This window comes from Ixodes scapularis, unplaced genomic scaffold (assembly GCF_016920785.2).
Source record: "Ixodes scapularis isolate PalLabHiFi unplaced genomic scaffold, ASM1692078v2 ptg000597l_1___fragment_1__unscaffolded, whole genome shotgun sequence".
NCBI lineage: Eukaryota > Metazoa > Arthropoda > Arachnida > Ixodida > Ixodidae > Ixodes > Ixodes scapularis.
Window position 1 is genome coordinate 344,758 of NW_024610006.1, and position 123,285 is coordinate 468,042.

The window sequence follows — 123,285 nt, forward strand, 5'->3', positions numbered from 1 at the left end:
GTTAAAACATAAAGCTGTTTAGTTTAGGCAGTTTAGGCGGTGCCAATGTTTCCAACCTACACAGCACTCTTCACCGCACAGTTTACTTGCCCCCTTGCCACCCTTGCCCCCACAGTGATGCTTGCGCCGCTTGCGCCCACGCTCGCAAGACGATAATCGGTCTTTTCGGTCTTCTCCTAGATGGCACTGCCCGTGCGGTCGCGCCATCACGTCGCTCCCCCGCTGAAGTTGGCTCCCGCGCTACCCGCGGTGCAGTGGAGTGGACTATGGTTATCAGTGAATGTCAGTGGTGATGCTGGTATGCCGTGTTAACTTTTTGCTCGGCATTTTCTGGCCAGCCTCGCGGAATCCGCTTTGCCGCATGCCTCGCCGGCGCTACCGGCGCCGCATCCTCGGGCAGCCTAGGAACGTTGGAAGGCCTGTCCCCGTGAAGTAACCTATCAAGCGCTCGCGTTTGCGCATAATTTTTTTTTTTTAACCACAATTTTTTTGCGAAGTTGTTTTTTAGAGTTGATTTATTTATTGCCTTCTATGGCAATGGCACTTCGTTATAGACTTAGACTTCGTTATATAGAGACTAAAAATACATGGGGTCTATGGGCAAGAAATTATGAAAAATAAAATACTTCGTTAAATCGAAGATTTCGTTACATTGAAGTTCGTTATATCGAGGTTTGACTGTATAACAATCTGTTCAATAATACCGTAAGACAAAAGGGAGATATTTTATGGAAACTCAAATTTTATAAAACCAGTTGAAAAATGTTCTCGTTATAATGTTGAACTAGATGGAAGCAAACTGCCCGACTTACAGGTTGCTACCACTTTTAATGATTACTTCGTAAATTTGGTACAACCAGCAAATTATAGCATAGATCCGTCGGTAACATCGCGATATGTTCCTAATGAATCTACGTTTTTTCCTACTACAATAAGTGAAGTGATTAGCATGTTCCTAAATCTTAAAAACTGCTGATCCCAGAACATAAGTGGATTGCAAATTAAACCCATCAAATATGCCATTGATATATTTGCTCCTCCTGTCACGTACATTTTCAACCTCGTTTTAACAACCAGTGTTTTTCCAAAAGTGCAAAAGGCAGAAGTAACGGAGCTGCACAAAGGTGGTGACAAAAACAACCTCACTAACTATAGGTCGATATCAATTTTACCGATACTGTCTAAGGGTCTTGAGAAAATAATTCATTCAAGACTAACCAACTTGCTTAGCCCTTAAAAGCCCAAAGGGAATATGCTTCCCACTTTGAAAAAGGCGCCATAAACAACTGATGCAAATTTTTTATTTTTTCTGTATTGTGGCGCCATCTAGCCACATGCCTAACAAACTACACAAAATTATTTTGAAGGTTTTCGGTGCATCCACTAGGCGGCGAGAATGGTTTTTTCCCGGCAAGGTGGCATGGCTTCGGCTCTTTGTGCTCGTACAATTTGCCGAAGAAACTTTAGCCTGAGGACGGCAAAAAACAACTTCTAAAGGTGCATATATTTAATTAATGTCTCTACGGCATCTCGTGCATCGATTTTAACCACTTATAAGCATGTTCATTGCGTTCATTAGATGCTGTAATGGTTTTTCCCGACCATAGGTGGTGGGAATATATTTCCCTATGGGCCTTTAGCAGAACATTATACCTGCGCTTGTTTCTCCACAGATGTCGAAGTTCTTGTCAGTGGACAAGGCACTGGATGTCTTTTTCTCCCTGCCTGATGACCCAAACCAGTCAAGTGACAGCGAGGAAGAAGAAGACGGCGACGATGTTCCGTCGGGTGCGGTAACCCGTTCGGAAGTCCAGCCGAGTAGCACAGCGTCACAAGGAGCAGCACAGGTGAGTGCGTATGATGTGCACTCAAGTGATGACGCCAGTGATGATGAAGAGACTGCAAGTGAGTGGACAATACGTTCGCTTCCCCACCGAAGCAACATTCCCGATTATTGCTGCCAAACACCTGCAACTCCTAAGCTTCTTCCAACGCACACGCCAATAATGATCTTTGATGCCCTGTTCGGAGGTGCTTTGACCATACTCGTTGAGCAAACGAACATATACGCCAAAGAAACCAAAAAGAAAGCTTGGCGGGATACCGCAGCTGAAGAAATGAAAGGATTCCTAGATATTCTCATCAGAATGGGCATTCTTCAACTTCAAAACAGACGGGACTACTGGTCCACGGACAGCGACCTCGGAGTGGCATCAGTTAGCCCAGTGATGCCAAGAGCACGACTTTTTCAGCTTCTTCGATCACTGCATGCCAACGACAACAAGACAGCGACTAGAAAAGGAGACGTCGGCCATGTCCCTTTGCACAAACTTCGACCTCTTATCACAGAGCTCTCCGAAACATTCAGAGCTAGCTACCAGCCATCTGCATACCACTCAATTGATGAGAGTATGATTCTGTTCAAAGGAAGGAAGTCATTCAAACAGTACATGCCCATGAAGCCTATCAAATGTGGGTTCAAAGTATGGGTGCTTGCTGATGCTACAACTGGCTTTATTAACCAGTTCGAAGTCTACACGGGCTAAAGAGGGCGATGGCGGTGGACGCGGCTACAGGGTAATCCAGAAATTCACTGAGGAACTTGTCAGGACGGAGTGTCTGGTAGTGTTCGACAACTTTTTTAGTTCACCCGAACTCATGTAGGACCTGTTTGACCACGGGATATATGCCGTGGGAACTGTCCGTGCACAAAGAAAAGGTCTTCCTGATGTTGTGAAGAACAAAAAGAAAATCAATGAAGGCGACCACAACTACAAGGTGAAGGGAAATGTTGCTGCGATCCAGTGGCAAGACAAGCGGCTAGCCAACGTAGTAACAACAGACCACGATCCTTCAGAGAAGGTAACAGTGGAAAAGAAAAGTAAGGACGGGTCAAAGAGAAGCATCAAGTGTCCACTAGCAATTGTGCAGTACACGAAGCACATGCGGGGAGTAGACCGCTTTGATCAGCTGCGAGAGTATCACACCGTTACTCGTAAGTCAAGAAAATGGTGGATGCGAATCTTCTACTTTCTTCTGGACTGTGCTCTTGTGAATAACTTCATCCTTTACCAGCTGTCAGAGGGGGAGGCGAACCACCAGAGTTTTCTCCTAATACTTGCACGCCAGTTGGCCAACGGCTATAATGGAAGGAAAAGGTCAGCCACGACCGCTTTTTGACGCGTCTTGCAGCAAGCAAGTACCAACAAAAACCTTGGCGTGCCAGATGAGGTGCACCTGTCCAACGGGCCACATTACCCACAGGGCAAAGCAGCCTACAAGAGGTGTAGGTACTGCTCCACGGCCAAAAATGACAAAAGATCAAAGATCACATGCACAACTTGCAAAGTACACCTTTGTGTGGTGCCCTGTTTTGCCAAGTGTCACCAAGAGTATGTGTGGCACTGAAGGCCCAGAGGGAAGAATATTCCCATGCCCTAATTAATGGCTTTCAATTAGTATTTTCATACCTTTTATTATTTGTGCTTGTGCAGCAATAAACATTATTTCTAGCGAGTTTCATGTTCCTATCACTGATAGAAACATTATGGGCTTTTAAGAGTTAACAAACATAATATTCTAACTCACAATTTGGTTTTCGTAAACACAGGTCGACAGAAACCACACTATTAACACAAAAAGAATGAATTTTTGAAGCATTTAAGAGGAAAGAACTCATACCTGGAATATTTATTGACCTTAATAAGGTGTTTGACAACATAAATCATGATATACTAAACCTTAAGCTTCACGCTTATGGTATTAGAGGAAGCGCAGCATTATTAATTCAATCTTATTTATAGCCTCGGTCTCAATCTGTTTGTATAAACTTTTCTTTTTCTCCACTTGACACTATTACAACAGGTGTGACCCAGGGCAGCACATTAGGCCCTCTTCTCTTCATGCTTTACATTGACATTATCAACATAATGACATCAGCAAAAATAATAGCCTATGCCGATGATATGACTTCTTTTTACTGGTACTGACCCGACTGATATAGCTTCAGAAGCAAATAGCTCTTTTAGAAATTTGCAAAGATACATCATTGCAAATTGTCTGCAAATAAACCCTTATAAAACTAGAGCGATTTTCTATAGACCCAGAAACAAATTAACTTGTAGGCCAACATATCTTCATTTAGACAACCAGAAAATAGAAGTTGTAAGTGAAATGAAATCCTTGGGTGTTCATTTTACAGAACACCTCACATGGGACTATCATACCATTAATCACATCCATACAAAGCCGAATGGCTGGTAAATAAATGGGCTGGTAAATAATGCCGAATGCCGAACAAAGCCGAATGCCTGGTAAAAAATGGGCTGGTAAATAAACATAGATACAGCCTACCATGCAATATTAAGAAAATGTTATACAATGGCTCATTTTGTTCCTCACCTAACATATTCTAATCTCCATATGAGGTACAACTAATAAACATAACACACATATCCTCCTTCGTGCACAGAAAAAGTCAATTAGAATAATAGCAAATCTCGCATAGAATGAGAGCACTGCTAATTATTTGCAGCAGTTAAACATCCTAAATATATCTTTCCTTTACAAACTAAGACTCACGTGCCTTTACAGATCTGCCCTACTCGCAAATAACACCTTCATAATTGAATTTTTTAATCTAAACAAGCATCTCACAAGCCATAATACACGACATGCAGAACCATGGTTTGTGCCGACATCTCAAACAACATATGGACATGAATCAAAAAGGCACAATCTAGCTTACTTACTAAACAAATTGATTCAATATCACGTCATACTTGAGGTTGTCACCAAGCCCCACGTGATATCCCTGTTTATGACGCTCACTGACACTCACTAACAAAATCTCACGTCTTTTGTTGACTACTGCTCCAATTTTATTGTATGTGTGTAGTTTTGTATTTGTTATTTCATATGGTTTGTAAATGAGTGATTAGGAAACATTGTCATCACTGCTCTCTCTGCCGTTTCAATCGGGGCAGGGACCTCGTCAAGTAGCTGAATGCAGCTTTTTGTCCTTGCCCCTCCGCTCCCTGGAGAGGAAATAAAAAGTATATATTTTTTCAATACTCTTATGTGCATGTGTTTATTTTTAGGTTTAGAGTGGCTATGCTATGCTATGCTTGACTTTTTAACTGCAGGGCGGCATCACACAAGCACCTTATTTGCTTTGATGTGCCCGTTTTCTTAAAGAGAGCCGATGTCTGTGGTAATGAATTTATTAGTAGTTGTTGCGGCCGGAAGCGGGAACCCTGGCCAGAGCCGCCAGCCTTCTTCCGGCAAAGCAACAACAATCGTCGAGCGCAACGCCATCACGCCGACTAGGGTCGGACGTCAGTAACCTGTACTCTAACAATGTATTCACGTTTCTCGTCACCTATAAAGAACCCGAGTTACAAAACGTTGTGTTTCCGGACGCGCTAACAATGACGACGAGGATGGGATAAGGAGAGGACAACCGAACGCCAGTACATGAACGTTAAGTGGTGTTAGTCGGTGTGACGGTGGGGCCCGGGAACAAAGGAGAAGCGGTGGCCGCCATGGCGCAAGCTCAAGCCCTCTACGCCGCGCCGGTCCAGTATGACCCGGCGGTGGAGAATCGGACAAACTACGTGGAGCGACTGGAGGCATACTTCGACGCCAGCAGGGTGAGGGAGGACGGTAGGAAACATTCGATCCTAATATCCGCTTTTAGCCCGGAAGTTATGCATGACTGCGAAGCTTGGTGGCGCCAAACAAACCGCGAGACGAAACCTTCGACACGATCATGAAAGCGCTTACGCAGCACCTCAGTCCGGAACCGTCCGAGATCTATGAGACGTTCAGGTTCCAGTCACTAAAGCAAAATGAGGGGGAAAGCGTCGCGGACAACCTGGCCGAATTACGGAGAATCGCAGACCACTGCGGTTTTGGGGACGCTCTAGACAACAACCTAAGGGACCGATTTGTCATCGGACGGTGCGAGAAGACGGTGCAGAGGATCCTCCTGGCGAAACCAAAGAAACTTACGCTCAAAGAGGCGCTGGACACAGTGTTGGCGGCGGAGTTAGCAATGCGGAACGCCGACCGGCTTCCTGGCTCAAGTTCGCTACCCACTACTGCGGGGGACGTGAATGCCTTGCGGTTTAAGAAGCACAAGGGACGTCAGCAGGAAACGTCTCGGACGAAGACTGCGCAGCCCTGCATTCGTTGCGGAGACAGCTCTCATGACCAGCCAAACTGTCCACACAAGAAAACGACGTGCTTCACGTGTAACAAGCAGGGAGATTTGGCGAGCCGGTGCTTTCGCACTCAGTCGACACCGGCGGTCAACCGAAAGAAGCAGCAGGTCAACCTGCTCACGGAAGAAGCACAGCTAGGACAGGCAGAGGAGGCTTTCCACTTGTTCACAGTGCACACTCCAAAAGCTACGGTTGATTCAGTCAACGAAGTGCTCCAGTGGGGAACAGTAGAAGTGACCATGCAGGTTGACACTGGCTCCCCCGTGTGCATGATTTCTAGGGACACATACTCCAAGAATGATAAGGTCTGGCCACCCCTACAGGAAACTACCAAGGAGCTCCACTGCTACCTGGGGAAACTACCAGTGCTGGGAGTCCTGGCGATGCCAGTAAGGCATGGAAACAAACAAGTGCAAGGACAACTGTACATTGTGGATTGTACGGGTCTATCCTTCTGTGGTCGAGACGTCATCTAAGCATTGAACCTCCTGGAAGAGCATCTAATTGGGAGCATGCAAACAAGTGACAACCAAGTGCAGGACACGGTCAAGAAGCTGAAAGAAGACTTCAAGGATCTCTTCTAGCCGGGGACGGGGTTGATGAAGGGACCTGTGGCCTACGTCAACTTAAAGAAAGAGGTAAACCCCAAGTTCTGCAAGGCCTGGTCTCTTCCCTATGCCCTACGTGACAGGGTAGGAGAAGAACTGGCCTGAATGTGCAAAGAGGGGATATTGCCTCTGGTATTCCACAGTGAGTGGGCAACGCCAGTAGTGCCAGCGACCAAGGCCAATGGAGGTCTCAGGATCTGTGGGGACTTTAAAGTAACCCTGAACATGGCATGCGACATCGAACAATACCCACTTCCCAAAGTGGCGGACATCTTTGCACCTCTGAAGGATGGCCATTGGTTCTCGAAATTGGATCTTCGGGAAGCCTACTGCCACGTGGCCTTAGATGAAAAATCCAGACAGGCAGCAGTGCTCAACACCCACAAGGGTCTCTTCTGCTACAACCGGCTGCCATACAGCATCGCTTCAGCACCAGCGATCTTCCAAAGGAAAATGGAGGCGTTGTTGAAGGACATTCTGGGAACGCAGGTTTTCTTGGATGATGTCTTGGTGGCAGAAGGCAAAGACGAATTTGGGCAGACGCTGCGGAAGGTTCTGCAGAGATTCAGGAAAAATGGCATCCGACTGCGGGAAGAAAAATGTGTGTTTGGTGAAGGTTACCTACCTCGGACATAGGATCGACCGACGTGGGCTGCATCCATCAGAAAAGAAAGTGGACGCCATCGTGAAGGCTCCTGCACCTCGCAACCTCCAAGAAATTCGGTCCTTTTTAGGACTCATCACATACTAAAGGAGTTTCCTGCCTAGGATGTCTACACTTCTGGCTCCGCTCCACAACCTGCTGAGGAGTGAGGTGAAATGGAAATGGGGAACAGAAGAACAGGCTGCATTCGACGGGGCGAAAACAACCTTGCAGAAGTCCAACCTTCTTGTGCACTATGACCCAAGTAGGGAACTCATTTTGGAGTGTGATGAGTCACCAGAAGGCCTAGGAGCAGTGCTGTCTCACTGCGTGAATGGCATCGACAGGCCTATCGCCTTCCAGTCAGGATCCCTTACCAAGGCTGAGAAGAACTATTAGCAGCTGGAGAAGGAAGCGCTTGCGCTCATTTTTGGGGTAACGAAGTTTAGGGATTACCTTCTCTGCAGGAGCTTCACCCTAAAGACAGACGACAGACCACCAACCTTTGGTGGGATTGTTCAAAGAAAGCAAATCGATTCCAAGCATGGCTGCGGCACGCATCTAGAGGTGGGCACTAACGCTTGGAGCGTGTAAGTATGTGATCAAGTACAAGCCTGGGTCACAAAACCTGAACGCAGACACTCGGTCGTCTGCCGATGGCAACTGCCCCAGATGGAGCAGAAACCGAAGAAGCCCAAGATATGGGGGTCTTCACAGCGGACATGTTGGACGCCAGCCCAGTGTCCAGACGACAGCTAGAAGACCTGACAGGGAAGGACCCAATTATGCAGAGCCTACAAGACACGATCAGCAGAGGTTGACCAAAAAGACTTTTGGACAGTTGCCTTCAGCCATACTGGCATCATCGTAATGCACTCACGCTGGAAGGGGCCCTCATCTGCATGGGTGGAAGAGTGGTGATTCCAGAATGTGCACGGAGGGCATTTCTATTGGAGCTTCATGATACTCACAAGGGAGTCAATGCAACTAAGGCACTGGCACGCACGCTGGTGTGGTGGCCAGGCATTGACCGTGAGGTGGAAGAGTTGCTTCACCGGTGCACAGTGTGCCAACGGGCGCCTCCCATGCCACCGAGTAGGGAGCCACTGGCATGGCCAGCAACTAAACAGCCGAGGTCAGGCTGTTTGTGCAAGGAACTTTGGTAATGGACCTCGCTGGCTGAGTGGAACCATCACGTAAGAACTTGGAAACCGCATGGCGCTGGTGCAAACACCTGGTGGGATGATCCGCAGACATCATGACCAGCTACGCCTGAGGCTTGAGGTCAACACACCTGACCCTCTGCATCAACCCAGTGAGCGCAATGAGGATTTAACGTTAGAATGGGGCCAATCCTCAGTGGCTCCAGAGACTTCAAGGGCCTCCGTGGAGCCAAGCAAGGAGCAGCGTCCAGTGCAACAACACCGACCACCCGAGCGGCTGGACTTGTAGTTCCACCATTCCACCAAGTGTGGGGGAAGTGTTGCGGCCGGAAGCGGCAACACTGGCCAGAGCCGCCAGCCTTCTTCCGGCAAAGCAACAACTGTTGTCGAGCGCGACGCCATCACGCCGACTAGGGTCGGACGTCTGTAACCTGTACCCTAACAATGTATTCACGTTTCTCGTCTCTTATAAAAAACCCGAGTTACAAAGCGCTGTATTTCCTGACGCGCTAACAGTAGTAGTAATCTTATTATCAGTAATAGTAGTAGTATTATTGCTCCCAGCAAGGACAGATGCTGTTATTATTATTATTATTATTATTATTATTATTATTATTATTATTATTGCGCACAGCAAAGGACGCATGCTGAATCTGCTCCCGCTGCTTCTATGGAATACTGCTGTTTCTACATTGTTCAGGGTGCCAGCTACGTGCCCACACCAAGTATACCTGCTGGACGGAAAATAAGACCACCTTTCTGCAATCTGGGGTAAGCTCCTTAATCTGCAAGAGTTGCAAAACATCAGCGGGGCTGCTAGTCCTAACAGCAGAAGCCAGGCCGGATTTGACGGAAGCGTCGTTCAGCCACCACTCCGCACCGCCCTCCCTCACTGCTTCCACTCGTTCGGAGAAACCTTCCTCTTCCCCAGGCGGTCCCCATGCAGACATGAAATCCTTACAAGCCCTCCTCCTCAACTCCCTCGAGGGGATCTCGTTCCTCACACACGAGGTCGCTGCTCTTTCATGACGAGAACGCGCAGCTCTGCCAAGGGTATAGGTATACCTCCTAGCTGCACGCAAGTGCCATACTGTCTTTGCGGACTGAGCTCGGAGCTGTGCGTAACACTCTGAACCAATGGAACCGGCCGGCAGGAAACAGCTGCCTTTTTCCTAAACTGCGGCGATGAGCCCCCACCATCCCCTTCCTTTGGTGACCCTGTCCAACCTTCAGGGCATCCATGCCATCAAGCTCCATCAAACTTCAATGGGGCTGGGTTTCGCAAGGAGGGGCCAAAGGTCCCCAGGGCAAGACGGCCGTTGTTGAGGGCAAGTGTGTCAGCCAGCTGTACACCTGTGGCACTGCCACCCTCTCCACCACGTCGCCAACACGCTGTGCACATGACGCATTTCGGCCCATCTTGCGATCCTCCGAGCCTTTAAACCCACATTAGGAAGCAGGGCCCTCTTCGCGAGCTTGCGTGCACCCGACTGAAGACACGGCATGAAAGCTACTCGTCCTTACGAGTGATGGCTGCAAATGAAGAAATAGAGAAACTTTTTGATCCCCTTCTCTGGCCAGAGGGAAGCCTTTTCAACGAGTTGACAGGTCAGCTGAATGAGAGCCACACATAGCAAGCGGTATTCGAAGCGCCTCTCTCCCATAATGCCGGAACAGATACGTAACCTAGACATTTACTATCAGAATGTCCAAGGTCTTCCCACAAAAGCTAACTTTTTTCTAATGTAACCCTAACTGATGTGTCTATTATTGCGCTAAACGAGACCTGGCCTTGTTCTAACATTTATTTATCCAATGTCTTCCCACCTAATTTTGCAGTACTTAGACGTGATCGTGTATTCTCTACTAGGAAAAAGACGTTGGGTGGAGTGCTGAGAGAAATTGATGCGTCCTTACAACGTGTTAGGCGTCCGGATCTTGAGACATTGTTTGAGTCAGTGTGGATAGAGCTGCCATGTGCGAATGGCGAGCATATCCTCCTGGGCGCTTATTACTTGCCCTCTGACACGTCTCCAGATGGTTTTCGCCAATGTCTACTGGGCATTGAGTGTACAACCAAGGCCCTGAATAAATTCAAATTTATAGTTCTTGGAGATTTTAATGTCTGTAACATATGCTGGAAAGCAGCCTCAGTGTCCTCTAGAAGTTACTATATTATTCAGAAATCTAATTTCTTGCTGAATTTTTCATCATTTACAAATTTAAAACAATACAACTGTATCTCAAACACCCAGGGCAACATGCTTGATCTATGTTTCGCAAATCTAGACTGTACAGATATAACAGAGGGTATGTCAAGCTTGCTTTCCTTCCTCCTCCTCTCTCTCCCCCCCCCCCCTCCCTCCCTCCCTCCCTCCCTCCCTTCCCTCCCCTCCCCTCCCTCCTCCTCCTCCTCCTCCTCCTCCTCCTCCTCCTCCCTCCCTCCCTCCCTCCCTCCCTCCCTCCCTCCCTCCCTCCCCTCCCTCCCCTCCCCTCCCCTCCCCTCCCCTCCCCCCCCCCCCCCCCCCCGGACGGACATCATGCCCCACTGGAGATCAGTATACCTATCTGACATGGCATGAGATGTTATTCACGGAGACATCCTAAAGTGAATAGACACAATCTTTCCGCTGGAGATTACGTTAGTTTGTACAATCATTTCTCCAATTACGACTGGTCCTCAATCACTCCGTGCTCCCGACGTTGCCCAAAAGGTTCACGATTTCGCTCGCATCGTTCAAGAACGAATGAATCAATTCATCCCGTTACAGGGGGGGAACACCGACGGCCGCCGTAGAGGCAAAGTGTGTTTCTGATGAGCTCTGTGTTGCACACCCAAAAGTTCAGAAAAATCATATTCTGCACAAATTAGTGATTACCACCATATTCTATTAAGCAAAAGGCACATGAAGACACCAGTTTTTCGCCGGTGAGTGCAATTGTGGTGAAATTAGGAAGACTTTCCCGAGCGGGAAGGCTAAGCCTTCTGTTAGCGTTGTAGGCCTAGCTAATAATACGGCGATGAATCAGGCCCCGCCCGGTGGAACCGATGCGGGCTGCACGGCTGTCACGTATGCCTCGGAAATCAGCTTGGATATAAATAAAAATAATTTCATCTACCGAAAAGATGCAAGTGCAGCAGATAACCAGGATTACCCATCGTCGGGAACGAAGAAAACAAGGCAACTCTGGATCAACGTAGTCTTGAAGGCACAGCGTCGACGAGCTCGGCAACAGCTAAACCTAACTCAAAAGCAAGTCACGCTGCCACCTTCGCTTTCGTCGCCGAGGCAGCTGAGAAGAGCTACGACCCGCAGACCTGCTCCCACGCCCACACCCTTTCCCCTGAAAGAGTTTAAGCGAATTTTGCGACCATGCAATGGACTCAACGTAGGCCGGCTCCAAGCGTCCTCACTGCTCTAGCCCAGCTTCAGGGCACCAGCACAATGGGGCAACAAGCCAACAGGTGCCTGCAGATCAACCAGAGCCAAAACACTGCAATAGTGAGCATCCCATCTAAAGTTGCGAAACTATTACTTCACATAACCCAAACCAAGATTGGCAAAGCAGAGCACACAGTGGAGGTCTGCGGACTTGCGCCAAACGATGCAGTAAGGAGTTTTACAAGAAGTCCAAGCCCAGTTTTCGATTCAAGAAATCATGAAAAATATAGACCAAGATGAACTTTACCTGAAAGACGCAAGGAGTGCAGCAAAGCACACCCGGAAGAGAAGCACTCAGGAGAGACATACTGCGCAAACTGCCATATCAGGCAAAATGACACAGGGTGACACCTTTCTAGCCAAGAAGAATGCAAATGCGTGTCTCCAGAAGAGACCAAAGGATCCGACGATGCAAGGAAGGTTGCGACACAACCGCACAACAACGAAGCGTGAGGAGGCCGAAACAAATAAAACAGATTCTCACCGCGTTAAAGATTTCCCTCCGCTAAGCAATTATCACACGGGGCACACCAGGTAAGCAGACGTACAAACAAGCCCTTAGAGCAAAAGGCGAAACAGCACGACCCCGAAATGGGAAAGCAGCATCCATGTCAAGCATCCAAGACGCTGCCAGTCAAGCCCAATGTGGCTTAGGCAGGTCTGACTTCAACCTCGCTTTGTTCATATGCAATAAATTATTATTATGTCCTCGTTTATGGCTTCATGGACAAAGACATTCAGCTGGCTCCAGGCCAAGCCCACCATAGCATTCTATCCAAAGCAACAAGCCCAAACGTCAGCTCGCAAAAAGTATAAGAGTCGATGAGACACGATTCATGGGGCAGCAATGTTGACCAGAAACCAGGACCTTTAGACAATGCCGCAGCTTCATCTTCTCTTGAAACGCAATATCAAACAAAGAAATGGCTGCATGCATCACTCACCTTGCAGACATCTACGTAGCCGCTTCCGTTGCAGTCTTACCTCATTCCTGATCTAGACTGCAGAGACAGCAGATGCCGTTCAGCGAACACGCTGCCGCTCGAATCAAGCCAAGTTCTGCGGGATGCACCAGACAAAATATGCTCGTGAGCTTGTATCATTAACACAATCACATTTCATATGCCAGAATATCCTACCTTAAGATGACAAGTGCTGCTAAAATGTAAATGAAGACACAGCCTACTGTACGTAAATTTTCTGGATGTTGCACCATTTTGGCATACCTTACAATAATAATAATAATGCTTTATTTGAATCATGCCCCAGAACGACCACTAGGTCATGTGTGGTGGCACATAAAATGGTAGTACATGACTTAACACAATGTACCCCACTTGTAAAAAAGAAAAGACTAACATGCAATCAGGAATTGAAAAGATAAAAAATTAGCTCCCTTCTAAACACTGATATATCTGAAAAGATATTAACATGAGAAGACAGTTCATTACCACAAATCTGCATCCTTACCATCGGTGACAATTTCGATTGAATGGAGGGGTAAAATATACTAAATTCTCTAACAACACTGTTACAAAAGCAAGAAAGAAAAACATCACTTATTTAAGCCACCAGCAGACATCCAGAAAAAACCACCTTGGGACCTCGCGATACTGCTCACACGCCAGCCTTTCTCGGCAAATTACCATGTGCAGTCTCCACATTAACAGTGCGCACGTTCCGACAGTGTACAAACAAAAAATAGGCAACGACAATAGCGAGAGGAAAATGGGAGCTCGTTCGTGGTGCCGTGCCTCGCATCTCCCCTGTAGACCAAACTGACCATTTTAAACCGAAGCAGCGCCAACGGGCATGGCCTAAGAAGTATGAACGTAAGCACAGTATCTCTAACCCTGCCATGTCCACGATGTGTGAGCATCGACAGCTGCTGGAGGAAGCACGACAGGTTGAACCTTGCTTTCCCTCGGAGGGGTGGAAGGGAGATTTGTTTTTGAAGGCCTCGAAACTAAGCGCTCATCTAGCATGCTGCAAGGGCTTGATCGTGGACGGCGAGTTCGAGGTGTCTAAAGCAACGTCTTGAACGAAAGTATAACCTTTGCAATTGTCTCGAATAAAAACTGGTTATCTCAAAAAAGCAACCCGCATATGCACAGCATGCAGGACCTAGAAATCCTACTGCACGAACTGGAACATTTAGGATCTGCAGTGAATGACCGTGCGGCGGAGGCGCGCACGGACGGAACTTTTGCTTTTTGAGCCAATAAGTTGAGGGTGACGTTTCATGAGTGTTGGGGCAGAAGGGCATTTAGCTTTTCTCCACTTCTTATATATTGAGTTTGAGTCGTTATTAGGGGTAATTTCTCTAGTTGCGGCCGAAAAAGGAGTTGGAGCAATTTTCCAAAAAACAAGACGGCCGCCACCATAATTGCTTTGAGCGGGAAATTTATTTTGCTCGTCACTGTAAACCTAGGACTGCTGGAACGATAATATTTGGAGGTGAGTGAGATGTTCACTAAGTTTGTGCACGAAGAGTGCCAAGTTTCTTTAAGACAGCAGGTGTGAAAGTTATGTTTCTAACGAATAAAGAAATAAAGTGTTGTGTTCTAGCGGGCTGTGCAAAGTGTGCATTTGGGCACACAGGTGCTTGGACTTGACAGTAACATGACACAGCTCTTATTATACAAAAAAAGGTGGCATAGGGAAACCAGGTGAAAATTTGGTTTGGGCGGCGTTACTCAATGGGAACCGGTTTTGACCATGAAAATGCTGTCAAGAAAATACCCCTGGTTGGGGGAGGTGGAGATTTTAGAGGTAGGAAGGGACTAGTGGACTGTACTTCCAATTGAAACAACTTTACGAAAGGTGGTTCCAAAGCCGAGAAAACAAAGTTGTCGGCCAACATACGGTTTGGCCGCCAAGGGCTTTTGCGGTCAGCTGTTGTGTAATAACCTGTTGTGCGAGGTGCTGATTTTCGGCGCACAGGTACTTTGACATGACGGTCACTTGGCACAACACTTATTATAACAAAAAAGAGTTGGCATAGCGAAACCAGGTGGAACTTAACTAAATGGGAACTGGCTTTGACCGTCAAAGGCTGTCAGATAATACCACTCATCGTGGAAGGTGCACACTTTACAGGTAGGAAGGGACCAGTGGACGGTACTTCCAGTTCGAACCACTTTGCGGTAGGTGGCTCTAAAGCCGAGAAAAAAAATTGTTGTCTACAGAACTCGGGGTGTCAGTGTTTCCACATCCAAAAGGAGGCTGATCAAGAAAGAAAGCAGACCACATAAACTTCCATACTGAAACGTCGATTCTCCAGTGATTCCGAGTTTCATTGTTGCTTTCTTTAGATTCATATTTGTCACTTTTTTTACCGGTCGAATCTTTCTTCATGAAGTACAGATTGCGTGCCATACTTGTCCGGAAATATCATCGACACGTACGATGGGGACGAAACTTTCATATTAAAAATAGCGCAAAAGAGACGGGACAAAAAGACGAAGAAGCACACAGGACAAGCGCTAACGCTTGTCCTGTGTGCTTCTTCGTCTTATTGTCCCGTCTCTTTTGCGCTATTTTTAATATGAATGTCCACTACCAACTTGCCCAGCAGACCAAGCTTTTACAGGACGAAACTTTTTTGGAGGGCATTCCTCCAACGAAATTGGCACTGCATACCCGCGAGTGTGGGATGGCATTTTAGTTCGTTCCATCAGCGCTGACACATGTAGGCGTTACTGGTACGAAAACAAACGCAGAGCGCAAAGCGGCAGTGTAGAATATGTCGGCCGTGCCGACACAGTGGCAGACATGATCGGGAGACCAAATTTCTCGCGTCGTACGGCACGGCTCCATCGTTGTCGCCGTCCCACAAAACATTGGCGAGGTGAAAAACTGTGAAACTTTGTCTCCACGAGATACGACACATAACTACTGAAGCACTTAATGACGCAGCACAGGCAGCACTTCATGCTGTGAACCCAGTGCAATCGCACCACTCCGACTTTAATGCGTACCAACGTACGCGGCGTGGTTTCGGTTTCGTTTTCTCTCGGGTTCTCACTGCCTACCTTCGGCACCGGCCGCGCGGCGGCGCGCCAGTCGCGTCGCACGGAGTGTATTGGGCAGTTAGAAAGACAAAGATCCAATATGTACATTTCCAGCGGTGTTTTTTAACTGATTATGCTGGGTTAACCCACTAAAATTAATAAAATCCAATAGACGGGATACCTTTATTGTAGTTTGAGTGCTTCCACTAGAAACTAGACGAGATGTCCAGTCTACCCCTGGGAGATTAAAATCCCCAAATATCAGTACCCGATATTTCGTAAAATCGACCTGTTCTTCGAGGGTTTGCAGATGGTTATCAAACATCTGTGTGTCTGATAGTGGCGGAAAATAGTAATTTCCAACAAGGTAGTTGAAGCCATCACTTGATAGTATTTCTGCCCACACACACTCTGCGTAGGATTCAAGGTCTTGCCTTCCGTATGAATTAAGAGGATCGCAGACTGCAATTAATACCCCCCCACCAAACTTCTGCCCCGTGGCATCGTACTCCCTATCTTTGCGATGCACAGCATAGGACGAAGGAAAATAGCTCGCACTAGATAACTCCTCTAAAAGCCATGTCTCCGTTAAACAAATAATGTGAAAGTTTGTAGAAACGACGTTTGCCATACACTCATCTGCTTTAGCCCGCAGACCGCGAGTGTTCTGATGGTAGCACCAAATTCCGTTAGTCATTTGGCGATGCATCAGTATTATTCGGAACGAACGATCGCATTGAATCCAGCCTTCCGAAAAACTGGTGGAATATACATCCCTCAGGCCAGATATCTGGATTATTAATTGCTTCAAATATGTCCTGGTCCACGGAAACATGGAAAGAGGAGTAATACGGGTATTTCGTTTTCATCTTAGTGCAACAGCTAGGTTTGCCACCCAGGAATGGTCCGACCAATGGCTTGTTTCGTCGTCGAGGGCCCACCAGTGCCTTTGTCCAGGGCCGCACTTGGGTCTCCACCCTGTCGAAGGTCGCCACCACTTGGCTTGGGAAAGTCTTTCGAACGGTAGCTTCCTCTGTTCCCATCAGCTGGTCCCGTAGGCACAAAGACCGCACCGCCGCTCGGCTCGCCGCTTGAGGCGACATTCGTAGTTACTCGTGCTCCCGGATTACGTCGTGCTGATGCGGCAGTTGAGTAGGTTTGGCTCGGTTGTTTAGAATCGAACACTCTCTGACTCAGCTGCTTTCGCAATTCAGCAACTTCGGAACTAAGATAGTGATTGTCCGCTCTCAGGCATTTCACTTTGGCGGTCAATACATCCAACTTTGCATTCATCCTCTGCAGCGCAGATTCCGATTCGTAGGTGTGGGTGGGTCCGTTGTCGGTGTCACGAACTGATTCGCAATCGGTGTCAGAATTAGACGCATCCGTTGTCTCTTCGCCATGGTTAGGCTTATCATCGCCAGCGCAGCGGTGTCGCCGGGTGCGGTCGTTACATTTGTACGTGCTTTTGCCGATTGCCATTAGAATGTTGTATTCTTCGAGACCAACTTTTATACAGCCGCAGTGAAATTTGCGTTTGCATCCACCTGAACATATGATGAATTGCTGCTTACCGACAAATGGTTCGGAGCAGCTCCCGCACACGACCTTCTTCTTCGGCGGCAGGAGAGACAAGCAGTCAGAAAGGAGTAAACTCTCCCTCAAATCTTCCTCTTCACTCGAGAAAGAGGAAGACCCTCCTAATTTTCGCGGAGAGTAACTCCGAGACCCACTCCTGTGGGGAGTGTAGAGAACCAATGTCACCAGAAGCTTCATACCAGCCACACTCGACGCTAGCGCTTAGAGTGGCTAGCTGAGCATTAAGAGCAACGCTGGATCCACTCGGTTCCGTCAGCTCTGCTTCCTAACTTTTGCATGTTCCAATTCTGCACATTGGTAGTGACAATGTCATGCAGAGGCGGCCAAGTCGGCTTGCATGCGATGTCTCACAAGTGTGGCAAGCTGTCCCCCCCCATCCGATAAGGTGCGCAGACCACTTACCGATACTGATAGCGTCGTCACTACAGAGCGCTCGACGGTCGCATGTTCATCTTCGCATCAATCAAAGATGTACAGCTTGTGAGGTATGTTCAGTAAAACACTCTTCTTGAAGTTGGATAAATCTGTGTTTATGTGAATGTGTTGTGTACCCCAGTATGAGCGGTTACAAAAGCAAGAAAGAAAAACATCACTTATTTAAGCCACCAGCAGACATCCAGAAAAAACAACCTTGGGACCTCGCGATACTACCTGGTATCGCGAGGTCGCCACGACCTTGGGACCTTGGGACCTCGCGAGGTCGCCAGCCTCGCGAGGTCGTGAGGCTGGCGAGTTACATGGTAACTCGCCAGCCTCTCTCGGCGACTTACCATGTGCAATCTCCATTTTAACGGAGGGCACGTTCCGACAGTGTACAAACACAAAATAGGCAACGACAATAGCGCAAGGAAAATGGGAGCTCGTTCGTGGTGCCGTGCCTCGCATCTTCCCTGTAGACCCAACTGACCATTTTAAACCGAAGCAGCGCCAATGGGCATGCCCTAAGAAGTACGAACGTAAGCACAGTATCTCTAACCCTGCCATGTCCACGATGTGTGAGCGTCGACGGCTGCTGGAGGAAGCACGACAGGTTGAACCTTGCTTTCCCTCGGAGGGGTGGAAGGAAGATTTGTTTTTGAAGACCTCGAAACTAAGCGCTCATCTAGCATGCTGCAAGGGCTTGATCGTGGACGGCGAGTTCGAGGTGTCTAAAGCATCGTCTTGAAGGAAAGTATAACCTTTGCAATCGTCTCGAATAAAAACTGGTTATCTCAAAAAAGCAACCCGCATATGCACAGCATGCAGGACCTAGAAATCCTACTGCACGAACTGGAACATTTAGGATCTGCAGTGGATGACCCTACCAAGGTGTGACGACTAAAACTGTCCATGTAATTGATGAGATTTGTCCTCGCAAGGACCGTCTCTGATTTTGCTAACCGGAGAGATGCATAAACTGTGCAAAACTTCAGCTCCACCTAACCATCAAGCAAGTGGCAGAAAGGATGACTAAAAAAAAAGCAGCGGCATCTTGAAAGCAGGTAAGGAAAAACCTAAAGCTGCGACTGAAATGTGCAAAGGCTGCGAAGTACAAGTTCTTCTTTCATTTGCAGAAACAAAGAAAAAAAAAGGTGGAGTCATTAGACATGATGATAGATGATAGAGTTCAAGATCTCCTGAGCATGCAAAAATTGACAATCGATGTGGCTCTAAAAATAATGCAAAACCAAACGAAGGTCTCGAGTGTGCTACAGTTCAGACCGGCTTATGTATGGCTTAATCTTGAGATTCGCTAGCCCAAAGGGTTAAAATGACAAAAATAATGGATCTCCTTCCACTGTTGTCCCAGCAAACTCTCACAGCTCCTTAGCAGAATGCCGTCAAAATATGGGTTCAATGCACTTGCTTTCGCAAGCATCTCGAATCAACTCAAGGACAAGTCTGACACCTACAAAGTGGCAACATTATTGACAAACGAAATCAAGCTGCGCAAAGGATTGAGCTTTGACAAGTTGACAGGAAAATTTGACATCTTGTACACCCCAAGATGGGGAACAATAAAAAAAAACGACGAAGACAACAAAATCTGAAATGCAGCTGCATTTAAGATTTTGTTGTCTTCGTCCGTTTTTTTTATTGTTCCCCATCTCAGGGTTTACAAGATGATGATTCATTACCAGCTCGCCTGCACTTTATCACTGTTTACAAGGCAGATTTGACGGTTTTGTCAATTACAGCGAGTTCACAGATGACGACGCGACAATGAAGCTGGCAGATAATGCATTGCTCCTAATGTTTACTCCCATCTTTGAGAGTCGAGTCCAGCCAATTGCTGCTTTTACAACTGAGGAAGCGGCACCTGGGTGAGCACTTGCAAGCTTGTCTTAGAAGCCGTAATATAGTTACTATATAAAAATAATAGAACTGTTGTTGCGGTCATCAGTGACAGCACTCGAAACAAGAAATCGATGTAAACACAACTGGGTGTATCAGAAAAATTGGGCTGAACCAACTGCAAACTTCAGCACCTGTGCATCCCTGCAGGAAATCCCATTTACATTGTATGTATGTATGCACATATGTCTATATGAATACATTTTGTATATGCATCTATTCGGAAATGCAAGTATAGTAGGAATAGACATTTTTGGTTTACCACGAACGTTTACAGGTGGCTACACTTTCCCATGAAATGGGTATCCCTAGTAAATTGAGGCAAGCATGCATTTCCATCACAGACGCTTTTGACTTGCAGCTATCAGGACAATAGAATCGCTCTGCCTGCATCACCTACGGTGCAAGTGCTGGGACAGCAGCACTTGCACCATAGATGACCCAAGAGCTGCAACACCCTATTTAACATGTCTATGGGGCACACCAGGATTTCTAAAATGTTCCGACGTGGCCATTAAAAATGTTGGATGTTAGAAGTGCTTGAGATGACCGTCAAAGTTCTCTAAGGGGCCTGAGTACCCTTTAACAATTCCTGAGGGGTGTAAGAGACCCATCATAGCTTTTTGAGAGACCTGTGAGGTCTGTCCCAATCCTTTTCGTGAAACTACAGCCCCTATCAAAAATTATTTTAACGGGTCTCTAGGTCAGATCATGCGACCATTCAGGATACATTCCGTCGGGGAAGCCACTCGGCCATTTTGCAACGGGTTGCGCGACAAGTTTTAGAAATATAGGAGACATTCCCCAGTCCCTTCCCGTAGTGGCGCGGCCCCAGCGAAGAGAAAACGGGCACGCACGAAACAACCCGTTGTGGAAAGGACGTTGCTCCTCTCCACTTCAGCTCTTAGTTTTCACCATTTCCCCCTTCACACGTTTTGCTGTTTGATTGTAGATAACCTGTTTTAGTCAGTCGAAATACAGTCTTTGTCAGAATCTGGTCACCCTGTTTTTTCTCAGTTTTTGGAGACCAAGTGTCGCATTTTCCGGGTTCAGGGTCTAGTTGGAGGAGTCCCGGCACACTTATGACACAGAGCTCTGCTTTTGCTGATTGTTTAAGGGCTTGCTTCGGTATCAAGGAGGCAGCCGGGCATGCTGCCTATATTTCGTGTGCAGGCTTTTTTGCCCCTACGTGCCGAACCTTGGTTTTCCCACGACAGGCTGTTTGTTACTTCCAGGATTGCATACGTCTGCTCCTTAAAAACCGACGACCACTTTGCGCTTTCCACTATTCCCTCGCTTCCTCCTCTCCCATGGTGAGGAGGAAATTCTGCCTTGCAGAATCTCGAGTCTGGTCGTCGGCCTTTAACCCCGAAACGCAGGGCCAAACGTAAAGATTCACAGAGGAAACCAGGTCCGGGAGGCAGATGAGTCGATGGCCGTTAGGTCTCTCGCTAAGCCGGAGACAAGGTGCCTCTGGTTCTTGTAATCGTACCTCTCCCATGATGCTCACAGAACAGGCATGATACTCTGGAATGACTGGCATACTTTTCTTCTTGCTCGATCATCTCCGCTTACGTTTCTCAGCCCCAAAAACGTGCTTCGATTGACATGCGCCGACAGTTCGGTTTTGCAGCGAAGAGCAGTTGGTTGGCGTCCTGCATTGGGCTATTTCCTACTTACACCAAAATTCATAGCATGCTAACCCAGGAGCCAAATAATTGTGGCCCGAGAGAGTCTGGCCCGAGCCAATGAGATTATTCTGTCTCCGTTAAAGCCCCAAGATCTGTACCATTCTTCCCACTAATGAATGTACTCTTATTCGACGTATCTTTTATTTTAAATGTAGAACCTGGGTATAACTGTAATATTTGTAACGCTGTCACTGGACCCATCAAGTGTTCATCTCGTAGTACGTAATCTGCCCACCCAAGTCTCCAATTACAAGCTACCAGCACTGGTTCAGGGATGAAAATGTTTGATAGCTCAAATTTCTTTGTGTAGCAGGAAAAAATGGTGCTTCTAGATAACTTTAAACGACCAATCTCAGTGGCCAATGGTCAGAGCAGCACAACTGACATTGCTAGGTCAGATATACTTACGAAACAAAAGATCTGGTGGCTGTTCCTTGTAGCCTCTACCCAAGATTGAGGTAAACAACAATGGGCGATGCAGGTTTGCAAGACATTATTTACATGGTTGAGCAAGCCAATTAAATTACCTACATAACATTTTTTCCTGCCAGTTTGACTTTCAATCAGCAGGTCCTCTCGAAAGTCATAAAACCATACCAGTAGCCCCATTTTAGTACAAGTGCACTTTCAGACAACTCCTGGAAATGTTATGCGAGAACATTCATGGCAAATACGGTTCCATTTTTGTCTGCAGGTGACAGATGCTACCTCTGGAGCCCTGGCTACTCACCCCTATTTCTGGCAACCCCAGCAAGAGGCAGCGCTCAACAACAGCGTGTTGAGCGGTGCGTCTTGTCGAGTCCGGCCTCGGCCAACACCGCTCAACACGCTGTTGTTGAGCAATGCATTGGTAAGCTGAAAAACCAGTTCCGGTGCCTGCAGAAGTACCACGCTCTGCACTACGACCCAGAAAGAGCACGTAATTTAGCAACAGGATGTGCTATTCTGCACAATGTTTGCTTACACAGCTCCGTTCCGGAGTCTGCCCCAGACCCCTTTGTGTAGGAAGAGTCTGACTGCGGGTACAATGATGACAGTAGCGACACCAACAGCGACACTGGCACTAGGAGCCTCAAAGAAAGAACACTAGCAATGCAGCGTCGGAAAGTCAGGAAGGTGGACGCCCTCTCTCATCGAGCTTGTCATGCTCTGCGGTGTTGGCATGCTTGCCGTAATCATTCAGCTCACTGGAGTCGCGCTGTGCAAGCTTAATCATATCTCATCAAAGACTGGGAAGCACAGAAGGTGTACAGTTCTACATCCATGTAATGTGGGTGGCTGCACAAATTTTAGCTCTGATGTGGGAAAGTCAAATTTGGGGGTTTTACGTGCCAAACCTATGACGGGCATCTGGCACCTATGACGGGCATCTGGCACGCCCCAGCGGAGGACTGAGGATTAATTTGGACCACCTGCGGAGCTCGGTTACACAGTGCCTTCTCTGCAATAAGCCTCCGTCATATTGCGGGCACCTCGGTCGGGATTCGAACCCGCCACCTGAGGACCTGTAGGCCGGTGCTCTCGCCTCAGAGCCACCGAGGCGGCTTCTGATGTGGGAAATCACTTATTGGGTTGGGGTGAAGGCATGTTTTTGCATCCACATACATCATGTGCACGCAGAACTTCACACATTCTATGCTCACCAGTTCGTTGCAATGACATGCTCTTAAATCGTAATGCAGATATTTTTTTCTTCCTTTTTTACTTTTTTTGTTTCTCTTTATAAGCCTAAGCAGTCAATGTAGTCCACTTGTTTGCTCTCGTAAATGTCTCTGTCAGGGTTTCTTTTGGTACACATTTTCATAAAATTTGGCTGATAAAACACTGTGTTCAAAGAGGTTTTGGCAGAGCTCTGGTGGGCCGATACAAATTTTTTTTTTTGAGTGGGTGCATTTTTTTAGTTGCACTACCTGCACCGGTGTGAAAAAGTGCAATGTGGTGTACTTCTGGCATGTGTAAGAAAGTGCAAGGTGGTGTACTTCTGGCATGTGTATCGAGATAGAACCGTAAATACATTGCCCTACAATTTTCTTCACCAGTGCAGGTGTGGCTAAAAAGATGCACCTAGAGTCGGTGACAGGTCAAGAACGAAGTGGAAGCTCCTCCCACCCTTTTCCACTTCAGCCGAGCAAACATTAAAGGGCAACTCCGGTCCATACTTTCGGTTTTGGGATTATGACTGTTTTTAGTCTAGTCAGCGTCCCTGAACTGCAAGGTGCAATTTTTTTCTCGTTATTGTGCGTAGTTCTACAGATATGGACGCCTCAAAGTTTTTTTTGGGGCGCAGCCAACAAACCCGAAACTAGCCGCTCGAGGCTCCGGCAACGCTCGAAATCAACCGCTATGTGAACGTGACGTCAGGATCGTTCTCGTTCAACGAGCACGCACGCCGAGCGGCACCTACCTCTGTTGCGCTAGCCGTCTAAAGATAGGAGGTAAGCTGATTTTGTTTTAATTCTGTATACGTGGTAGTTATCCAGCATATGTAGCAAGGGCTAGTGCATATACCCAAAAGCTAGCGACTGGAAAACCCGTGAACTCGTACGATTCCGTACTCGGCGGCCGCCGCCATGCGTGCGCTATGCCGTACTCGTCGCTTGTATACCCAAAAGCTAGCGACTGGAAAACAAGTGAACTCGTTCGGTGCCGTACTCTGCGGCTGTCGCCGTGTGTGTGGTGTTCCGTACTCGTCGCTAGACCTAAATTGTCATCGGGGCTCTGTGGATGGAGCGGCGTTGCTCTACGCTGTGCTGCCAGTGACGTACAGTACTGGGGGCCCTCTCACTTTCGCGCTGCGGGTCAGTCCCAGACACAAAGCTTTGAGGCTCTACGGCGCGAGCTGCGGCGGCCGAACACACGAGTGCTGGGCTGTACACCTCTGTTTTTTCGTTCTTTTTTCCTCGGGCGCATAAAAGCCGAAGTCCAAAGTCCACTCATCGAACAGCGTTCACCCACACTTTCTTCAATTTCCGGTCCGTTCGAAACTTGTGAAGAAGCACCTCCGGGTTGCACAGCGGGTTGTTTGAGCAGCCCGCAGCGCTACAAGTTGCGCTCGGCATCTTTCGAGGAACAGCTGGGCAGTCTTGGGCGCACCGAGTTGCTCGCTAAAACGAGTCTTGAAGTCCTCACAAGCAAATAAACAAAATTCTATACCGAAGCTACACGGGCTACAGATAAAAGCAATGGCTAAACACGCCAATCGCAAGCCGAAGTAGCTGTGGTAGTGGCTCAAAGAAGCGCACTACGCGCAACTCCTGGACCAGAGGAAAAAAAGAGAAGGATACTGACGTCACGGCCCAATGTTGCTTTGGCGATCGACAAACCGCTTGCCGCCCGCTAAGGAGCAGCGGCTTGCGGCGGGTCGCATTTTTATTATCGGCATTAGCTGAGAATGCGGCGTCCCACGGACGTAATATTTTGGCTGGGGTCGTAATTTGCAGAGCAGTCGCTTTCTTGTATGGGATCGCCATTGTCGCGGCTTGGTTTGATGGCAGAGTTATTGCTTTTTGGTGACACCATGTTCCAAAACTTCCTCGGGTTACCATTCAAAATAAACAGCGAGTCATAAAAAAAAAACTTTTAGTAGCCAATTTCAACTTTTTATTGTAGTTTTTAAGGGCAAAGTTATAAGCACCCAAAGCTTGAGGTGTTAACACGTTTAGCCTTTGCAAATAGCCTTTTCTTGTTATGCAAAAAGAGCAGCATTTTGGTGAACCATGGGTTATTTGAATCAGTGCATACTCAGGCTGTCGGAACAAACATATTTATAAGACTGTTCATTTTAGCTTTAAATAATGCCGGTTTCCTCTACTGATGGAAGAGGACAATTTAAATGTAATGGTCAAAAAAGATTGTCAACCCATGATCTATTCATCTATAATCAGCCTCATTATAATCGCGAATGATCTTGGAAATAGAATGTTTGACAAGAACGGAGAGTGGCAAGTCGACATGTTGTAACCTATAATCACGGAGCCCATCGCAGTATTGAATGGACTTGACAAGGTCCGGTGACGTAGTTAGTGCAGGGGTGGAACTCACGAAATGTCCTTGGGAACAGCCACGGGAGCGACTGAAACAGCTGTTTAGGAGCAGGTTGGGAGCAGCTAAAACTATGTTCTGGAGCAGGCTAGGAGCAGCTCAGATCAGTTTTCATTGCACTTCAGCTTGTGTCTTAGACACGCACGGGAGCAATTTCAATCGCGCTTAGCAGCACAGATGAACATGAGTGGTTAGGGACCTAGGTAGATGGGATAACAGTGTAAAAGGTGTGAAAACTTGAAACTTTGTGAGCCTCTATACTTTCCAGACTCGTACGTAACGTGTTACAAGATTACTTGTAATTGATTATTTTTACTGCAATTTTGTGACGCTTCGATTACTTCCTTTAAGGGGTAATGATCTTTTTAATTGAATTAATTTTTTGCTGTAATCGATTACAAAATATACCCCCCATTACAATCTTCCTCATTTCTTTTTTTTTTTTTTTGGGGGGGGGGGGGGGGGAGGGAGTTGGAGTTATTCAGCTCCGGGCAACGGGCTTTTTTTTTTTTTCGAAATTATTAAGCACGAGGCTGTGAGGATTAGTAGGCCACTTTACTATGCTTCTTTTTCGTGGGTACATTTTTATTTCTACACCGGAGACTACTTATGGGTATGAAAAATGACTTTATCTAGCCTCTTGTGAGGGATTAGGTGTGTGCCATCAGTCACTCAGCTTTAAGCGCGAAACACACGTACAACCAAACCGTCCGATCCGACGTGCGGACTGCCGGAATGACCTTGGGGGGCGAGGGGGTTCCGCAGCATCGGAGAGCGTTGAAAACCCTTGCCTCCGACCGTCGTATTGCGCGGTCAGACGTCGGATCGGACGGTTTGGTTGTACGTGTGTTTCGCGCTTTAAGCAAAAACAGTCGAGGCTTTCTTTTTTTTTTTCTTTAACAACTGAGCACGAGATTCCACGGATTATGCTATCATAAAAAAAGTTTGAATGAAAAGTAACGTGGGAAGTAATTGCTTACTTTAGAGTAATTTTTCGATTACTTCTTTGAGGCTGTAATTGTAATTGTAGTCGGGTACTTTATACAGCAAAGTGATTGTAACTGTCATCGGTTACTTTTTCAGTGACGGGTACAAGTCTGATTATTTTCTTAGTGGCTTTCAGCTGCTCAAAATGCAAACCAGCTCTGCTTATCACACAACCCACACGTGCTCGACATAGTACTTATATGTGCGAACCACGTGACGTGCGTAAGCAACGGACGCGGAGTTGCGCGGAGGAACAGGGCACCAAATTGGAGTTTATCCTATTGTGCAACTGAATATCGAAGCAGCAGACTACGATTAACGAAGTCATCGTATTCGAAGTGACAAGCAGGTGCAAGGTTAAAGTACACCAAACAGATCTACCGATCGCGTGAAAGCTGCTGGCCGGCAAGGTTTCGGATCGGATCACGTTTCAGTTCTATCAAATCACGATTTATCTTGCGGGAACGCGGTTCCAACTTCTAACGATAAAGTACTAAAAGAAATCTTTTGCTAGTTTGTTTTCAACTGGCCGACGTACTTTTTCTGTACTCAAAAGGTTTGCTGCGGGCAAGTCGTACAGACGCAGAAATATCCTTGGGGCGTCTTTCAATTTGAAACCGGAGGCCAAAATGCTTTCTCTGTCTTAGAAACGGGCAAACTTAACGATGATCGGTCTAGTTTTCTCGGGCTGGAATTTCTTTAGCTGGTGCGATTTCTCCAGATTAGAGGGGCCAAGCTGTACACCTAACTTATGCGCACAGAACTCGACAACTTCTTCTGATTGCCCCTATGCTTCAGTGCCAGTATCCAAGAAGCCAAACTGCTGCATTTGTGTATTTCGCCACCAGGGGGCCAGCGTCTTCCGGTGGACTTCCCGCGCACACCGCGCCATTCCTTTTCTTCTTGTTCCATGCAACCGCCATGAGGTCTCAACATGTAACCTAACCTGTTAATAAACAATATGTGACTACGTGACAAGAACATTTTTTCCTCATCGACGCAACACAAACAAGAACAGATTAGACCTCCTAAGCCTATTTTCATTGTCATCATACTGTTTTTGAATATGTAGTGGTGGAACTGACAAGAGGTGATTTGGAGCAGCTCTTGTAGCAGGGAACAACACATTTTGGAGCTGATTCCCACTTTTGGAGCAAACAATGTGGAGCTTTCACCTCAAAAAGTTTTATACCATTTCTTTAGGAGGTAGCCTGTGGGAAAAACTGTAGTTGTTGGTGGTGGAAAACTATTTAAGGCACCATACCTACAGGGACCTGGCCACTACAGATATTTATTTATTTATTGAACAATCATACGCCAGTAACTCTCCAGATGTCTCAATTAACCTGTTAGGAGTACCGATGGCGTCTTCGGTTTGTGTTTGATGCAAAAAATATGTTTGGCTACTTTGTAGGGTTTGTATCACGGTGAGGTAATTGCCACAAGTTCGACAACAAACGGACACTTTTGTGTTGAATGTCACGCTGCCCTCGCTCGTATTCAATCTACTACTGTTCATAGAGCAGCTAAGCAAAGCACATAGTTACTTTAACTGATAACAATGAGTAGCGCTATCTATTCATTGCGATCGATGTGAGCACCGTTTGCACAAAGAACAACAACTCTTCGTTAGGCACGTGCAAATAATGGGTGTTAGGTTCGAAGCGAATTCGAATTAAATAGAGGTTCTGGCCGAATATTCTTTAATTGAATATTGAATAGTTGCTGCGTCTTTCTCCACGCTTTTCACTACTAGTACACCATGCTTAAACAAATATTCGGCTGTACTCACAAAGCTTGTTCCCAAGCTTCTAATTGCCCGCTTATGAGCTCTGTTAAATTTAATCTAGCTACATTTATAGACTGTGGCCTCAGGCAGTCCAATACCTACATTGGGGTGGCAAGTAAATGACAGATTTGAATTAAAATGAAACCTATAAGAGAGCCCAGCCACACCTAATTGAGGGGATTTGTAAATATTCTTGCCGTATACAAATATATGTTCTTCATACCTGAATTAAAACAAAACAAGGATAAATAATGAACACAGGTTGCTAAGACATTGCTGCCTAACATATACACTTGCATAACAACCACAGTTAGATTTTGAAGATTTTACTGTGACGTAAATATCAACAATCACTATTTTTTTTCTTTTTATAACACCAGGCGCACGCATGCGCTATACCACTTTTAAGGTGTGTTTTTCGCCTCCGTGTGCGGCTGAGCTGCGGCAAAGCGAGCCGGAAGATCGTGGTGTCAGCTCCGCAGGTATTGCTTCTCCGCAGTGCATCAATTCTTGAGGAGAAGTGCACTCAAGGAGTTAACCCACCCCAATAATTAAAATATTCGCTCAGCCCTACTCTTTGCACATAGTACTGGCACATGGCATTCTTGGCAACGCAAAGAATGCCATGTGCCAGCCACTTTCAGTCTCCTTTTCAAGAACAGCCTTTGGAACAGCATGTAGCAGGTTATTCATTCTGGCACAGTTTGGTGCAAATGGAGCGGCAGTTCCACCACTGAAAATGCATTCATGCATTTGCTAACACGTACCCAGCCGAAATGTTTATCAGCGCATAGTAACTTCCTGTCACCGGTAGGTCAAGTTGGTAACTATTCCAAACATCTGGAATCAGTTGACGGACATTTTCACCCCAGGGTTCTATCGAATCAATAAGGGCTGTCAACATTACATAGTTAATTTAAGCACTGAAAGTATTGCATTTTCTTTTTAGGGGGGGATGGGGGGGGGGGGGGGGTTTGAGGACACATGCGAAGTAAAAAAACATTTTTTTGTAAACAGACCAGATGGAAAAAGAATGTTATAAAATAAAATTAGAACGAAGAAAAAAAAATTTTAGAGCTATATTGACGGCACAAAATGATTTTGTAGTTGCGCCCGTGGGAGCCGCCGCAAATCATGTGATAGACCTGTGCACCGTCTCAAAGTCGACTCACAGTCACGCCGCCGCTGCACGCTGAGCGTGGTGCGCCGCCGTCAACTCATTTCTCCACACCGCCACCGCCGCGCAAGTTTGTCTACCCCGCAGCGCTGCCGCCGTCATCTGACCGGCACACAGGTCTATCACGTCTGCTTCCGCTTTTTCAGGAGCTTTCTTTGGGTTCGAAAAGTTACCGATTAATCTTTGTGTTTTGTTGCACTTGAAATAAAGATGAATAACTAACTTTTAGAGACCATAGGAAGCTTCCGATAGAGCGGAAGCACCACGTGACAAATAGCGACCAGTCACGTGACGACTAGCAGCCACTTTTCCGCAGCGCCCGCCGGCGCCAACTACAAATTCGTATACGCCGTGAATATAGCTCTTAAAATTTTTATTTTCCTTGTGAATTTGTTTTATGACTTCCTTTTCCCAACCAGGCTGTTTAAAAAAACTTTATTAGTCCTTTGCATGTGTCCTTTAAGAAGTGTTCGAGCTTCCTTAGGCTTCCTTGCTGGAAATCCTTTGTATTCCTGTTACTAACAAGTGCACCAAGGAGACACTCCGGCCATTATTGAACACTTTGAATAAACAAATATGAATAGTTGGAAGATGTTACAAAGCAGTCTACATTGATAAAAATTCCTTCTTTCTGCATGTCAAGTTCGCTTGTGGCGTAATCTAAGATTACTACGACATACCAGTTAAGGAAAGTTGGTCTTCAAATGCGGACACCACACGCGAGCCACAGCGAGCTACAATGGGGAGCAGTGCCACGCTTGAGAAGCCCATCGAGGCACAGATGTTGTTTGGTCTAGCCACAGTTTACAAAATGGCCGCTGCAGCAAGAACAGCGGGACTGCGACTGCTCGCTTTTAACAATTCTGCAAAGCGGACACCTATGGCAGTTTTTCAACTGAGATGTTCAAGTAACGGTGGTGTAACCCGTGCCAAAAATGAAATGGAGCATAGAGACCCACTTTATTCGGCTGGCGGATGGAGATTCTGCACACCGACGAGCTGAAGCACTAGCGAAGTCAGTGCGGACGACTGGTGCGCACTTGCTGCTGCTTGTCCCTCTACAGCCTGCAGGAAAAGGGGAGGGCATTATGCACAAAATGCAAACTGTTACGCAACACATTAGTAAAGTTAAAAGCACGCCAGAGGTTTTCAGACGCGTTGCAAGCAATACTATAGGAAACTTTTGCCAAACAACTTTTCACCTTGGTAAGCCCTGTGCAGTCATGTTGCAGAGCAGTTTTCACCATTCACCTTATTAGATTACTCGTAGACAACGAGTTACTGGCATTTTAGGTGCTCCTAAAGCACAGAAGAAAAGAGAATGGCTGTGTTAACGAAAGAAGTCGAGAAGTCTGATCAAAGGCATATGTGGGGCGAGTAAATCCACCCTTACTCTGTTCTCTTTCCCCTTTGGAGCTGCCTTGGTGGCGTCCTTGCCTGCGCTTGCGAATGATGCATTTTAGTTACACTGACGGCAGAGTTGCCGCGTGACAAGTCCTTCAGTAACGAGGCCAGTTTCCTATAATTACACGAACACACGCTGGTGGCGGAATATTATTTATTTGTTTCTTTAGTTACTTAGAATTACCCTCAAGGCCCCAAAGGGCATTACAGAGGGGAGTGCATGGTTAGCACAGTTCTGATTTTAGCGTTATCGGTGATGGTGACAATATCATCTGGAAGGCCATTCCAGTCTACAATAGCTTCTGGTAGAAGGGAATGTTGAAATGGTCTTGGGAAGGGTAATCTTGCACGAATGATCGAGTCTTGCAGAGATATAGCTGGGCTGGCTGAGGAGAGACTGTCGTAATGGTTCCGAATAGTACATTTTATGGAAAGGCAAAGACGGGAAATTCTGCGACGAACGGAAAGATCAGGAAGAGCTAATTGACATTTCATTGCAGTGACACAAGAAAGGCGAGACTAATTAGAAAAAATAAATCGAGCAGCACGATTCTGGACAGATTCGATTTGCGTTAGTTAAAAAAAGACTGATGTGGGTGCCAGATAGCTGAAGCATACTCTAGTTTAGGGCGAACAAGCATGGCGTAAAGGAGACGTTTAAGGATAGAAAAGGCAGAGTTGAAATTGCGACAAACAAAACCGAGTGAGCGGTTTGAGGATGATATTGTCTCGTCGACATGAACATTCCTGGATATATTAGTGGTTAAACGAACGCCTAGATATTTTTACTGTGTAGCAGTCAGAATGGTAGTGCCATTGAATGTTAACGAGTTTAAGGGCTGGAAGCAAGAATGTGTAAAGCAAAGGTGTGTGCATTTGCTAATGTTGAGACACATCTGCCATGTGTGACACACTGCTTCAAGAGCTTTTTTATATAACTTGCGATTCAAATAAAATGAAATTTACATGGCTTATTTGGCATTACAATCGGACTACAAATATGTACTTTGTTTTGAGGTAACCTAATTAGATTTATTAATATTAAAAATTTAATTTGCAATGATTATGGAAAGGATTAACGCAATTTAAAATACTGAGCTCAGAAAATAAACATAGATCAGTGAACTGAGAGGTATGTGCAATCCAATAAGGTATAAATGAAAGCTCTAGGATGATTTATAAATTACTTATGACACTTTTGAACCTTCCAGTTTCAAAATCATTTTTTGCCGGATGCCTAAAAGGCACCCAGAAAAAGCCTGACAGCCTATTTAATATATTTGTAGCCCTCATTCAATATGTCGAAAATCCTTCAGGACAAGATGATAAGTGCTTGCCAAACTTCAAAAAACACATTTTTAAAAATGTGTTTTCTTAGTAAAATTTTGCTTCAAAGAGCAGTGTCTCCCCTTAAATGCCGTTCTGGAGTGCAACATGGTCATATGGGTTTTTTATTAGTCTATAAACAGCACAGGTCATCAGTGAAAAGATGAACAGAGAATGAGATGTGAAGAGGGAGATCATTAATGTAGATTAAAAAGAGCAAAGGCCCAAGCACAATTTCCTGTGGAACACCGGAAGAAACGGGAGAGAAAGAGGAGGATGTGCTGTTAGTGAAAACGAATTGAGAGCGATGAATAAGGAATGATTCAATCCACTTAGGAACATGAGGATCTAGTTTTAGGAAAGAAAGTTTAAGAAGAATGCGATTGCCCGGGACTTTAGCAAAAACTTTGGCGAAATTAAGCAAAACAGCGTCAGTAGGAAAGCCGGTGTCAAGATTTTTAAACAAATCGTTAGTTAGAATAAGTAGTTGGGTCCCAATAGAAAGGCGTTTCCAGAGGCCATGCTGCACATTGGTGAAGAAATTGCAGGAATCCAGGAAGTTAATCAGGTGCCTGTAAATGACATGCTCGAGGATCTTGTAGAGGCAGGTGAGTGATATTGGCCTACTTACTAATTTTCCGGTCAGAGGGCAACACCCCTGTGTCCACGGACTGCTCAAATATCTTTGAGGTAAAGACCGGATGAAAATTTAGTGTTAGTGAGAGCCTTCGTAATGATTTCCTCTATGCCACATGATGGAGATATTTTGAGGGTTTCTATACCGCTGAAAACACCCTGAATGTTTATAACAATTGAATCCATTGGAAAATCATTCTCTATAACAGGAGAAATTCCAGTAATGGGTGTAGAAATAGTGAAAGCATCAGAAAACGCACTATTTAAATATTCACACATTCACTATTCAATATGTTATTACAAGAGCTATTCACTAGATTAATTTCAGAGTACAAATCTCCAAAATTTGCGAGGGTTGTTTATTAACATATTAGGTAGAGTTTGCAGAAAGAATGTCTGCTTAGAGTTATCAGAAAGAATGTGTGCTAACACCCCTTTAAAATAGTTTTTTATTCGGAAGAGCAAGTGGCAAGCTTAGGCCAAGTATTTCCTTTTTTAGCGCTCCTGAAACATCTTTTCTTTTTATGACATAAACGATGAAGTGGATTATTGAACCACGGTTTAGACGTAGTAGTTCGGATTGTCGAGCACAGTATGGTAATTTTCAATAAGTTGAAAAAATTTTGTCTCAAGGCTTGCCAATTTTCATTAGCATTATGGCACTGGAAGGTTTCATTGAAATAAACAAAATAAAGCCTTCGCTGTTGGACACTTCAAATACACATACAAATCATATCTGGTTTCAGTCTGAGTCTAAGAACACTGCCTTCTAACTTAACTGGCTAAAGTAGGGTTGACCAAAATCAGCCTAACAACAAAAATTGGGAGTGCACTACACTACAGTTCTCTTAACACCTACGCTTGCAAGTCGACGGAGTGCATCGACTGGCTCTCTCTGCACGAGCAGCATTTCCTGCTGAACTGCCAGCTGCTGCTGCTGGGTGGCCAGCAGACCCTGCTGTGTGGCCAGCAGTTCTCGCTGGACAGCCAGCTGGTCCTGCTGAATGGACAGCAGATCCCGTGCCGTATCAACTCCAGACTTGGCCCTAGTTCTCCGGACTGGCATGGCACCTGGTGGATGCTGCACTGCTAATGACACGAAACACATTTGTAATAGCGTGCACACTGCAATAAACAATCGCAGCTTTCCCATCTTTTTCGTTCGTACCATTCGGTGGTAGGGGGCATGCCACTTGCGCAGGACGTTCCTCCTCTCCTCCCTTTGCCATGTCGCCTTCAGCCACAGACCCCTGCATAAAATAATTCAACTATGTAACACACCAGAACGCTATACAGCCCTTCTAGTTATACCTGTGTCTAATAGTGTGCACCCTAAACTCAATATTATTTTTTTTTTCGAATGTCACGGATTTATTGTCTCCGAGTGGGTCTAGAAATGTGCTGCAGCCCCGATATCCAAGCTTTCGTGGAAAACACCACGAGGCAATACATTCGCACCACATTGTTTTGTACATTAGTGTTCAATAAGGTAAAAAGCAACATGGTGTCTGCTCATGATCCAAGAGATTCACGGTATTTATCGAAGCTGCTGCTGCAGCCGTGAAGTCCCACAGCGGCGCGTCCACTGTCGGGGGCGCACGCCCGCCCCCTCGAGAGAAATCCGTCCCCACAAAAAATAATAATTTTTCTTGCTCCGCGTTTAGGGACGGCCCATCACTCGCGCCCCCACCGGCATACCTGCCAACCTGTGGACATTACAATTCGTAAAACTCACGCAATTGCGGGGGGGGGGGGGGGCTGTTTCGCAAGGTGGCAAGGCTTAATGTCAGCCTTGTCACCGTGCAAAACGCTTACATTACACGTGCACGTGCTACAGAATCCAAACTTCTCTCCTTTTTGGACGGCACAAAGCACTGGAATTCCGACGTGTAGGACTTCAAGAACACCTGAAAGTACCTCTTTTTAGGTTTGGAATTTGCCATTGCACCGCGAAGCCACCGCAACCAGGGGAATGCTATGATTACACGTGTAACAAACACAGACGCTGCACTTCTCGCCTCGAAACTGGCCGAAACAGAGGCCCAACCACGTCTGAACACGCCAAACCAACATGCGCCGCCAAACACACAAACAAAGGTTTTGGGCTTTGGATTGATTTTGGATATGTGGCCACCGGATAGACGGATAGTAAAAACCACAACGCTGCCGTGGACGGCACCTATCGCCCTCTTGTGGCAGTGTGAGGTACCGCCAGCAACGGTTTTACGAAAAAAATGTTTAAAAAAATAGAAATGAAAAAAGTATCTTTTTCTTAAACTTTGAAGCAAGATTCGTAAAATCGTAGAATTAGTCCCAATTCATACATTTTACAAAAAATTCGGAAGAGTTGGCAGGTTTGCACCGGTCTTCTGTTAGGGACACGAGACTCTCAGGTCGCAAGCCCACGTCTGGCATGCACGTGAGTTCCAGAAAGTTATTCTTTATGGCCGAAGGGCATTTAACTCTCAAACTATTACGCCCCATAGTGTATCTCGCTCCTCCTTGGTAACAAAGCTCTCTGTAGCAGTCCCCGAGAAAACTCGACTTTCACCGAGAAAGTCCAGGAGAAGCGCAAACTGTCGTGCCGAGACGTAGCGACCTAGCTTGCGCTTCTTAGCGTTTTCGGCCACAACTGTCTTCGCAACGTAAAGGGTTGTAGTTAACGTTGATTGTATTCATTATTTCAGCACATTAGGTACTAATTCATGCAACCAGATTTCAGGAATATATTTTTTAATTTTGTCTTATGCTATTCATTTTGCCAACTTAAAAATAATATTTTTACTGTTATACTCACCGCGGTGTTTTGAGATTCTCAGTGGGGACACTTTAAGGGAAAAATCCCGATAGAGTTTCAACTCAGTCGTGCGTGTTGACAGACGTCACAATGGAGTTGGTTCGCCGGTGGAGTTTGCCAAAGATGGAGATGAAGCTGCTCCCATTGGCAATCCCACGAAGGAGATTTACCACTGCTTCTTTCAGCATAGACAGACGGGCGATGAGTTCAGAGGGGATGCACCTACCGAAGAAGCTGCATCACAGAGGCTAGCCTCACCACGTCATGTCATGGCCCTGCTCTTTTCAGCATGTTATTTATTATATTGCGCCAGAAAGCCAGCGACATCAGTACCTGGGCTAGTTGGTGCCACTGATCTCTGTTGTAGTAAGCTGGATCACGGATCGAGGCTCGTCTTAATAGGGAGGAGTGGTGCCACCAGCGCCCATCACTTGACATTGGCTAATGCATAAAACTCTATGGGAAAGACAAAGAAAAGTGACGTTCCCCCTCTCGTAAACTGTTGTCGTCACTGAATCTTTTGGCTGCTGTCGGGAAGCCTGTCAAATAGCTAGTGCACAAACATTAAAACTGACAACCCTCGCGGTTGTTATATAGAAATGTTTTGTTGTCGAGAGTGACTCTACTGGGCAAAAAATGTACAGCAGCTCACTGAGAAGAGAGTTACCTAAAGGTACCTCGGAGTCGGTGGCGATTTCAATGAGTCGGGTTTAGCAGGTGACAAGCTTGAAGGCTCTGCTATGATTTCGCTTACTCCCGGAAAGACGCTGCCAATATGGAACTTTGTTGATGTTCAGCAACTTCTGGGCTCCCCCACGACGGCATTATTGACAGCAAGTTTATTTGTTCACTCCACCACGAGAGCAAGCTTGCCAGATCAGCCATGGGTGCTATAGCACAATATTTTAATGGGCATTCGAATGCTTGAGAAATCGCAATTCAACCTCCAAACACACAATAAAATTATTGCAGCACATCGTAAAATACATGCCTTCGAACACTGTGTAGAAGCTTTAATTTCCTTCTTTTGTGTGTTTCTCCCATAGACTTGCGTGTATACACGACTTGCATTGACGTCACATCAGCCACCATTGCTGCGGACCATGCTCCAGTGCCCGTACCTTCCGGAGCACACATTTAGGACCAATGAATTTCTTCCTCTCGGAGAACTTTGCGGAGAAGAACAGATTCGATGCTGCCAAAATGTATGTTCCAGAGGGTACGGGCACAGGAATGGTATGGAGCCATATGACGTCCCGTGCAAGGCACGTATTGCTTGGTGCCAAGCAATGGCTGCCGGTGGCGCCACCGACAGACTTCCGATTTGAATCCAGCCTACTACAATAGAGACCAGTGGTTGGTCCACGCTTCAAGAAAATTGGTCTATGCGTAGGTTTACTCAGCTGCACAAATTTCCGTAGAACTATGGCAGCAGTTGAAGAAACGTTTAGGGTTCCTGCCACATGACAATGTTGGATGCGCAAGAAGCAAATGCCCGTGGCTCAGAGTCCGGTAGAGGCAAATTTGCAGCCCTCCCCGTCGCAACCTCCGAGGCGGAGTTGCGGAATTGCACACAACTGTTTTTAACACTTCGACAAGTCGCGCGAGCGAGTTGCGTGAACTGCTCGTGCCACAGAGCACGTGAGCTCGGCAGCTGTCCAGAGTGATGAGCGAAGATTGTGGAATCAGGGCTGCCGAAGCGGCATGTACAGCCGTTACGATGAGACAGGAGCACGTCGCTTTGAAGAAAGCAGGCCAGCAGATAAGAAAGGACGTGGTTGCACACTGCACAGTTCTGACGTCACCCGTGATAGAGTTTTCGTGTCATCGACCTCCAGACCAAGCGGGCAGAGCTATACGTAAAAACCATGGTGTAATACGCCACGTCCTGTCCAGTTCTCCCTTCTTTTTCGTCTCTGTTGTTTTGGTGTTTTACATCATGATGCAAAACCAACTAGCCCAACCAGCCATCCTTATACACCTTTCCAAAAAACACCCAACCCCAGGGGCAACAAACTGTTTTCGAGCCCAGTCACTGAGTTTGAGGCTAGACTCTCACCAGCGTCCCTCCTAACCCTAACCGAGTGGACTGTGATGTCAATAGGCGCAGCCTGTGTAGGCGCAGTTTCAAACACTGCTGGCGGATAAATTATCGTCGTTTCCCGCTATATTTTGTGTTTCATGCTACATGTATTTTCCCGAGGACATTGAGAAAGCATTGTCCCACATTAAAAAAAAAAAAAAAAAAAAACTAAACTATTTTTGTTGGGTACGCGCGCGACAGAACGAGTTCGATTGGAATGTATAGTTCTAGTTGTTTGTGTTTATTTCTTACGATAAGCTTTGACGGCGCCGCAGGATTCACCGCATGTGAAACGACAAAGCGCTTTGCTGTCAAAAATAAATTGCAACAGAAGAGGGCCGAAAGGCATGCATTTTTCATGCTCACAAATAACGTGTTTACCGATGGACAGGACACGGACATACAATTGAGGAAGTGGTAACATTCAAACAATATATCGTACGTACCACACGATGCAGCGTTATCCGAAAAGAATTTATTTGAGAAAGATTTCAAATAACACAGTCACAGTCGACGACAGTCACATCTTGATGATCGGACGGAATCAGAGATGACTTCGTCTTGGGGCCCGTTTTGGGAAGAGCTACATTTTCTCATAACCGCACCAAAGCAAAGAAACAAACGCGACTGACCCGTTTCTCACCCCAACCCGGACAGCTATATTGGGAGACGACTGAGGATTCTACGCGGATTATTTCTGGGAGGGGGAAGAACAATGTTTGCAAAATCGCGTCGAGGGTCGTTCGACGTCCTTCACCTCCTTCCTTTCCCGTGAATGTCGAGCAGAAAAGCTTGAATGGCAGGTACTTACCAGCCTTATTTATCACAGTGGAAGATAACACAAAAAGGGTACGCAGCACACATAAAAAAAATTAAGTGGAAACTTTCAAGAGGGGCGAGAAAACATTGAATGCAAAACCGCAAAAACGTAGGTAGAGAACCACGCCGAGCGGGTCTTCACAGTCCCAGAGGGTGGCAGAAAATTTCTAGCTGATAGAGGGCGCGAGAGTCGCACCAGCTGCATCAGCATCAGCAACATGGCAGTGGCCTAGGAGCGTTTTTTGGAAAGGTGTATACATAGAAAGAGTTTGGCCATTCATTGGAAAGTATAGGAAGCAAATGAAGAGGCGCCATTGGCCGAAAGCGGGCTGGGCGTGTCCCAGGGCGTCTTCACAGATTTGAATGTGGCCAGCCAGAAGCCGCAAATAATACCCTGGCAGTGGTCGCGAGAAACAAAATTAATAAGTGCGTCGGACTAACCCTTGGCGAATGAAAACATGATGCATGTGATTGTACTATCACGGTCATACAAAATCAATATCTAGGAGAACGGTCGACATGATCTGTATGCCAGGCGTCTGAGCCACGTCCGAGCGGTCAGACTCTGTCCGAGCAAAACGGAGTTCGAGCGGGACATTCGATTCTTACACCTTTTTGCACGATCATAATCGAAGCATCACGTAGACTATATTTTCTTTTCAGCCATAAACAGTTACTCTATTAAACTCTTTGGCACAGGTTAAAATTTTTCGCGCTAACACTGCTAGGCGATTATTTGCGGCTTCTGGTTGGCGTGTCAAGCCTTCTATCTGCGTCTCGTACAAGCCCTGGCTCTGCCCGCTTCTCCTATTGACCAAAGTCTCGACGACAGCGCTACCAAGATCGCACGAACGGAAGAGGCCGGCTCTCCGAAGCGCGGCTGCTCGTGGCTTCGTTTGGCTTCGCACGAAACCGAGTGCGAATGAAACGCAAGACATTCTTCTCGCGGCAAGTGCGTGGTTTGAGTGCTGCGGAAGCCACGCTAACGTCGATTGTCCGGTAGATCAGCGCCTTATCACGGCGTGAAACAGCAGGTCAGCGAGGCTAGCGTGTGCCTTCTGCCACACGTGAGTAGACCCACTGACCTGCTGTTTCACGCCGCGATAAAGCGCTGATCCACGGGACAATCGACGTTCGCGCGATATCGTTGGAAAATCTGGAGGCTGTGCCACAAAACAGCTGACGCCGTGTTTAAATCCTATGGGAGCACTATAGTGGAAGTCGCCCTTGTGCAAGATGAAACGAAATACAGCGGCTATTTACGGCATACAGCACACGCTGTCAGGATGTCACGACAAAGAATTTCGGCCCAATGGCTGGGGGAGCCAGTTTTTCGGTGCCTACCTTGTGATGTGAAAGTGTCGCCCTTCGGCCAGTCTTGTCTCGGAGTCGGGGTGTGTCGTAAAGCTGGTGTCTACGACGTGGAACTAGAAGGCCTATGAACTGTGCGAGTAGAACGTCGCACGACTACGCAGGAACAATACAAAATAACTGCGACCGCGAAATGCGAAGCATGGTGCGAAGCGTCGATTGCCGCGGGCACGGCGAAAGACAGCTACGACACTGGATTGGATTGAAAGCCGCAAGTCTGATGTTTCACAACAAACCGTTGCTAGGGGTGTTGCTAAGGGCGAATACACCATCGTTCAAAAATTCGACGTAGAACATAAACGTCTAAAGAAAAATACACTACTTTTATAAAATTCCAGCATGCAGCACTCCGCATTTCGCACCCATGGAACTAGTTAGCCAGGGAGGATTGTGGCATGGTTTCGGTTTCGATTGACAGGTTGACAAGAGTTCATACGCAGAGCAGGCCGTCTACATCACCATGACTCTTGTGACTTGGCAGCGGGTCAGGTGCCCCAACCAAGGGGCTGGCTGGCATCCTGACAGGAGCTGCGAGAGTTTCACAAAACAGCGTTCCTGCAATTATTAAAATAAACAAATGTTACGTGCGTGCTTGACCCAACATATGAGAAACCTAGGAGAGCTGTGAGTATTCAAATATCTATCTCCTAATGCCATGCACAAATGTCTTGCATGAACCATGTGCAAAACTTTCATTTTGTTTCTTGAGTTCTTAATGGTTGGAATGAAAATGCAAATTGTGATGTTGAGCTATAGCGTACAGCAAACTGAGCAGGCGCAGATCAACATATTGGCATGACTGGCATGACACTGCTACGTACAACAGCATGTTCTTGCCCGGTATGTTCAATAGAACCTACGACGGAGCTTGATGGTACTTATATCTCAACTAGAAAAGGAAAATATTAAGAAGAAATTAGAAATTAAGAGGGAGCGCTCCTCCAAGCCCCATAGAGAATACACGCGATTTTCTGCCATTTTACGAAAATTCTCATTTAATAACCGTTACACCAATTTTTTCAAACTTTTTTTGCTATAAAAAGATTGATTCTTCGTCCAACTATCCCACAGAGCATATTTTTCATAAAAAAATTTATTATATTTTATATTAAATCGTGAAATCGGTCGGAATTGGCTGTTTTGACATGTTTACGTTAGAACGCGTTTTAAAAACCTGTGAATTTTTAACTACAAATGTGTCTTGTGGGATATCTGCGGAATTTAACACGGAATTCAATTATATTAAAATTATAGCTGTAAGTACATCCGTTCTTGAACTACATCGAAAAAACTGAACCAAGGTGTTGTGGCTTGTTTTCCTCGTTTGGACGGTCAAGACTAGTTCGACGAGCGCCGCGTGAGGGCGCCACCATTTCGCCACGCACGCTGCTCTGATTTTGTATTACTCCGCGCGCATGCGCTCTTCAGTAACGCGCTTGTGGTGGTCCAGACTCCAGAGGCGGCAAGACCCGTCCAGACCAGTGTTGCCAGGTCTACTGATTTATCAGTAGATCTACTGATTTCGTTCCGGGTCTACTGATTCACTGAAAAACAAGAAAATGTACTGACTTTTTTTTTAGTAAACATATTAAAAATTTATTATATGGCCCCTTCAGTTCCCAGTGCAGCCCATCAAAGGAAACTCATAATGTCCCAGAATTAAGAACAAAGCACTGGCAAGATGGCCCAGAAGCCCGTCCTATTCGAGTGACGTAGTCGTATATTCATCTATCTATTCACCCAGAGCAGGTTCGGCAGGTTCGATGGTGACATCCGGGCCAGAGCCATATATGGAGAGAGTTTGGCTAGTCTATGATCTCGCCGTAACGTCCCTCTCCCGAGTGAGCCGATCAGCCCGCGGCGCAGAGCGAGAGGTGTTTGCGCATGCGCCTGAACTCTCGGCTGCTCCTATACAATCTACTAGAATAGCTTCAAGTTGAGCGGAGAGAGCCGCAATTTTCATTCATTCGTTCGGCGGAATGCATGGGATCGACATCCAAATTTCAGTTATTTTTTTTTATTTGGCAGGCTGTGGCAAGAAAATGATATAATCCTATTCCTCGGTGGCTTAAAAAGCTAACGAATGAAGTTTCGCCACGTTTGAACGCAAACTTTGGGTCAGGCGAAAAAGAAATAAGCCCGTAGCAGACAACGCGTCAAGGAGGTTAGAAGTACTAGGAGGGGGCACGTTGCAATATTGGTGAAGCCTAGTCATAAAAAGTTTAAACGATTCTGTGCCCAGCGTGACCGCAGATCTCTCTGGCGATTGGTGCGCGTGACATGTCACGTGTGAGATGGATGGTTCATTGTAGAAGGACTCCTTGCAGGCTTGCGCGCGCTCCGTCCGGTAGGTTTTATCAGATCGAAGGCTAGACTGTGGTGTATTCTAGTGGCCCATAGTAAGACGAAGGCTAGCTATGGTCACGTGATGTGGTCACGTTGGCATGGTGAGTGAGGAGAGTAAGGAGGGAAATGAGAAAGAGGCCAGGCGTCAAGCGAGCATGGCTTGTGGAGGCTACGCGGCCGACGTCATGCCCTCTCCTACCCTTCTATTCTCCATGCAACGCGTAGCCTCAACAGTGCTCCGGACCAACAGCGTTGCTTCAAAAACCTTCCACAGCCCAGTGAGGAAAGATGGCAGCATGCAGAGGACTTCCATTGGACATGTTCGCGCGCACTTGCCGGAGCGTCTTGTTTCGGTTTTGTTTCAATAATAGCGACAGGTGAACGTCGCACTGTCGCCTTCATCTGTGATCCCAAAAGTGCCTCAGTCTCGATTCTAAAGAATAATCCTCGAAACAGTCAATAATGACTAAAACAAAAACATTTATGGTGTCATTTTAATTTGTCCTTCATATAAAGTTACTTGAGAACTGGTCTTGTTTTTTTCTTTCATTTTTATTTGTGTTTATTACCATGTTATTTGTTACTCTATACTATTTCTTTGAAGTGTGTATTAATGGAGATAGCAAAACATGGCAAAACACATATTTCGTGGAATCTACTGATTTTTGTGCAAATCTACTGACTTTGTGGGATATCTGCGGAATTTAACACGGAATTCAATTATATTAAAATTATAGCTGTAAGTACATCCGTTCTTTAACTACATCGAAAAACTGCACAATCATTAGAATCCTGTACGCTCCCGAACGACTGGAAGGTGGGAAAGGTGGTTCCTCTGCACAAATCAGGTAACACTCATTGTCCAAATAATTATAGACCCATTTCATTAACCAGTATACCGTGCAAACTCATGGAACATGTCATATACTGTCATATGGTGTCCTTCCTCGAAACTAATTCTTTTTTTAGTATGCATCAACACGGCTTCAGAAAAAATTACTCATGTGAAACTCAACTACTCGCCTTTACTAACGACTTATTCTCTGCTGCAGATCACTTAATCACTGTTGACTGCATTTTCATCGACTTCTCTAAAGCATTCGATAGTGTCTGTCATAGTCTGCTCCTGTATAAATTAAGTAAACTTAACATGGACCCTAATATTTTTAAATGGATAGAATGCTTCTTGTCTAATCGCACGCAATATGTAACCGCCAATGACCATAACTCCCCTCACTGTCCTGTAACGTCCGGTGTCCCGCAGGGGTCAGTGCTAGGGCCCTTGCTTTTTCTTATTTATATTAACGACTTACCTAGCTGCATTTCTTCATCTATAAAACTTTTTGCTGACGACTGTGTTGTTTATCGCAAAATTCTGGAACCTGCTGATCATCATGCTCTTCAGTCTGACCTCGATAACATTTCATTTTGGTGTGACACCTGGCTAATGAAACTTAACCCTGCTAAATGTAAGTCAATGAGAATTGCACGTCATTCAAATTACATCCTACCATGTGACTACTTACTTAACCGTGTTCGCCTAACGCAAGTTTCGTCCTTCAAATATCTTGGCATTATCATTTCTGCTAACCTTTCATGGCAAGATCACGTCAACTACATCACTAGTAATGCTAATCGCGCACTTGGGTATCTACGGCGTAATTTTTCTTTAGCCCCAACTAACTTGAAACTCATACTTTATAAAACTTTAGTGAGGTCAAAGCTTGAATATGCATCATCAATCTGGGACTCTCATATTAATGAACAAAAAGTAAGGGCGCAAACGAGCTGGTGTACATTGCACATGGTTGAAAAAACCCCGAGACTGCGGGTAAACGACACAACACTAAAAAGTCTCTATAAGTAGAGTAAAAGTCTCTATAAAAAGTAGAGACTTTTTAGTGTTGTGTCGTTTACCCGCAGTCTCGGGGTTTTTTCAACCATGCTCATATTAACTCCATTATTCTTCAAATAGAAGCCATTTAAAACCGTTCCGCGCGTTTCATCTTCTCAAATTACTTTCGAACTGCCAGTGTCACTTCCATGAAATCTAATCTTAACTTACCCGATCTTTCATTGCGTCGTAAACTATCTCGTCTTTGTCTCTTTCACAAGGTTTATCATTTCAATTCTCTACTCAGTGACTCTCTCTTTCTGCCACCATCGTACATTTCTTCCCGCAGCGACCATCAGTTCAAGGTTGGCGTCCCAAGCAGCCGCACCAATTTGCACTTCCACTCGTTCATTCCCAAAACCTGCACAGACTGGAACCACCTCCCCGCCTCCATCGCTTCAATCACCGACAGCGACCGTTTCAAAAGCGCCATTTGCAACCATTTTTTGTAATCTCCCTGCTGTGTTTATGTTCATGTTGTATTATTATTATTTTTTCTTTTTGCTTCACCACTCCTCTCTGTAATGCTTCGGCCTTGAGAGTAAATAAATGAAATGAAAAAAAGGTGTTGTGGCTTGTTTTCCTCGTTTGGACGGTCAAGACTAGTTCGACGAGCGCCGCGTGAGGGCGCCACCATTTCGCCACGCACGCTGCTCTGATTTTGTATTACTCCGCGCGCATGCGCTCTTCAGTAACGCGCTTGTGGTGGTCCAGAGGCGGCAAGACCCGTCCAGACAGAGTGGTTTTGTTTCTCGGGATGGGGTGTCAGGCGGATAGCTGTGCGTGTTTTCATAACTAGAAAGGCCGTCCTCGCAGCTATGGGTCCAAAGAGGTATAAATATGGCAAGCGAAAGGTCTCGAAGTCGCAAATAGAGTTTGCACGTAAGCGACCCTCTGCTGAAACTACGGATCGTGAGGTTGAGTCATCGTGTCGTAGTGCTGCGAGAACGAATTGACTCGGGGTGTTGAAGATGCCGCTTGGGAAGCCATGCAACAGGCCGGAGTGGAAGAAGCGAGGCGCACGAAGGAATCTGGCGAGATCGATGCCGAAGGCTATCCGCTTGTTACCGTCGTTGCAGACTGTGCGTGATCAAAGCGATCGTACAGGGACAAGAACGACGCTTCTTCTGGTACGGTAAGTACTACATTTCTTCCTCTAAAAGGGGCGCCAATTTTGATCGTAGATATAATATACATTTCTTTAGAGTGCGTTCGAAAGAAATCCGACGCATGTTTTTCTCGCCACGAAAATACATTAGTCTCTGTCGCTAGGCTACATTTGGGCGGACGCTGAGCATTTGGCAATGCGTAGTTTATTTTTATGGTGAGATGACCGTGGTTAGAATCCCTCTCTGTTGTATGTGTATCTCTGTGAAAATGCAAGATTTGTTTCGGCAACTGGGGTGACGATTTCTCACGAAGCACTGGAAACAGTTATGCTTTTTGTGTGCCTGTTTTAGTGACCGCTGTTTTATGTACTATACATTCCGAATATACGCGGTGCCATGCAGTCAGTTCGTCAGACGACGTTTTAGACAGCTCGTTTCTTCGAAGCTGCACCTTTTCAAGGATAAATCGTTCCATCGGAAATAGCCGGCGTTTGTTTCATCGATACACCTTGTGACGTTTCGTCTAGTTTTCCTATTATGTGCGTGCTCGCGCTTGCGAACGTAATTGCGCGTCCGTGTCTGCTTGCGTGTGCGCCTGCATGAGCGAGGATGCTTATGTGCGTGCCCCCCGTGCACATGCGTGTTTTCATGCCTACGCGTGAGTATATATACCCGCGTATCTGTGTGCGTGTTATACGTGCATCTGCGTGCGTGTTTGCACGCGTGGGCGTTTGCCTGCTCATAAGTGCGCGTGCCTGTGCGAGTGTGCGCGTGCACGTGCGTGTGTAATTCGTGCGTACGTGTGCGCGGGTGTGCTTGTGCGTGTGTACGTGAATTTGCATCCGTGCCTGCGCGTGCATCCGCGTATCTGTGTTCGCGCATGCGTATGAGTGCCTAATTCGTGCGTGTTTGAGTGGGCGCATGCATACTTGGGCGTACGTGTGCCCAAGTACGCACGTTGTCGGACTTTGCGGGAAAGGTTCGAGAAGCTCGAACCTGGTCGAACTCGTACGTCGGCTGGTTCGCGACACCTTTAGTACTCACGTTGCGGACGGTTGGTGATTGGCCGCTGATAACTTCACCGTAACTTTTTGCTTTATGTTTAGCGCCATTTTTTATATTTCTATTCGTGCTATTGTAATCTTTTGCGATTAAACTCTCTGTACCCTTTCCTTGTGACCTATGAAACGATCTCGAACGCCTCGAACAACAGCGACGCTTGCGTTCGTTCTCGGGGCTAGTAGGCAAGGAGGTTACAAGTATTTATATGACGTCAGACTGCCTTTTGATGCCGAGTCACAACACAGAAGTATGGCCACCGAAGGCAAAAGCAGTTATCCCATTGGCGAGTTTGCTTTGTCTTTCAATTTTCACAACTCTCCCGAATCAGTTTTGCTTTATCGTTTGGTGGTCATGTTTGTGGGCGATGACTCAGCACGTGACTAGACCCTATAACCGTTCATGGTGTTTTTCTCTGTTTTTATTTTTTAGATTGAACGATTCTGCTGCAGTGTGGAACGAACTAAAGCCCCTCGATGTGTTTGCGCTTGTTATGCAAGTAGCGTCAAATGCGCGAGTGCACGTGGCCCATGTCTCGAGCGGCCCTTGGAAGCAAATGGCGGCGCAGCACTGAAATGAGCGGGCCTTGGAAGCGAATGGCGGCGGAGCACCCGCTCATGGCACGTGTTTCGCGCGCTTCCACAACAATGGTTGGCGGTACTTGTAAAAAACGCTTTTATCAAGGGGCTTTAGAACGAACTAGAGCACTATATAGCTCCTACGGAGCAGAGTAGCGCAATCCTTTGAACCTCGTGTTTTGCCGACAAGATGGCCGACAGAGCGGCTCGGCGCGAGTCACGTGGTACTCAGGGTTCCAAGAGGCGGCCCGCCCTATGGGAGAATACATGGAGATCGATACAACACGGCTGATTAAAAAATGAACGGCGAGTTCACACTTTTCAAAACTAGTCTGTCGTCAAGTTAGTAAAGCACTAAACACTTTATCAAAATTTTAATAATATCGGATGCGTGTGCAAATTTTGAGAAGGCAATTTCCAAGGCAATGGCGTTTGAAGCAGACGATTTTTGCTCGCAGCGGAGATGGGCTTTTCGGGTTGGCCGGAGCGGGTCACGTGAATGGTGTGACGTCGCCGTGTCGTCTGCTGCATGATGCCGCTCAGGCAATTTTTTAAAAAAAGTTACGTCCTTGTATGGGACAAAACTTATCGCATATTATTCTAAAATGTTTCATTATTATGTCAAAAATGATTTCCATTCCGCACATCCCCACAAAACTGAAGAAACAACGATTTTCTCACGTTCTCCATGCATTTCTGACCGCAGTTGGAACCTCCGGGCGTTCGCCGCTAGTCGCCGAGAGACGGCGTTCTAGATTGCGCTACTCTGCTCCGAAGGAGCTATATAGTGCTCTAGAACGAACTACACGAAAGTGCTCAACCTTCTACGAAGTCTTCCGAGGAGCAGAACGTGTGGGGATCAGGACTATTGGAAGATATGTTCTCAATCGTGGAAATGGAGCGTGCTGGTTAAGTTACGGTGTTTGTGGAGAATAACATAGAGGACGAAAACAGGACGACACGTTTCTCCAGGGGAAACGTGTCGTCCTGTTTTCGTCCTCTATGTTATTCTCCACAAACACCGTATGTTCTCAAGTCATGAAAAACTGCCCGGTCGCCAATCCTTACAAATTGTCTATGAAATACTATAAGAAACAATCAGTGTCGTGAAAAATTGTATAAAAATACTTTGTTGTGCAGTGCTGGTGGCTAGTTGTGATGAAGTAACGAAGGTATATGCCGGTAGTTTGTCATATATGTATTCGATTATGTATTTATTTTTAAAGTACCTAATATACAGTGTTGTTTTTACTTAACTGGAACGTGTTTTTTTTTTAAAAGAGGGGGAGACCCGTCCGCGCGCGTGGAAGACCTGCAGGTGTCTGCGCCCGCGTTTACCCGGCAGGCTTTTGCGGGTTGATTTTGCGGGGAGCAGGCGTTTTTTCTTTTTCTTTTTTGTCTCGCCACCGTGAATAGGGTGCCTTCGTACACATTCGCTTGTGCGGAGTGGCGACATCTCGGCGATTTCACTGCCCGACCTTTTTTTTTTTTATTTATTTATTTTATTTTTTTGTTTATGCAGAGTATACGTGCTTTGGCATCTCTCGGTGCGAGCCCGCAATTTTGGCTATAGCCGAGCGCGCGAAGACCGCCCTGTTTACAAACACGGTTTTTGCTTTGCCCACACCGAGTGTGGGCACTGCGGAATCGCAGCGTCTCGTTTTTGAAGAGAAGCCGCCTCTGCGTGGTGCGCCGTACTCAAGGCAGCGCCACCGCAGAGGGACGGCGTCGGAGCCGCGTGTCGGTGTATATACTTCGTTTCACGTCATGTGCGAGCGAATTCAAAGCTAGAAGCGCGAGCCCAAGGCTCCGAGCGTGCCGGCTTCGCACGTGCGTACGTGCACCACAGGCGCTGTTACAAGCAGCATGCTCGCGCTTGTAGCGTTGGCTTCGCTCGCCCATAAGGTGAAACGAACTAGCCTTTTGATACCATATTCCCTCCAGAAGTTAATTTATAAACCGGGTGTTCTTTTTTTTTTCTTTTTTTTTTCTTTCTTTCATTAAACTTTCAAGTTGTATGATAAAGCCTCAAAGGCAATACAATGTCTCTGTCAGTTACTTCAAAATATCTGTATTCCTTGGCAGAGTCCTGCCTTTTCCGTGCGGATACTTCGAAAGTCTGACTGATTATTGAATTCCTGTTGCCCACGAGGATAACAAAGGAATATGTGCAGAGAAAGACGCTTCTTTTGACGCTTACAAAAACAAAAAAGAAGAAAAAAAAGAAAAACGGTTGCAAAACTTGTCCTCGGATCCCTGGAAAAGGTCAAGACCGCTCAAGATTTTACAACTGACAGCCGTCGAATTCGGAGTTGTTCGGATAAATCCGAATTCGCGATAGTTTCACCGGCGAGTGTTTCACGGAGTTTATAGCATTTGTCCGAAAGTTAAAGTCCCTATCTACAACCTAGGTTAGGGCCCACCAAGTCCAATCACAGACCAGTTATAGGCACGTGTGCATTAGCGTGCTTTTCTTATACACGCGTCGAAGTAATGCATTACGTGACTGGCTCCCGATTGAACCTAACGGGCCGTGGCGTCGGCTGACGACCATCGCAGGACGAGACGCAATCATAGTGCTAAATTCTTCTCGTTGATAAGACTGAAGGATGTGAATGAAATGTACTGTACTTTTTGCTTGGTGGATGTTTTAATGATTTCGCGTACATAGAGCTGACTATCATGTCATGATTCGTGTGGCACCGAAATCCGGCTGGTGGATTGCTGAAATCATCACCTCATCAACCCTCCCGGAACCCGCTAGGAACCCACTTGCCAGTATTCGTTAGACCCACTGTGTCCGACCAAATCCGATCAACTGCCTCGCGCTTCGACACCAAGGCGGTTTTCGTTTGCAGCGTCTAGGCGATCTGAACCGATTATTTTATCTATACTTCAAATGGTGCAGGTGTCAACGATTTGCAGTGTTGTTCAAGATACTCGACAAAAGTATTTAAGACAAGATAGTAAATACCCAAGTGAGAAAGTATTTAGAGTAGTATTCAAGTTACTTTTGCGCCAAACTATTTTGAGTAAAGTGCAAATACTTTGAAAAATAATTGAATTACTTTCGAAGATACTTTATAAGCGCGCGACGAGCTGAAGTTATTACAACTAAATAAAAAAAATGGGGGCATCTTGATTATATTAACTTAGCTGAAACGCATATCGTTCGATGACCTCCTAGTGTACACCTCATTTGTCCCCCTAGACACGTGCAAAGGAGAAAGAAAGAACATTTAGTCTTAGTACTTCCCCTTTGGGGACAAACTTCTTCGTACGCCGGAAAAGGTATTTGAGATACTGAGTAGAAGATACTAAGCAATGTAGTTAAGATAGAGTGCTATTTACTCTCAATCGAATGTATCTTCAAGATACCAAATTACCGACAAAAGTATCTTAATTACAGTATCTTGAGTAGAGTATTTGAGATACGTAGAAGCCTTGCTATTTGCTTGTTTCAAGCGAACCTCCTGCCGTCATATTGCTGGCGACACAGGAGAAAAGTGGTTTACCCGCCATCTTGTTCAACATACCATAAAATACGCAGTATAATTACGAAATATTTACATAAATCTTTACTGACATGCGTATGTACATATACAGAAAGCTGGTGCACAACTGTTGAGGAAACGCACTGGTCGACACTTTTCAATATTTTAAAGATAAAGGTGAAACAAATAAACAGTGGGCGACACCAGTCCAAAATGTATACCTCGGTAAAAAAAGTTCCCGTGTGTCTGTGTTTCCCCAAAGCAATTCGAGAGCCAGTTCTGTAAGCTACGGAGGATGCTCGGCGAATGGCGAAGCCATTGATGTGTCTAGACTGAAAAATAGTCGCCGAGGGGACACTCAGAGGCATGACACGACTGTTGTCTGTCCGTCATAAAGACATCGTTTTTAGAGCGAAACAATAATTCGGATTCGCCATTCGCCGAGCTTCCCCCGCAGATTACAGAGATTGATCCTCTACTCTAGGAAAAGTAGACGCGCAGGAAGTTGTGCGAGGAAAGAAAAAAGGTAGCGAGTGGCGAATATTTGTGATTGCGTGTGCCGGAAAAATATAAAAAGAACCTGAACAATACTTAAAAATTAAAAATCTCGACCAGCCAGCAGACTTCACTGAGGCCTGCATTTTCATTTTCGGAAATTTCGGCAAACTCCAGTCGTGTGGCTTTAGCCCCATAACTTTTGCAACTGTGAATCCATGGGCGTCAATCAACGCCAGGCCGCTTCGTCATCCATAGCCCAAAAGCGACGTTCACGGCGCCCACCAGGATACCAGCCAAGGTCGCTGTACTGGGGCCACCCGATACGTGATACTTGTCCGCCGCCAGCAGGCCTTTTTTCGTCTTTTTTCTCTCGGTCGAGGCAGGGCCGGCATTTGGAGTGGGCGACCTATGCAGTTGCACCGGGCGCCATTCATAGAGGGGCGCCGAAAGGGCCGCCAGGTCATGCAGGGCTCAAACCTCGAGGGGATAAAATCAAAAACAAAAAACGACCGCATCGCCGTTTGGCATTTCGGCCGCAAAACCAACGACTAAGTTCTAGTTATAATTGGCGTCCATCAACCCGCAGCCACCTGTGAATGTTGTTTTACTATAGAGAACCTCTCCCCCCGGTGAGAATCAAAGCGTCATTGAATGAGTCATGAACGACTGGGCAAGCGGTCACCTCCGCACAGCTCTCAAATTGCGAGCGGAGCAAAACCTGACTGGCAAAAAGCGATGGAGCCAGCATGCCGCACTCTTAGCGCAACTTACTAAACGGTGGCGCCAAACCCATCGGCGAGCAAATCAGTGTGTCGGAGCGAGTCACGGGACAAAATAGTATTGGAACGGAGTTTTGCTCTTAGTTATCACGTGCTTCGCTCAGAGTCTCTGATTGGCTCGCAGAAAACGTAGGCTTCACCCTTTGCCAAGTTATTCTGAGCCGAAGAATGACCTCGCTCAGTAGGTCTCTCTTTCTTTTTTTTGTGTGTAAGCGACCAGCGACGACTACGGACTTCCAATGCCGATCAGTGTTGCCATTTCAAAATTCAGAAACTCGCCACAAAAATCCCGAAAACCGCGAAAAACATATAAATTTATAATGTTGCGCAAGAATGGCCGCATCACTGCAGGCAAACCTGGTGTCCGACATGAAGCTCTAACTCTTGCAGTTCAGTTTCTCGTTTACATTGTTGTGTGGTACGACATTCTTTTTACAAGTTAATGTTGTAAGCGAGAACATGCAATGCAAAACGAAGGACATCGTAGCAACCACCCAGCTGATGAAAGCATGCAGCGATTGCATCGACAATTATCGCGATGTCGGGTACTGCAACTGGCAACTGCGAACGGTCTTCCCGAGAGCATGGGTATTGACAGTGCGACGAAACCGGCCCCTCGACTGCGGCGGAAAAAGCGCCAGTTCTGTTATGAGTGCCAGGACGAGGTTGATGATGTCGAGACAAAATTCAAGCGAGAGTTCTTCTACGAGATGATTCACACCGTGAGATGTCGATTGAAGAACGCTTCACACGGATGGAGCAGCACGTGAGCTTCTGGGGGTTCCTTTAGGGCCTCACCCGACTTCCCGACAAAGCGGAATGTCTTAAACTTTGCCAATGCCTTGACCATGCATGCACTCAGAGTCTGGGACACCTAGAAAGTGCAGACATCGACGGTACAGATCTCTGCGAGGAGCTGATCTAACTATGCAGCCTGCTGCCCACTGGATGCAGTGCTCGCCAGGACGTCCTCCAGTTCATTCTGGACAACCATCTATGTAACAAATTCCCTCATACGTGGGTGTCATTGAGAATCCTCCTCCCTTTGCCAATGTCAATGGCCACCGCTGAGAGGAGTTTCTAAAATTAAAGCTTATTAAGACATACCTAAGATCAACCATGGCAGATGACAGGATATCGTCATTGGCAATTTCGTCCATTGAAAACAAGATAGCGTCTAGCCTGGATATGTCGCAAGACGTAGCCCAATTTGCGTTGTTGAAGGCTCGGAAGGTTGCCTTCTACGGCATTTGACATGGTTAACTTGTGCTTTTGATTTCTCTGTCCCTTAGACGTTAGCTTGCTATGGGAGACCCACAGCTGAAGTTTGGTTAATCTAAGAAATAAATGATTCTTGAACTTTGAACACGGTGCCGACAAAGCTCACAATGCTCGCGGACGTCGTTCGTTTTTAGGACGCGGTTTTCGACTGACAACGACAAAATCGCGACCATTCGCGCTGGGTCACTGTGGCATGTTTGCTTACAACATGATGTTTGGTGCGAGAATAGTATACGTGTGTGTAAGGGGGGGGGGGGGCGCCACGCCTGCAGTTTGCCCAGGGCGCTTGCTGCTCTAAGGCCGGCCCTGGGTCGAGAAATTTGTGCTGAAAACGAAGAGACACGTAGTGGATGTATTTGGACAGAGCAGGCCTATTCAACTCAGAGTACCGCAAGATTGAACGGCTTATTATGATCATGGTTAATGCTGTTTCATTAGATGGGCCATGCAACGATTTTGCTACTTTCACCGAATACTTTCTGAATGAATACTTGAAGTTCATTATGGGCGGAAAGCGTGTGGCAACCCTCCACAGACCTTGAGTATTCGTGCTCGTCGTGCTCTAATAAGTGATCGGTGGGCCATTGTCCGTGGGATCCTGTGCACCACGTGACCACGCTGGAAAAAACGCACCTCTGGTGGTCACATGACCACGTGACCATGTCCCGTGGGGGTCATGTGAACATGGTCAGTTGGATCCCGCCCACCACATGACCAAACTGCGAATAGCGCGCCTATGGTGGTCGCATGATCACGTGACCTTGTTGCGTGGGGTCACGTAATTACGCAGCGACAATTAAACTTGTAGCTCATGGCGTTGCGCATGAGATACTTGCGTGACACTTGTGTCAGTATGGTTGTGCAAAGTGCCCGAAATTCGAACTTAAAATTGCTGCAACGGAACTTTAAACCGCGTGGAAGCAAATTAGTCACGGCTTCCGGTTTTAGCGCACGCGCCAGCCTTTGTCCCTACAATAGGCGAAATAAAAGGCAGTACATTGGGGGATAAGCGAGTGAGGAGAGGACACTTTCATGGTAGCCGGCAGGTAGACCGGCATAACATACTTGTTTGTTGCTGTTGTTAAAAAACATCTGTATTAGGTCTAATAAAGGAAAAATAGAAAGGGAGAACGATGTGTGACTACCCCTATTCCGGGTCCCATTAAATTTCTATCGAGGTGCGCGCTGTCCGAGGCAGAACGAAAGTTCTTGTGTTCGTGGCTTTTATTTTCAGCGCTGTAATAATACGAATGTTGAGGACCCAAATAAGTCACTAAGATTGTCAAAATATTTTTCCTGCTTCTCCTGGCTCGTGCAAATGTACTTTCCCATTTGCGAAAATCAATGCCGCTATGCTCTAGAATGTAATGCGTCAAAAAGTAGGAGTAATTTCGTTAGACTGAACAAAATTACGCGTAAACTCCTCTCAATAGTGTTATGGTAGGTCATATGATAGAGTTAGTATGCCATATGATAGTTGTCCTCTTCTAATTAGCTTCTTAGAACATCTAAGGACCTTGCGTTTGCAAGAGACGAGCGATTTTATGGGAAAGGGCAACTCAGAAAGATACAAACTTACGTCCACATTCAAGACGACCAAGATCCGCTCCTTTGTGCACTCTATTGCACGTGGCAGTGCCTTGTTGAATAACCGTACTTCGGGCTCAACTGCCTTCTTTCGGAGTTGCGGTATGAGCTTGTAACAGAACACAAAATTTACTCTTTGCCTGAGCCATAGGAGCAGGTCCCGAAAAGCAAAGTCCAGATGCTAGCTGTGCTTTGCAAAAACGCGCACACTTATTGAATCATCGGAAAATATGTGATAGCATTTCTCGGTAGAAAGAACACGAAAATATAAAATTTAGCCAAAAGATGTAGATACGTCATGTTTTTCTTTGGGATCTAGTATAAAACTAAAATAACAAGACCTTGAGATAGTTGCATGATTTTCGTGTTGAACAACAAACTTTGATGTTTGCTTCAAACGACTATTGAAGGTGTCAAAAAGAAAAAAAAAAAGACGGGTTTATTACGGTTATCGAACGCGGTTTTATCCAGGTTCGTTTCAACGAAAGGGGTGCGGTATATCGAAGCACGGTTTAGCGAAAATGGATACATTTTATCGAGGCCTCCGTTTGAGAAATGCTGTTTGTAGGCGGCGGCAAGCTAGGCTTCCAAACAGACCGCGCTTCGTGCGGGCACCCCTCGCTGTCGCTCGGGAAAAGTTTAATATAAGTTCGAGCGTGGATCGCCAAAGGTATGTTAGCATGCGGGCTGTCGCCATTTTCTCTAAACGGCGATCCGATCTGCTGTTGTCGCGAAAACGGTGTTCGCTAAAACGAGCTTCCCTAAACCCCACTTCTCCGAAAATCAGCCCATTTTTCTCCATAGCTTACAACCAGGCTGGGGTGTTGTAAGCTCTTCTTCTTTGACCGAGGCTGACCCCCTGTCGCCATTTTGCAGGTTGTTTCCGCCTGCGTAGACTACCGCAAAATCGAACTTTTTGAGAGGCAACCCGTCAATGTTCTCCTTGAGAGCCTGCACCGTCGCTCCCGAGAAGCTAAAGCTGCACACTTGTATGCACTCATCTAAAAAGCGCGGCAAAGCCATTTCACTGGGCTGCTCCCGAAGATTGCGCCTTTCATCTTCGTCCGGACCTCAGTGAAATCTTCTAAATCTCACTTCTTTGTATACCAAGGTCGAACGCTAGAGCACGTTTTTTGAAAGCAATACACCACAAGCGCACACAAGGAACTGAATAAAGACCCAGGATCGGCTGAGTGAGAAACGGCTAGCTAGACTTATTTTTGCCTCAAACATGCAGTCCGTGTTTGAAGTGCAGGCTACCGAAACAAGACTACCGAAAAGTAGCTCCTAAAGTCATTTTTACGGAACGTGCAGATGGTCTTCACCGGAGAAGAAAATTGTGGCGGAGCGCTTATTTGTACGTGTTTTACTTGTTTTGATATCTAGCATTCAACAATGCTGCAGAGTGCCACCGTGAAAACTAACACCAAACAAAAACTAACCCAAAACAAACGAAAGAGCCAGAACCCGTGCAAACTGCGAGCGAGGTCTTTCCTTTTGTTTTTACTTTGTGCACGCGGCCCAACGCTGCCCGGTGCCGCCAGCTTCGTCCAGACGGACTTTGCGGGCACTGAAAGTGAAGGGAAAGAAAAGGAGACAGACGCGCGCGTCTCCAACCGAGAAAAAGGAGGCAGCAGGCTTTGAAGTTGAACTGGTTGAACTTGAGCGCAGACGTCTCTGTCGAAGAGCGGGCCCCGGACGGACGAGTTCACCCCAATTTGGAGGGGAGGCAGGCGAAACCAAATTCGCGTAACCTGCCGATCGCGGCGGCGGCATTTGCACCCGCAAATGAATGGGCTTGGCAACTTACAGACTCGCAAGACTTCACACTCAATGAACCGATCAAGTTAACCAGTTGACAGAAAAAAAAAGTGAAATAAAATATTCTGCTACGCGAAAGCGGTAGGTTTTGTACTAACAGCGACAAAGCGTCTTTGCTACGGCGGATCGAACGCCGTTATATCGAGGCTCATCTTAGCGAAAGGGGTACGGTTTATCGAAGCACGGTTTAGCGAGAGGTGCACGTTTTATCGAGGCCTCCGTTTGAGAACTGCTGTTTCTAGGCGGCGTCAAGCTAGTAGTAATGCAAAACTATCGATAAATTGACTATCGATACTATCGATAGTTTTTCCAAAACTATCGATAGTGTCGCAGAACTATCGATAGTAGACTATCGGTAGTACTATCGACAGTTTTTCGATAGTCGACTGTCGATAGTACTCTCGATAGTTTTTCGACAGTCAACTATCGAGAGTTTTTCGATAGTATTATCGATTCCTTTTTTACTATCGATACTCAGTTTTCTGGTGACTATCGATAGTACTATCGACTGTTTTGCACTACTAGAGCGAACACAGTTGCCGCACCGCCGCTCGCTTCCCCTTCCTCCTCTCTTCGGCCAAACTCCCGTCTTCGTCATCACTGAAAGCTGAACCGAAGTTGAGACGGTAATTGCTTGGGCTAGTTGGTGTCCCATTTGAAAAAAAATAAAAAATAAAATAAAAAATTAAGCGAGAAAAAGAGACGAGGGAGCGACGCACACTACTAATGTCGCATAGCTATCGATAGTAAACTGTCGACAGTACTATCGATAGGTTTACGATAGTCGACTATCGATAGTTTTCTGATAGTCGCTTAACAACAATTTTCCGATCGTCGAGTATCGATAGTACTATCCATAGATTTTCGATAGTCGACTATCGATAGTTTTTCGATAGACGACTATCGATAGTACTGTCGATAGTTTCTTTTACTATCGATGGTCAAATTTCTGGCGACTATCGATATTTTTGGACCACTACAAGCTAGGCTTCCAATCAGACCGCGCTTGGCGCGGTCGCCCCTCACTGTCGCTGGGGGAAAATTTATTATAACCTCAAGCTTGAGCGTGCACTACCAATAGTTCACCGCCAAGGGTTCGGCAATCTAGGCTAATGAACCAGGGGGATTCGGAAACGGCACCCCGGCTGCCGTCATTTTCTCTAAACTGCGATTGGATAAACTGATATCGATAAAACGGCGTTCCCTAAAAGGAGCTTTTCTAAACCGCATGCCTCCGGGACAAAACGGGAATCCGCGGAGGTAAGAGCGGCATCGAAATACGCACATCTGAGTCCATTTGGACTGTTGGCGTTTTGTCTTCGCCAACGGGCGACACAGTGCAGATAACCCGTGCCGCGTTTTTTTCTTTTTTTTTTTTTTTTACATTTGCTTTCGCTCTTTTGAGGTGTGCGTGTCCTGCGTGTGTTGCTAGAAAAGTATGCCAATTATTGAGATTCTAAAAGTAAACGTCTCGCAAGATGAGGTAATCGGATAACACTAACACTGACATTATGTCAAACTGATAACCTGTATCTCCCTAGGTTTACCCCCAAAATTTACAAAACGTCCTTGTACTTACACAAGATAATGACTTCGGAAGGCATTTTAGGTGTGTTTTGCTATTTTTTTTTTTACTTTACGAGCTACCTTGCGGATGTTAGTCTGGAACAATACAGAGGCGTGAACTTCAAAACACAAAGTAATCAAATGACTAATGCCGAACGTATAAATGCCGGAAAATTAGATAAAAGTATGTCGTGCTAAATAAAAAAAAAAAAAAAAAAACTCGTTCGTCCACAGGTAACTTAAATCGATACATGGGGATTTAATTCCCCATGTGTAATTTGTTCGGGAAATTCATAATCTCGCGAAGGGAGTTTTTGTGCAATAAGAAGAATTATTTTTTCATTTCCGCAGTTCAATATCGTAGCTTATCATCATGTATGTCAGCACAAATGACATTCACCAACAAAAACAAAATCACACTTTTTTCGAACGCATTGCTACACATTAAAAAAAAAAAAAAGAAAAAAAAGTGCAATAATAGGTTTCGTGAACAATTATAGCAAACAACGAAGACATTATTTATTTTGTTTAATCTACGCGCTTTGATATACTTTGCACAATTCGGAAGGTGCATCTGGTGTTTCAGATAAGAACGGTCGACCATATCCGGTGACCATTTTTAATTCTGACTAGAAAAATGCATCTTGCTGCCACAATGCCCAGGAAAACGGAACCGGTCGTTGTTGTTGTTGTTTTGTCAGCGTGTTATCCTCTATTTGGCTAATCTTCGTGACAAGTATTGTTGTCCTTGTTAGCGGGAAAAGTTCACGAAAAACGCTCAAATAAAGGCATTTCCGTAAATGTGCATAATTTTGAAAATCAATTTAAAAAGAAAGGCCATCTTCGATTTTTTCAAACTCTTTCAAGTTAGCGCCAGTGATATGTACTAACAGGATGTGCAAAAACATGTTGCATTATTTGTGTGTCTTTAAAGTTACAAAGCAAGAAAATCTGGCCAAATGGAGGCTACCGCGGTTGCCATGAATGAGGCCTGTGCGTACGCCTATTTGACAATTTCATTATTTTTACACAGCGTAAAACTTCTCCCGGGTGGTCAGATTGACAGCACAGAGGTGGAGGGTACTTTTGAAGTGATGATTCTTGATACGTCTTTTTTTGTCTATTAGTACAAGAGTCAAAAAAATGCGCAGAAGCTGGAGCAATCGCGAGACGCTAGCCTGTCGCACGCTTCGCAGGGCCCGCTTTCTATGGCGGGCGTGTAGCGTCTCTGCGCACGCCACGTAGGGGAAACGATCGGTGCGGCTCCGATAACAGGCGTTTAGGTAACAGGATATAGGGCTCTAACACAATATTGAGGATAGGGCGCCGTACAACGGGGGCACCTTCGCGCGGCAATAGAGCCTCGGCCGTGGTGGGCCGCACACCGCAAAAAAAAAAAAAAAAAAAAAAAAAAAAAAAGAGGAAGAAAGATTTTTGTTTGTTTATAATGCAATTAAATGCAAAGGTGCAAGCGAGCTGGACAGTTCGTTTGTTTGAGACTTTTTATGCTCCCTTTTCATCACATTTTTGTCTTATAGACTCATTGTAGCCGCTTCGCACTAGCCTGCCAGCAGGCCTGGGTGGAATCGAGCCTTTATTGTCCGAGTGGCTTGCTTGTAGACGCCATCGTTCGTGCTACGAGCAATTCGTGTCGCAGTGAGTTGACGCATCTATACACTGTCAGCAGTGCCAGGATTGAATTCCAGGCACGGAATGGAGGGAATTCCAGGCACGGGATGGAGGGAATCCCATGCTGTTGTTTTCATTTCAACTGAACTCCTAAAAGTCAGCCCTTGCTAATCAATGCCACGTTGGGTAATTTGGTGCTGAGGACGTCCACCATATCTGACGCACATTTCATATCTGATGTAGCCGGCCCTCGAAGGTTGTAAACAGTTGCATCATGGTGCTTGACGAGGCCTCCGATCCCATCGCAGACGTTCTTGGTATGCCCAGTAGCGGAAACTAGCCACTTGGCCGACAGGTACTCGGTCTTAGCGAGCTCATGAAGTTGGTGCCTATTCCTGAAGTAGCTTGCTCCGCCGTCACTGGCCCACATAAAATGTGCGTAGAAAGGAGCAACCTCCCCAAGCCACTCGTGAATGTTCCCAAGGCCATAGTATGCGCGGGCGGAATCGTGGCTGGTGTCATCACTGATTGGAGCGCAGCTACAAGTCCCTTTTTTTGGTTGTCAGTATGCATGACGTCGCATGTGAATATCTTCTCTAATAATATATGGCAACCGAAGAGGTTGTGCCCTCTAATGGTTTCGCCTCCCCTCCTTTTCCTTCAATCAACGCACCCTTTCTTGTGACGTGATCCTCCGGGTGACCAATTAATCAAAAACACGAAAGATGCAGCTACACTGCCTAAAACGTGAACGGGAAGGAAAATACGACGTTTCGGGCGAACGTCCTTCTTCAAGTGATAGATACGAAACACGGCGAGAAACAAAGAAAGGGTCGTATACGTCACAAGAAAAGGGGGCTATACATTTGTTACTCACCGATTTTTTGTTTCTTACACGAAGATGGGCGTCCGCCCGAAACTTCGTGTATTCCTTCCCGTTCACGTCCTATTTATTGTAGCACAATAATATTTCTTTTGTGATTACGTGCCGAAGATTATTGTTCTCGGCAGCCCCCATTCTCTTACACGCTGAGATAAACATCTGCTATCGGAACCACTTCTGTTGATTCCTTTGCTTGGCGTACACAGAGACGCTACACGCCGACTACCGAAAACGTACCCTGAGAAGCGTGCGACAGGCTAGCGTCTCTCGATTGCTCCGGCTCATGCGTACTTTTTTTTTTTAAAATCTCGTACGAAGAAAAAATAACTTGCTAAACATTATCACTTAGAAACTATCGCCCACCCCTGCGCTGCCAATCTGACCACCCCGGAGCACTCTTACGGGCTGTAAAAATTATGAACTTGTCAACTACGGGTATGTATAAGACACAGAAACAATGCAATAATATTTTTGCACATCATGCTCATAGATACTATTGGCGTTATTTTGAAGAGTTAAAATATCGAAGATAGCATTTTTTTAATTGATTTGCAAAAGTATGCATATTTAGTAAAATGCCTCGATTTGAGCGTTTCTCGTCAACTTTTCCTGCTAATCAGGACGACAATATTTATAGCAAAATAGAGGACAACACGCTGGCAAAGTTTGAAAACGGGCTTGAATAAATGCGGACAAAAAAAGAAGTTAAAACTTTGGCAGTATTGCTCAATGTGCCGTCGTCTGTGCGATTTTTTTATTTCAAAATAACGACGTCGATACGTAGTGATAAATAATTTGGGTCAACCATTCCGATACGGGCCAGCAGCCACAACACATTTTCGGGGAGAGCTGCCTGAAATGCCAATTTTGCTAAATCCACAGATAACGCTTCAGATTGAGCAGGTGTTTCTGACTTGTTTTCTTGAAGGTAACTTTGTTTTTTTTTTTTTTTCCTAAAACAAAGACCGGTTCCGTTTTTCTGGGCATTGAGGCAGCAAGATGCATTTTTCTGGTCAAAATTAAAAACTGTCACCGGACACGGTCGGCCGTTCTTATCTGAAGACAGAGTCGTCCTAGAGAAAACTGCCGCGGCATAACATAACAGAACTGCATGTATATTTGACGCACAAATACCAGTAAGCTAGGTGGCCTCTTTACGTTTTATTTATGTAGAATACGCTTGCAACATCACATTTTAATGATTTCTTTTAGTGGGTAGAGGAAAATCGGACCCTTCACGTAACATATTTTTGTAGATTTACTTTTTCGAGTACAAAAGAGGGATTTTAGTAGTGGAGGAGAAGTAACCAAACTTAAGAACGATTATAGAGACACGACAAGAAATGTAGAAACGAAAACTGGTGGTCAGTCAACTGCAAAACAAGCACCCAGGAGATTTTATTCACAGTGCGTGGTCGCATTTTAATATTGCAATTATGAAATTCGTCTAAATTTGGAAAATAGACGCAAGTGGAAACGTTCTCAATTGAAAGAACGCATGTTGTTCCTTTCCTCACTCAGAATACTGTAGCGGGAAGTTCGCTCTTCCTCCACAACCCCAATACAGTGAAGACGATGACGAGTTAATGTTTCAAAGGCCTGCTCATAGAATGATAACATCATGTCCCTTGATTGCAGATTAGCGCAGTCTTCAGGCACGGGTCCGCCCAAGTTGAAGGACTGGAGGCGGTCACAAACTGGAGTCGATAAGACTGTTTGCCGAGCCGACCAAGTCTTGCGCTAGAACGTATAAATAGCAGATTGGTTAAAAGCAGAGTCAATAATTATGTTCAATGCAGGACACCAAGTAACAATTGCGAGCTTTCATGAAAATTTCAAACTAGGTAATGATAGCGACGTACTTCGTCCCTCGAACACATCCGAATCTGGAAGCAATCTGTTTACAATAGAAGCTATACGTTTATTCAGTGTGTGGTTCGCACCAGCCTGAAGTACACAAAGTGATTCTCAATCGATCGTGGCAATCGCACCATTCTGATAAAGGGAAAATGTACATCACTTGTGACAGAAATCATAACTGAATGGGGACGTCATAAAAAAAGTTCTTACCTCTTGATTTCGGTTTTCTTCGGGAAGGCCAGCCGACTGACATATCGCGACTGAAAAGTCTAGGCCTTCTAAACCAATAACGACCACAACAGAGCGGTCGTGCGCGAACAGCCGTCACCGCCGGACGGACAACATATCGGCGTTCAGAGTTCTCCGAATCCTCCGGAGAAGTCACTCCCCGCGAACATTTACCTACCGCACGCGCCACTCCGCACCCCTCTAGCCCCTCGGGGCAACTGCCGGCCGCGGCCCGCCGCCGCCGCTGCCGTGGGCGACTCGGCACGAGCCTCACAAACCCGCGAATCCGCTGCGAGCATCGAATGCGACGTCATTACGTGTCATTTACGTCACCCTACCGAAGGAGACGTGAAGCGCCGTCCGCGAGTTTCTCGGGGCACGGAAGCACTGTGAAGGCTGTCACTAGCGGCGTTTTGGTTGCGTTTCGACTACACTGAAGGAAATGCAACTGTAACGAACAAAAATGTGGTTTACGTTCTTTCCCGAGGAGTCTTAAGGGACGTGAGCTCTCATTTTGCTGCTAGACCCAGATACGTTACGCACTCATTCGCCTCGGAGGGAGAGCGCCTTTTCACGCCTTCGACGCGCGCGCCATCTGGATTCTTGAAAAGTTCCTATCGGAGATGAAAATCGAGGAGCGCTCCCTCTTAAGGAAGACGCGAACATTGCATAAAAGTGAAATCACGCGCAGGGGACAGTTTCACTTCATATCATTTACGAAGTTTGGAACGTCCGTTTGGTTTCGAAAACATAGAAGTGCCAGTAGTAAAGGCCAGGCACGTAGCCAGGATTTTGTTTCGGAGGAGGGGGGGGGGGGGGGCATGACAAAATGCTGTATGAGGGGGAGGGGGAGAGTGGTTTACTCTCTAGGCAACGAAAGCCTAACTGAAAACTGTATGAACTTGCGCGAAGAGGAAAAAGTTAGCAAAACTTGATAATGTCTGCCTAAAAGTGCATGCGCAACAACGCGGTGCCTGAAATCGCCTTTGAAGCATTTGCTAACCTTTGAAAACAGGATAAAAAGTCAGTAGGATAAGGATAGATAACTGGGCGAGTTGGTGAGAGTTCATGTTGAAAAACAGCGCGACTAAGATGAGGACACAAAGAGACGAAAAGAGCACAAGACAAAGCGCTGTAGGATATCGAGGTGTCTTTCTTTCACAGACATGCACGTTTTCTAGCCATTCGTGCTGACATTTCCACACGTTGCCCTTGTGTGACAGTGCACTAGTCTACGGCGAGCCACCCATGACCTCCAGAGCTGCACACTGTCACCGTTATTACTCGAACCCCGCAGCACTGCAGGAAGTTGAAGTTCAACTTCCTGCAGTGCTCAACACTGCAGGAAGTCCACTCAACATCGCGTATGCGCATATTCGCACATACAAGCCGTTTTAAAGGGCAACTCCGCTCAATTCCGAAAATTTTAGGCTTCCATGTGATTCACATTCACAAGGCACTACTAAATAACTCTACGTCTTCGGATTTGCGAAATGTGGAATATTATTTGTATAATCCTTATTAAAACATCAGCAGATACCGAAACCGAAACTTCAGTTGCGTCAGGCAACATTGGTCTCGGGTCGTCAGAGTCATGGCCACGTCACGTCGAACCACGTGGTCTTGTGACGTTCGGGAGGGAGCGAGAAACAGAACACGCGACGCGGGCAGGTCTTCTTTTTTTTTTTTTTGACGCGGGCAGGTCGCTTTGCATGGCGTGGACGGTGATGGCCCGGGGGAGAGGAGGAAGGGCAGAAGCAACGCAGAAGACGAAAGAGGAGAAGGGGAGCGGAGAAACAGACCGATAAGCGCGCAGGGCAGCGCAAACTAGCGCATCCGTGTTACGGTGATCACGTGAACGCCCGGTCAGCCAACACCGGGAAGAGAAACTCATGACGTCATCGTTCAATTTCGCTCTGAGAACTAAAAACAAACAAAACGTGAGAATGACGCAGACATGCCTCTGTCGTAGTGGTTCAACGTTGGCCGCTCCAACTCCGTGGCATTGACTGCGCTGATGATTGCGCCTCGCGCCGCACGCTAGAGTCGGCAGATTTCGGCGACTTGGCTCGCTTGAAGGTTTGCTGGCCAGTTTATTAAATATATAAACGGAATTAGATCGTAATGTTTGACATGGGGTCTTCCTATATGATACTGAAGAGGGCTACATAGTTTCCTAAATATCAAAAGTGAAGCGGAGTTGCCCTTTATAGCCGATTCGCACGACGGACTGATCCGCGGACGGATTGATCACGTGACGACATGTCCGCGGTTCGTCCGTCTCCCAAGCGCATCCACACGAGGGAGACGACGAGCAGACGCCAGTGAGGACGGACTGAACCTGTTCGCACCCCACAGTGCCGCGAAACTCCAACATCGCACAGTAGCACCGTTGTCCAAGAGAAAAATCGACGGTTGCTACCGCGATAAAGAATCGTACGCCGCTGCTACGTACAGATCGAGAACAAAACACCGGGACAGGCTTCGCGCGAAGCGCCACTAACTTTACTAACCCAAAGCATGACAGTGACACAGGCATGATCCTGCCCGAGAAAGCTTCGGCGTAGACGCGACGAACTTCTGGGCTCGCGGAGAGGCGTTTGGAGATGCCTTCACACACTCCGCGCTCGTGCACAACACTCAAGCACGCTGAACAAGAGAGGGCTTGCTCGGTGAAATCCTGATTGGACGTGAAAGAATTATCGCGGCGTGCTAGACGAGTTTCGACGGGAGCTTCTTGACACGGACCCGGAGGAGCACCGGAACCTGCGTCGCGTCAGCCGGACAAAGTTTCTGGCGTTTCTCTCAAGCGTGGAACCAAGAATCGTACGACAAAATGAACCAACAAACGCACAAAACGCAACGACGCGCCATTTTTGTTTTGAACGACCAGAAGCAAAATACCAAGAAAACCATGTACCGTTGCCAGACTGAATGCTTTCCAAGTCAGTCTGCCGCCAAACGTCCGCGAGTGAAAAAGGCGCTCGACTTTATCAGTCCGCGCCTCCGCGGAGGAGGCGCGGATCGCAGGAATCGGTGACGTGCCGGTCACGTGGTACACGGTCCGCGGACGAAAATCGCGATTTGGTCCGTCGTGTGAATCGGCTATTAAGAAAGCAAAAGTCGAGCACTTGTGAAAAGGATGTCGCTCGCACCGTTCGCCGGAAGTGCGCCGGACGGGCATGAACCCCTATGTGGTGCGCCAAACGAACGAAATTATTCAAAGCGCATTTGACGGTTGCTAATGGCTATAATATTTGTTATGTGTTTGCTTTCTTTCTGACTGAGTATGCCGAGATAATTTCAGACACACCGTTCAGGCACAGATCTTGGGCGTCAGGAAAAGCTTGTCGAAAAAGGCTTACCGAGGAGTCGGGGACGCTTGTTAGGGCCTCCGTCGTAGCAAGCCGATCTCAGTGTTTGCGAAAAGTCAATCTTCTATCAGCATAAAATTTGAGTGTGAGATATGTGATGACACGAGGAAGACATCATAGTAACTTTTGTGCAGTAGTGAGGTCGAATTTATTAAAACTTCATGCGCCAACGCTGGGCTCAACTTTGGTAATACTGTGAAGATGCGGCTTGCTTTTCGCCCAATGAAGTAACAAGAAGCGGAAGTTTGGCAAACAAAATACGTGTAGGGCTCAAGTGACCAAATTTCAGTTGTAGTTCACTGGTACTAGACGAGATTACTGACATTGAGCTCAGAGATGCACTCGTGGGGTGAAGTGACTAATAGCGAGTTCGTTTCACGGCACTCGTGCCCACGCGTGCCCACTCGCAGCGTGGAACGGGTTCGTTTCGGCCGGCGCTCCACGAATGGTTGCACTTTCCGAGTTCGTTTCAGCGCTGACACCCCACGCGTGCATGCACTCGCTGCACCGAGAAAATCGGGAGTGCGCCAAAATGCAATCCCGTCATGCCTCGCTCCGGCGGGGCCGGCGAGGAGCGGGAGCAGACGACGAGGGTTCGTCTGCTACGATGTGTCGCGGAACCGAACGGAAAAAAAAAAAGATTTTCTGATAGAAATCGCGTCCCGCGGGCAACGAAATCAAACGCGAGCTTGAATTGTGAGCGTCTGCTATTTCACGAAGGAAGCAAGTGACAACCCGTGCTTTATTTGCAGGTTTTAAATCGCTCTGTTGCCGTACAAACGCTGAAATATACCAGTGTGTAAAGAAATGCTCAGAACAAACGCAACAGCGGCCCCCGGGGTGCCTATCACCATCCGTGTGCGGGTGGAAAATTTAAAATTTGTCGATAAAACTCCCCCAGCAGAAACCTCTGACTGCCCAATAAGCATCAGAGAAAGTTAAAGATGGTGACTTTACCCGAGGATTGGGCAACATCATCATGTTTAACATTTACCTACGTCAGCTAACTTGCCCCGTCGTATTTTGTTCGAGAAAGCTCTCGTTCTCGACGCCCTCACCAAGGCTAATATCTAATCTGACGATCCAAATCGAAAGTCACAGTTTTGCTGGATATTCCAACAGGCTAGTTTTAAGCCGTACCCTTTTAGTGATTAACGCATAATACCATGCTCAAACGGATCAAGCTTCTTCTCGGAGAGCATCAGTTTTCTTCAGTGTAAACAGTTATAAGGATTGAAAGATCGCAACCATCTGCTTTGTAGACAGCTGGTTGCGGAAATTTACGCCTACTGTAACTATCTCTACGGCAGCCGAGCTGCTTGAAGACATCGCAACTATAATCTACAGGTTGCAGTTGCCAACGTTTGTAGATAAACGTTGGTAGCGACCGCATTCTCGCATTCCCACGCATCACTCGGAACAGAAAGGTGCTAGTTTCGGTTTGAAGTCGGTACCTTTTCTACAACATAGATGGCGGCAGCATCAGTCTTCTGCACTCGGTGCATTTGGCGAGTTCGTTTGAGTCCAGTTTTCCGTGCAACACTCTGTGAGTGCGATGCATTCTGGGAGAGAACTCGAACGGTGCCAGTGCGTGTGAAACGAACTCGCTATAAGCACGTTATACTACGTTTGCATACGCACGCACATTATCGGGTGTTTCGGGAACCAAGGAAAGTGCCCCTGGTCTTCGTTTTGTATCGCTCGAGAATGAGTGTATTGTACATTCGTAAAAAGTCAGATAATCGAAAACGCAATCAGCGCGTTCGGTCGCGGAGTGATAGCATGAGATGAAACTGCTGCTCACTCGAAACCGAAACTGAGTGGCCAACTAGTTCCCAGAGCGCACTGCGTGGTATTTCGCCGCGATGGGGCGCGTCGGTTTTGGAACAAGTCATTTATAAAACTTTCACTGTAAACTATCATGACTAGCTATTAGCTGTCCTATTACCAAGACATACAAAGTCACCACATCATTGATATATTGTATACAATTCTTTCCGAAGCCAAACGCTAGGGTTCGTTCACCGCACAGATCGATCATAGAAACGCTAGAGGCTCAGCTGGCGCTAGTGTCTACGGGACTTGAAGCAAACAGCATGCAGTCGACATTTCCAGCCTCCCTGTGTATTCCTATGGGAAAACGGGCGTGAATTTTCTCTCTTCGGCGGAAAATAACATGAATGACTTTTGTCATTTCGGTTGTACCGGATAGTCTGTACCTTTATTGGTATTGTGAAAGTGTAATTGTTTTAGTTACCGCATTTTTCTTTACCACTGAACGATGTTAAACTTCGCTCTATTTCAGGCCCAAACCTCTGTTTCAAGGAAGGTATGTGAAAACGAGCGACGATTCTAAGCAAACTAACGATCGAAAGGAATGTAGAGTGTGTACAAGGTTTGCTAGCATTTCGGTGGTGCTTATAGATTGCTAATATGCCCGTCCTGTCATTGCATGAAAGTGACTCCGTCGTGCACTATTACGATAAGTTAAAAATACATTCCAACGCAAAAAAAAAAAAAAATAAAACATGTGAGTTACGAAAGGTGTGTCTTTTTATTATTTCCTATGTCGGGCAGTTTTTATCGGGCACCTGCTCTCTGGCTCCCCCTATTTGCAAAGATTTGGAGCGTGCGGGTGATGATTTGAACCCAGAACAAGCATCTTCGCAGAAAGAATAAAGCAGGACTTATTTATTGCAAATCTGACTATATTACGTGGCTTTAAATTTATTTTCATCGTCTGCGTGCACAAGGAGTTACTTATCCAGTGTTACTGCGTAGTTCTTGCCGTCTCCCTTTGTTTTCCACATGTTCGCGCTAAGAGTGTCCGACAGTGCACATAAATACACGTACGAAGCGGTTTTAACACCGTTTTTCATGCCACGAATTTCAAATACAAATGCTGTAACTGACCGATTATTTCGTCTGCGTGACTGAGAAATGTTACAATGTGCACGTGCCTAGCTCGTACAAATTATTCGTGATATTTGCTCTCATAATCGAGCGCAGAGAGAAAATGCACTCGCTTTTTCCCATAGAAATGCATTACCGGAAGCCAATTTCTGACTGCTTGCTGTCTGCTTTAAAATGCAACAGCACACCAGCGCCAGCTGAGCCTTTAGCATTTATTGTAATAACTCTATGAGATCGATCACCAGGCCTTTCACTTGCGTAATACACAAAAGTGAAGACACAGAAACGGTCCGGAACACACGGAGAGATTGTAACGGAGAGGGGTAGGAAATAAGAATAAATAAATAAGAATAAAATTGCCCAACTCCGATTTTAACGAAAATTGCGTTAAAAAATATAAAATATTTAGGTTCCAGCGGTGGCAAGGCGGTAGGTCCACGCCTATGGTCAACGCCTGGTGGAGAGTCAGACAAAGAAGTCAACGACACGTAAAGGTAAAAAAAAAAAAAAAATCAAGACGCAAAAACTCAGCCGCACATGGCAAGAACAAAGAACAACTCCTCTGGGCATTCCCTAAACGGGACACAACCAAAGGCGTGCGAACACGCTCCCTACAGCAACGTCCGGTCGCTACGCCATGACGAAGTAAACCCAACAAGTAAACAATGCTAACAAACAGTTAGTAAGAAACATTAAAAAAAAAAAAAAAAAGACTTTCAGCGAAACCGCACCCGAGAAACAAAGTTCAGCGGGGCGAAGAAACACACACGAAATAAAAGAAATTAGCGCATCTCCACGTGGTGAATGATGTTGATTGGGGTTTGGGGCGAAGCTCGGGTGGTGCTGATGATACTGATTTTGGTCATAGGTGGTGCAGTTTTCATTCATGCCAGTAGGTTTTTCATTGATGGGGTAAAAGGAAGCCAGAGAAATTAGCCGGGAGGTATCTCCTGACTGGCTCTGGTAAGGGTGGGGATGAGAGGTAAAAAGATGTGAAGAAAGCTAAAAGCACACACACACACAAAAAGCAAAAAAAAAAAAAGCAGCATAAACTTATTTTACATTAAAGTTTCTTGATGAGGCCAGTCGTGTTCAGGAATCGCAAAAGGGACTTTCTCGCAAGTGTGGCGGTGGCTTCGTTTCTCCACGGTCCCAGTATCTTGTCGAGGGTAAGGTCTTCTTGAGGAGATAACTTAATATATGTTCTTACTTGTGTCCGTTCAGTTTCATAGTCGGGACAATCCAGCATAATGTGTATCAAATCTTCCGGAGTTTTGCAGTTCGCGCAGTTTGGCGAATTAAGTCGTCCTGTGATAAACAAGTACTTATTTGTGTATGCAACGTTTAGGCGTATTCGATGTATCACAGCTAGACGCCGTCGGGTGAGACCTCGAGGTACATCAAACATTAGGCGCGGGTCGATAGTGCGTAGCCGTGTTCCTTGATCGGTGGGATCGTCCCACAGACGTTTGTTTATGCTCTTCCCCAGTATGTTCACTGTTGCTTTTATATCTGATCTTGTATATCGGGCTTGTACTTCATTGACGGAGTTACGGGCATCTGCTGCTACAGCGTCGGCTGATTCATTTACTGGGACGCCGCAATGACTTGGTATCCACTGGAGGCATACTGAATGACCGTTGCGTATTGCGTCCCAGTGCAATTTGAGAATGTCCAATAAGAGTTGCCTATTTGGGCTCTTCACGCCTTGGAACTGGAGGGATTGAAGGGATGATCTAGAGTCAGTGACTATTGTCGAGGAACGAGGGGGAATTTCCTCAATGTATCTTAACGCCTCGCGAATAGCTACTAGCTCAGCAGCTGTCGAGGGCATCCTATGAGAAAGTTTATGACCAATTTTAAGTGAAAATGCGGGGATTACAATACCAATGGAGGACTGGTTAAATGTTGTGGACGCGTCGGTGTATATGTGACACGTAGAGCGGTGCTCATAATGTATGTATGATAAGGACAGTTGCCGCAGGACGACAGCGGGGAGCACAGATTTCTTGTCGATTCCCGGAATAGTACTGTAGATTTTGATTTGAGGTAGTGTCCATGGGAGAATGTCGAGTAACTTATGACATTGAAAAGATGTTGGGAGAACGTGCTTGTGATCAACGATCACTTGGGCAATACGGTTGTAGAAGCATCTTTCGGAGATGTTCGCTAGATGGTGGGTCTTATGCCGTGCCAGATGTCGCATATGATTCCGGAGCGTCTCCTGGGTGCGAAGAGATATTATGGAAAAACTGTAGGATTCTGCTATTTTTTTTTTTTGATGGATGTGCATTTTGGAACGCCGATACATACTCTAAGTGCCTGTGCTTGAAGTGACTGGAGCTTTTTTATGTTAGTCGGACTGAGGCCATGTAGTACGGGAAGGCAGTAACGAAGAATGCCAACAAACAAGCTGCTATAGAGGCAGAGAAGTGCACTTGTTGTAGCTTCCCAGGTCGTGCCTCTTAAAACCGTCCAAGGTTAACAAATGATGACAATTTGACGTGAATATGAGCCAACTGGGCGTTCCAAGTCAGCCCACGATCGATAAAAATCCCAAGAAATTTGTGGGAGGATACATAGGGAATTGCAGTACCATTAATTTTTAACGGGTATCGGTCTGTCTTCATCCGCGTAAAGGCAAGAGCGGCAGATTTTTCAGGTGACAGCTCAAGCCCACTCTTTGTTAGAAACTCAGACACGCTTGTGAGCGCACAAAGCAGACGAGTCGGTATACACTTAAGGGAAATTGCGGATGTCCATAGGCATATATCATCGGCGTATAAAGTAATGTGGATAGATATTGATACAACCTCAGTAATACCAATGAGGGAAATGTTAAATAAAACGGGACTCAAGACCCCACCTTGCGGTACTCCCTTCTTTATAAAACGTTGGCTTGTATCTCCTTCGTTCGTGTGCATGAAAATCGTTCTGTTATGTAGGTAATTAGCAATCCAGTTATAGAGACGTCCTTTTACGCCAATTGATCGAAGACCTTGCAAAACTGCTGAATGACTCACGTTATCGAAGGCTCCCCTTACATCAAGAAAAACGGCTGTGGTCAGTTTGCCACGTAGTTTGTGATCCTCAACGTGGCTAGTTAGATTCATAACATTGTCAATGGAACCTCGGCCCTGTCTAAAGCCGGTCATTGTATCTGGGTATATTGAATTTGATTCTAGAAACCATTCCAACCGTGCTAAGATTATTCGCTCCATGCACTTTCCTATGCAGCTTGTCAGTGCAATAGGTCTATACACTCTAAGAAAAAATGGAGGAAAAAAGTAGCAACGGCGCGTCTTCCTCCCTTCTACTGACGCGCCCCCAAGCGGACACGAGAAAGAGAGGAACGAAGCGTTTTTCTCCTTCTCCAGGCAGACGGGAGAAAGCTTTCGCCCTCCCGACTCATCTTCTTTCGGTTTCGTTTTTCGAGCAGGCCGCGCACGTTGTTTAATAAAAAGCCGTTGAGTTGATTGAGCTTCAGCGGCAGCGAGGGCCGCCTGTAATTCCGTCTTCTAGTCTTAACGTGCAGAACATTTCGGTTGCATTGACATTTTTATCACAAATTTTATCAAACGAGCAAACGAAGCCGCTAGAAACAGCGAAGTTCCGGAGCAGTGCCAGCAGCGCCACGTACACTGGGGGATGGCTGTCCATGGCTGTCTCCGGATTGCGGGACTCGCCCGGTGTAGGACGCCGATCTCACTACCCCTCCGCTTCGACTACGGTAGTGGTTATGGCGTACGCCAAAATCAATACCGTAGTCATTTCGGCGTACGCCATAGTCAATACCGTAGTCTTTTTCGCATACCCCAAACACACTACCCTTACGCCAAATTCAATACCTTGAATAACGTCGGTTCAGCAGGGGTTGAGCTCCGCATTCCGCTAAAACTGGCGGAAGTAACTTTCTGCGGCAAAGTACTCTGATTGTTTGTTGTTTGTATGAGCCACGACCAACTCGCGCGCGGCAGGCGTTGTTAATTTTGATTAGCGTTGATACGGCTGACGGCGCACAAAGCTGAAGGGCACAAGCAAGGAAGCTTGGAGTGATTCTGTGTCGATGTGATTTGACGTCGCTTCTTTTTGTTTCTTCAATCATGGTGCAAATGCAGGTGCCCGACTCCCGAACGATTCGAAGGCAAGAGTGGTAGCCCGCCTATCCGCTGGTCTTTCAATCGCATCCACTGTCGTCATTTTGGGCACAGCGGAAGAAAATAAGACGTTCACTATTTTAAATAGCGTGCGATCGGCCTGTCTAGGTTCTGGCGATACCGTTTCAGGCTGTAGATGAGAAAATTTAGCCACTACAGTACGACTGCTAGCCTGGGGTCTGTGCCTCACAACAGATCGAAACGGGTAGGGGTGGGGATCCCTGGCAGCGGGACCTTTCGCCGTACGAGCTGCGGTGCGCTAACACACTCGACCTCCGATACCCCCTTGGGTCACAGCGCTTGCTGAAAGAAGTTTGGATCGTTTTACGCAGATTTTGCAGTGCGTACGAGACTCACAACTACGTACTACGTCCTAGATGCCCAAACTGAGGCTCGCTACATGTTTGCGGCTCTCGTGATCTGGGGAACAGTATGCTCGCCATGAAAATGTTGCAGTGAGAAGTACGGAAAAGTAATAATATAAAAGTAGAGTATTTGAAACTGGCTTGCGTTGTCGCTGAACATATGAAAATAAAACTGATTAGGAATGCTGATCAGATCGGGTGGGAATGTGATAAAGATCTTTAAATAGGCTCGGGTTATATGCGAAGTTGCGTCGGAACAGGTGGGCAGGGGTGCTATACTCTCCATCCCCCACATAATTCAAATTCCTTGCCCCCATCCCTGTTCCTATATTCTTCTAATGTTATTGGCAGGTTCTTTTTTCTTTTTTTAATTGTGCCTAAAGCTGCAGTTTTCTGCACTTCATCTCCCCTTAGCATGGACTGTTGTTAGCCAGATTCTACAAGTTTGAGCTAATTGCTTTGGATCACACCATGGCGGTTGCACGAGTACTCATTCACTGCAAGCGCTGTGAAGGCAGTCGAGGCTATACCACCTTGTGCTTGCGCAGCCTTTGCAGTTCGAGGTTTCGAGGTCCTTTGTTTTGGCCTGTTCTTTTGTATCTGGGTTTCATGTTCTTTTTTGTTTCTTGTTTTGTGTGCTGGATATGGTTGGAAGTTATGTTACCCCTAGTAGTAGGATCTTTTGTAGAAACATTGGTTTGAGAGTAAATGGTTCTAGTACCTTCTTTCTTTTTCTTCTGGCCGAGCAATGAACCTTTTGTGGAAACATCGATTTGAGAGTAAATGGTTCTAGTACCTTCTTTCTTTTCCTGCTGGCCGAGCAGAGAGGGAAGATGGTTTCTTCGTGTCGACTTCGGGGCAGAAGATAACCCACGATGGGAACAAAGGCAAGTTTGGGGGAACCGTGTCTAGGTCACAGCAGCTCAATGGGCAAACAGGATGTGGCTCACGTTTTACGTGTCGAACAGGTTAGAGAGGCCTTGCGTGCGCGTTGTTTTCTAGCCATTTATTCTCAAACCCATTCGCGTGTCTAGGTGGCAGCACGTATTCGCCAAAAGGTGAATTATGAAGGAGGTATGGACGTGTATATAAGGCGGTGTTTGTTGAATAAACTTCAACCTGTGTCCGATACTTCAATGTTCATTTCATTTTTTTTTTATTTTCCTAAGTCTCGGGTTTACTATGTTTGTCATTCACCAGCTTGCCTGTGTTTTCTCCCTTTCTTCACAGAAAAATATACTGGTCAAGAATTATCTGGTCTTACTCAAAGTCGAAGGGAGACCAATGGAGTTTGAGGTAGACACAGTAGCTTTCCACCTTGACCAGGGCAAGACCCTAGATGACGTGTTGCTGACACATGAGGAAGTTCTTGACCCAGGGATGAGCAGGCACAAAGAACCCTCGGTGAACCTGGATCTGAAAGAAGGTGCAGCACTGCGCTTTTTGAAGGCTAGCCCTGTTCCGTTTGCAATGTGTACCGCAGTGGAGGCAGAACTCCGGATGCTCCAAAGCCAAGGCACACGCAACACTGAACGCGGTTGAACAACTGGCGGTAAATCGGATGCGGGCTGTAACAGATTTTGTGGCGAGCGTGCTTGGAGGCACTTGGAGGCACCTTACTAGTAATAATAATAATAATAATTTTTATTTGCACCAGAAAGTTTGCCCACTCAGCGGCTTGCAAGGCTAGACAGAAAGGTTAGTACCCTTACGCATGTTCACCTGCTAGCCCGCTGCTGAGTAGGTGTAAACATAAACAAACAGTAGTCGTAAGTACAAGATAACGCACATACACGTATGGAAACAACGAATAATCATAACCTAGAGGGGAAGGTAAGAAAAATCGCTGTGCCCCAACCCACCCCCATGCAGACCACAGCAGAGGCCCCAGCCACAAGGCATTCCACTTGCTGTGTGTGACGGTGGATACAGCAGATGTGCTCACCATAAACACCATCAAAGGACTACACAGAGTGAAAAGGATGTTCTTGAAAATTTCGGCTGCCGCGGCAACTTTCCAGCTCTACAAGGAGACAGTCCTAGCAGGAAAACCAATCGTGGAAATTTACCTGGGTAATGTTATTGTGATGATCTGGATCGGTCATCAAGATAAATGGGCACTGTGCTCAGGAAAGACATGTCAACGTCATCAGCTGCCATGCCAAAACTACTTTTGTTTCGATCATGAGCGCTCGCACGAGCCGCTTCAGAGCAATGTCTCTTTTGCAGCTCGTCACATGCCAAGGTTTTTAAGTGTCAACCTGATATATCACTCTCCCACGCGACAAACACTAAGCAAATACCGCATTGAGCAATAAACACATCATTCAATAATGATATACATACGACTTGATAAATGAGAAGAAACCGTATAAACAAGTTTGCATGCTACACATTACAAAAGTTCAGTCCCCAGGTAGAGGCTGCACAAATTTGACGACCGGGCTTCAGTTTCTCCACGTGCACTACATCGCGGCCAGTGCTGTCCACGAGTTCAAACTCGCAGTTCACGGGAGAGAGCCGGCTCACAATGGCGAGGGCCAGTAAATCGTAGTGTTGCCTTGACTCTGATGAGTGGGGTCTCTCACAACACGAGGTAGTCCTTCTTAAAAAGAACATACATGTGCCACTGTCAAAGTCGCTTTCTTGCTTTTCTCGAGCAAGCTTGATTTCTCTGGAGGTCAACTTCCGAGCTGCAGACCGCTGTTGAATGTGACACCAATGTTGGTGCTGAGGGTTGACAACTTTCCAAGGTTCTGAGACAGAAGTCCCCTGGCAAAAGGAGGCTTGATGAATGCAAAATTGGCTCAGTGTCCGCATTGCTAAGCTTAATTGTCTTGATGCCCACTGCAGCAGCAGAGGTGATGTGACAAACTACTGATGAATCCTTCCAGGCGGTAGGGGCATCAGGTTTCCACTTTCCTTCGTCAACAATTAATTCAACAGACTCAAGGTGCCGTTGCCATTCCAAAAATTTTGGGGTCAGCTCTTGCCGGCATCGTGTGACTCCCCCCCCCCCCCCCCCCCCCCCAAAGTGGCCGCTCGTCTTACAAATGAGACAGAGCGGACGAACTTCAGGGTATTGGGACGAAGAACACCGAAAGTCCCGCGAAGTTTTTGACGCATGCTGAAGTGACACATGCTGCTTCTCTTGCTTCTCTGTTGCAAAAGGGTGCTGGTGACGATTGCTGTCGTCAGCGTTCCAATGAGGCGGTGACCGGCCTGCTTCGAGAGCAGCAAGGAGCGCACTTTCTTTGCCCCTAGCTACACAGCTTGCACTGGCTCTGCAGCGAAAGCCAAAACCAGTGTCTGTGGTTGGCTGAAGACAACCTGGTCAAAGCCAAGGAAAGAGTCCAGCAGCTCATTTAACGAAGCAAAGCGCCTGTCGAAGCATGCTTTCGTGCTTTGTGAAAGAGTGTGGCCAGGATAACCTTGCATTTCTCCGCCTTCGTCTCTGGGTAGCTGCACTCGTAGATGAGCTCCAGTTTACGGAAGGCGAAGTCGGTGCAGGACTCTCCCGAGTGCTGACTTGTGCTGAACATCTTTTGTTTCATCCCAGCTTCGTTGTCCAGGTTGTAACGACGACGGAAAGCTTTCTTCATTTGCTCCTACGTTGTTAGCTCGGCTGTCTTGAGGTGGTACCTAATCCACATGGAGTAATTAGATGGTAGCTTGGAGACAATCAATGGGATGGCCTCACCTGGTGCAACTTTAAACGTCTGGAACCAGAAATCTATCTGGTGAAACCAGGCGATGATGTCCGTGCCCAGCTGAGAAACCGAGCTGACAGTCACGTTGGTCAGCGACTGCAGTGTATTCGGCTGACTCAGCTTGAGCAGGAACCTTCTTCCTAGGCGCCTTGGACCTTTTTAGAGCGCAGCTCTTAGGGGCCCGTTCCCGGCTTGAGCGGCGTCGCCGTCGCCGTCGCCGTTGGCGTCGCCGTCGGCGTCGGCGTAATTAGGGTCACCCCAAGGTCATCCTAAGGTCACGTGACCCCCAAGGTCACCCCAAGATCACGTGACCCCTCCCCAGGGTCACGTGACCCCCTGAGGTCACGTGACCCCCCGAGGTCACGTGACCACCCCCAGGGTCACGTGACCCCCCCCCCCCCCGCCGACGTCACGTGACCTCCCAGATGTCGTCACCGGCATCCGCATCGTCGTCATCATCACTGATGACGTCATCAGTGACGTCACTGATGACCTCACCGGCATCCGCATCGCCATCGTCATCATCACCGATGACGTCACCAGCATCCGCATCGTCATTGTCATCATCACGAATGACGTCATCAGTGACGTCACTGATGACGTCACCGACATCCGCATCGTCATCGTCATCATCGCTCATGACGTCATCGGAGTCCGCATCATCATCGTCACTGATGACGTCATCAGTGACGTCACTAATGACATCATCGGCATCGTCACGTGACCCCTCAAGGTCACGACCCCCCAAGGTCACGTGACCCCCCCAGGTCGCTTCACCCCTCCCAGTACCCTTCCCTCCTCCTCCTCAAGAGCTGCGCTCTAATTCGGCGTTTCAGGCAGTTGTAAACGGCTTTCACTTTTTTTTTCTTTGCGGGCTCTTGCAGCAGTGTACGTCAGAGTCCACGCTGCACGAAAACTCCGAGGACGAGGTTTTCGGCATCCTTGCCTCAAGCTGACCAAGACGATCCATTATGATGACTGGTGCCAGCAGGTTACTGATCAAATTCAGTGTTGCCTGTAGCTGTGCGTTGAAGAATCTGAACGCAGACATTTTGAGCAGACTGCCTTTCATGCGGGCAGACTTGTACGTAACGCGTTACAAGTAATTGATTACTTGTAATCAATTACAGTTAAGTGTAATTTTGTAACGCTTCAATTACATTTGTCAAGCTGTAACGCTCGGAGTAATTCAATTACTTTTTTTCTGTAATCAATTACAAAATCAATTACACAATTACCAATTACATTTTTCATCCCACAATTCTTTTTTCTCACAAAAATCAGCATAGTCACTCAGCCATGGAGCAAAAATGATTGACATTTTTTTAACATCTAAAAAAAATAAAACTAGGATTAGTCGGCAACTCCTTTTTTCTTTTACGCCACGCTCTTCTACAAGCGCGCCACCAGCCTTGGCTGGGGAGTTCCGGATCTCGTTGCAGATTGCTGATAAAGTCGACGGGAAGCGGGAACTCGCTATTGACTTTTTAGTGGGCTTTGTTCCTTAGGTCGACGCGTCAGCTACACGACAAGCTCCGGGTCTGAAAACAAAAAAGGGAACAATAACCAAACAAAATTGTGTACGCAATATTTTACTGTGTATTTGTGTATTTCTGTCATCGCAATAAGAAGTAACGTGAAAGTAACTTGAAAAGTAATCAATTACTTTGCAGTAATTGTTCAATTACTTCTGGGAGGCAGTAATCAGTAACGGTAATCGGTTACTTTTTTGACTGTAGTAATTGTAATTGTAATCAGTTACTTTTTTTCAGTAACGTGTACAAGTCTGCATGCGGGCAATGAAGAGCCCAACCCTCCCACAGTTCTGCTCATGTTGCAAGTGTTGACAAGGGCGCTATAGTCTGTTGGAGGTCAAGAATAGCATGAGAGTGGAGAAGAGGAAACCACCTCTACTTGTCATGATATAGGTGGTTTGCTCCTCTCCAGTGCTCGCTCCGCCAATGTCGGGAGAGAGGGACAGAGACTTCTCCTGAGCTATTCTTGACCTACAGCAGACTTTAATTATGTTCCAGAAGCTGGCAGAAAAGACCACATAAAATTTCACTCTTTCGCACGTTTCCGACGCAGTTTGGAGTAGAAATGTCGGAGGCCCCAGAGAGGATATTTTTTACCTATTCAAGAGTTTTGTTACGTTGCTGCTGCCGCTATTTATTCTGGGAACTGCAGTCCCGTGCACGCGCGATAACCCCGCTGAGGGCCTGTGCATGCAGCACACGAAACGACACCACCTGTCTTGTGCACGGCCGTCTGTCCCCTGTGAGCAGTTATGGCGTCACCAAGCATGTGCACAATAGCTGGTGAGATCAGTGTGTTGGTGACATGATGTTGTTTAAGGCAGGGATCATGTGTTGTGATACCAATGGATCCACGCTCTGGGTCGCTGACTCTGGTGCGCTCCGTATACTGCAGAATCATTGCCATGAAAGCCTGTGCCAGAAGCTATATATGTGATGGCCAGGAATTGGTGAAAATAGCATATATGGCAGAGTGTAGGACAATATGATCCCGGACAATATGGTCCCAGACAAAATGGTTCCGGGCAAAATATTCCCGAACAGTATCATCCCGGACAATGTGATCCCGAACAATATGGTTCCGAGCGCAAACCTGGACAAAATGGTCCCAAGTAAAATTTCCGACACTTCTGACGCACTGTCTGAAATGTCGCTGATATCTGCAGCGATTACTTTTAAGGTGAGTGATAGATATGAAGTACGGTCCATTCGTGACATGTCGATTCGTCATAGGGGGAATAAAGGCAATTTATTGTGCAGATACCGCATGGTTCGATGCAATGTTAGAAAATAAGAATGGAAAATAATAAACATGCTTTTGAACACATGACACATTTTATTACGTTCCCACAAAAAGTCTACCCTTGTTTGATGCTGTTTGGCCTCAGCAGCCCTTACGCCATAAAAACACAATTTCCAATTCAAAAGGTCTACGATCTTGAAACGGCACTTAATTGGCCCACGCCCTTCAGAGGGTCATTCATGATACGGCTCCCTTGTACGTACTGTGTGCAGATTGTTTGAAGTTGCTGTTGCAATTCTCAGTAGACTGGTTGAAACTCAAGTTGAACACACGAAAAGTAGTACAAATGGCGAAAATTATGCGTGAAAAATATAAATTCTAGATTGACAAACGGCTCGATATACAAGTATTTTGCGAATCACACTTAATAACATAAACCTGTGAAGACCAAGCAATAAAAAAAGTAACTTCAAAATGGCCAACGGCTCATGTCACAAATGTTTAGCAAAAATAAAGCAAAAAAGCAAGAAAAAAAAAAAAGAAAATTGCCGCGAAAATGACATGGGACCATTTTGTCCAGCCTAGCACTTGGGACCATTTTGTCCGGGACCATATTGTCCGGGATCATTTTGTCCGCGGGACCATATTGTCTGGGACCATAATGTCTGGATCCCGTACTCAATGCCAAACAACCAGAAAACCAAGCTAAAAGCACTGACACATTGAGAATGGCCAACAGCCTGGAATGAAATTCACTTAGGCTTTGCTGGTTAAGTGGAAGGAAAAGCATTTCAGGTTGTTTTACACCAAGTGGCTGGAGGTGTGAGTGGTTAGCAGCATGTCGTCGAGCGTAGTAATCAAGTATCTATGGTCTTTGTCAGACACAATTGAAGTGCTAATGAAGGTTCGTTTGGGCAACGGTATGATTTATTGCATGAATATCATCTGAGTCACCAGCGCACCTCATCACCGGCAACTCACAGGCTGAGCATATGGTACAGGAGCTCAAGCAATTGTAAGGGCAACTACAGTAGATCAAAAAATTTCAGGTTTATGATTGGTTAAACGTCATGTAGGTACAACAGCGCAAAACGAAGAGGACTAAGGAAAGGGACAAACACCACAGGACGAGCGCTGCACTAGTCCTGTGGAACTAGTCCTCGTTGTTTTGCGCTGTTTTATGTTTAGCCTTCAATAAAGTGACCTGGGCCCGTTTGCTCGAAGCTGGTTAACTAACCGCGGTTAACCGGATTTCCAGGAATTTTCGGTCACGTGACCGGCAGAGTAAGGACGGCGGGGAAACATGGCGGTGCCCCGGCGGTGGCAATCAGTTCGTCGAACGACGTTTCATGGACAAATCAGTTCGTCGACACTGCGATGTTTCATCGACAGATCGTTTCGTGGAAACGAGCACCCGCTCGTTTCATCGACAGATGTTGCGACGTTTCGTCGACAGCTCGCTTTGCCAGCTCCTCTCCGCCAGCTGCGCCTCCTCGCGACCTCTGCGCCTGCGCGGCGCGCGGCCTTGTGTTGGATGGATGGATGGATGAAGGATGGCCGACTGGGCCAAGTATGGCGAACCAGTGTGCAGCCATCTTGCCTCACCAACTTAAATTATCGCATTTTTTTTTTACCTATATATTTTTTTTTTTTTTTGGGGGGGGGGGGGGGGGGGGCTCGCCGATTGCACTGATTTCGGAGCTTGCGATTTGAATGGTTTCGCTCGTGTCTTTGCCCGAACCTTTGGGGAAGCGTTGTCAAAGCCGGGAAGTTTTGTTATCGGCCAGTGTCCTTTATCGAATTAGATTTTCAAAACTTTCAACAATATGCGCTGCTCTTGAGGGCTACGCTTTCGGCAGCATACGTGATCGAGGTGTCTGTACGTCATCGAATGCAACCCTTCGCGAGCTGGCCGCCGGCACTCCTTTTGAAAAAATGGCTGGGTCATTTCCAGAGCAGGCGTATCTTTCCGCGCGTCACGTCTTTTGGCAGAATCCTCAAGAGCCACCTGAACATAGCATAGATAGTTAACACATCAAAACACTGAAGCTCTTAAAGAAAATTTGAAAGAATAAACGAGGCCTGTTTGCGGTGCACACAGCCTTCCTACCGTTGAAAATGGCATAAAATCGGTTTTCAAGCTAATTGGCATCTGGTCTTAGGCGCTAGCAATAAACTTGGAAGAAGACTGAGCATTTTCCTACGCGTGGTTTACTTTTACGGTAATAAAACACGGTTTATGTCTCCTCCAGACACTGGGTATTCAACGTACTGTACTTACCAGACCGCATGCGATTTTTAGTCTTTAGCATATTTAGCTTCTGGATAATGAATAACACAATAGTTCTGCATATGTTATGCCTGTACTGAAATTTTGCATGCAGAAAAACCGATATGTGACCAAAGAACATTAGATTTGGAAGCCGCTCTTTTATGAAACGAGCTATGAACTTGCCCCAGGTATCTGTCAGCTGGCATGGATAAAAGAACAATTTAATGTCGCGTGTGAGGACCAGTCGGCTGCTGCCGACAGATTTCGTCTATACTCGGCGACAACTTTTCTTGGCAATGCAGTGGAAGGTACAGGCCCGCGTCCCCTCTCCCATTTTGAGTGTACGCAGGCTCTTCTCCTCTCCCCGGAAATGGGAGAGGAGGAGAGCCTGCGTACACTCAAAAATGGGAGAGGGAACGCGGGCCTGTACTTTCCAGTTCATTGCCAAGAAAAGTTGTCGCGGAGTATAGTGGTACTACCGCCTCCAAGGCCTTACATGTGGCGGCTGTTCGAGAGAAGCTATATAATGCATTAAGATGCACATTCGATATGAACTATGGTTTACTTTGTGTAATACGACTAAACTTAGTGTACTGTTTTATTTATCTGTTACCAATTCTCGTGTTTATTTGTTTATTTTTTTGCATTGCAATGTAGATTTTTTTAAAGTTTTTTTTTAGGTTTACTCGCGGGCAGCGTGCTCCCGGTAGTGCAAGTGTTATTGGTTTTCGTGCTTTTGTTCTTTATTTTTATTTGACATTGTTTACAGCCCCCTTATTGTGTAATGCCCTTTTTAATCGGCCCTTAAGGATAAATGACGATGAAACGAGTGTGACTAAACAGTTTTCTTCGCGTATAAGTCGCAGTAGCCAGTCAAACACTGCATTACTTTTCCTTTTGAAAAATTGAGGGTAACGAACATGCTTAATTTCAATTGATATATTAGGGTTGTAATGTTGCAATAAAAAACTGCAAGCTCTATTTTTGTTTAAAAATAACCAATATAAAAAAAAATACAGTGTTTACGCCCTTTTCCGCAACCCACCATTGGATCGAAGTTTTGCTTTGTGCCTACGCATATTTTTCTCCACCGCTTTTCTTCTTCCAGTAACTTTCGGTTCTATAAACGGGCATCGGAATTTGCAAATATCCGAATAGGCCGCGCTCGAAGTCCTGCGCGCTCTTGCTTTTCCATCTGACACGGATGAGAGCGAGAGGGTAGCGCAGTCGCTCACCTTGGAGAGCAACTGCGCTAGGCATCGTCTTTTTCATCCGTTACAAGCGCATGTACCTTAAGTTTCCGGCATTCCTTTCAAAACCGCAAAAAAAAAAAAAAAAACTTGTCGACGAAGCGTTTTACGGTGGTGCTGTCGACGAAACGATTGTCGACGAAACGTGTGTCTATGAAACGTGTGTCCACGAAAAGTTGTCCACGAAACGTAATTCCACGAAACGAGTTTCGACGAAATGATAGGGACCCCCCGGCTGAGTGGGCGCCGCTCGCTTTAGTCAGCAATGAATCGTGCAGGAGGTTTTCGCGTTGCCTTACCTCACTTAAAACGCAAAGCATGAGCAAAGACTTCGCCACATTTTTTAGATAGACTTTCGACTCTGGCCATTCCTAAGCCTAAATGAACGCGATAGTTGTCGGCATGGCAACGTCTTTGGAAAGTGGATTGATTGCCTTGACTCAATCGGCCGGGTATTGATAGCACACAAAAGCAGACAGCGTTCCCATAGACCTTTTGCTAAATTTTAAAGGCACCGAGGTGCATGCTACGGGTGTAGTTACACGCGCTGCACCTGCTGGCGTCTGCAGTAATAACTGTTCTGAAGCAAAAAGCCTAAAACAAATTTTGCCGTGCACGCGCGTTCGTCAAAGATTTATTATGATTATTTACTCCAAATGTGGAACGCCAGCGCGCGCGGATCGTAGAATTACACTGTCAGCGTTCTTCTCGATGTTCGGGTAATTTACTAATAGGTCAATTTTCAGTGGAGCCGAGTTCCAGGTTTTTCAATTTATGACGGTGTTATATACAGTTCTTACATGCTGGCCAACCATGCTGCCAGTATACCGCCCGCCTTTCACTGCTCACTTCTTTGTCATCCTTTCTAGGACTCAACTTCGTCGTCCTCTTTCGAACTCGGAAGGAAATTTCACGAGGCTTTTCTTCACTTCATACAGCCAAATATTTAGAAAATTTCCAAACAAGGGTTAATTTAGTTTTACCTTGGCGATTGTTTGTACCACGAGCAATAAAAATTGTTTCTTAAGCTCAAATGTATGCCGCGCTGCATCGCGAAAGCCAGGCAGCGCGCATTTGTTGGGTCCCCCCATTTCGGTAACCTTTCCACGGAAGCCACGTATATTCGCTACAGCCAGTAGGTAACACCAGCTACCACCGCATAATAAAACACAAAGCTACCGCTCATCCTGCCCTCGTCAAACTTGGCTAGGTACTTGTGGGTACCTAGTAGGGAAGGGCGGTTAACTTTTAACCGCGGTTAAAGTTAACCGGCTTCGAGCAAACGGGCCCTGATGTCTCATTTAGGCGGGGACAGATAACGGTTTTCCGACCAAGGTCGCTGTCCCGCCAGCGGGCTTGTGGGACAGCGCGCTTTTTCTTTTTTTTAGGGGCGAAGCCACACGACGGACCGGGCCGCGGACCGATAGATCACGTGATGCGCGGCCCGCGGGCCGCCCGGGTGCAATGAGCATCCACACGGCGGACCAAAAGAGCAGACGACAGAGTGAACGGGCCGGTCTAACCCTCGACCTCACAGCTCCGCCAAACGCGTGCAACGAGCTGCTTTGAGGCTATTTGTAAGGAGCCAAGATGGAGGTTGAACGAAAGAGACTTTTGGCCGCGGTGGCTTTGGCGTTGACTATTGAAGACGAGGAGGACTTAAGTGAACCGGAAAGGGCATGCATCTATTGTCCCACAGAGCGGGAAATCGCTCCACGAGCGCAATGAAGTAAAAAGTTGCATCGTTGCACCATGCCGCCATCGTCGCACAACAAAAGGTTTGTCGTCTTCGTCTTCAACAGTTGGCGCCAAAAGAACACGACTTTGGATTTGGATTCCAATCCAAACAAAAGTCAGCTTGTTGCCAGACTTAGCACTTCAATTATACTAAAAACGCCGCGGTCCGCCGCCAAGGTCCGGGCGAGAAAACTGGCTTGGCATTTCTCACAAGCGCGGGCCGCGGACCGCCGGCGGACCTCGAAAAGCGGTGACGTAAGATCACGTGATGCGCGGCCCGCCGACCAAAACAGCAATTTGGTCCGTCGTGTGGATACACCTTTAGGGGCTAGCCATGGATGTCCGTATGTCCATCCGATGTCTGGCGTCGGGTGCTCGTGCTCACGAGCACGTGAGCACATGCTCCCGTGCTCGTGTAGGGCAAAAAACAACCGCATCTCCACGTGGTGAATGATGTTGATGGGGCGAAGCTCTGGTGGTGCTTGTCTGCGTAGACGCTGAGCCGCAGCAGGCCGAGCCTTTCGTTCGTTTTCATCCATGCATGTCAGAAAGAGAATGTGTGGTATGGGACGTGGTTATAAGCATTTGAGCATTTGACCGCAGCGTGACATGGATGATAACGAACGAAAGGCTCGGCATGCTGCGGCTCAGCATCTACGCAGACAAGCACCACCAGAGCTTCGCCTCAATCAACATCATTCACCACGTGGAGATGCGGTTGTTTTCGCTTCGGCTGCCCCGAACCCAGACACGGTTAAACGAAACTATCGCACCAGTTGCTTTCCCTGATGAAGGGACAAAATATGCTTGGCAAAGAAGATGCTGGTGCTGAAGGTTAATTTGCATATGACATTCCAGTTGAGAATTCCCATTAGATTCCAATTCGAATTTAAAATTGGTACCAGTTGGGTTTCCAGAAAACCAATTTATCCCTGCCAAATGGCAGCCGAATTCGCTAAAGGGAAGCTCATCGCCATCTTCTCTAAACTGGGTTCTCCCGATTCGATAAACCAGGGTCGATAAAACGGCGTTCGCTAAAACGAGCTTCTCTAAACCGGATGCCTCCGAATTATTAAATTCCAATTGATGAGACCCATTGGCCAATGTGCTGATTGGAACCCACTAAAACCAATCGATTCCGGTTAAAACCAGTTAAAATTCCAATTGGATCTGATGGGAATTTTAGCTGGGGATCTACTATACTAAGAAATATTCTAACCAAATGTATTAGATGTGTATACCAAACAGTATGCAAATGGCAAGGAAATGTTTTCACAGTGTATACAGAATAATAAAAAGGAGTGATTAGTTACCAAATTTAAACTTTTCAAGTCTCGTAACACAATAATACCCCCTCCCCCCACCCCTCCCCCTGCAACACTACGATTTACTCATGTATACACCGTGGCGCGTAGCCAGGAGAGAGACCCATGGTGCCCAGGCTCCCCCCGAAATCTTCCATTTTGCTGGGACCACCTCTCCCCCCTCCCCCTCATACAGAATTGAGTCATGGGCGGGCGCCCCTCGAAACAAAATCCTGGCTATGTGCCTGCACCGTGCAATGGCTTAAATGCCGGCTAAATATTGCTTTGAGGCGCTTTTGCAATATGTGCCTAATAACTAGTGCATGCCTACCATAACCGATCTGTACCCGTGCACAATCATCTCCATAATACCTCACCCCCTTCCTCCTCATGCCTTCCACATCTGTCAGTTGGAAGAGCTGGACCACCCCACCTGGGGAAGCACAACTGACACCATGGCCCCAATTAGTGTCACACATTCTCAACGTTGCAGGGACCATGCTGCCGCCCTCACTACCAGCATCTTTTTGACCGCTAATGAGATGCAGATAATGCGGACGAAACATCATTGTAAATAAAATTTCTCTCTCTCCCTCCTAGCTGTTAGCCAAACGTCTCCAATTAGATGAAAGTAATTGGTTTTTTGGCTAAATGGATACAAGCTTAGCATGTTAGATTTCCTCACACCTTAGCATGGACTAACCACTAGGGCTGCATGTGACCCCCCCCCCCCCCCCCCCCGAGGTCACATGACCCCCCCACCTCCCCGAGGTCACATGACCCCCCCCTGAGGTCACATAACCCCCCCCCTTTCCCCGGACGAGATTCAAGAATGAGGGGAGGAGGAAGATAAGGAGGTGAGGAGGGGTATACCTTCCCCTCAGTACTTCCCTCCTCCTCCTCAAGAGCTGCGTTCTAATTCGGCGTTACAGGGAGTTGTAAACGGCTTTCATTTTTTAATTCGAGATTAAAGAAAGAATATTTTATATGGCAAGATTTGTAAATTCACTCAATTAGGTATGATTGGCTGTTTCTATAGGATTCATTTTATATCAGATCCGTCGTTTACTTGTCATCCCATGACATCAGACCTTCTGAGGTCACAGTTCATAAATATTTGATAGTTAAACTTACCTTATAAATGAACAAGTAGAACAACCTTCACAATTTTAGCTGGGTTTTCGTCTAAGCATATAATAAAGTGAAAGGCGTGGGAAAACTTTTCAATATTCAAATTAAAAATATTTGGCCAAAACTTTTCGCTTCAAACTCAAAATCCACTAGTTACATGACTATAACTTAGAATAAACCGTTTTTCAAAATTGTCATCGGCCCGCTTCAGTTAATATTCTTGTTTATTTCTGACCCCGAAACGACTCAGGACACGGATGATGGCATAATTACCTCACAGGATATACTCGGAAGCAGGCCTGAACGTAGCGGGTCAAACAGTTTCGAAAGAATATACAGGAAAGGAGACAAAGTGAGGCCTTCTGGTGCTCAACGAGAATGTACGACGACCACTGCGGGGTCTCTGTCCAAAAAGCCATCTGTGGTTCCACAACAAAGCGTCCAATCATTGAGGTGTTTCTTGAGGTTATCAACGAAAAAGGCAATTTCATTTGAACCTGCCTTCGTGTTTACTCGAGCGGCTCTGAAGAGAACAAATAAGTGAAACAAGCGCCGGCTTTCTGCACAATGTGGCGACGGCTTCCTTGAAAACTAATAGGGAAGAGGAGACGGTGACCCGCTGGGTGTAAAAATGACAGCGCATATCCTACAAAGGCGAAGGGAGAGGGGGGTGCACAGTGCACACACAGCCCAGACGGAACACTCAGAGACATATTGCACGAGCACCGACACCTACAGATGGTCCCCACATGAGAAGAGTGAGACAAAGTCGGTGAAACGGACATTGTTCGCCGCCCCTACCACCGTGGGTGCTGCTTCCTTTATCTCCCGGTTTCGTGCTGACTCGATTCTCAGTCGTGTGCTAAACCAGACAATTTTTTGTTTGTTTAATGTGTGGAGTTACAGTTACAGTTACCCAATACAAAAGAAACAGTCTTGCAGTTACAAGTTACCAGCAGTAAAGAGTAACTCGTTACCAAAAAGTAACTCTAGTTACCAGTAACGCATTACTAGTAGCTATAGTTACTGCCCAAGACTGCTTGTCATGCACGGTCTGGATACGAGTGCTTCGCTCTTACCAGCGCTTTGGTCGTATAAAAAGCGGCCTTTGGAGCGTCATCTTCGATGTCGCTCATCAAAAGCATTGGCTTATCAATTATTGCAAATAAATTATGCACATTTCAGCACAAATGCTGAAATGGCGAATCACGCAAAAAAAAAGAAACACCCTTTGGGTTTAAATTTTTCTAATTTCTCAGTTTACCTTTCTTCTTACTGTATAGTGTAACAAATAAAATAATATTGTTTTGGTTTCTGATTTCTTAAGTCCAATTTTTGTACTGTGACGAGAAAGTAACGGCGTTACTCTTTTTGCAGTAACTGTAACATTTTACTTTTTGAAGCCGGTGACTGTCACTGTAACAGTGTTACTTTTCCCCCCTAGGTAACTGTAACTGTAACACTGTTACTTTTTGCTGTTAACGTGCCCACGACTGATGACTAGGTTCAATTTCTTTGTTATGCTGTGGTAGTAAACACCGAACCGTGGGGACAAGTTCAAATAAAGTACCCCTTATAGTTTGATCTCCTGCCCATCGTATTGTCGGGCACCGAACAATGGTTCTGAGCACTGCGACACTTTGCACACCATACTGCTCGACATTTAGAGTCTTTACCCAAAAGGAGACTTTGCTATCTCTGACGACTTAAATTTTCCAAACATCGACTAGGTTCATCTTACCACGAGCAGCTCGAATGCTGCGTGAGACTCTTTCATGTTTCAATTTTGACCTCACCCCAGTTGTTGAACAACCCACCCGTGGCGACAATATTCTTGACCATACCCTTACAAGCACACCAGAAATAATAAAAACTGTCAACTGTGTTGCTGGCTTAAATGACCACGGCATCTTGATCATCGAGTTATCTATCCCTGTGCCGACGCTGAGCCCAACTGTTCAAACAATTCGTGAGCTATAACAAAGGTGATTACTACGACACCATAAATCGGAACGTGTCATCGTTCTATCAGTCGTATGTCGAAAACCTTCGTTCAAGATCGGTGGAAGAAAACTGGTTACTATTTAAAAACAAACTTAATATTTTAACTTAGCAATTTGTTCCGAATGTTATTGTACAGAGCGACGGGCATAACCCCTGGTACAATATAAAACTTTACAATCATTATAAATAACAAAAAGAAGCGCATGTATAAAAGAGCTAAAAAAGTAAATAATAACAAAGTCTGGGACAAATATTTTTCATGTCTCAAATCTTGTACAGAGCGTAAGGTTGACGAAAAAAAAGTTATTTTTTTTAGGCCTGCCAAAGAATTCTGCAAAGTAACCCCCAGAAGTTCTGGAAGGTATTTTCACCCAGAGATAATACTGACTCTATCCGACTAAAGAATGAAAATGTAGATGCCGTGTGTGAGCCACATTGCGCTACAGCTTTAAACAAATATTTCTCTTTAATACTATCAAACGAAAGCGTTGATCATATACCTATATAGTTTGCCTTGCTCTGGTTTTGAGCCCATGGCCCCCATTGACACTAACATTTCTGCTTCCAGAATACTTTGACTTATAGGTTTAAAACTCTCATCATCTTGTGGTCCAGACAATATTAGCCCCAAAATTCTTAGCAACACCAAAGTAATATGTAGTGAATTCCTCACATTCATATTTTCTTAGTTATTACAGCAGTATTGCCTATACTCCGTTTCACCTTCAGTCCGAGCACAGCGGATGCTAGGAGCTATCCCAGCCAATCCAGCGTTGAGAGAGTGTCATGTGACCTTGAGCTCCCTGCGTCGCTCTGGCCAACTGAAAGGTCACACGCAAGTTCTCCCATCGCTCTACAGGGGGAATGGTGGGGGTAGTGGGTGGTCTTGGTTGAATCTACACTCACCTATGTAGTGACGGAGGGTTCCTATCTCTTGGCACACTGGGCAGTTCCCACTGTATTGAGTGGGGAACATATGCAACTGAGTAAAAGGAGGTGAGGGAAGGACCCTGACTGAATTTGCCTATACGCTACCTGTTCCTCCAGCGTTAACTTAGGATGCGGGGCTGGTAGTCTTCACCTTTCCTTGCAGTAGAGTGTGACTAGCATTTTCTTTTAGGTCACCATGGGTTGGTCCTGCACCTCTTCGATGGCTGTGGCCCGGTAAGTCAGCGCGCAGGCCTGCTGGTGAGCAAGTTTGTTGCCCTCTACCACGAAGTGGGCAGGTACCCATTTAAATTCTATGGGCTCCTTGGGGGTCTTTTGTTTTTGAGCACCTGCAGCGCTTTTCAGGACACCGAGCCCGACTGGAAGCTCCGGTATGCTTGGTGTGAGTCGGTGATTACCCTGGTTCTGCCCGGCAATAGGTGACCCCGTCTTGTTCCGCAATGCTTCGATTACTCTTTTAGCTAGTGTATTTATGTACCAGTTTTATTTCACACACACTTGTTCTCACTGTTTATATTACTCACCAGCCCTGTAGGTGTCAGCCACCTGTCTGTTCATATGTTGATCTTTTGTATTTTTCATGTACTCCCCCCCCCCCCCCGCTCCTTATGTAATGCCCCTGCTGGGACTTTTGAAGTTACAATAATATTAATAATAATAAAAAAACTGCCAGTAACATTGGAAGAATTGAGGAGCGGGGGTGGGGCCAACAAGTTTGAATTCCTGTGCCGACGCAACTTCACAGATAACTTGAGCACATCATATCACATTCCCACTCGATCTGATAGGCATTCCTAATCAGTTTTATTTTCATATGTTCAGTGACAATGCAAACCAGTTTTAAATACTCTACTTTTATAATATTACTTTTCCGTACTTCTCACTGCAACATTTTCATGGCGAGCATACTGTTCCCCAGATCACGAGAGCCGCGCACAAGTAGCGAGCCTCAGTTTGGGCATCTAGGACGTAGTACGTAGCTGTTGTGCGTCTCACCTACGCACTGCAAAATCTGCGTAAAACGATCCAAACTTCTTTCAGCAAGCGCTGTGACCCAAGGGGGTATCGGAGGTCGGGTGTGTTAGCGCACCGCAGCTCGTACGGCGAAAGGTCCCGCTGCCAGGGATCCCCACCCCTACCCGTTTCGATCTGTTGTGAGGCACAGACCCCGGGCTAGCAGTCGTACTGTAGTGGCTAAATTTTCTCATCTACAGCCTGAAACGGTATTGCCAGAACCTAGACAGGCCGATCGCACGCCATTTAAAATAGTGAACGTCTTATTTTCTTCCGCTGTGCCCAAAATGACGACAGTGGATGCGATTGAAAGACCAGCGGATAGGCGGGCTACCACTCTTGCCTTCGAATCGTTCGGGAGTCGGGCACCTGCATTTGCACCATGATTGAAGAAACAAAGAGAAGCGACGTCAAATCACATCGACACAGAATCACTCCAAGCTTCCTTGCTTGTGCCCTTCAGCTTTGTGCGCCGTCAGCCGTATCAACGCTAATCAAAATTAACAACGCCTGCCGCGCGCGTTCCGCTGCTCATACAAACAACAAACAATCAGAGTACTTTGCCGCAGAAAGTTACTTCCGCCAGTTTTAGCGGAATGCAGAGCTCAACCCCTGCTGAACCGACGTTATTGAAGGTATTGAATTTGGCGTAAGGGTAGTGTGTTTGGGGTATGCGAAAAAGACTACGGTATTGACTATGGCGTACGCCGAAATGACTACGGTATTGATTTTGGCGTACGCCATAACCCCCATAACTAGGGGTGTCGCGAACCGGCCGAGGTTCGAGTTCGACCAGGTTCGACTTTTTCGAACTTTTAGTCGAAATTCGACGAACCCTGTATTGAGGTTCGACTCGTGCGCGCATGCGCGACAGGCTGGCCAGTTGGCTTCGGATTGGATGGTGATGGCTCAGGGATTAATAAAGGACAGCGCTGATTGGTTATTTCAGTTAATACAGTACAAAACCATTAAGTTATTAACTTCTTTAGTGATTAGAATTAGTTTATTTTAATTGCAATTGTTTATAAAATAAAAAAAAAACCTTTTTATAAAAATAAATTTTCTAAACCTAGACATGCTTGTATCAAGGTCTGGCCACACTGTCCACAAAGTCGAACCGGTCGAAATTGGTGAAAAGTTCGAAGGTTCGTCGAACCGGTTCGACCTAGTCGAACCCCGAAAGTTCGACCTAAAAATCGGGTTCGACAAAAGTTCGCGACACCCCTACCCATAACCCATAGAGTTATTACAATGTACGCTAGAGGTTCAACTGGCGCTAGTGTCTATGCGACTTCCGGGAGGCAAATTGAAGCAGACAGCAACCAGTCTACTTTTGCAGTGCTCCTGTGCATTCCTATGGGGAAACACGCGCACATTTTGTCTCTTCGCCGGAAAATAACATAAATAACTTGTGTTATTTCGGTTGTACTGTATAGTGTGTACCTTTATTAACATTATGAAAGTGTAAATGCTTTAGTTACGGCATTTTTCTTTACCACTGAACGATGTCAAAATTCGGTGTATTTCAGGCCCAAACCTCTGTACCATGACAGGTATGTAAAAACGAGCAGCGATTCCAAGCGAAATAACGATCGAAAGGAATGTAGAATGTGTTCAGGGTTAGCTAGCATTCTGGTGCCGGTCATATATCGCTAATATGCCCGTCGTGTCATTATATGAAAATGACTCCGTCGTGCGCATCTTTACGATCGGTTAAAAAAAACATTCGAATGTAAAAAATAAAGTACGTGGGCTACAAAAGGTGTGTATTTTTATTATTTTCTATGTCAAGCAGTTTTTATCGGGCACCTGTTTTCTGGCTTCTCCCTTCTTCTGCAAAGATTTGGAGCGTGCGGGTGATGATTGGAACCCAGAACAAGCATCTTCGCACATATTCATGAGCAGAAAGAGTAAAACTAGCAGTACTTATTTATTGGAAATCAGACTATATTACGTGGCTTTCAATTTATTTTGATCGTCTGCATGCACAAGGAGTCACTTATTCAGTGTTACCGCGTAGTTCTTACCGTCTCTCATAGTCAGATGTCTTTCGTTCGTTTGGCACGTATATCCCCCAAGCTAGAAATCGCCGATGCCGTGTTCGCGCTAACAGTGTCCGACAGTGGATATAAATACATGTACGAAGCAGTTTTAGCACCGTTTTTTATGCCACGAATTTAAAATAAAAACGCCGTAACTGACCAATTATTCCGTCTGCGTGACTGAGAAATGTTCTAATGTGCCCAGTGCGTACGAATTAGTCGTGATATTTGCTCTTATACTCGAGCGCAGAGAGCAAATGCACTCACTTTTCTCCATAGAAATGTATTACCGGAAGTCAATTTCGGACTGGTTGCTGTCTGCTTCAATTTGCAGCAGCACACTAGCGCCAGTTGAACCTCTAGCGTACATTATAATAACTCTATGCCATAACCACTACCGTAGTCGAAGCAGAGGGGTAGTGAGATCGGCGTCCTACACCGGCACGGAACTACGGTAGCGAAACCAAGCGGAACTGTGTCGACGTTTTCGACGTTACGGAAACCGCAGGAACTGCGTCCAAGACATGCAGGTTTTGCTGCCGGCTGCCTGGGTGCCTTCCGTGCTGAGTTCGGTTCTGTTTTCCGATGCCGAGTGCAACCGGCGTTCAACGTGGTTCTGTATTTGTGCGTGTCAACAACGTAGCTGCAACATCGTGATGGCAGTGTCGTGGGTTGTAAACAGAAGACTGGAATTATCGCCGATGTGACCGTGTGTTCGCGTATCAGTGGTGTAACAAGAAGATGAGATCGTAAACTGTCGGGCATTGATGCCGCTGGTCGGGCCGTGATCGGAGGGGGCGGGGTGTCGCAGGTTGACATTCCGCTTTACATTAAAACGTTTAATACCACATGAGGGATTACGTGCAATCGATCAACGTGCGGATAGTCATGTTGGAACGCTGGTCTGAACGGTAAGCTCCTATCGTACAGTGGCCAATGTAACAGTCGGTTGTCTCGTCCCCAACAGCGATTGCGCTCTCGGGAAAGGACAACAGTACGAAATCGTGACGGAAAGTACGTATATTTACTGTGTTTAAAGGGGTACGGAAACCAAATTCTGGAGCTCATTTCTTTGCTTCAACACGACGCAGGTAGCAGCACAACCACAGAAACATAAATATTGCGCTAGAAAACGCAAGAAAACATATTTTAAAGTGAATTAAACGATAATCAAAAACCACCTGGTAGTTGGTTATGAAGCTTCAATGGAATGTCGTGACGACAACATGCCTCTGAAAGCAGCGCCGCAGCGGTATGTCCGCTCACTGGTATAGATTGCCTAGGCCTGAACGCAATACCGAGGCGTCTTGGTGGAAAGAGCCAAAACGAAGTGAGCCACCTTGGTTTCAGCTCTCGCGCGACGTGCAAATGCGTGCTTCGGTTGTTCTCAGGTTTGGTGCGCGTGCTGGCCCCGCGATCTCTACAGCCCTTGGGTACTTCGACAAAGCGAGATTGTAACGCGTTGACGCCTCCAAGTGGCAAAACTCGTCACTACGGTACGCTTGGTCGTCCGAGGCATGATGACGTCAAGACGTCTGCCGGATCTCCCGAGATGCATCGCGCTCCTCCATGGCTGATTTTGAAGCGCTCGCCAAAATCGCGGCATTTAGAGCATAAAATATAGCCATCTGCTCAAAATACGACGGTGCGATTATTCATTACAGGCGTAGCTGATCATATTGAACTCATTTCTTAATGTTTTCTCTATATTTCAAGTTTCGATTCCGTATCCCTTTAATTTTAGCATTAAAAAACAATAGTAGGTAAAATCGGAAAAAAAAGCTACCCTTTATTTTGCTGTTTAAATATACTACGGTTCCTGGAGAAACTGCCCTCCAAGTGGCGCGCTGGGATGAGCGCTAGAAGTTTTCAAGCTCGCCACGGCTAGAGCACGTAGCGCAATCCAGAACGCCGCCTCTCGGCGACTAGCGGCGAACGCCCGGAGGTTCCAACTGCGGTCAGAAATGCAGGGAGAACGTGAGAAAATCGTTGTTTCTTCAGTATTGTGGGGTTGTACGGAATGGCAATTGTTTTTGACATAATAATGAAACATTTTAGAATAATTTGCGTTAAGTTTTGTGTCCCGCAAGGACGTGACTTTTTTACAAAAATTGCCTGAGCGGCATCATGCAGCAGACGACACGGCGACGTCACACCATTCACGTGACCCGCTCCGGCCAACCCGAAAAGGCCATCTCCGCTGCGAGCAAAAATCGTCTGCTTCAGACACCATTGCCTTGGAAATTGCCTTCTCAAAATTTGCACACGCATCCGATATTATTAAAACTTTGATAAAATGTTTAGTGCTTTACTAACTTCACGACAGACTAGTTTTGAAAAGTGTGAACTCGCCGTTTATTTTTTAATCAGCCATGTTGTGTCGATCTCCATGTATTCTCCCATAGGGCGGGCCGCCTCCTGGAACCCTGAATACCACGTGACTCGCGCCGAGTCACTCTGTCGGCCATGTTGTCGGCAAAACACGGGGTTCAAAGGATTGCGCTACTCTATATAGTGCTCTAGCCACGGCGTAGCTCCGTACCTGCCGCTAGTCGCAGCTTTGACTGCATTCAAGTTGATGGAAAAGCGATTTCTCAGCCCGTGAAGCATCACTTCCAGCTGAGTGGTGAATATCCGCTCTACAGAGATTAATTTAAGACGGCAAATGCAGCTTTGCGCGAACAGCACAAATAGAAAAACCAATAGAAATACAGGCTACGACGTGCCGTGTGGGGAAACAAACTCATGGCTTCGGACCGCATTGGAGCAGCTTGATTTATTGGGTTTCAAATAATTACGGCATGATCGAGCGTTTACTTTTTAATAAGAGATTCATCCCCTGAGCCATTTAAAATACTCTCAGGGGTATGGCATTGCTGGGAAAAAATCAACATGCTGGGAATATATTTTATTGCTTAGGGAGTCACCGAAAAGTTCCGTACGTTCAAAACGACCAGTATAAAAGACGGAAACGCAGAGCACGGGTGTAGTGGGAGGACGACGAAGCGCTTGATCTGTAAGACTTGTTTTTCTTACCTCCGCCGAGAGCTATTCGCAGCGCCCAAATTAAGGGACCTTCGCGCCCGAAAGGGCATCATGGACCAACGAGGGCCTCCCGTCACCCTCCGACCGCCAATGTTTGACCCGGGAGGGACGACTTCAGTGATGTTCGAACATGGTGTCATGAACAGCGCGCTAAGCCTATCACCTGAAATGGGAGACACAAACACTCGAGCTGCCAATACAGAGACAACCACGGCCACATCGGGCCCAATAACGGAAGGCATCCAGAACACGCCGACCCAAGAAACCGTTTGCAAATTGGGCCAAATAGAAGTTGGCAGGAAAGATGGCACAGGTCAGCTGCAGGAGACCCAGTCCGCCGGCCTTCAGACCCACCAAAGATTACCACCGCCGGAGGTGAGCCAACTTTTTGAAGTTCTGGCAGGAGTGATTGAACGCCAACCGGCAATCCTGGAAGCTCTGCAACAATTTGTTGCTCGATTTGTGCCGCTACCACAAGAAGTCCTGAATGACCCGCCCCAGCATAAACAGAGAGACCCAAGGCAGTACCCACGGTCTAAACGAAATAACGATAGGTCACGGTCGCCCATGAGACCAACTACTGGGGACCGCGAGGCAGAGTCCTATCAAGGAGTACAACAAATGGAAGATGATGGCTGCTTCCCATCGGCAAACCCGAAGCCGCAAGAAGACGGCTGGGCTTCTCAAGCTGGCGCGTCGACGTACAGCACGTCCCAAGGACCCACGCCGGGTCAATCCGTACCATCGGTACCGCTAACTGCGACGTCGGTCTCCCAGACAGACGACGACCAAGAATGGCCGCTCCCAGGCGCTACCTCGCAGATAAGAAAACGAAGCCCACAAGCAACGGAAAAAGACGACAAATCTACACCGGGGCCGCTTCCGGTACAAACTGGGGTGCTTCGCTCCGTGGGAAAGAAAGAAGTTGGTGCATGGAAAAGAAATCCGCGATGCAATCCAGCATGCCGGCATCCACGCTCAAGCGGACTACAGTGTCCACCGGAATGAGAAAGCGAATGCCTTGTCCATCACCACCAGGGACCCTAACATCACCGCAAAGCTCATGACAATAAAGGAAATCCGCAAGGGGGACGAAGACAGCACATTCCAACCATACAAGGCCCTCTCCGGAAACGAGTGCCGCGGTGTTGTGTACCTACGTGGTCAAGGTAATGAGGTATCTCCTGCACAACTTCTGGAGGATATCGTGTGCAGAACCCAGAAGGTGGTAGCAGCGCGCCCCTTGGGGAAGAAGGGAAACGTTATACTCGTGACATTTCAGGACAAAACTTGTCCTAAACGGGTGGCGTACATGCACGAGGTTCTCGCCGTTCGTGAGTACCGCCCGAGACCGCTAGTCTGCTTTCAATGCCATGCAATTGGCCACAAAATGGACGTGTGCCCACGGAAAGGTCAGCGCTGTGGAACGTGCGGCTCCCAGCATGATGGTATGGAGGAGTGCACGAAAGATCCAAAGTGCGCAAACTGTGATGGGGCCCACGTGGCCACGAGCAATGAATGTCCAAAGCGCGCAATCCCACCGCGGCGCACCCCGAAGAAAACTACGAGAACGGAGGAAAGAAGCAAAAAGCCCAAGCCCCTACCACCTGCCGCTGTACCGGTGAGCCAAGATGCCGGCGTGTCGTATGCAGCAGTGACAATGGGAGCATTCCAACCCACTTCATTATTGACGCATCCACCCCAACATATGGACATGCCGACGCAAATCCTACAGCTTCAATACGCGGGATTTGCGCGAGTTGAAAAACAGCTGTCCGAGCTCACGGCGGCTATCCACAAACTCATAGGCACTCGCAGTGACGGATAGTAATTCTCATACACATACAAACACCCGAGGGGCAAAACACATCCACAAGCGCAACAAGCTTCGAGTGAACCCGCAACCATGGATCCTGCAATGGAACTGCGGTGGCTTACAACAGAAAATTCATGAATTCAAAACGCGTCTGTCAATACTTAGCAACAAGGCACCTGACGTTATTCTTCTTCAGGAGGCTAACGTCAGGAATCTTAAAATTAGGGGATACAACACTTACATTAACCCCAGTATACAAAGACAGACATCAAATTTCGGTATTGTAGTTACACTTATAAAGAAAAAGCACAAGCAGGCAAAATTGAATTCCGAGGCGTCATGTTCTGATGACCGCGAAGTCGTCTCCACGCGGGTCAAGTTTGGAGACACATCCATCAACATACATAACACATACATAAGACCGTGCGGGGACTCGAACGAGGTCAATTGGATAAAGGGCTTGGTAGAACAGAACAAGCATACCATCCTAGCTGGAGACTTCAACGCCCGACATACCGCGTGGGGATACCCGAACAAAAACGCCAGGGGAAAGCACATCAAGAGAGCATGCCTCGCAGCTGGGCTTCATCTATGCAACGACCCTGACACTCCAACACGGCTGGCCCAAGTCGCCAGCCAAAAAGACACGTCTCCCGACCTCACTTGGGCCTCTCCACGTCTACAGGCGCAATGGCAAGTCCAGACTGATCCATGGGGCAGTGACCACCTCCCTATACGCATAAAGCTCCCCATCAGCTCCTCGCCCAGGCGTCGAGTCACTTTCACAAAGTGGGACAACTTCGGCACCGCAATGAGCCGTCTTGCCAACGTCCCATTCGCAGACCGGATTCAGCGAGCCCTTCGGGAGTCCCGTGCGGAATACAACGTCAAGGAAGACACACCACCTCCCGACTTGCACCTGATCAAGCTGTGGGACAGGAGACTGGAGGCTCTCCAGCGCTACAGAGCCAGGAGATCCCTAAGGAATAAGATCCGCCTAAATCGCACGACAGCAAAGGCCAAAAAATACACAATCGAGCTCCGCCGCACTATCTGGCGTAGCCTGTGCGACTCCTTTAACGAACGGACAGGCTACCGCAAGCTGTGGCAAGCCTACAAAGGGCTTGCCGGGAAAACAAAAATGTGCAACACCGGAAGCAATCTGGCGCTCCGCCTTGACATCACGGAAGAGCAGCTTGCGGAAGAGGCAGGAGATTGTTTCTTCCCCCAACAGCCCGAGCCACCCGCCGCCGAAGTCTACGCCCGGGAAACCATCGTGCACGAACAGCCGGCGGACGCCCTTTTCACGCTCGCAGAACTCCTGGACGCTCTTGGCGCGGCACGAGCAAAGTCGGCACCTGGACCAGACCGTGTGACCATCACAGCGCTCCGGAACCTTCCACAAGATGCCATGAAAGAGCTCCTTGACACATTCAACACCATTTGGGTGAACGGTGAACTCCCATCCGACTGGAAGAGGTCTACAGTGATCCCTATCCCAAAGCCCGACAAGACACCACACGCGGTGGCTAACCTCCGCCCGATCTCCTTGACGTCCAACCTTTGCAAAGTTTTAGAACGCATGGTCACAACACGCCTGACGTGGATTCTTGAATCGACGGGTGCTTTCCATCCCATGCAAACGGGCTTCAGACCTCACCTTTCGGCACAAGACAGCCTGCTCATGATACATCATGATCTCTACCAGCGCTGGCTTTTTAAAAGCCAACCGCGTACGCTCGTGGCCATTGACCTACGGAAGGCATTCGATTCGATACCACACAGCGCAGTCGTGGCCGCCGCAAAGAAAAGAGGTATACAGGGCCGATTCCTGAATTTCATCAAAACATTCCTACAGGATCGCACGTTCCAGGTTTCTATCGGACAAACTAAAGGTCAATGGAGAACAAACAATATCGGTGTTCCACAGGGGGCGGTTTTGTCGCCGCTACTATTCAACATCGCCATGGTTGACCTGGCTCTCGCCCTTGAAGCCATCCCACAAATTCGCTTCACCATTTATGCGGATGACGTCACCCTGTGGACGACGGCAGGTGGGGCGGATAGCCAACAACGCTACATGCAGAGCGCGCTTGACGTTGTCATGACCTTCGCCATCCGATCAGGGTTGGAGTTATCTAAGGAGAAGACTACGTACATGGTTATACCCAGCCGACGCAGGAGCGCCCGTACCGACATCCAACTGAGGGTGGATGGAATCCCCATCGCCCAGAACAACTCCGTCAAAATCCTCGGGGTCCCATTTGACCACAAAGGCGGTGCAGTCACTTGGCTTCGGAGAGTAAAATCGCAGTGGAAGGAGGGTCTAGACTTGCTCAAGGCTATCTCGAGCAAGGCCTGGGGTGCACAGGATGATCTCCTCCGGCGACTCGTCCGTACCCTCCTAATCTCGAAGGTAGTGTACGGACTGAACTACCTCCGCCTTACAAATACTCAAGAAACCACACTAGTAACCATGCTGAGAGCGGCCATGCGGGTCGTTACAGGGCTCCCCCGCTTCACACCGGTTGAACAGCTAGAAAGGACCGCTCAAATGAACACCATCCGTGAGATTGCCGAGGAGATGCGGATAAGCCAAGCTCAGCGGCTATCTCGCACTCCTCACGGGCGAATTATTCTTGCCTCGATTGGCCGTTCCGACCTAATTGACGGCCCACTCATGCCCACACCGACGCCACCTTGGGATGCAGAGGCAGTCACTCCCATCAAGCCCCTCCCAAGTCATCAAGGACCTGATCACCCTGGACGACGTGCTACACAAGTAGCCATCCACCGCGCTGAAGTCAGCAAGCTTGCCGCGCACGTGGATGTCTTCTACACGGACGCGGCGAGAGACAACAACGGCCGCACTGCGATTGCCTGGCATTCCCCTACACGCAAAGAGACGAACCACAAGCTTACCGCATGTACACGGAGCAGTTGCATGGCGGAACTTCTGGCAGTTTTGTTTGCCGTTGAAACAGCCACGAACATGCCACGAGCAGAAACTACAGAAACTCGAATATACACCGACTCCCATGAGGCGATGCGTGCACTACAGCAGTCGAGCACATGCAACGTTACAGTTGCGCGCATCCGCGAACTGGTTCGTCAAGCCGCGGCTCGACAAACAATCACCATCGCGTGGATACCGGGCCACGCAGGCGTTCCAGGGAACGAGCGGGCGGACGGGGCCGCGAGGGCACTGCTACAGGCAAATACTCAGCCCTCACAAGGCCCGGTCCCCTCGCCCGTTCAACGGGACGTTCCACCTGACGAGGGCTTTGATCTAACCCAAAAGAAGAAGGAAGAACAAAGAGCACGAAAAGCGCGCCTTGCAGCGCTGCTACCTTCTAACCCCCACCCGATCCCTCGCGGGCTTCCACGATGGGAGCAAGTGGCACTACACAGGCTCCAGACTCGGACTATGGTGACTCCCTTTTGGCGTGCCAAGTTATACAAGTCAACAGATGAGAATGACACAGGTCCTGACCCTGGATGTCCACACTGTGGTTTCCCTGCGACTTGCTACCATCTTGTATGGTCCTGTGAAGGGACGTCACTAGAACGGATAGCGGCAATTAACACCCTACCACCGCACCTTAGACCAATGACCCTTCGGGAATGGACGCATCCGAGAACCTCAGCACCCGCAGAACGAGATCTCATCTTCGCATCAATCATCTCCTACCTCCGGTCCTCCGGGATCGGACGGTACGTCTAATCTATCACCATCATATCACTACCCCTCTCCCACTCCCCCTTCCCCCATGCCACATGAGGTTCCATAGACCAGAGGCATGGAAATTAAATAAACGTTTCAATCAAAATCAACGGGTGTAGTGTTCGGTTTAGTGTGGTGCTCCGTTGTATTGATATTTGTGTGTGCCGTGTATGTGCTCGATGTACGTTCATCTGATGCGCGACCTCAGGCGCGGAACCAAGAGTTGGGGCTGCGGCTCGCTGCTACCATGGCCCCGAGGAAACAGGCCTGGAGTGAGAGTACTCCAGGAGAACTTTTATATGCAGTGAATATACAAGAGCATGGTCGACTAATTAATCGGCAATCGGCAGTCTGCAGTCGGCGATTTCTGGCTCCCCAATCCCAAGTTATATAGCCCTTCGAGGGCGAGAAGGCCCTCTGAGAGAGAGGAGCCTTCCCCGGTGTTCGAGTGTTCACGAGGTGTCCGAAGTGCGGGGGCGGCTGAGGCAATTTCCCGGTGTTCTTTCAGCGAGGGGCAGATGATGTAATCCCTCGACGTTCTTGCCGCGCTCCAGTGGCTGATGTAAGGTGGCGACGTTCTTGCTGAAACTCAATACCGACAGACCCCCACACACACAGGCACGCACACGTACGCCGGTGTTTCTCCTTGCGAGGGCCCGCGATTCCAGATGGTCTCGTGGCTTCGTTCTGTTTTTAGTTTAAAGCCCCCAGTGAAGGCCGTCGCAACAGTTCCTCCGCCGCCCGGAAGTCGGTCCCGAAGAGAAGAGGTCAGCAGCCACTCCTTTGAGGGACCGCAGTAGTGCCGATAAGGAGGTGGATCACCGTCTCCGGCTTTTCTTGAGTGCCGGGCATTCTCTCTGCTCATCTCCAAGCGCTTGGGGCAGCTTGCGAAAAATCTTGAGAGGATGATAAAATTGAACCAAGACCGCACTGCAAATGCGCATCTAGCAAACCCCTTCGAACACACACCAGGCACTAAAAGGTATGAAAATCGCTCTTAGCAAGATCGTAAGTAAAACGAAACCCCTACCAGGGCTCGGCACCCGCAAGAGAGCAACAAAAGGCACGAAACCAAAATCAATTGTATCCCAGCTTGGGTACAATTGTTTAGCAAAATAAAGTAAAATTTTGGTATCCATGAGCTCGCTCAGTAAAGAAGTTTCTCTACTCACTTTTGAGCGTCGGCTCAAGCCATCCGCGTTGGTGTGCAGTTTACCCTTTTTGTACCTGACCTCAAAAGAAAACTGTTGCAAAGCTAGGCTCCAGCGAAGGAGTCGGCCATTTTTGGGCGACATATTCTGCAACCATTGGCGCCACCTAGCCTAGCTACTTGCAATTACTCTGCGGGATGGATGGATGGATGGATCTGGCTAAACCCTGTGAATCGGGCGGTGGCTTGTGCCACCTAGCCAACATTATAAATCTAATTATATGTTTTGAATGCCAAGATTAAATCTCACCCCTGCCTCGATTTTAGCCACCAGTCTGATAACCTCCGCTTGGTTATTTCTACCCGTGTAAAGTCTATTTTTCCTTCACTGTCTTTAAAACCCAATGCTTTGATTAAATCCGCCCGGTCACTGTTAACTGTTGGGTGAAGCCCTTTACAGAAAAGTATTAAGTGTTCAGCCGTTTCCTCCTGCTCCCCACACACACTACATAAGGTGTCCATCTCCTGGTACTTAACCCGGTACGTCTTAGTCCGCAATACTCCTGTCCTGGCCTCAAACAACAAAGAGCTTCCCCTAGAATTATCGTAGATATTTTCTTTGCAAATTTCCTGTTTGAACATTCTGTACGTCTCCAGTGTTGGTTTTGTCTGCATACCCGTTTCCCACAGACCCTTCTCTGTTTCTTTTATCCTTTTCTTAACCCGTAATTCCTGGTTGGCGCCCCCACTGCCGCCCAAATATTTGCTTGATAATTTTCTAGTTCGCTTTCTCTATTTGGTATCTACATTCCTCATGTACAAATAACTGAAAACTTTCCTAGCCCACTGCTCTTCCTCCATTTCCCTCAAACGCTCCTCAAATTCTATCTTGCTGCTAGCTTCCCTGCCCTCGAATGACGTCCATCCCATGTCGCCTTGTACCCCCTGATTCGGCGTATTTCCATGAGCTCCCAAAGCAAGCCTACCTACGCCCCGCTGTTTAATTTCTAACTTTGCTTGAATATCTGGTCTCATGCACAGGACCGCATTGCCTAAGGTCAGGCCGGGAACCATGACCCCTTTCCAAATCCCCCTCACCACTTCATACCTACTGTAATTCCACAGAGCCCTATGTTTCATGACGGCTGCATTCCTGCTACCTTTCATCGCTACATGTTTTTCATGCTCCGTTAGATACTCAACACCATTATTTATCCGTACCCCAAGATACCTGTACTTATCCACTACCTCCAACATGACCTCTTGTATCCTGTGCTCGCCACCATCTTTATCATTAAAAATCATCACTGCCGATTTTTCTTGACTAAATTTAAGACCTAGTTTATCTCCCTCTGTACCACAGATATCCATTAATTTCTGCAAATCTTCTTTGTTGTCGGCCATTAGCACTATATCATCTGCATACATCAGCCCCGGTAGTGATTGTTTAATCCATTCACCTTGCTTGATGAAAGAAAGGTTGAAGCCAAACCGGCTCCGCTCTAGTTTGTTCTCCAATCCCTGTAAGTATAACATGAACAACAAAGGCGACAAAGGGCAGCCTTGCCTAAGCCCCCGCTCTATCTCTATAGGCTCCGATACATTTGTTTCCCATTTTATACGCACCTTGTTGCTATTATATATATCTTTTAAAAGATTAGTTACTCCAGCTTCTACCCCTAATGTACCCAGTATGCCCCACAAATTCTCTTGAATTACACTGTCGTAGGCTCCTTTGATATCCAGAAACGCTAGCCATAGGGGCCTTTGTTCCTTTTCTGCTATTTCGATACACTGCGTTAAAGAGAACAGATTGTCCTCTAACCTCCTTTGCTTCCGGAACCCATTCTGCAGCTCCCCCAGCACCCCCTCGCTCTCCACCCATGCCTGCAGTCTATCCTTTATAATCTGCATCACCACCCTGTAAATCACTGACGTCACCGTTATAGGACGATAGTTGTTTATGTCCGCTTTGTCCCCCTTTCGTTTATATATCATGCTCATCCTGCTTAGTCTCCATTCATCGGGGGCTTTCCCATCCGTTACCATTTTATTTACTGCCTCTCTTAATGCTTGCTTAGATTTTGGGCCCAAGTTCTTGATTAACATAATGGGAATACCGTCAGGGCCTGTCGATGTGCTACTAGGAACTCTTTTCTCTGCCCTTTCCCATTCTCTTTGTCCGAACGAATCCATAGCACTTACCGGTCTGTTCTCCTGCGATAAAGCATGTGCCTCATTCCTTCGGTCTTTAAATTTTTTCCGCCATCATTGTCCCTATATGCTGCATTGCCTTATCCCCTTCCAGTCGAGTACCTTGAGCTGTAACTATAAACCTCTGTTCTAAACTTGTCTTATTACTCATGGAGTTCAGATGTTTCCGAAATTTCTTGGCTGCTTTTTATCCTTTTTGTGCACTTTTGACAACCATTGGGACCCCCTTGTTCTCATTTTCTCACTGATTAAACAGGATGCTATCTTCTATAAATTATGAAATTATCCCATTTTCTGTCTACTTCGGCTTTTGGTTCCCCCCACTGATCTCAATGACAATTGCTGGATCGCGCTTGCCGCTCCCGCAAGTGAAGCCACCGGGCTTCACTCGCTTGGGATACGATTTGCCGTTTTTGCTAGCCTTTGCTGCGGTTTTCCAGCGTGCTGACGACACGTTTTCTACTCGTTCGTCGTCATTCGCCGAAGAAGTTTTTTGAAGACTCTGTGTATTGTTGAGACTTGCCGTTGTGAACACGTGGAAAATTTTACGAAAGTGCAGTGTCGCAGGAAAAAGGCACAACGCGTCGAAAGGAAGGGCTGGCGGCGTGTTCAAAGCTTCCTTGGCACGCCGAAGTGCCGTGTCTCTGTGCCTCCGCGCGCTTGGATACCGACCAAGAACCGACGCCGTGTGAATGTGTTTAGCGAGTGCAATGTGCGTGAAGCCGTATCAAAAGGCACAACTCGTCGAAAACGTGTCGCCGGTGTCGCGGCGTGATCAAAGCTTCCTTGGCACGCCGAGTGATGCATCTTTGTGCCTTCGCACGCTTGGATACCGGTCAAGAATTGACGCCGCGCCAAAGTTCTGAACATGTGTCGCGCGTAGATGCCTTTAGATCATTTATATATATCGGCCACGGAGTTCTGGATCGTCCAGCTGTTCCGGTGAGTTGCAATCAATAAAAGGGGGAGATCTGTACGTGTTCTTATGTACTATATTAACCATGGCTATGTCCCAAATCTACTCTAATAGATTCCGTGGGAGCACGAATAGGGCAACGTTGTGGAGCCAGGGGGGTTTTCGAAAGCAGAAGTACAAGACGGCGAGAATGAAAATCTTTGAAGCGCGGCCGATATGGTCGTGTGCAATCTGTTGACCAATTACAATTAGGCGAGCCGCGCTCAAACGTCAAGTGCAATTAAGTAGGTTGATAATAAGCCAGCACTGATCAGTGATGAGGAGCTGTTGTGCACGGTATTGTGTAAATCGTCTCAGGACGAAAAAAAGACGTACCTTCTCTCCATCTTCCGTCGCTAGTGGACGCTGGATTAAGCTCGTTCCTAAACCGCGAGGGGAAAAGACGCTGATCCAGAGGCACGAACAGCTTCACGCACATTGCACTCGCTGAACACATACACACGGCGTCGGTTCTTGGTCGGTATCCAAGCGTGCGAAGGCACAGAGACACGGCACTTCGGCGTGCCAAGGAAGCTTTGAACACGCCGCCAGCCCTTCCTTTCGACGCGTTGTGCCTTTTTCCTGCGACACTGCACTTTCGTAAAATTTTCCACGTGTTCACAACGGCAAGTCTCAACAATACACAGAGTCTTCAAAAAACTTCTTCGGCGAATGACGACGAACGAGTAGAAAACGTGTCGTCAGCACGCTGGAAAACCGCAGCAAAGGCTAGCAAAAACGGCAAATCGTATCCCAAGCGAGTGAAGCCCGGTGGCTTCAGTTGCGCTGCAGCGAACAAGCGGGGAAGCGCGATCCAGCAATTGTCATAGAGATCAGTGGTTCCCCCCTTTGCTTGGAATGTCTGTGTTCCCTGGATGCTTCCTGGCGTCTCTCTATGGCGTTCTTAACCTCCCCATCCCACCAGCTCTTGGGTTTATGCCTTCCTTTTCCTTTTTCTCTAGGTCGGACCTTGGATAGCTCTCGCTCAAATAATCTCATTAAATTTGTGTAAGTCCATTCTGCTGTGGTATCGCCAGAAATTAATTCCTCAATTTGTTTGGTTGCTATCTCCAGTTGCTTCTCCGAGTAAAAGATCCTGAACCCGCTAGCCCGCCATCTTTTGGCTAGCGATTCAACCTTTCACGCTATGCAATAAACAGCGGCTTCGAGTTTGTTCTTTCGAGAGCGGCTTTTGGAACTTTTGGTTCGCGGATTGAGTTTGCCCTTCTCCGTGATGTACTGTTGACGAAGGAATTGTGACTCGAGGAACACCTAAGGTAAGACGCAAAGTGCGCAAAGTGCGCGAAGTAACTGGGTATCGGTTGTCTCCGTTTAACATCGCAGTGCTGTCGACGAGAAGACTGAGTAACTGCTTTCGAAACGCCTGTGGCGGGAATCTGGCTTCGGAAATAAACACAGTTCGCGGAAAGTTCGTGTTATGCTTTTATTTGCTGCTCCTCTCGTCCCGTACAAGAGACGTAGCGTCCTCGTCAAGCCTTATTGGGCTCGATTTGCTCGATTCGGGGCCGCCATATTGAGATGCAAGCGACGGAGGAACTTTGCTCCCCTGCTTCAGGGACGAAAGTTTCTCCCTTTCTAAAGGAACATAGGTTACAAGACCGTTCCTCCCCTAAGGGAGGACTATCCATACCCTTTTTTCTAAGAGTGTACTAGAATACACCGCAGTCTAGCCTTCGACCTGATAAAACGTACTGGACGGAGCGCGCGCAAGCCTACAAGGAGTCCTTCTACAATCAACCATCCATCTTACACGTGACATGTCACGCGCACCAATCGCCAGAGAGATCTGCGGTCACGCTGGCCACAAAATCGTTTAAACTTTTTATGACTAGGCGTCACCAATATTGCAACGTGCCCCCTCCTAGTACTTCTAACCTCCTTGGTTACAGGGGTGCCATCCCCGTCTCCCCAGCGGACGCGCCGCGTCTTGCTACCGAGGTTAAAATGCACCTAGGTCGGGACGCGCTACCTGAAAGCACCGCTGAGGCATGGTTGTATAAAAACAATATTAATTGTGCCGCAAAACCCTGCAAACTAAACATTTTAAAAACATCACGTGCCCATCATTTTGTACTAAACTCCAATGAATTTCATACAAAAAGAGTCTTTTCCCTTTGTGTTTACGCAAAAATATGCTATGTAAAAGTTCAAGGTGACAGCAGTACAGACAAATGACAAAGAGTGGCGCTGTTGTCGTATTTAGCTCGGTCTCGGTGGACGCCAGCGGCCCAGGTTTCGACGGCGAGTTTCCCAACTAAGTGTTCTAGTAACGTTGGCTGTTGTATTGATGTTTGTATGTGCGATGCATGTGTATGCGCTCAATATATGTTCACCTGATGCTTGTAGTGTGCGTAACGTGTCTACATATGTTAGAGATTCCCGAAGAAAGGGAAACGCAATCGTGGGATAAAAAATAAAAATATTGTTTTGTAAAACATGAATTGGGCGGTACCTAGCGCCACCTAGCTACTTGCGATTACTATGCTTGACCCTGCCATCTGGTTGTAAGTGATTTAACATCCTATTACGCTACGCGGCTACGCCATAATTTCGTGTTACCGTGCTAAGATAGGCCAAGAGGTTGCTTCGGATTTTTTTTTTTTTTTTAGAGCGGCTTTTGGTTTTGCGGGCGAATGATTTTGACTCCTCCGTGATGTGCGGTTGACGCAACGGTTGACGAAGGAATTGTGGCTCGAGGAATAGCAAAGGTAAGACATAAAGTAAGCGAACTGGGTGCCGGTTGTCTCCGTTGAACATCGCAGTGCAGACGATGAGAAGACTGAGTGACTGCATGCTTTCGAAACGTATTTCTTTATCTGCAGGAGAAAGTCGGCTTCGGAAATAAATACAGTTCGCGGAAAGCTCGTGTTACGTTTTTATTTGCTGCTCCTCTCGCTCTGTACAATAGACTTAATGTTCTCGTTAAGCCTTATCGAGCTCGATTTGCTCGATTCGTGGCCGCCATAATGAGATGGAGTCAACGGAGAAACTTTTGCTCCCCTGCTAAAGGGACGAAAGGTTTTCCCTTTCTGAAGGAACATATGTATCAAGAGCGTTCCTCCCTTTAGGGAGGACTATACTGACCCTTTTTTCTAAGAGTGTAACATGCCTCGAGCTTCATATCGGGAGAGCAGCTATCGGGTGGTTACTGCAGTTACTCAAACTTTCTCTTTCCCCTTCCCTTTTTCAAAAGAACACGTCAGCCGGCGCTAACTTTTCGTTTCGGGAGAAGACCCAACTAGTCTCCGAGCAGAGTAAACACCAACACGCTCGTTTTTAATGTTAGTCTCCGGGCTTGTTCAGCCCACGTTGTCTCAGTTTTTGGACTTAAAGGGCAGCTCCGCCGTCAATTTGAGCGGTTTTATCGAAACATATTTTCGGAAAGGGTACTAAAAATTTAGCCTATAGCAGCGGTTAAATCATTAAAAACTGTTTACATAATTTATAATCGTTAAAATACGCTGAAACCGAAACCGAAACTAAATTGCCACTCGACTGGTCCGCCATTTTGATGTGACGTCACATATGGTATAAACACTCGCACGTGTGCAGTTTGAGCCTGGCCAGCCTGGCAGCAGGTCACTGTTTTGCGTTCGTGCCGCGGATGAAAATGGACTCATCAAGCTCGTCTGAATCGAGCAACGATGAGGATATGCGGCTAGATTTTGAGGACGATGACGATACCCGTTTTCATACGATCCGCCGGCATCGCCTCCGAGGGAAGCCAGCGGCGGCTGCATTCGTGATCCGCCGCCATGTGGAACCAGATGCCGCTTCTGAAGCGGAATGGTAAGGCAGTTTTTGTTGCTAGCACGCCAAGAAAAACTGATCGACGTTATGCCTTTTAATTGGAGGCACTTTTTGTTATATCTTGGTGTCTGACAATAGACGGTTTTAGTAGACCGTGTTTTCAAGAGACGCCTTGGAAGTGGCGACTTTTCGCGCCGCCACTTCCAAGCATGCTCCAGCGCGCGCCCGGAGGGTTAGCGGGCCTCTGATAACTATCTGCTAAAACTCCCTATGGACAGAAGGCACGAGCGCGGGGACGGAAGATCTTTAGGGCCTCGTAACCTCAATTTCCATTCTCGCGCTGTAAAAGCGTCGTTTGAGACAACATTCGCGCATGTAGCTTCGGCTTCGTGAACGTGCATTTCATCAGCGCGCTCGCGTGTGCTGTATAAACCGATAAAATAAGCAAAAATCAGACAGTCCTAGCACCAACAAGCTCCAAAGCAAGCACCCTGACTAACATGTGACGTCACGGCAACGTCAGTGCCATCATGGCAGCCTCCGTGTGCCGCTCTTCCTCAGTGTTGCCAGTAGGGCGGCAGCGTGATTTGGGTGTGGACGTGTAAATTTCAAAATTCATTGTCTTCTAAGAAAATTAATATTTTTCTGAGATATTTCGTACACATGCTCAGGAAGTGAATCCAAATACACGATGAAAATTTTATAGAAATCGGTGACTATAAAAATTACGGCGGGGATGCCCTTTAAGTTATATGTTCAAACGCGTGATCAAAATTGTCACGGCTTATAATCCATTTCTTACAAGTGAACGTCGTGTGGTCCTCGGATGGTCGTGGCAGCCTTGAAGAAATAAAAGATTCTCACCCCTTTGCGACCGTCACTTGGGTGGTTCGACGTATAGACGCTGCTTCAGAGTTTTAGATAATTCTTTCAAATATCTAATGTTCGGCCTTTGCGACCAAGGAAATGGGCATTTCATTTAAAATGCTCACCATCCGACAAACCGAAAGTCGCAGCTGATTCTATGCTGAAACAACTTGCAATCCGGTTCTTTAAGGGGATACTACAACGAAATTTCGGCGCTCATTTTTTTGGTCTATATGTGTTCAAAAAAGCAGTATCACATGGAACATACCAATATCTTGTTAAAAAAGTCTCGAAAAGGAATTTTAAAACGAATTAAACGATTAGCAAAGAGCACCTGGTGGATGTCGCTAACGCCTCGTTTGTAATGCTCGTCTAGGAACCTTGACAGCTAGTGACGGAGTTTGTCTCGTCTCCGGCCACGACGAGAGAAGGGGGGAAGGAGGAACTCCCCTCTTCCCAAGAATGCCTTTGTGTGTCGCAGAAGTCGCTATTGTCCCCCTAGAAGATTATAGAAGATTAACCCGTCACTCAAAATTCGTACAAAAGCAGCCGCTTCGGTGGCTGGAACGACTAGGCCATCCTCTCGACGTCAGCCTCGCCGTAGCTTTGCTCGTCTTGAGACGACCTACGTCATGATTGCGTTGGATGTCACGTGCTCTAAGCTGGGCCTTCTCCGAGCGCTTGCCAGAGTGGGCAAGCGCTCTGGCAAGCGCTAATATAACGAAAAATACAGCCACCAGGATCAAAATACAAACGTGCGATTGTCATTTACGGATATTGTGGATCATATTCAACCTATTTTTGAACACGACGGGAATATTTCAAATTTCGTTGAAGTATCCCTTTAAAGTCGCAATTGTTTTTATGTAAAAGGAGGGTAATGTAGCTTGTATCGTCCAATACATTGAAGCATCATGTTGCTAACGATCGTGCCACCGCGTAATTGATGCCGCGGTATTACCGCTGGCAGGTCGTAGCTCTGTCAGAAATCTATGTGCACTCCACCAAAGAAGCACCACAGATTCATATTTTCGCGCGTGCCGCCGCGCATGCGCACACCTTCTGGATAACGTGCCGGTGTTGACACCTGTCGCGATCAATACCACGCGCTTCAGGCGAGCCCCTCCCCCGGTCCCAACACTACCCAAGTATTCTAGTACACTGTAGTCTTGTCTCGTCTCCGGCCACGTAGCAAGTAGCAGTCATGAGATATTAGTGAATCATAATTTAATTCGATCAGCATAACAGCACAACGCCTAGTGGCGTCCCAGTGTGCTTAAAACGTGCAGCTGGGGGCACAGTGGAGACCTTTGAAGTCCAGACGCAACCGACGCTACGAGGTCATAAGCCCAGTCAAGCAGCGTCAGAAGCAGAAGTCACTGGTCCTTTTCTGTTTATGATTGGATCAGCGCCTACATAACGCGTGCAGGAACACGACGAACACCATGATGGTGTGCTTTTGACACTTTCTTGTTGGTCCTATCAGCTCGCAGCGTCGGCATAAAATGTTTGTAGAATCTGTCTCAAACGGTGATAACTGCTGTTGAACTATCGAAATCGAAAAGCGTGCCAAGGTCAGAAGTTCTCATTCCGAAACCGAAATCGAAGTCCTCGTCGAAGGAAAGTTTAGTCAGTCGCAATTTATATACGACATAAATACAATTTTTATACGATTTTTAAATATTTTTGTGTGGTTAGACTATTTATAGCGTAACGAAAATATAACGATTTACTTTAATTGTGATTATGATTGATATACCTGCAAAGCCAATCCAATCCATTATCTGGCTGTTATTCGCCGTGGCGGTAATCACGCTTTTCTGCTTTTGTTCCGTTTTTGGTGCGCAGTTAGTTGTGCTATAAGCTGTGGGTTGACTCTAGCTCCAAGTGGCGGACTAGACGCTCGGTGACACCGACATATCGGACTGGTGGAACGACGACACACGACACTTCCACAAGGTATGGCTACCCGACATGTAGACGCAGGCGCGCGCTGTTTGCTTCGGTTGCATGACGCGAAAACTATAGTGAAAACTGTAGTTCGCCGCAGGCTTCTTCGTGAAGTGCCTTATCGTGACATCCTGACAGCGCTTGTTGCTTGCAGTAAATGCTTGTCTGTAGGCTCATTTCTTACTTGATCACTTATAAGTAGCGACCGCATTCTGTCCAATTGTTCACGTCGGCGAGCTGCGCTCTTTTGAGCCTTTGGCTACAGTGCGTTCGAGTCATAAAGTCTGCTCTGCATCATCGTGCGCTCAACTCTTTATTTTCGGCGAACGGAGGTCTGAAATGCTTCGGTGCGAGTTTGCAATTTCCGCGCGCGTGTTATTAGGTCTGTTCGATTCGGCCAGAAAGTTCTGAACTAGTTCTGTCCGAGTTCAGAGGAGTGCAGGAGTCGTGCAGCGGCGGCACAGAACCAGTGCAGCCGCCGCGCTAGGACTGGCGCTGTGATCGGCTTTCCGAGCGGAAGCGCTGCATGGGTGTCGTCTGCATCTGTTGGCTCTTGTTTCTCCTCGCCACGTTAGATGCGACCTTTATTGAGTCGCGGTTTGATGAGACCATTCGTGTTTCCTTAGTTTTAAAGTATAGTAACGGAATCTTCCCTGTGAATATTTTTTTATTCGCGGCTACTAAAAACGTTTTCTGCACGAAATGTGTTTCTGTCTGCATTTTTAACGGCTGTTCAGTTCATCTCATTTCCATAAGCGCTCGTGTCCTTCACATTCATTTAGCTACAGTAGATTCATTCCAAGTCTCCCGAGTTCCGCATTTCGACGATAGGTTCGCGGCATCAGGATGATTTTGCGTCGGGAGTCACTGGCGGCAGCGTGCGGTCGATAGCGGTCACCTGGAAGACGAAGGCCTCACGATAGCGTTTTGGCCAATACAGTTATCAACCGTAACTTTGGCGTCAAGCTGAAGCGTTTATGCTGATTCTCAAGAAAGACCTGCATGGAACTACCAAGCCAATGCCGATTCTCGGCGCCGTTTTTCCCAGACCCGTTAGTGGGCTTCCAGATATCAGCGGACAAAGCATGCGGTATTATGCTCAGCTGCATGCGAGGGCCAATATACTAAATTCCAGACCTCTGCAGTGTATTGGATTCGTCAGAATGCATCCAAGAGCAACTGAAGGCGGGGCCTATCAAGACTGCACTACCTTTCCCGTGTTGCTAAGGGAGAATATCAACACTGCGGATCCCCACACAGCATCAAAAAGAAACAATTTACGTGTGCCAGTATTTCAACACTTACCACAGGTAGCCAAACCTACACGAGCAGGTGCCTAAAACGCTTTCAGAATATCATAGTCAATCAAATTCCTACCCCCAGTTATGATATCAATTCCGCGTCCACCGCGGGTACGTTATTATCATAAATGAGATGAAATGCAACGTCGTATCGGCGTTATTGTTAAACATCGCAGACATTTGAGCAAGAGCTGCGAAAAATGGCACCGCGAACAGAGACGAACGAGGAGTGTCGTCTGCAATCGCCCTCTGCTCTTTTCGTCTGCTTCTGCACGGACGCTGAACCGACTCTGGAGGCGGTGCAAGATTTTGAGGAACTGGGCCTGAACTCGTTCAGAACTGGGATGAATCGAACGCGCCAGTGCAGCGGCCGTGCAGCTTCCGGTTGAATCGAATGCACCAATACCTGCACTGCTGAACTATTTCAGCCAGTTCAGGCGAATCGAACAGACCTACTGTGTGTTTGAAGCAACTCGCCCTCACCGCTGCAAGAGTGGTGCAGGCTTTTCATTTGTACGGGATGTCCGCGAGAACACCGAACCCTGCTCTTTGCACCGCAGAGATTAACTAGACGTCGCGGAGAGCTCAAACTCCGTCACAACGTAGCCCCAGCCGTTCGAGCAAGATTCCAAAGTTTGAGCACCAACCGTTATCATATTCATAAGCGATTTTCCGAAAGTTTCAATGAAAAAATGGCGGTCCACGGAGCTCTCGAACACATAATGGAGCTCTATGGCGCCATAACCGAAAATGGGCGAAAGTGGGCCCCATTTTTCCATTGAAAATTTCAGAAAATCACTTACAAGTTCTGAGTACAATAACGATTGGTGCTGAAACTTTGGCATCTTGCTCGAACGGCTGCGGCTACCTTCTGACGGAGTTTGAGCTCTTCGCGACGTCGAGTTATTTTTGCCGTGCAAACGTATGCAGTGTAATTTCAACCTGTCAACTGTGATGGACATGCCCCATGTAGATATCTTTTTGCTGGAGAGTTTTAGTATGCAGTCCCTGCTAGTACTTTTATACACAAACTCATGTTTACAAACAAACCGGAGCGCCCCTAGCGGACGCCACCGGTGCTGCGCATGCGCGGTGGACGGTGGGCAAGAAGCACGCCGTCACCCATAAACAAAGCATTGAATTGCATTGCTGTCGGCGTCGGTGTGAGTCCCCATGCTTTTTGTTTTCACGTTGGAATTGTTGATTTTACGTCCTCCTAATAATGTCTGACTACTTGAGCGGCTTCAGCGAAATTCACGAGGGTCGTTACACCGCAAAACTTTGCGTGAATATTGTGCCATGCGGCGATTCATTTCACGTGGACGCCGCAGAATGGGCGCTAAAGCCTGACTCCCACGGTGAGATTCATCCGGCTATTTTCAGTCGCGACGTCGCTCGGGTTGAAAAGCGTGGACCGTAGCTGAGATGGTGGACGTCGATACTGAAAACCGCAAGTAGAATCGGGCATTACAAGTCGGTGACGGCCACTGGTAACAGTGATCAACATCTTCTTGTATCAACTGTTTACACTTAGCCTACTTACCCCAACCAACCTTCAAAAGTGTTTTGAGGCCTGCACTTACTTCTTATCGTAATTACCGGGTCAACGCTTAGTTTACGGGCCGCTGTCGTTTGAACGAGCTGTCGACAAAAAGCAGACAAGTTTGAAAGAGCAGACGACAGTTCGAGCGGATGCGCAACAGAGTGAGGGCAAGATGCACCGCGTCCCGCGTCAACAAACCATTGGAATGTCACGTCGTCGGCATCTGTGTGAGTATGCATACTCTTTTTCGCGTTGGAATTGTAGATTCTACGTCCTCATAGCAATGTCTTACCACTTTAAACGCCTGAGCGAAACTATCAAGGTTCGTTAAGGCGCTAAACTTTACGTAAATAATTTGACGTGCGGCGATTTATTCGCATGAACGTCGCAGAGGGGACGCCAACACCATGATGAGATTCTTCTAGCTAATTTCGGTCGCAACGTCGCTCATGCTGCAAAAGTGTAGAAGGTAGCTGCGATGATCGACGTCGATGCTGAAAATCGGAAGCGGGAACAGACCAAGCGTAACAAGTCGGTGATGGCCACTGGTACCAGTGATCAACATCTCGTATCTACTGTTTACACCGAGCCAACTTAAGTCTTTTGAGGCCTGCAATTATTTCTTATTGCAATCACCGGGTCAAAATTTGGTCGACGGGCCGCTTTTGTTTGAACGAGCAGACGACAAAAAGCAGACAAGTTCGAAAGAGCAGACGAAAGTTCGAACGATCAGGCGGCCGTGTGAATTTGAAGACGCACCAAACCCGCGGGTGGTCCGGACAACTTGGCGGTTTTCTCTTGTTCATGTTGGAACACAACTACTACATCTGGCGAGCACAAAGTGTTTCCCGCACAAGCAATCGTAGTTCGACAGCATCTGGTTTGCTCTTGTCACAGCAACTATCCACATTCTCGAACGAACGGAGGGGGCAGGAACACATGAAAACTGATCTTCAAACCTTTCCAGACTCTCTTGGTACAGCCCCGTCGCAGCATTTTGACGGGAAGGTAGGTTTTTTGTCTGGTTTCTCCCAAAAGAACGCAGGACTGCATGTCTCGCACCGCGACTTCTGCCCACCACCCCAGACTGGGAGTGCGCCCGACGCGCCACCACCGCAGCGTGACGTAGGACAGTTGAGTTCGTGCACAAGGTGTGTTTTCTCGTATGTCTTTTAGCAAAAAGTGTTATCTTTAAGTTCATGCACTTCTCCTCCTTTAAAATTTATATATCACATTTTCATTTTCTTGATAATATGCATGCGTTTTGTGTGCCTGCCCTTTATGCAACACTGCATGTATGTGTAAACGGTGCACCCTTATATAGGCCCCTGGGCTGTTTAGAGCACCGGAAAAGTGCAAATAAAGGGGCGATGCAACAATTTAATTTTCCAAAGACTTTGCAGATTTAAATTTTTACATTGTTTATCTTGCCAAAAGAGATGGAGAAACCATCCCATTCTTTTGAAATATTGCGATTGGTGCGTAATAGCAAAGGCAAGAAGGGGATATGTTGCGATTGGCGGCTGCGGTGTTTATTTGGGCTTCATATCGGACTACAATAGGAGATATAATCGATGAACGTGCCATTTTTCAACGAGAGCATTCGTCACTGCTGCCTCGGAAAACAAGGGGATAACAAGGGAAAGAGATTGACTTCTTAATCTGAAATTGAGGTCAGCGATTCAACTATTAATACTTGAAGGGTCCAGAAGTATTGTGCGGGCATATTCCATTCAGCTAGCCAGCCAGTCGTGGGCAGACGGTCTCTGCCAGGGACCGTCGAAGCACGCCGTGTTGAAGCAGGTCGGAGCGCCTTGCTGGGTCTATATTCCGCCGGGCTTGCCGAGCTAGGCCTTGGCGGTCACTTGATCGGTGGGATTGTTGCTGTTGTAGCTTTTCCCGGACGTTTTTGGATCCAGCGTTCATGTCCGTCGTGGTCAGTTTCAAGTACTTCCTTTTTTCTTGCTGCTTGAAGTCGGGACGCGCGAGAAGAGCACAAAGAAAAATAAATATCCGTTGTTCGCCGCGAGCAAGTGACTGAGCGACGCTCTCGGCCATGTTGACCGGATTGTAAAAAAGTGTGTAAGGGTTCCATCGTAACCTGCGTAAAAGTTACAATAATTTTGTTTTGTGAATACGACTTTGTTTTTACGTTCTGTGGGGCACATATTTTTGGCGGAAGTTCGTTTCGTGAATCTAGCCTCGGTTCTTGGTTTTGATATGTTTTGTCAACAGCATATCGATACCTTTTGCTCCTCCCCGCAGGGGGCACCTGTGAAAGCAGGTGTTTGGAGAGTGGCGTCTCCACGGACCCCGAGCCATGCGGGTTCGCCCGCCCACGTCTGGCTGTGCGTGGCTTTCCCGTGTCTGGGGAAAAGGGAATCCTGGTGGTTGAGCCGAGCCCGGGGCAGGTTTGGACCCTTCGGGGCCCCCCGGGCGAGGCAATACACCACTTCGGCCCCCGCTTCTCATAGACGGGAGTCCTGGTAATGCCCGGCCAGGATGATTCAGTCTAGTCGCCACTTCTTCTACTATCCCCTCCTTTCTTTCATCTTTGTCTTCTCCTTCTTTTCACTCTTCTCATTTCTCTTCTTTCCTTTTCAACTCCTTTGGCGGCAAGGGCTAACCTTGGGTGGTGACAGATACTCTCGTCCAGATCCACACTTGGTTATAGTTTCTGGGTAGCGCTAATAGAGTAATGCTTCCAGCAAAGCCATATTTGTTATGGGGTATTACCTATTCCCTCGTTGGGCTCCGTGGTGGGCGGCGCGCCACAGATTCCGAAAACCCTTTGCCTTTTTATGGCGCCCCTCTCTTCTCAACCCCGAGCAGAGCGACCCCCGAAAAGGGTTCGCCCCGCTCCCCCTACTTTTGAAAAAGCTAATGAGCCTGAAAAATATCCTCGATTTCTTGTACTTCACTCTACAAGTGACGCTGTGCATCTGTCAAAAGTTTCTCCCTTTGTCATTGCAAAGCATTTAGAACAAGTGGTTGGAAAATGTTATAAGGCAAAGAAGCTTGCTGGAGACCTCCTTGTTGAGGTAAAAAATAAGCCACAAAGCACAGCACTCTTGAAGATGACAAGCCTGGGAGACTACCCGGTTACTGTCACCCCCCACCGTACCCTGAATACTGTTCGCGGTGTCATCTCAGAAGATGACCTTCTCGAATGCAGCGAAGACGAGATCCTGGAAGGTCTGCGCAAGAGTGCTGTCGTTGCTGTTCGACGAATCACCTTAAAACGTGACGGACAAGAAAAACCAACCCGCCATCTGATGTTAGGAGGAAACAGCGCAAAAAAGGACGTAAGACGAGGTCGAAGAAACACACAGACAGGGCGCTGACTTACAGCTGAAAGTTTATTGCTCTGAAGAAAGAGAAATAAACACAGAAAGGATGAAGGGGAGAGAACAAACAAATCAAACCAATAACATGCGGCATCACCCACGCCCACGCTCCGTCACACGAACCTGCCACACTTTCTTAGAAAATCCACCTCGTCATTTGCAAGGGCAACCGAAGGAGCGCTCACACACGTGTCAGCTCCGGTAGACGCGATAAAAAATGCTTCGTCTATCTCCCTCGCAGTTTTGTTTTTGTGACGAGACAAAATCTTTATTTCACGCAATGACGGCGTGCAGCCACACCTGTCACAATGAACCGCTACGTGACATAAAGATTTTGTCTCGTCACAAAAACAAAACTGCGAGGGAGATAGACGAAGCATTTTTTATCGCGTCTACCGGAGCTGACACGTGTGTGAGCGCTCCTTCGGTTGCCCTTGCAAATGACGAGGTGGATTTTCTAAGAAAGTGTGGCAGGTTCGTGTGACGGAGCGTGGGCGTGGGTGATGCCGCATGTTATTGGTTTGATTTGTTTGTTCTCTCCCCTTCATCCTTTCTGTGTTTATTTCTCTTTCTTCAGAGCAATAAACTTTCAGTTGTAAGTCAGCGCCCTGTCTGTGTGTTTCTTCGACCTCGTCTTACGTCCTTTTTTGCGCTGTTTCCTCCTAACATTATGTACCACCAACTAGCCCAACTACATGCCTTGCCGCCATCTGATACTCACATTTGAGCTCCATACTCTTCCATCCACCGTGAAGGCAGGGTACTTGAACTGTAGAGTCCGCCCTTTCATCCCAAATCCTCAGCGGTGTTTCCGCTGCCAACGTTTCGGGCATGGTTCCCGAAACTGCCGAGGCCGAGAAACATGTGGAAAGTGCGGTGGTACTGACCATGTAGCAGACATCTGCGAAAATGAAGTCAAATGTGTGAACTGTAGCGGAGCTCACCCTGCTTTTTCTCGCTCCTGTCCAAAATGGAAAGAGGAAAAAGATGTCCTGACTTTTAAAGTAAAACATAACCTTAGCTATCAAGCAGCCAAAGAACAGCTTGCCTTTCAGGCAAGGGGTTCTTATGCCCAGGCAGTGTTGAGGGGACCCCCACTGTCTACGGCATCTGTGGAGACACAGACTTCTTCGGAAGACCTGTCCTCTCCACAGGGGTCCCCTTCCGAACCTCTGAAGGTGACGCACACTCAGTCACCTTCATGTTCCAAGGGTGCTGTACCCTCCAAGGAGGGTACCACTCCCTCCAAGGTACCAGAGGTGCCATCAGCGGCCCTAGCTGGCCCTTCTGGCAGGGGTCGAGGGCTCTCTCCTCGTGCTTCCTGCAGCCACCTGAAGCCCAGGCGGACAGAACAACCTCCTCCTCCGCCCAAGGGCCCAACGCTCTCGCCGGATGAAAAAATGGACGAGAGCCTACCGCTCTCTGAAGACGACCAGTCTCTCCCTGAAACAGAGTCTCCTCCTCTGGTCTCCTCTGAGGTTGTAGGACGACCAAAGGACACTTCTAAGAAAAAAACAATTCCACGTGTTGAGGCACCAAAAGCCCCGTAAATTTATGTTCTAGCTTTCTCTGGTACATATATATATATATATATGTATATATATTCTGACTTCCTTTTAAAATATCAATGTCCGTTTTTCTTTAGTGGAACTGTAGAGGCCTCCTTCCTAACTATGATGATGTGAGCCAGCTACTTGACGATCACGGCCCCATTGCATTTTGCTTGCAGGAAACACATTTAAAAGCGAGCCACACTAATATATTAAAGTACTTCCAGGTGTTTCGCAAGGACCGGTTACAAGCCGTTCATCCATCTGGAGGCGTTGCAGTTGTAGTGCAACGCTCAACCCCATGTAGCGAAGTGACTCTGCAGACTTCGCTGGAGGCTGTGGCAGCCCGCATTTTGTTAGATCGTTTAATTACAGTATGTTCCATATATATACCCCCCAGTTATCAGCTAAAGATTGAAGAGCTTGAAGACCTTGTTAGCCAGCTCCCACCACCTTTTCTGCTTTTGGGAGATTTTAATGCACACAATCCTTTGTGGGTTAAGTGGCAGACGAGATCCCAGAGGGGCTCTCATTGAACGCTTTCTTCTTTCTTCGGGATTCTGCCTAGTTAACACAGATGAAGCCACATATTTTAGTTCAACAACTCACACTTTCACTTCCATTGACCTATCTATTTGTCACCCATCATTATTCCCCTTGTTTTCATGGAAGGTCATCCCGAATCCTCACGGAAGTGACCACTTTCCCATCATTTTAGAATTTAACCATCTTCCCATAGCAGTCCCTACGCGCTCTTCTCGATAGAAATTTGAAAACGCCGACTGGTCAACTTTCAAAGAATCGTCTCTTTTGGCATACACATCACTTGACGATCTCGATATCGATAGAGCCACTGAACATATCACTCACCACATTTTACAGGCTGCCATTCTTTCCATCCCCATGACGTCCTCGCATCTACCCAAAAGACCTAAGCCCTGGTGGAACAAAGATTGCCGTTTGGCCAAAAAAGAACAAAATCGAGCTTGGGGTATTTTTAGGCGCTACCCTACAGCAAACAATCTAATTGAATTTAAAAGAAAAAGGGCCCAGGCGAGGTGGATTCGAAGACAAGCAAAGAAAAAAAGTTTTAGAGGGTACGCTTCCTCAATTAACAGCACTATACCCGCGAAGGAAGTCTGGGATCGCGTACATAAAATTGACGGCTCTTACCGGGCATTCACTGTCCCACTCCTGAGTCGAAATGGAGTGTGTCCTGCAAGTCTTGAGGAACAGGCCAACATCCTTGGCGAGCATTTCGAGTATGTCTCCAGTTCCCAACATTATACTCAGACGTTTCAGCGACACAAGATAAATGCAGAAAAAAAGCTGTTAACACATCAGGTGGCACGCACGAACCCTATAATACTCTATTTTCATTATATGAACTTCAAATGGCACTTCTTTATCCCAAAGAAACTGCCCCTGGACCAGATGGTATTCATTATAAAATGCTTGAACATCTTCATCCATCCACTATGGAGCTAATTTTGTACCTTTTTAATAGAGTTTGGCTCGAGGGCCACATTCCATCCTCTTGGAAGATTGCTATTGTTATACCAGTGCTGAAGCCCGGAAAAGATCCCTCTTGTGCATCTAGCTTCAGACCAATAGCCCTAACTAGCTGTCTTTCCAAGACACTAGAAAGGATGATTAACAAGAGACTGATGTTTTTCCTAGAACGAAACAACTGCCTTGATAAGTTCCAGTGTGGCTTTCGTTCAGCACGGTCCACTGTCGATCATCTCGTCCGCTTTGAGACCTTCGTACGTGAGGCGTTTGTCAACAGGCAACAGTGTCTCTCCGTCTTCTTTGATTTGGAGAAGGCATACGACACGGTCTGGCGTTACGGCATACTGCAGGATTTGTTCGATCTTGGTTTCCGTGGCCGAATGTTGAGTGTTATACAGAGTTACCTGCAGCACCGTACATTCCGCGTGAGGCTGGGAAAAACTCTCTCTAAGGAGTTTTTACAGGAAAATGGAGTCCCTCAGGGGGGCGTGCTGAGTGTCACTCTTTTTATCGTCAAACTTAATTCCATTGGCCGTGCAATTCCTCCTTCGGTACAGTATTCTTTATATGTTGATGATCTTCAGATCTCCGTTTCATCCTGTAATTCCTCAATTTGTGAACGTCGCGTCCAACTTGCGGTCAATAATTTGGTCATATGGGCCGATACAAACGGTTTTAAATTTTCTCCCGAAAAAACAGCTTGTGTCAGCTTTTCTCGTCGACGTGGTGCTCTTCAGGAACCTTCTTTGAACATGTATGGCTCTCCTATTGTTGTAAAAAA

General features: G+C 46.9%; 1 protein-coding gene and 1 long non-coding RNA gene across 2 annotated transcripts; both read right to left on the reverse strand.

Annotated features, from left to right (window-relative positions):
* Positions 1-30,653: 30,653 nt before the first annotated feature.
* On the reverse strand, positions 30,654-31,438 carry LOC121834154. The gene is made up of 2 exons (XR_006077105.1): positions 30,915-31,438; positions 30,654-30,777 (listed from the first exon to the last, which is right to left on the reverse strand). It is a non-coding gene; the product is annotated as an uncharacterized LOC121834154 (long non-coding RNA).
* A 2,472-nt stretch (positions 31,439-33,910) lies between these two features.
* LOC120847046 lies at positions 33,911-103,649 on the reverse strand. Its single transcript, XM_042287918.1, has 3 exons — positions 103,517-103,649; positions 34,247-34,328; positions 33,911-34,164 (listed from the first exon to the last, which is right to left on the reverse strand). Exons 1-3 carry the CDS (start codon positions 103,637-103,639, stop codon positions 33,911-33,913), a joined length of 459 nt encoding a protein of 152 aa, XP_042143852.1. The 5' UTR covers positions 103,640-103,649.
* Between the last annotated feature and the right edge of the window lie 19,636 nt (positions 103,650-123,285).

Excerpts from the sequence above, each read along its gene's own strand:
- LOC120847046 (XM_042287918.1), bottom strand. The coding sequence starts at position 103,639 with ATGTCGCCCAAAAATGGCCGACTCCTTCGCTGGAGCCTAGCTTTGCAA. Across the intron at positions 34,329-103,516 it reads GCTTGAGCCGACGCTCAAAA|GGGTCTGTGGCTGAAGGCGA; the intron begins GTGAGTAGAGAA and ends TATTTTATGCAG. Across the intron at positions 34,165-34,246 it reads ATGCCCCCTACCACCGAATG|TGCAGCATCCACCAGGTGCC; the intron begins GTACGAACGAAA and ends TGTCATTAGCAG.